Raw genomic sequence first — 142138 nt, forward strand, 5'->3', positions numbered from 1 at the left:
AAAAGAGCAGCTTAGGGCTCAGTAAAGGAAGCTGTAGGAGACATCACTTCCTCTCCTGCCAGTGTTCCTTGTACTAGCGTTCCGATTTCTCATGGGTGGCAGGAGAGAGTGGGCAGGGGCAGGAGTGTCTGCCGCAAGCAGCACTCCAGGCGGACAGGGCTCTAGGTGGCCTCACCTAAAGTGAAAACAACTGCTGGCCTTGCTCTATAAATAGGTTCTCGGGAGAGTGTTTCCACATGGGTAGCTCCTGGCAGGAGGAGGGGCTGGCACGGGATGCGCTTCCTAATGACTTTCCTGCGGGCTCTCTGGGCTGGCTCCAGCCTCGTCTTGAGCATGGCTGTGGGGGCCCCATGGGTCACGGAGGCAGGGTGAATCTTCTAGGGAGGTACTCCCCACAGTGACCGAGCGAGGGAACCCAGGGTGCCAGGGCGGGCTGAGCCTACCAGGCAACGGGAAGAGACCCTGTTCCAGGATGGCAATGCTCAGAGGAAGTGGAGCCATGCCCCAGGGCGCCAGGACCGCCCCGCCTGCCACCGCTGCCTGAGCACATGTGGTTTCCTCAGCAGCCTGTGGGGGCGGAGCAGGGGTGGTAAGGAGAGAACCCCCAAGGGTTCTCTAGGGAGATTCTGCTCCCCCTTAAATGACCGCACACCAATTAAAGTTGGAGCCATCAGGGGCCCATCTCAAGCAAATCATTTCGGAAATGAGGTTAATGACAGGGCACTGGGGTGACAGGACCAGTGTGACTCACCATGCCCTCGCTTACTCAGCAGGCTGGACTTCCGGGATTCGGGGCAATCACAAACACCCACCCCCAAGCCTGTGCTCTCCCCAGAGGTGGCCTTAGTGACAGGAGGAGATAGCCTTGGAGTGCTTGCCTCCTTGGGTGGGGAGGGGCCCAATCCCTTCTCACCACCGGGGACACCCATGGCAGGGGCCATGGAATCAGGAGATGAGAACTCTAGCCACCTAACATTACAGAGCCAGAGGGACCCTGGGACCACGAGCCCCCCCATCCCCACTGGCACATGGAGCCAAGTTCCAGGGAAGGGGCCTGATCCGCCAGGCCAGTAGTGGGATAACATCAATGGTCACACACTAACCACACTTACTTGCACCAGCCACTGTAGTGAGTGCCCAGTGACACAAGCACTGTTGTACAGAGGCCCAAAAAGGTCACCGAACTAGTTGGCGAGAGCCAGAGTTTGGACCTGGGCCATGGGTTGGGGGCCTCCTGACCTCACCACTCTGCCCTTGCCCCACAGAGCACCCCCCCATCCACCACTGAGAAATCACGATGCTGCAGCAAACCACAGGACAGAAGTCCAAGGACTGTGCTGGGTGGCAGGATGGCCAAGTTCCCACAGCAGGCTGGCTTGTGCTACCTGAGTCTCTGAAGTGGGTGGCCAGGTGACCACAGGCCTGTGGCAACCCCTTCACACAGACTGTCAGGTGCTCCCAGGGTGTGGTGACTTGGGTGAGAGGTGGAAAGGCTTTGCCACAGGCTGGGGCTGGACTTGGTGGCTTTCACCTGGGAGCTGCCTGCCTTGGTCATCCCGGCCACCTCTCAGCTTCTCCAGCAGGAAGTGCAGGTTCATCCCTGGAACCCATAGAAACTGGACAATGGTAGGCAGCAGGCTGCAGTTTAAATCATAGACATCTATTCTTTTATTTCACGTTGGGAAAATTAGGGCATGAAGGGGTTGGGGAGGCGGACGATGGGGAATTGCTGCTGATATGCACTTACTGACAAAAATGCTAACCTAACTTCATCTTCCTAACAAAAAAGAGATTCCTGCAATTTGGTTTCTGAGAGCTGTTACCAAATCCAAAATTAGGAGAGATGACGGCTGAGCCGAGCCATTTGCATTTCCAGAAGGGCTGCTTTTGTGCTTGGCAGCAAGAGTGGGGGATCAGTAGCAGCCCCAGCTACAGGGAGCCATCGGGTAGGGCTGGCAGAGTGTCCGCTTAGGGAGATTCTGCAAGAAAGGCTCCGTCATGTGGCCCCTACACCTCCCCAAGCCACCTCAAGCCCACCCAGGCCCCACATTCCTTGCTGCCTATGAGGGCCCTACACTCCCAGGCAGTGTGGTGTGCAGCTCAGGAGGCCTGCAGCGTCTGCACAGGGAGGGGGTGGGAGTACAGAACTGAGGCTAGAGGGACAGTGCCCACAGCGGTCACAGCTGCCTAGGACCCCCGTTTCCCTCCCCTCAGATTCTCACTCAGAGCAGTGAGGCCCTGAGTCAAGCCTCCCATGAGCAAGAAGAGGAACTCAAGAAGAACTCAGGCCCCAGGTGGTAGCCTTAGCGCCCAGCCCACCCCCAGCTCTGCCCTCAGCATGGTGATACACATTGACCCCCTGGCTTGGTGGAGGCAATCTCTGTGCTGTTTTTTTGTTTTTTTCTTTTTGAGACGGAGATTTGCTCTGTCCCCCAGGCTGGAGTGCAGTGGCATGATCTTGGCTCACTGCAAACTCTGCTTCCCAGGTTCAAGCAATTCTCCTGCCTCAGCCTTCTGAGTAGCTGGGATTACAGGTGTGAGCCACCATGCCCGGCTAATTTTTGTATTTTTAGTAGAGACGGGGTTTCTCCATGTTGGCCAGGCTGGTCTTGAACTCCCAACCTCAAGTGATCTGCCCATCTTGGCCTCCCAAAGTGCTGGGATTACAGGTGTGAGCCGCTGCGCCCGGCCTGTCCTGTTTTAAAGAGCAGCATTCCGAGAAGAACATCCCGCCCCCAAATTCCAGGTCTGGCTGGTGACTCCATCAAGGGAGGGGTGTGGGCATGGACACCCAGACCACTCTAGCAGAGCCCTCCGACAGTCCGTGGGGCTTGAGCATGGGCCTATTCAAGCTTGGCCCTGGCTCTGGCCTATTTCTATCTGGACAGCCCACGTCAGGCTGTCCCAGGACACGCTGATATCATACTACAAGAAGTGTGCGGGGGCGAGTCCTTCTTCCTGACCCCTTACATCTAGTAACCAGTGGAGCTTCCACTGGCAGTCAACAATCAGGGACAAATACCACACCACTACCCCTAAGACCACCTCCCTCAACTCCACATGTCCTCCAGCAGAGAAAGGTGGATTTCACAGAGAGATTCCAAACTCGATCCTGGTGTAAACTGAAGACAGGGGTGACGGCAACTCAGTCTGGCCTGAAAGCAAGAGCTGCCACAGGACGCCTTGGAGACCTTGTGCATGTCCTGCTGCCCCCAGCGAGGGGCCATCATCTGTCTCTGGAGATGACCTTGCCCTGGGCTGGTTGCTGAAATCATCAGTCTCCAACCATGGTAGGTCCAAGCCCAGGTCCAGAAGCCACAATAGGCAGCCCAGTGCTGGTCCGGTGGCAGGAGGGCTGGCATGGGAGGGAACCGACATGGCTGGCTCCACAAGTTGCACCTCCTCTGAGCAGGCTGACCTGCAGTTGCCCAGACTCTCCTTCAAAGCCTCCTGAGGTAGCCAAGAGACTTACCTGTCAGCATGAACCAGCAGGCCTGCCAGGCTCTTCCACACACCGGCAGGGCCGCGTGGGAAAAGTGCGGCAGGTCCTAGCAGTTGCCAGAGCACCCTGAGCCCGCAGCTTCTTCCTATCGACAGTGCAGGGGGAGTATGGCGTTGACGGCATGCCCTGTCGATCCAGTGGGACTGGTGGGGATGGGGAGTGATGGGCTTCTCTTGAGCACTTGCTCTGCACTGAGCACAGTGCATCGCATACCTTGTCTCCAGAGGACGGTATCAGAACCACTTCACACAATAAGAACCCAAGATTCAGAGAGGTTAGGTCACAATGTTGAGGTCACACAGCTGGCAACAGGAAGCTCCCTCCTCCCCCGGTGTAGGCCAGAGAAAGCGTCCCTGTCCTTGTCGTTCATCAGGACTCAACACAGCTGCCCTCTTGTCAGTCCAGGCTCTGAGGCATGAAGGCTCTGCTTCCACCTGAAGGCTGCAGAGGCTGGGAACTCACTGACCATGTGGTACTGACAGTTCCTGGGAAGATCTAACACCACCTCCCATTCCCCAGGGCAGAGCAGGTGTGTTTGAGGATAAAGACCTCCTTGGCTGGCTGAGCCCAAGAAGCCGAAGACGGAAGGCACGGGCGACACACAGACACAGGGAAAACACTTGCCTTGGCTTCCCCAGCAAAGGGGCAGAGGTAGGAGCCTATGGAAGCCCTCCGGAGCAAATGGAAACTCAGGTGCCTGAAGCCTGCAAGTCCCAACAGAAGCAGTCAGTGGGGGCCAGCCAGGGGGAGGTGGGTGCATGCAAGGGCTCTGACTGCCCTTGTTCCCCGACACCCTGAACAGCTGAAAACAGGGGTGTCCTGGCCTCAGAGGCAATCCTGGCGGGGGTCCTCCCAAGTCACCATTCTCATTCTGTTTGGGCCCTGGGGATGGGAAGATTGATTAAGTATCATCCAGCATAAGCCACTCCTGCAACAAGTGCAATGAAGTCACGTTTAATTTTGAGATTCCTGTGCTCTCACTCACGCAAGGAGGAGGAAGCCACCTGGCTCCAGTGAACACGGGTGGAACAGAAACCAGGGCCACTGAAAGCCACCACCCACTCGAGAGGGCTTGTTCCTGACAAACCTGACTCAGATGGGCCCACTTTGGGCCTTTAGTCAGATTTAGAGAAACCCCCCGGCTCATCCGATCAGTGTGCAGTCAATTTCTACGCCATGGCAGGGGTGGCAAAAGCCAATCATGTGTCCAAATGATGAGTGAAAATCAAGGCATGGTGGGGCCACCTCCTCCAGAGGGGGAGCCACAGTCTCAGGACCCCGAGGGAGCAGGCATTTTCTTTTTTTTTTTTTCTTTTTTTTTTTTTTTTGAGACGGAGTCTCGCTCTGTCGCCCAGGCTGGAGTGCAGTGGCCCGATCTCAGCTCACTGCAAGCTCCGCCTCCTGGGTTCACGCCATTCTCCCGCCTCAGCCTCCCGAGTAGCTGGGACCACAGGCGCCCACCACCTCGCCCGGCTAATTTTTTGTATTTTTTAGTAGAGACGGGGTTTCACCGTGTTAGCCAGCATGGTCTCGATCTCCTGACCTCGTGATCCGCCCATCTCGGCCTCCCAAAGTGCTGGGATTACAGGCTTGAGCCACCGCGCCCGGCCAGGGAGCAGGCATTTTCAAGTGGCTCCTTTACATTAAGGAAAATGTGGTCCTCTCAGTCGGGTCTGAAGCATCATTTGTGTGTGAGCCCGGCCCACTGGGGACCTCTGGCTGCCAGGTGGAGAGCCTCCTGGTGCAGATAGCAAGATGGAGGGCAGAACTGCAAAAATCCAGGGCTCCGGTATGGATGTGATTCCCACAGAGTTCAGTTCCCTTTATTTACCCAAGTCCCACGGTACAAATCCCTGGCCTGCCACCCGCAAATCAACCGAGCTCCTGATTCTTGCTCCCCCGATCACGGTGTTGCTCTCTGCATGATTAGCTGCTGGTTCTCCAGACACTGCTTCAGCTTGTCTTCTGTCAGTGTCAACCGCTGCTCCAGGATGGAGACTGTCTGCAAAATAAACAGTGGTTGGGTCAGAACACAGAAGGGCCACCAGGCTGCTCTAGGGACCCTCCTTGGCCAGTCCCCACTTGGCTGCCTCAGCCACTGCCCAAATGCCAGCTGGCTCTTTCCACCCAGGGGTTCTGCCAGGCCCCTTGTCTCTGGTGCTATTGGGACAGCCCTTGCCTTTATGTCTGCTTCTCCTGGCTCTGGATGGCTGATCTCTGATGTTTGTGGGCAGGGGGTGGGGACACAGTGAGGGAAACTAGATGGCAGGTCCCACAGCCTTTGGTCATTTCTTGAGAACCAAGGGGTCAGGAACCCCCCACCCTGGTGGCCTGGCATTTAGATTGGACTTCTGGAGCAAAACCAGCTTCCTTGTCTGAGCCAGGCACTGTCCATAAACAACTGGAGACCATCAACCACCTCCACTCCAGAGGTGAGAAAACTGCACCCACAAATGATGGCACTCCCTTGGGTCCTTCTCCTCACACCTGGAAGAGCCTCCCAGGCTGGCAGGGAACAAAGGCAGGGAGGTGAGTGAGTCCCCTAATCCCAGGAGGGTCTCTGCCTGTCCAAGTCCAATGAGGACTACTATAGGTTATGTCATCTGGGACTTCAGCCCAGGGCAATCACAGGTCATGACAACTTCATCTCTCTGAGCCCACTTTCTCCTCCCAGTGTGAAGGACAACCAAGCTCATGGCCTAGGTAACTCAGCAGCCCAGCAGTTGCTCACCCTGATGGTGCTTGTCATCATGCTGCCTTCCTGAAGCTGGGACCTTGCTCTCCTGGCCTCTCTTACACACCCAGCACAATGGCTCACCTGCGGACCTGCCTGCCTAGCCTGCCAAAGGCCCCCAGCTGCTGGAGCTGTGTGTGCTTCATGGGCCAGGGCCAGTCTTGCAGACATAGCTCCCAGACAGGCTGGGAAAAGCTGCCCTCCTCCTCTGGCTTTGGACAGAGTGTCAGCAGAGGGGCAGCACTGTCTGGTAGCCTGCATGCTCCCCAAAGAGGGGCTGGACCAGAGCAAGCCTGCCCCACTCATCACTTGCACAGTTGGACCATGCTGGCCATGACGCCTCTGGCGTCATTTCACTTCCCTCTTTAGGGTTGGCTGAGTGCCTTACTGTATGCCAGGCCCCCACTGGCCACTGGATGAGCCCATGTGAGTATGGCAGCCTTGACTCTGATACCATGCAGCCCATAGGCATCAGGAGGGTCAGATTAACCTCACCTGTGTGCTTTCCCAAGAGGTTTTGCCCCCTTCCCTGGGGCTCCATGAAGTCCTGGGCCTTGGTCCAGTGGAAATAAAACTTTCTTTCATACATTTAATATAACATTGAAACATTTTAGGAGGGAGTTTCCCCTCTAAGGCTGCTATAAATTCTTGCAGCATCCCACACGGATGTCAGCTGCCGTGGAGGGTGCTCCGCCTGGTGGCTGGCCCCTTCTAAACGAGCCAATCTGGGCTGTGAGGGCTCTGAACCCTCTGTCACTGGACAGAGCCTGGAAAAATGCTGTCCATGGAACACAAACTGCACCCTGAGAGGCAGAGCTGAGCTGAAAGAGACCATCACATTCCCCCTGTGCTGGCCAGCCAGCCAGCCAGGGAGGGGGTCTGCAGCTCATAAAAGTGGCGGCGGAAACAGCCCCCGGCTGGCCTGGGGCAGCATTCCTGGAAGTTTCCACTGGCTGCTGTGAAACTCACAGGGCCAAAATCATTCTTCATCCAGACTTTTTCCGATGGCCCCAAACTCAAGGCCACAGCAGAGGAGCCTGTTTTTCCTCTTCTGCCTTTATTATTTTTATTTTTTTTCAAACTTTTCACAGGAACTCAATTTGCAAACGTGGAGATAGTGGGCCCAGAAAACGTGTGCGAGGTGTTGGGCCAACGTCAATACGGGGGCCTCCACTTAGTTCCATAGGGGGCCCATACTTCAGCTCAGTAGGAATGTGACCACTAAATGTGTCTAAATTATTTGAAAAGAGAAGCATCACCTGTTTCACAACCAGCCCCCTGCATGAAGGTGCCACCCTGTTGAGGCCTTCCTCTCAGAGCTTTGAGGATCACTTCACAGCATAGTAGACAAACAGGCTTTTTATGAGGCCCAACACCCCCCAAGGCAGTTTCTCCCCCTCCAGCCTAGCTTCAGAGGAGCTGTGTCATCTCTGCGTTTGGTCTCGGCTTCCCCTGTTCCTTCTCTGCCAAGGTGCCGGGTGGTGGCCACCATCAGGGAGAAAGAAGTCCACCAGGCCCTTCCCAGCACATGTGATCCCAGCTGCCCCCACTCTGAGCCAGGAGAAGGCCTGGGAGAGCAGGATGCTTTTTGGATTTCTGTACATTAGAATGCTGTCTGGCATTCTCTGCTCCATATAGTTAAAAAAAAAAAATCCTAGGCCGGGCGCGGTGGCTCAAGCCTGTAATCCCAGCACTTTGGGAGGCCGAGGCGGACGGATCACAAGGTCAGGAGATCGAGACCACAGTGAAACCCCGTCTCTACTAAAAATACAAAAAATTAGCCGGGCGCGGTGGCGGGCGCCTGTAGTCCCAGCTACTCAGGAGGCTGAGGCAGGAGAATGGCGGGAACCCGGGAGGCGGAGCTTGCAGTGAGCCGAGATCGCGCCACTGCACTCCAGCCTGGGCAACAGCGTGAGACTCCGTCTCAAAAAAAAAAAAAAATCCTACTTTCTTAAAATTTTTTATCTTTTTCTTAAAAATCAAATTAATAAAGCACAGGGCCTCATTTTCACAGAAAATGGTGACTCCTTATAGAAAGTGAAACATGGAAATCTCTTTTTTTTTTTGAGATGGAGTCTGGTTCTGTTGCCCAGGTTGGAGTGTAGCGGTGCGATCTCGGCTCACTGCAAGCTCCACCTCCTGGGTTCACGCCATTCTCCTGCCTCAGCCTCCCGAGTAGCTGGGACTACAGGCGCCTGCCACCGTGCCCGGCTAATATTTTTGTATTTTTAGTAGAGACAGGTCTCGATCTCCTGACTTCGTGATCTGCCCGCCTCGGCCTCCCAAAGTGTTGGGATTATAGGCATGAGCCACTGCGCCTGGCTGAAACATGGAAATCTCAAATGCTGCTGGTGTGCCTTCCCTCTACAAGGGGAAGGAAGGGGTTCCCCCATGATGGAAATGCCCCACTGGGCATCCAAGTGGTAAAGTGAAGACACACTCAGGGCTGGTGGCACATACAGGTGGGAGGGCTGGCAGGCCACCTGCAGGGAGTCTGTCCGGGCCACAGGCCCAGAGCAGCCAGGACAGGCCACCACAGTGCCACTGTGCTTCCCCAGCTGCACAGGAGCTGTGGGAGGAGGGCAGGAGAGCATCTGAGATGGCAGAGGTGGTGCGTGGGGGGCATCCCTGGCACAGACCGGTTTGGAGCCATATCATGTGGCCTTGTTCAGAATGTAACTTTACCTGTCGGTTCAGAACAAAAAGTAAGCATATCCCCATGCGAGGGTTCAGAAAATATGTGCTACCTCGGTGTACACAAGCCACTGCTGTTCCCGCCTGCTGCCTAGTGGCACAACTCCCAGCGGGGCCCAGCCAAGCAGGCTGCTCTCCTTGCCTCATGCTCCGTCCACCCCGGGAATTCTCCTGCTACACAGCGCCTGTCCTCCCCAGGCTGGAGACAAGGCCACACCTGCCCTGGAGGGTGAGGGGAGTGCTCTGCAGGCAAACACCTCTGCAGCCTCCCCGGGTCCACACTCCATAGCCTGGCAGCCTCGACTTTCATTTATTCAAGGGCAAATGAGCGCTGACCTTCCAAACAGCTCCTCGATCACACTGCCTCTCACCCTGTGCTCTGTACAGGGGAGCAGGGGCCAGAGGTCTGGTCCTAGCCCCTCAGAAAGTCCCCAAAGAGGTACAGGCTGGGTCGGGTGCCAGGTGTCAACAAGGGAAACTGCTTTACCTGACACAAGTGTCCATGGCTTCTGACGTTGAGGCAGGGTAAAGGGAAACTGACACAGGGGTTGAGGAGTCCAGGGCTCTGGCTGCTAGAGGGGCAGCCTGGGCAAAGTGGCCAGGAAAGATGGCCCATCTCCCAGAACTCCCTCATGCTGGGGTCCAACCTCCCACAGTGCGGCCCCTTCCATCTTCTGAGCTTAGAGAAACCAGGCAGCTCATTCCCTCTCCCAGGACCTGGTGCCGCCCTGGGAACATTCTTAGGTCCTCCGTGCAGTATGAGGGGGACCAGCAGGAAGTCCTGGGACTGGGCTCTGGGCGATTCACCCTGATGATTGACCCTCTGCTCCGTGGGCTTCTCTTGGCAGCTGACTTTCATGGGGCGCTCGTGTGTACCAAAAACTTCAAGAAACCTTCAGTGTAGGAGCTTTTATCATCCCCATTTTACAGATGAAGAAACTGAGGCACAGTGAGATTAAGTAACTTGCCTAAAGTTACACAGCTTATCAGTGACAAGCCTAGGCTGTGAGCCCGGGTGGCCTGGCTGCAGTGTGTACGCTAAAGCACTGGGCAGTGTGCATCTTGGCTCTGTCCCCATCAAGAATGCCAAAGGAAAGGCCTGCTGGTGTCCCATCCCACTTCCAGCCCTGATGCCCAAATGCAGGCAGCCTGAGGAAAGACTCGGGGATCCCTGTCCTCACCCAGCAGCAGCACCTGCTGTCCTGGTTTAGGCTGCCTGGCCTAGCTGCTCCGAATTAAATGAGCAGAAGCTCCTACCTCAGCCAGTGGGAATGGACAGCCCCCAGGGTCACCCACCCCCTCACATTGTCAGCCTCACGTGTCACCTCCCCCTGAAAAGCAGTCTCTTACCTGGCTAAACATTTAGGTTTGGAATTACGACAAAGGTCATAAGAATAATTCATGTGAATCATGAAAACTCAGTGTAATAGGAACTGAAAGGACACAGAGACAAGAACCTCCTCCTGGATATGCAACGAGAAGCTGCCCCAGTTGCTTCACTGTCAATGCTTCTTTCACCGGCACTTGTGCCACCGCAGCATTAAGTGATTGGTCCCAAAACACGCTGTGGAACTCACCTGGGTCACTGCTGGGTGCCCCATCCCCTGAAGACAAGGTTCACCTTTAAACAAGGTACCTCTCTCTCCCTAAGTCGGAGTGACAGGAAGCTGGAGTGAGGACCCTATGGCCTGGGCACTGTCACTCCTCACCCGATACTGTCCGCCTCCCAGGTCAAGGCCCTCATGGCCAGTGTCAGGAAGCCTCATGGGGTGTGGTCAGCAGGGCTCCAGAAGTTTTATATGCAAAGTCACATCTGCCTGAGGTTCACCTGGGGGCTCATTTCTGAACCCTTTTCCTACTCTGTTACCAGCAATTTCCAGGAAGCCATGACCCTTCTCAAGAAAACCTTGGTCTTCAAATCACTTGTTTGCCATCGAATGTACTCTGCTGTTTCTCTAGACCAAGGGTGAGCACACTACTGCCAGTTGCCCCTTTGTGTAAATAAGGTTTTATGGATATGCCTGCTGGCTTCTGTATGGTCTCTTCCGTACGGTATCTGCCTTCTGGGTCCGTGGCAGGTTGAGTAGCGGTGACAGAGGCTGTATGGCCCACAAAGCCTAGAATCTTTACTGTTTAAATTTGCTGACCCTTGCCCTCGCTCTTCACTTACTCCAACTCTCACCAAGCACCTCCCCGTGCTGGCCTGTCCCGGGCCCAGGGTGACAACACCCAGACAGACTTGGCTGGGCCCACAGGGTGCACCCCAGTTCAACGAGGCAGATGCTACACAGGCACACAGACAGTGGGCTACACTGGGGGACAGAGGAGCAAGAGGGGCAGGAAGAGGATCAGGACCCAAGGAACAGTGTGCGCGAAGGCCCTGGGCTGGCCGCTAACAAACGGGAAGGAGTGCACTGGAGCAAGAAGAGGGGGCCTTGGGGGAGGCAGGAGATCGGGTTGGGCCCTGCAGGTCACGCCTAGCAGCTTCATCTTTACCCTCAGAGCAGGAGGGTGCCAGGCTGAGGGGATTTGAGACCCCTCTGGCTACTACACAGGGACAGTCTGCGAGTGGCTTTACGGCTGTGAGAAGGTGAGGTGCAGGCAAGAGAGAACCAGAGGGGATGACGGTGGCTTGGACTGGGGGCAGGAGAAGCCAGGAAGGAAAGTGGATAGAACCAGAGATAGCCACAAAGAATGAAGCACCAGTACCTGGTGACGAGTTAGATGGGGGTCTGAGAGAGGAGGAGATGTGCTCCAAGGCCAAGAACACAAGACAAGGACTGGCCCTGCAGGAGGGGCAGAAGACGGGCTCCAGATTGCACAGGCTGAGTATGAGGACCCCCAAGAATGTTGAGAGGGTCTGGCAGGCATGGGGTGGTCTGAGAAGCCTGAGCCAGCAGCAGAGTTGCTCTGCATTTTTGAGACTGGGACTACTGAGGATCCTATCGGGGGCAGCCAGTGGGTGAGGAGGGAAGGAGGAGGGGGAAGGGGGAGGGCAGCGGACCCACAAGGCCCCTGCAGGCTGGAGAGCAGAGTCCAGTGCAGGGGAGCCAAGGGCCTTGCCAGGACCCAGGGTGATGTCAGCGATGGGCTGAACCTCCTAGAAAGCTCCTTGGTGGGGATGAAGGAGGGACTGCCCAACCCAGGTGACCCAACAGGGAGGATGCTGAGATGCTGGGGACCAAAACCAAGAGCATGGTGACAGGCTAGCTTGGGTTGGCTCTCTTGGGTTGGACAGTGGATCTAGGCGCTCAGGCCAGGTGGTGGTAGGGCTTCCAGCCATGATTCATCCACCTGAGTTCTCCAAGGAAAATCCCCCCAGGAGAGGCTGAACAATGGCATTCTATTTGAATCCTAATTTTCCTGCTCAGGGGACACTGTGATCTGTCCCATTGGGGCAACATTCAGAGGGCGAGTGTGCCTTCTCTCACTCGCAGTTCAAGATGTGTAAGACGTTTTATGTAACACCTTAAAGGGCCTTCTGAGCATGGTATAAAAAGAACTGATTTTAAAATGACAGGCTTTTATTTTTAGCCCCCTAAAAATTGTAGTGATGCCCAAAGAAGCTGCACTGAAATACAAGTCCTCAGAGACATGTCTGGCACCTGGGCCCCCAACTCCAAGTAGAAGAGGAACACTGGGGACATTTCAACAGACACCCCCAGTCTGCACCTCACTACCTCAGATGTGTCCTTCTCTACTGACATAGAGTAATTAGATGTCTGCTGAAAGCCTGCTATGTGCCCCACAGGGCTCCGAGGTTGGAACAGTTGAGCCCAGATGCCATATCATCCTCCATGCCCACCAGTGGCCCAAACTGACCAGTTCAGATGTCCTGCCTAGGACAGAGCCTGGGTTTATGCAGCTCTGCTGGCCTCCGAGGTGGCTGGGGGGAGAGCCTTAACTTCTCTGATGTGTGTGATGGGGACTCAGGCATCTGGGGCATCATGAAAGTTCACAGGGGCCTCTGCATGACTACCCAGCTGGCGAGGGGCACGGGTGGTGTGACACTCCCACGGGCTCTGCAGAGGTACAGGAAGAGTTCCTCTCTGGACAGGCACAGAGAAGGTGGGAGCATAGTGCTTCCGGAGAGGGTGAAGCCCCCACCCTCGTATGTGGCAAAATGAGCAAACAAGGACAGGTGCGACTCACCTGGCTGCGCCTCACACCCCCATGGAGTAACGTACGGTCCCTCGTGCCCACTTTCTCCCCTCAGGTCTAGTTACACCCCAGCACTCTCCCTGGGCTACGTGGGCTTTTTCTTTGTCCCTCCTTTCTCCTGCTGGCCACCTCCTACCGGTGTGACTTCCCCTTCTTTCAGCCCCAGCCTCTTTTTCTCCCTCGCTTGGTTTCCTCTTGAGGTGGGCTTGTCCTGCATTTTTTTCTTAGCACTTTTCTCCCAGTTCTATTTCTATTTCCTTTCAAGGCCTCTTCATTCCCTTTTCACTCTGTGTTTGGTGAGAGAGCGAGGGGAACAGGAGCAGAGTGTGTGTCTGGCCACCTGGGACTGAGCTCCGGGTGGAGTCAGGCCCCTGCCACGGCTCACCTGCTATGGGGCTGATGCCAGGGCCGCCCGGCCTGGGAAGGACAACATCAACTCTGACAGGAAGGCCTCTGGGAGAAAGCAACACAGGATGAGCTGATGCAAGTGCTTTCCAAGTACTAGGTGCAGCAGGTGCAAAGGCCCTGAGGCACACTCTTGGAACTCTCAGGAAGCCAGGGTGTTTGGCCTCAAGTGGTTGAGCAGGGAAGAGATATGCACCCTAGGGCCCTTAGCTTGAAACAGAAGGGAAGAGAGAATCCTCCACTCCCTGGCACTGCCTCACCAGGCTCACAAGTCTGAGCAGGCACAGCCAGGGAGGATGCTGCTCCCACATGCCTGTGGCCAGTTTGTAGAACGCTGGTTCCAGAATAAACTCTGGGAGAAGAGCCTCGACCTAGGAACTGACCACAGCCACCTGGTCCCACAGGCCATGAAATGGAAGGACTGGTACTTCAGAGCACAGACCAAGGTCACACCCTCAGAGACATGTCCCTTCGAGGAGCTGCTCCTCCTCCCATGACCACTGTCATCAGCACCTTTGCTGAAGTCTTCCCTCATGCACTCATGTGCAAACATGGCAGGGAAGCTGGAGCCGTAACTTCTCCAAAACTGAGGAGTTGTGGGACACTCACAACTGTCCTCGGGGGCAGCCAACAACATCATTCACTTCCATACATCTGTCAGGCACCCACCACAGGCAGCAAACAAGGGACCCTAGCTCTTGGGGGCTTCCGAGCACTGACACGGCCGCAGCACCAGTCCCGTCTAGGCTCGGGGAAAGCTACTCCACCACCACTGACAGCAAAGAACATTTTAGGGGCAGGAAAGAACAAGGCTGGCCAAATCCTTAAAAATACTTCTCCAAGTGCAGGCCTCACTCGAGGATTCCCCACTCCATCCCCCGCCCCCCAGCTCTGGGGCAGCCCCTCTTCCCAGGGGCCTCGTGCTCACCTTGGCCAGGGTCCTTCCCCATATCCACATCCTGCTCTTAGCAGAGCCCTGGGTGGTGGTACCTGGGGCCCTCCTTGGTGAGTGGTACTGGTTCCTATGGGAGCCTCCTCTGAGCTGGAAGACAGGTGGCATGGAGGTGGACAGGGTGGTTGGGCCAGACTGATGGGTGGAGGCGGAGCCAACATCCAGCCATGTGTCCCACCAAGCACTCTGCCTGGGCTGGGGACACAGTGGCAAGGGGAGCTGCAACTGTTCTGGGCTGGTAGGTTTGCAGGGAGGCCAGGAGATAAGGCATCAGTGGCTGATGGGGCAAAATGGGAAGCTGCACTGACTAAGGGAGAGGCAGCAGCTGGGTAAAGCCTGGGAGAGGCAGTAGGAGGGTGAGCATACAGGGCCATGCTGTCCCAGGCCCCCCTGGTGGCCACACGGGGTTGGTCAGCATATCATTGGCAGGGGTAGCCACATCAGGGCTCTGCCCTCGCCAGACTCAGGCAGGCACCCCATCCCCTGCCCCAGCTGGGCTCTTCCTGCACTAGGGCCTTCCAGGCAGGGTTTGAGGTACTTCCCTCTTGGCACTCAGGTGCCCCTCCTGCCTGCTCCTCAGTCCCCATCCTCACACCTAGGCTTCCTGGTGACTCCCCTTGCCCTACTCCTGGGACACTCTTCACCCTCTGCCTCCTCACTGCTTCTCCATGACCCTTTCCTATCTAAGAGCTCAGGAATAAAGGCCAGACTCCGTGGCACAGCATTCCTGTGGCCCTCCAGGCCCTGTGCTGCCCACCAATACTGCCTTCCCTGCCCAACCCCACCCACCTGAGGCCCGCCCACTCTCCTACCCCAGGAGCCTCCTTGCCCTGGCCCCACGGCTCGGATGCCTGCCTTCCTCCCCTCACGGGTGTGGGCCCTCGGAAAATGCCACTGAAGGATTCCTAGTGGGGAACCTTGGTCCCATGTGGTAAGCACGAAGGCTCTTCAGCTATATGGCCTAGGTTCAAAGGGAAACTTGACCACTAACTCGCCAAGCAGCCCTGGGCAAGTTACTAGACCCAGGGCTTCAGTGTCTTCGTCTGTAAAACGCATCTCTCGTAGTCACTGCAATATTCATATTAACAGCTAATATGCATGTAGCACTTGCTCTGTCTGGCTGGGCACAGGCATGCACTATGGGGAACATGACTCCTCTAGCCATTGCCCTGGCTGAGCTCTGGGATACTGGGGGAGCCATGGGCACAGATGGGGCTTGATGAGGCCCCAAATAGGGCAGCCTGTGGTCAGGTTTGGGAGGGTGTGAGCCATTGATGCACGTGGTGGTCTGGCTGCTTCTTAAAGTTCTCCTGTGATGAAAAGCTCCTTTTAATCATTTCCCGGGTTGTGGTTGATGTGGGCGCCCCCACGAGGTCCCCCTGGTGGGGCTGGGGTTCCCAGTCTCCTCCCCACCAACACAGGAGCCAGATAACTGGGCCGGAGGTGGGGTGGCCCCAGCTGCTCTGAGTCTCAGGGAGAGGGTGCAGTCACCCAGCCACACCACTGAGGACATTTGTGGCAGGCCAGGGCAAATGTCCTTGGGCTGGCCATTGATTCAACACCCCTGGTCTCAACTGTGCTGCACTGAATGTCTAACTTTGCTTTGGCTTCACTGCAGAGATGAAAAAATGTTGAATTAGTCTCCCCTGTAGCATGGTTTTGACTTCACTCAGATTCTGAAGATCTAAAACAGATGCAATAAAAGGGGAATCTCTTTGCTGTGGGGTCTCATGAGCTATCAAAACAAAGCAGGGCTGCCGGGCCCCACTGCCTACCCTAGCTCTGCACTGTCTCCTGCCAACTCCAGCTTTGTCACTTGGTGTACGCCTGTGTGTGTGCACATGCAGGGCCCTGCCTTGCTGGTGGTGCCCTGGCTAGCCTGCTGCCACATGTCAGCAATGACTGGGGGGCCAGAGGAGCCAGCCTAGCCATCTGCAGACAGGGCCTGCTGGTCTAAGCTCAGCCCTTCGCACTACCGAAGGCTCTGCCTCCTGGCCCCAGCCACCACCCAGCACCTTATGGTCTGCATCTCAGGGGCCTACATGTCAGAGGGTACAAACGATGCCCTTCAAGCAGCCTGTGGACATCAGTCAGTCTGCGTGCCAGTGCCATGAGGACAGAGATTGTTGTCTATTCTTCCTCATCACTGTCTTCCTGCTCCTAGACAGCACCTGGTACACAGCAGGTGTACACTGAGTACTGACTGGATGGACAAATGCCCAGCCCTGAGTGCTGTGGGAATGCAGGGAACACAGGTCTGGTGCCTGTCAGCCTAGGTCCCCCAGGCCAAAGGGCAGCCCTAATTTAGGGATGGGTCCACCCAGCTTGTGAGGAATACTCACCCCAGCGTGGGTCTCGGACCTGGTGGGCTTGAAGGGACAGAGGAGAGTGGGGCAGGCAGTAGGAGGGGCCAGCCCCCACCAGCTAGTCGTGGGAGGAGGAAGCCTCATTGCTTTGGCAGGAAGTCGGGGTGGGAGTCAAGGAAGCAGTCCAGTTCCTCCCCTCCCCTCAGTCCTGGTCTGATGATGACTAAAATCTTTGAGGCCTGAACCTCAGAAAGGAAGGAATGGAGCTCCCCTCTAATGCTGATGTCTGACATGCTAACATGCCCAGGATCACAAATAGCCGATTCACAAAAGAACCAATTTCTAAAAAATTCTTCCCAATCTCTCTAGACCCAGCAACTGTCTTTTTAACCACTCCCCCTAACCCCACAGTCTGCTGCAAACAACAGAAAATGAGCTTTTGGTCCCTTGAGCCTACGGTCCATGGTTCTGTTTCACATTATCTCAGGGATATAGGATTTCTCTGACGGTTTTGCATCCCCCAACCCCCACCTCTACTGAGGATTAGCTTCGGGAAGTACATGAAACACTATTTTCTATTAGTGGATTAGCCACCAGATTAAGGAATCTTGGCTATTTACCTACCTCATGGCTTAAAAGCAACTCCTTTTACATGAACACAGCTCTCTTTTCCATATCACTCTTTCTCCCAAAAGGAGAAGCTATAAAAAGTGGGTCCACTCAGACCATTCATAAAATCGGATGCTCCTGGGACCCATGGGGTGCTGCTCACACCCAAAGGGAGGACCTGAGTCACAGCCCCACTGATACGGGGTGGGTTCAAGCACATCCCTGCCAGCCACGTACAGGCCACCAGAGAAGCCAAGTGTCTGACCGGGATAGGCCCCAAGGTGTAGGACACCAGTCATGCTTGGCCATCAGCTTTGCTGGACTCTGACTCCAGGGCTGAGCATGGGGTGTGGACCTCGGCCTTGGTCACCTTCTGCATCCCATTTCTTCAGAGGCTGACTTTTCCAACAATCCATGTAAAGTAGTTAGTTAACTACTTTCTCAAGACCCAATAAAACAGTATCATCCTAAGCCAGAGAGACAGCTTGATAGCTTGCTGGAGGCCTGGAAGTCTCAGTCTAGTCTGGCAAGTCAGGCTGCAGCTACCACCCAGCAAGGCCACCTCCGGGAGGAAGAAGGGCACAAACCACTAGGGATGGAGTCTCAAGGCTCCCCTATCCTGCCAAGCATCCACTGATCCACAGTGGGGAAACCTGGGCAATAATCTTTTCTGGAGCCACTGGCTGGGCCCAGATCAGAAGGGCAAGTGGCAAATAATTGCTTCCCAAATGCCATGCTAAGTTCAAGGCTTCCTGTGCTTCCTCAGCCATGGCCACTGTGGGCATGATGAGGTTCCGTACCTATAGTACAGGCCTGGATCAGGGCCCTTAACAGAGCGCATGGGAGGAAGCAGCAGGCCCGACTACAGCCCTTCCTGGCCCTGCTATGGTGGTGCCTCATTCAGGAAAGCACCAAGTGGTCACGGGGTCAGCTGTGATGAACTAGGCTGTGGCTTGCTTAATCTCAGAGCCATGCAGGCCAGTTTGGGGCTCCTGTCATAACACTCAAGGCCCCTTTCTTGTGGCCTGTGTTTGGACTTTCCTTGGAGGGCCCTCAGGTCCCAGAGGAGCAAGGGCAAATCACCTGGAGTCCCCTCCCTTCCTCCTCTCAGAGCAAGCCTAGATTCAGCCCAAATGAGATGTCCCTGCATGGGCCTCTCTCCCTGCTCCCAGCCTCTGCTCTCCACCACCCGCTCCTGCCTACCATCTCCCAGCCCTCCCCCATCTCCAAGCCTGCTCAGAGCCTCACAGAAGAAATCTCATATGACCGACCATGAACATTCCCAAGCCCCAGAGGTAACCACAGCCACTGCCGAGCCCATCTGGCAGGCAGGGGCCTTCAATCTGCAGCCTCTTTGGGAACAGGGTGCTTTCTGCCACAACCACAGATGGGATAAAAGATGGAAAACCTGAGTTTTTTGCCAGACCCCCATGGGAGCTGCCATGCAGTCCCCCGGCAAACACGAGCTTGCCCGTTTTTGAGTGCTGTTCGCAGGCTGCGTGTCACGAGGGAGGCAGGGCACTGGCCCTGACCTGAGACTTGGGGAAGACGCAGGTTCCCCTGTCCCACCGCATTTGCAAAGCCAGAGGAGCCTTTGGGAAAAATGCCAAAAATAGTAACAGGGCTGGGGAAGGGCCAGGAGCCCAGACAGACAGACATTTCCCCAGTCCCTCTGCCACCAAGTGTGTTCCTGGCACAGACCAGACAGTGTCTTGGGTCCCTTGTCCCCCAGAAGCAGCCTCTTAACAGAAGGAAAACAAGCCTCTTGTTTCCAAACCCCCACAAAGAAGTTCAGGTTGTCCTGAACATGACTCTGGCCAAAAGGGCAGCCCATGAAGGTCCACAACAAGGAGGGTGGCTACATCCACTCTGGACCAAGTAGGTGAGCTGGCTAGATGTGCTGATGCAGAGAGCGGGCCCATTTTTGCAGAAACAACCCACCACCACCCTTACGGCCCTGTCTGCAAGTGGCAGCAGTGTTAGGAGGGCTGCACACGCCCTCCTGGGATGATGGGAAGACGCACCGGGTGACTTTCACTCTATACCCTCCCAACAAATTCTGTCTGCGTGCACGTGGGAGGACCGATCCCCAGGGAAAATGGTATAACTATAAAATTGGGTGTATATTTCCATATGCAACAGCAAGCCCTCCCAGGAAAGAGGGATACAGAGAGCCCCTGAGAGTGGTGAGGCAGCTTGGCCCACATCAGGGCCAGGCACTGCCACCTTCCCCACCAGTGTGGAACCAGATGCCTCACCTGAGCAGCCCGTCAAATAGGAACTGCCAGGACTACCATGGGTGTGTGGGGGGAGCAGGTTTAAGGTATCTTGAAGCAAATAGGCCATTCTGTATCCCCAAAGCAAACAGGCAAAAATCCTTGGCCTTGCTGAGTTAGGACAGCAAAACGCAATGACTTGAACATTTAACAAAATTAAATGCGAAAGAGACGCAAACAAGCAGGGCTGGCGGGCCTGCTCCCTGCCTGCTCCCCACCACATGCATTTTCAAGTCCCATAGCCCAGCAGCCTCCATGAGTCACAGGAACTGGAACGTGACATCACAGCATTGCTGTGGCCAGCCTGAAACACTGGGTGCCATAAAAAAACAGTTGGAGCAGGAATTTCATGGCTTGGTATTTTTAAAAAGCAGCAAGACGTGAAACTGGAGTCAAAAATAACTTTGCTGTGGGCTTCTGAGGCAAAACCACCAAGCCGCGTGTTGGGCCTATGCCGGGCCCCCCTACAGCAGCCTCCCCAGCTCCTGGGTCATTGTCCACACCCCCGAGTTCCACCCCCTTGCCCTAAGGAAGGCCCAGGACCTCTGCAACTTCCAGATACCACTGGAACCTCCGTTACTCCTAAGGGCAGCTGAGCACTGTGCAGCAGCCCTCTGGCCTCTTGAGGGTTCATGAAGGAAGCCACAGGGCCGGTGTGGAGGTGAGCTCACGCAGCAGTGACTATTTGTGGAAACAGCCTCTTTCCCTGCTCACTGGCGAGTTTTCTGGCATCTGTGAAAAAGACCCCTAGATCACCTGGCAGCACCCCCAAGAGCACAAGGGGAAGGAGTACCAGGGTCAGGGTCAGGGCCTCTGCTTGTACACCCCCTGAGCGCCCATCCCTGGGCAGGCCGGCCTAGCAGCCTCGGGGACTGGCCTGGAGTCCTCCAGGGGTGCTCAGAACAGTGGAGCCTGGCCTGGGGGCAGGCAGATGAAACAAGGCCTCAGGGGAAGTCCTGGCCCCACCTGAGAGGCTGACCTCTGCTGTCCACCCCATGGGACAGACAGACAGAGGGGCAGTGCTTAAAATCTCCCCTCGTTGGAAAGCCAAAAAGAGGCAGAGCCGGGTCTGAGCAGCTGCAGCTTCTGACTCCTGGTCTGGGTTTTTCTCTGGAACCCTTGCGCCTCTGGGGTCGAGCCAACTTTCTCAGAAGACTTGAGGCAGGCCCAGCAGGTGAGTGATCCCAGGGAAGCCACAGGACAGGCGTGTGCTCTCTCCAGAGGGGACAGGGGAGGGGTGGGTCTCAGGACAGGCTCAGAGCAGGGCCCTTGGACCCTGAGGGAGGGGCATACGATCTCTCAGTGGGGTGGGGAGCTCGCAGCATGTGACGCCCACACTCCTGACCTCAGGCCTAGCAGTTCCTGAGAATTCCCACAGGGGGCTTGAGGAACAAAAAGTCCTCCAAAGAAAATCCTCAGTTCCATTGTTAGGAAATACACGTTCCCTAAAAACCATTACAATCTCTACATTCAAAGAATGTACTGTCACAGGAAGTACTATATACATCTTCTAAGAGCTTCCATCTTGGCCCCTGTTGCCTAGGTCCGGGTTAAAGGGTCTGATCTAATGGGCCTCATGACCCGTGCCTAATTTTCAACAGTGTCTATGTGTACCCCAGTGCCTCTGTCACCTCCTGTGCCCTCCTCCTTCCTGGGTTGGGGAATGACTTCTTCTTTCTCCCCTCTCTTATCCTCCTGCCTAGCCAGACACTAGAGTCTCACTGGCAGCTCAAAAGCATTCCTGGGACTTGAGTCCAGCGACATGGGGACTGTGGAATGTCCACTCCTGTCATTCCTGTGCCACAAGCCTGCCCTGGTGCTTTCCCATATTGCTCCCAGGAGAACATCGACTCACTGCTGTGCTTCACAGAACAGCTGGCACCAGTCTAGCACACCCAGTTAACTGAGAACCGCACAGCAGAGCTCAGAGGACCCAATGAGGTATCTCTCCCCATTTTACAAGGGAGAAGACTGAGGCTCTGGGATTGACGTCACCTGCCCAAGGTCACCCAGGTGATGAATGGTGGAGGTGTGCGCAGGCTGATGGGCAGGTGGCTCACTGGGTGAACAGAGTAGCCCTGAAACCCAAGGAGGAACAGTTGCTCCCCACAGCTGGTGGGGACGGTAAAGCTGAACAAACCCCAGCTGCTCAAAGCATGGCATCAGCTGGGATCAGGGCCCTGAGGAAGCTTAGTGAAGAAACCAATGGCACCCCAAACAGCAAGCTCAGTGTTTCCTGGGGCAAGGAGGGATCATCCCCACACAGGGGCAGGCCAGGGCAAGGGTGTGTGTGCTCTTTGGCTGCTGACCTAAGGCGCTCGGCCTGCTGGGCTCTCTGATCACAGAGCCCAGGGCAAGAGCTTCTGGCCTTACCTTTCAGGGAGGTCAAGTTTGGTTTGCAGAATTTCTTGATGAAGCCATGCCTAACTCCACCAAAACTGTTTGGCAAGGGAAGCTGGGGAAGCTCTGACCCACAGTGGTTGATATCAGGATCACCTGGCCCCCTGGGGAAGCCCCAGGCTGGCTGGACCCCGAGGCTGGTCCAGGCACAACAAGCCATTATTAACACATTATCTGCACCTGGCATGATGCTGCTGTCATGTGCCAGGTGGGAGGATAAAGTGAGGGCCACACAGGGAAGTCCTTGGAAAGTAGCAGGCCTCCAATAAAAATCAGGAGGATGACAATTATGATGAGTATGTGATCCCCACACTCTGAGGACTTTCCATCTAAAACAACTACGTGGGGAGGCCTGAAGACTGCACCTGCTTGGCTCGCAAGGTCACCCCAAAGTCTATTTTCCCCATATAAATACACTTTTGAAAAATAATGTATGGATTTTATAAAAAAGGCATTCATAAAAAAGTAAAACACCAACCCCATTTCTGGAGTTAAAGGGTTTCTGATGCTGTACAAGTCCCAAGGGCACTTTGGTTTCCTCTTCATCTGCAAGGCCTCTTGGCCTGGGAAGGCTGGGGGGAAGCTGCCCCACTTGCTGGCTTGCTCCGGAGACCAGGAGCCTTGCAGGGGCCAGCCAAAGTGCTGTTTGTCTCATCGCCCCTGGGATGGGGCTATGATAGCACTGTCCTTGCTCATGTCTCAACTTCTCTGTGTCCCTATCTCCACTCTACCCCAGACCCTCAGCATGGGTCAGGCCTCAACTTTGCCTAGTGTCCCATCAGGTGAGGATGAACTCCTGGGCTGCTGCTTCTGTTACCCCACACCAGAGGACCCATGGCCTTGACCCGGTGTCTGGACTCCCACTTGTTTCCAGTGATTCCAGTTGCCGGCTCCTCTGTGGACGCCTGGCTCCGACCTCGGCAGATTCAGTCCTGAGTTCTTCCTGAAGGTGGGACCGGGTCTCATACAGGCCCACCACACAGAGTGGGCTCAGTGAATGTGTGTGCATGGAAGGAACCTGCTACCTCTGCTCTGAGGGCCAAGGAATGGCTTCCGGCGTAGGGAAGGGTCTAGCTTCATGAGGCAGTGGAGAATTGGGAGAGCTATTTCTGGTGCTGTCATGCAGATCCCCCTGGCCTCCAAGCCTTGGATAACGACAATGGCAGCAACAGGAGCAGCACCCAACACATCAGCAGTGCACGGCGTTGTCAGGTACTGTTCAAGGAGCTTCCCAAGAGGCCTATGAAGTGGGTGCTATGATCAGCTCTGTGTTCCAGATTTGGAAAGTAAGGCACACAGACGCGAAGTGACTTGCCCGAGGTTGCTGAGGTAGGCAGTGGGGAAGCCAGACAAAGCTAAAGCCACTCCTCTCCACCGGCTCACTCAGCTTCCTGGCTTCCAGGCTTTTCCTTCACACAGAGGAGCTGCGGAAGGCGTCACCCTGGGGAGGACTGAGATTGGGTCCCTGACCCTCAGACTGGTGAGAGACAGACCACAAACACCCACAGAGGTGACCTTGCCACATGGGGCCATACCAGCCTGTTGAGCAGAAAGGCAGGCTTTGAAGACTGTGAGCCTCTGAAATAGGGTATCCTACCCAGGGGCTGGAGACTCTGTGACTCACTCAGAAAACATCCCTGGCCACTGCCCACTGCAGCCCCATGGCTCTCGCCTGGAAGGATGTTCTGTAGGATGGAGGCCTGAAGGACCTGGAAGGCAGCTTCCCTCTCAAAGGCCACTTTGAAGTAGACTTCCCTGTGGGGGAGGGAAGGGGTAGTGGGGGCGACGGAGGAGAACAGCATAATTCACATGGATGACTTTTTAGTAGGAATCAGTGCTAGGGTGGCTGGGCATCCCACCCTTCCAGAACAAAAAGGCTCTTCAGGACCTGGTGGATGGCGAGGAGTGCTTGCTGATGGGGTGGCACCTGAGACCAATATCCACAGACCAAGAAGGAAGGCCAGCTGAACAAGCCACTTGGGAAGATGGATGGTGGTGGCCGTCTGGCATTAAGCTTCAGGGGAGGGCTGGGTCAGTCTGGACCATCCAGAGCGGGGCCTGCTGTGGGCCTGCCTCTGCTGGGCCAATGCCAAGAGAAAGGTGCAGGGAAACTTTCAACCCCCTGGTGGAGATAGCTCTGGTTGTGGCTGAAACACCTCAGCTAGAGAAAATCTCAACTCCAGGAGAGAAAGGTGGGCCTAGAAGACAACCAACAGCCAAGCCCGAGGAGAACTTGCCAGGATTAGCACAAAGGTGCTATGCACAGTTCTGAAAATGGGTTGAACTTTAAGGCCTCAACTGGTGCTTCATCTGCAGAACTCAAGTTTCCTCGGGATGCATTGAGTCCGTCAAGAACATGCCTCGCTTTATGGCATCCAGAAACACACAGACACTGTCAGTTTTGCAAAGCAGGTGACTGGCTGATATTGTTGGCATCTGGTCGGGGGTGGCCTGCCAGTTGGATTTGCAAAGGGGCTGAATAGTGTGAGGTAGGACCAGGGTGCCACAGAGGCACTGAGACACCCAGACACCCAGCCATGGGCCGAAGGCCACAGGCCACAGGCCAGCCTTCACTTATTCTCTGTGATGCCAGTTTTTTAAAAGTTACTATCGTACTAACTGCGAACACATAACAAAACCTTCCATGTGCACCCCTAAAACACAGTGACAGGAAATGTTTTTAGTGTTATACTCCTCTGGATCCAATGTAGCTATTTTTAACCACCTTCTCAGACTTAATTTCCAATTTTATCCTATAAAGTTCTAATTGATTCCACCTCCCCTAATCTCTCACTTGGCGAGGCTGTGAAAAACATGAGGCAGTTGCTGACGGGTTTGAAGTGGGGTGGTTTTTAAGTCTTTGCATGCTGCTCACATCACTCTCAGCACATGCCTTCTTCTCAGGGCTTAGCAGCCTCTCAGCAAGGTCTGTACACTGTGCCCTGGAGTCCCACAGCCCCCAGTCATGACACTTGGCCTTTCCCTTCAAGAGTGCTTTCTTCAGTGGGCCCAAGGTATGCCCCAGCTGGGCTCTGATGACACACCCTGGAAGAGCTTTTCTCACTTAGCCCACGATCCCAAGCTGGGGAAAGGATACCATGCCATCTCAGCTCCATTTCCGTTAGTGACATTAAGGGTCCCTTGCATCCTTCATGTGAGCTGGACTGGAGACCACTCTTCCTTGCTTCCCCACCCCCTGCCCCCTGGCTTTAACACCTTTCTGTTTTCCTCATGGGCCACATGTGTCCCTCCTGCAGCCTCGCTCTACCCATGTGATGGCATGGCAGAGGAGGATCTGCAGAGTCCCAGCCTGGCCTCAGGAGCCAAGCAGATGAGGAATTGGGGAACCTCTAAATCCCGCCTTGCCCCCGACCCCATCACCACATATCCACATGCCAGCCACCTGGAGCTTCACTCATTCCCTGGACATGCCCATGGCCTCTTCAGAGCCATAGGCAGCCAGGACCTCTCTTCCTCCCTCGGGTGGGATGGCCCTGCCAAGCATGCCCTAGTGCTGGCCACCACCTCTTGTCAGGGGATTTTGCTCTTAATGAAACTGCTACACTACGAGCCTGTGTTATGGCTGCCAACCTACGCTCCCAAGGGCGGAGCCCATATCCATCTCAGTGATGAGGGTGGTCAGGGCCACAACTAACATTCATTGAGCAGTTACCTAGGGCCACCAGGCATGGGTCAAACATTTCCCAGATTCATCTCCCTTAATTCTCATCATGAATGTGGCAGGCAGAGCCCACAACCACCAGCACTTTACAGATAAACATACCAGGGCTTAGAGAACTGAAGGGATTTCCCCAAGGTTGCTCAGAGGATAAGGGCCAGGCTCAAACTCAGAGCCTAGGCTCTCAGAAGCCCTGACTCACTACTCAGTTCCCTGGCATGCCCCTGCAGTGCCTATCCAGCAAAGAGTGGGAGGAATAAACAAACACAGTGTTTCTTTCAAAGCTCTTCAGTGGCCCAGGCCAGCTCTAGGTGAGCACACTCCAGTAGTACCCAGCACTGGGGATTTTGGAGTCTAGTGGCCTGGCCAGGGCTTGAATGGCTCCAAGAGCCAGGATCCCCGGGAAGGCTCTGCAATGTCATTAATCTGGACTGGAAAAGAGGTCCATTATAATTATGTTTTTAAAAATCCAGCACCTGTTGTCCAACTTCAAAGGGTCCAAATGCGGGACCAAGTGCAGATGACGGGTGAACCCACAGTGTGGCTTACCTGAGTGAGGACATCCAGCTGGCCCACAATGTGCTCCAGCGTGCTGGTCAGCGTCTGGGGCACGCTCACGGGCTCCTGGGGCTGGCTCTGCACAGACTCCACACTCCTGCCTCTGCCTGGGGGGCCAGGGAAGTCCACTTCTGGCTAAAGACAGAAAGAAAAAAGTTCCTCAGTCTATACAGTGCTTGAAGAAATACTGTGAGAGGAATAGCCCCTCTAAAAGATGAAAGGGAAAACCACCAGCAAACTTGAGAAGGTAAGCTGCAAGTGTCAGTGAGAAACAGCAGCGTGGCGGCGTTCCCACATCTGGGTCCACATGCACACCTTTCCAGGCAGAGGCCTTAAGTGAGGAGTGGAATCAGAACGCCTCGTGGTTCAGGCAGAAAGGGGCCTGGGGAGGAGGGCAGGTAGGTCAGTGAGTGGCCTCAGTCTGCTCTTGGAGCCCCACAGGGAGGCTGGCTGCCTCCCATCTCTTCAAGCAGCTGGCACCCACCAGCAGGCATCCAGGTGAGTCCTGAGATGCTGAAGCCCGGCCTGGGCCTGAAGTTCCTCCTCTTCCTGGTCAGTTGAACTCTAATTCCGCACCCCCCAATATGGGGATGTGTCAGGCTTCACAAATGCCTTTCCCAGGCCCGAGGAGCTGTGGCCCAGAACCTGGTGGCAGTGTGTATGTGGCAGGGAGAGGGGTGTTCCAATCCCATCCTGGCCCAGATCCCCTGGAAAAACAAAGATTTCTGTTTGCATGTCCCAGGCTGGCACATGGCTGGCAGGAATCTGAATCCACAGGAGAGGCACCCCGGGCTGCTTCAGATAGGACTCCAGGAGGTGAGGGGCTTAGTGCTTCTGCCTAAGGCCCCTCAGCCCCCAAATTCAGAAAAGTCAGCTCCTTGTCCTATGCACAAAGGTTTCTGTGGATCGAGGAAGTGCTGTGCACATGTTCAGTGGGCGGGATGCTGGAGCCATGGGTGTCCAAGGGCAGGGCTGGTCTTAGAGCCTGCAGTTCCTCTGTGGACTTGTTCCCACGGGAATGTGGTTTAGCACGTGGACCCTATCTGCATGTTTTCCTTTATTAGGTAAGTATTCGAGTCTCATAGATCTCAAACTTTCAAGGGCATGCTGATTTGAACTTGGAAAAATGCTGGCCCTCGTGATGGCTACAGGAGAACCTGAATGTAAGACATGAGCCAGAGGGATGTTCTTGAGAACATGAGCAGCACCGTGTCCACACGCCTATCATCAGCATGTCGACCACTTCCGTGGCCATTTCCACAACTTCGGCCATCAGGGCTGAGTCTCTTCCAGTCCTCCAGGAATCAACGTGCTTCAGATCTCAAAGCTTACCCAGAAGCCCATCCCAAAAGGAAGTTTCAGAAGTCCACCAGCCTTGCCAGGATAGACTTCAGCCTACCACAGTGGCCCCCAGACTAAGGCAGTTCTGTCAGGAGACACAGCAGAGTGCAGTGGTGAGGAATGGTGACTCAGACACTCACTGATCAGCTCTGGGCCTCCACTTCTTCATCTAGACTGGGCCAGTCCTTCAAATGGCTGAAGCTACCAGCAGGCCTTTCTTAAGAAATGTTCAGTGCTGTGCCCACTCCTTCCAGAGGAGCCCCTAACTTGTAGACACACACACTCCTCCACTGCAGGAAGGGTGTGAGCAGGGAATTCTTCTGTCCTACAGCCAGCATTGTCATGGAATGGGTCAGAGTCTGGTGCTGCTGGCTGCCTAGGAAGGAGGGAATGGAAAATCTGAGTTTCTGCAGAATGGCCCAGAAACGGACAGTGCTGAGCTCAGCCTCTGGAAGCACAGTGGACGCTGCAGGGAGGCAGGGTGAGTACCACTGACTTTAGCAATAGAAACCCTCCTGGATGAGCCAAAGTTGAGCCAGCTCCAAGGGAGTATTAAAGACAGCAGCCGCGGGGCTCCAAGCTGGAGAGGTGGCCTTTACAACAGAGGGTTGCAGCAGCTGCCATGTTTTCCCACCTATACCACACTTTCATGGGCTGTCTCCATTTGACAAGAAAGAGAACTAAGGCTCAGTCAGAAAATGACTGTCCAAAACTAACCAGCCTCAAACTCTAGGGCTGTCTGGAGCCATTTCCCTGCCTCCTTGCCCACTCTCATCAGAAAACATCACAGCACTTAACACTCTACCAGTCCAGCAATTGCCATGGTTTACTTGCCATCCACTGTGTGCCCTCATTTAATGTCACCTCACTTAATACATGTAACCTCACTTCATCCTTATGATGGCCCTTCCCAATAGGCATTATTAACCTTGTTTTTCAGATATGGACACTTGGGCTCAAAGAGGTTAAGTAATTTGTTCTAAGTTACCCAGCAAATAACAGAATTGGGATCTGAACCCAAAATGCAGGCTCTTCCTGGGCATGAGACAGCCTCTGGCAGGTGACATTGACTGTAGCTGGGCTTCCATGTGCACAACTCCTCTCCAACGTCCCCATAGAGGCCTCTGAATCCTGGGTCTAATGCTTTTTGCGTTACTTCCTCAACCCATCTGCCCTGGAATGATTGCCCGGCACAGAGCTGAACTCAGAGGAGGCCCTCCACAAACACTCAACACCCCAAAGAGCAGAGCCCACCGAGGTAAACTTTCTGTGTAATGAAACCTCCCCACTGTCTGCACTGTAGCAAAGGGCCAGCAGCCCCGCCCCTCACAGCTCTGGAGCCACTCACCTGCATGCCAGCACTCCGGAGCTGTGGCATTTCCCTGAGGGCTGGGCAAATAAGCAAGAAAGCAGAGATAAGAAAATGACACGCAAGAGTGGGAAGAGACAGTCATACCAGAGCCATGAGTAATGACAGTGGCAGAATAACCCAAGCAGCATTTAAATGCAAAAGTCACATCAGCGTTTTGTCTGTTCAACATCAAAGGGTCCTAGCGGTTTTGCCTGGTGGTTCTCAGTTAAGTATAACATGAATAAAATAACACAAAGAGGCCAGACACAGTGACTTACCCCTGTAATCCCAACACTTTGGGATGCCAAGGCGGGCGGATCACTTGAGGTCAGGAGTTCAAGCCTGGTCAACATGGTGAAATCCTATCTATACTAAAAATACAAAACTTAGCCAGGGATGGTGGCAGGCACCTGTGATCCCAGCTACTCAGGAGGCTGAGGCAGGAGAATCACTTGAACCCAGGAGGTGGAGGTTGCAGTGAGCTGAGATCACGTCACTGCACTCCAGCCTGGGCAACAGAGCACGACTCCATCTCAAAATAAAAAGTAATGCTCACTAAAATAACAACAAAGATTAACCCACACACATACCCGTATAGATCTACATCAATTCAAGAACATTTCACTTTTGCCAAATATAAGTATCTTAATACCAAAACAAAAAAAAGGTGACTCTCAAGAGATGGCTCTAACTTTCGGAAATATCACTTGGGGCCTGCAGGTGTCTCCTCTCATGCCACCCTGGGGTGGGACTCTGGTTTCTTACAGTCGGTTAAGTGTTGCCCACCTCAGTTCCTGTTTCCTCTGCTGCCTGCCTTTCATACACCACCAGGAGCTCAGCACTTCACACACAGCAGGAATTGCCTAAATATCTGTGGCTGATACTCAGCCACCCAGACACAAGAGGAACCAAACCATAACATTTCATTAAAAACAAAAAGAAACAGCTTGTAGATCTTCCTTGTGACAAGAAATCAACCCATCTGGAGTTGACTTCTTGAGAGGTCTCTGAATTGACCGTGATCTCACTCTTCCATCAAGATACAAGTATGGATAAGGAGCTGCTGCCTAGGATATATAAAGCTGGGGAGAGTGTTAATTCCATCCTAACAAGAAAAAGACTGACAATCTAAAAGAATCATAACTTCTCTTAAATCAGTGAGCTGAAGTCACAGAACAACCAGTAGCCTGAAATCTAAGGAAAGACAGACACTTCCAAGGAAAACAGAAAGTGAGCATCAGCTGTGGGTCACTTATGGCAAAGCATGAAGAGAAGAGACACCAAGTGCCATACGAGTGGGTAAGTTACAGTTTTAACAAATTGCTGGAGACCAAGTGTAGACTAGGGTAAGAGTGCAGAACCCCCAGGCGCCACAGGCACAAGTAGAGCTTGCACCCATGCACAGGTTCTTCTCCACAGACCTCCCCTGGGCTTTCATAACAAACAAATGGGGGCAGAACAGTAGATGGGAGAAAACCATTCCTGGAGGTGCAGGCCTAGGAGAGGGGAGTGGGCAAGGAAAGATATGAAGCCCTGCCAGGACCTCTCCCCTGTAGAACAGCATCCTAAAGCTACCAGGGAAAAGCAAAGATAAAAACACCCCTCACTGAGGGAGAGGTAGGAAACTATCCTGAGCTGAGATTATCAAGGTCTCCTTTCAATGAGGAAGGAGCAGGACCGCTAAGAATGTCTGACTTTTGAGACTCAGGGAGACAGAGTCTGCCTAAGACTGAAGCTGGGTCAAGACAACAGAGCCCACCCCCAACCCCTACGAAAACAAAAAACAAAACAAAACAAAAAAATAGCAAGCACCAAGCAACAGCAGCCTATCTAGGGAGGAGGGCCAAGAGCATGGAAAAAAGCATGCCCCTCTGAGAGGCAAGACCACAGGGCTGGCTGAAAGGTGAGAGTGAGGAAAATGATTGAGAAAATCCTCTATCACCCAGACCTCAACCTAGGTACGTTAGGTAACACTAAACTAAGCTCAACTCCTGAAAAGACTATTTACCTCAGTCTTTACTGTCCTAAACATGATGCCTGGCATTTAATAGAAAATTATGAGACACAAAAAGGCAGGGAGAAAAAAAACCCCACCGTCAAGAGACAAAGCAATCAGTAGAAACAGACTCAGATGACCTAGATGTTGAAACTACGAGATACAAAATTTAAAATAATTATGATTAATATGGTAAAGGCTCTACTGAACAACACACATGATCAAATGGAGAATTTCAGCAGAAAGGCAGAAATTATAAGAAAGAGTCTAATGGACACAACAGAAATAAGAAACCCAGTAACAGAGAAGTATGGCTATAATGGGCTCAATGGGAAAATAAATTAGTGATCTTAAAGATAGATCAATTCCTCAAACTGAAACACAGAGGGCTAGAACAGAGCTTCCATAAGCTACAGGACAATATTGTCTCTAACACATGGACAACTGCAATCCTGGAAGGAGAAGAGAGAGAAATTAGATATTTCTTATAAATAGAAATTTGCTGGTTAAAAAACTGTCAGCTTTGGTTTGTCTAGGGGGAAAAAAGGTCTTTACTTCCCCACCATTTCTAAAATATTTTTGCTGAGTACAAATATTGGGTTGGCAGTTTTTCCTTCAAACTTTAAAGATGTTACTCTTTCAGTTTGTGTAGTTTCATGAGAATTCTTCATAATTCTTACATTTGATCCACTGTATGTATGTTTTTTTTTCTCTGGCTACCTTCAAGATTTCTTTTTTAATCCTTGGTTTTCAGAACTTTGAATATAACTCATCTAGGATTTTGTTTTGTTTTGTTTTTTCTCCAGCTTGTTTGTTGTTTCTCTGAGCTTCTTGGAACTATGGTTTGATGCCTTTCATTATTTTTTGAAAATTCTTGGCCATTATCTTTTCAATAACACCAAAACAACATGAAGTATATATTATTAATAGTTTCCTAGGGCTACTGTAACAAATTGTCACATTTGATGGCATAAAAGGATAGAAATTAATTCTCTCACAGTTCTGGAAGTCTGAATCAAGGCAGGGCCACATTTTCTCTGGAGGCACGAAGCGAGAATGCTTCCTCTTTCAGTTTCTGGTGACTCCATAATTCCTTGACTTATGGCTACATAACTCCAATCTCTGCCTCTGTCTTCACATGGCATTCTTCTCCTTTCTCTGTGTGTCTCTCTTCTGTGTGGCTCTTCTAAGGACACTTGTCATTCAATTTAGGACCACCAATCCAAGATGATCTCATCTTGAGATTCTTAATTACATCCACAAAGATCTTTTCCCCCAAGTAAAGTCATCTTCACAGTTTCTGGGGGTTAGGATGTAGACATATCTTTCAGGGAGGCTCCCATTCAACATACTACAAAATGCTTAAGTATAAATCTAACAACATATGTGCAAAATGTGTATGTTGAAAACTACAAAACACTAATGAGAAAAACTGAAGACCTATACCAATGAAGAGATACACCGTGTTCATGTATTAAAGGCTCAACGTTGTAAATATGTCAATTTCCTCCCAAATCACCTACAGGCATCAAGAAGTTGATTCTGAAATTTACATGGAAAGGCAAAAGAACTAGAAAAGCCAAAACGATTTTGAAAAAAAGAATAAAATTAGAGGAATCACACTACATGATTTCAAGACTTAGTCTAAAACTATATTAACCAAGACACTGTGATATTGGTAAAAGGATAGACACATAGATTAGTAGAACAAAGAGAATCCAGAAACTCTAGACCAGTATCTGGCCAATTAATTTTTAACAAAGGTGCACAAACAACTTAGTACAGAAAAGTTAGTATTTCCAAAGTTGATTAAACAATTGGGTATCCAAGTGCAAAAAAATGAACTTCGGTACATACCATGCACTACATACAAAAACTAATTCAAAATGGATCACAGAACTAAGTGTAAAAACTAAAACTATAAGGCCGGGTGTAGTGGCTCATGCCTGTAATCCCAGCACTTTGGGAGGCTGAGGCAGGCGGATCATCTGAGGTCAGGAGTTTGAGACCAGCCTGGCCAACATGGCAAAACCACGTCTCTACTAAAATGCAAAAATTAGCCAGGTGTGGTGGCGGGCACCTGTAATACCAGCTACTAGGGAGGCTGAGGCAGGGGAATCGCTTGAACACGGGAGGCAGAGGTTGTAGTGAGTCGAGATTGCGCCAACGCACTCCAGCCTGGGCAACAAAGTAAGACTTCATCTCAAAAAAAATAAAAAACAAAAAACCAAACCTAAAACTATAAAACGAATATACATTTTTCCTGTAAAACATAAGATCTCTGTGACCTTGGGTTAGGCATATTCCTTAGATATGATACCTGAAGTATGATCCATAAAAGAAAAAATTGATAAAATGAACTTCTTCAAAATTCAAAACTTCTGCTCTTTTTTTTTTTTTTTTTTTTTTGAGATAGAGTCTTGCTCTGTCCCCAGGCTGGAGTGCAGTGGCGCAATCTCGGCTCACTGCAAGCTCCGCCTCCCGGGTTCACGCCATTCTCCTGCCTCAGCCTCCCAAGTAGCTGGGACTACAGGCGCCCACCACCATGCCAAGCTAATTTTTTTGTATTTTTAGTAGAGACAGAGTTTCACTGTGTTAGCCAGGATGGTCTCGATCTCCTGACCTCGTAATCTGCCCATCTCGGCCTTCCAAAGTGCTGGGATTACAGGCTTGAGCCACTGCACCTGGCCAAAACTTCTGCTCTTTGAAAGACATTGAATAAAAAGGATGCCCGGCCAGGCGTGGTGGCTCATGCCTGTAATCCCAGTACTTTGGGAGGCTGAGGCGGGCGGATCACCTGAGGTCCAGAGTTTGAGACCAGTCTGACCAACATGGAGAAACCCCGTGTCTACTAAAAATACATAATTAGCTGGGTGTGGTGGCGCATGCCTGTAATCCCAGCTACTCAGGAGTGAGGTAGGAGAATGGCTTGAACCTGGGAGGCGGAGGTTGCTTATGAGCCGAGATCGCACCATTGCACTCCAGCCTGGGCAACAAGAGTGAAACTCCATTTCAAAAAAAAAAAAAGGTGTTCTACATCATTAATCATTAGGATAATGGAAGTTAAAACCACAGTGACATACAACTCTATACCTATTAGAATAGCCTAAAGGAAAAAAAAAAACTGATCATGCCAAGTGTTGGAAGGGAGGTGGAGTAACTTGAACTCTCATATACTGCTGGCACGAACGTAAGACGGCATAACCATTTTGAAAAGTTTGACAGTTATTAAAAGGCTAAACATACACCTATTATATGTCCCAGCCATTCCATGCCTACGTATTTACCCAAAAAAATGGAAGCATATTTCCATAGAAAAATACATACATGAACGTTCATGGCAGCTTTATTTATAATAGCCAAAAATTGGCCAGGCGAGGTGGCTCACGCTTGTAATCCCAGCACTTTGGGAGGCCGAGGTGGGCGGATCACGAGGTCAGGAGATCGAGACCATCCTGGCTAACACGGTGAAACCCCATCTCTACTAAAAATACAAAAAATTAGCCGGGCGAGGTGGCAGGCGCCTGTAGTCCCAGCTACTCGGGAGGCTGAGGCAGGAGAATGGCATGAAGCCGGGAGGTGGAGCTTGCAGTGAGCCGAGATTGCGCCACTGCACTGCAGCCTGGGAGACAGAGCGAGACTCCGCCTCAAAAAAAAAAAAAAAAAAAAAAAGCCAAAAATTGCAAATAGCCCAAATGCTCACCAACAAAACAAAATTGTGGTATATCCATTTGACGAAATAAAAAGGAATGAACTAATGGATACATATAACCATGTGGGTCAATCTCAAAATAATTAGGCTGAGTGAAAGAAACCAGACCAAAAAGAATATATAACTGTATAATTTCATTTATATCATATTCTAAAAAATACAAACTAATCTATAGTGACAGAAAACAGATTAATGATTGCCTGGGGCTAGAGTGAGTAGATTGACTACAGAGAGGCAAAAGAGAACATTTTGGGATGATGGAAAGATTCTATATCTTGATTGTGGTAATGGTTACATGACTGTATCTGTCAAAACTCAGAGAACTGTTTGCTTTCTAAAATGGTGAATGTTACTATTTGTAAATTATAAAGCCCAACTAAAAACAAAAAACATGTGGTTACAACTGAAATGTCCTTAGGGGACCAACCTACCCATCACAGGACACAGTTGACACCACTCATCACTGCCACTCTGCACGCAAGGTGAAAATCACCAGCTCTCCACAGGCCCTTACCAATGGGCCAAACCCAAGGCTGAAGACCCCAGGTGAGGCCCACAAGGTCCACCATCAGTCTGGGAATTACAGTTTCCAAATGCAAAGCCAGAGTCATAACTCAGTGCAGTGCAATTTCCAAAGCCCCAGTTTCCCAGTGGAATTCAAGAGAGCAGCAGAGGTTCCCAGGCAGGGTTTCCCAAGCAGCAGACATGCAGTCCATGGAGTGTCAGGCCTCCGCTGCTTAGGAGTCTGTACACAGCTTGGCAGTCAGGAGCAAGGTCTGCACGCACCTGGTCAGTAGGCTGGAGCTTGAGCAGAGATGAAACACACCCCTCTCGGGGGGAGGGGGTGAAATGGACAATTCTTAATACCTGCTCAAGGTGGAACTTTCTACTTTTTTAAAAGTTCTAACACTGGACCATGCCCTTTGCCCAGCCTGCTCCTGAAACTGAAACTCTGTAATAAACAAAAGTGTCCAGGAACTGGTCCAAAGCTTGATTCTAGGCAAGAGAGGGGAGAAGGTGACCTGGGGCCAAGAGCTGGGCTATCTCACTCACCCTTCCTGTACAGACCCAGGTGAACAGCATGTCTGGCCACTGCTCACTGAAAACCAAGGCACGTCACTACATTTCCAAAGCAGGGCTGCCCTGTGTAAAACTGGAAGAAATGGACACAAACACACCCCTATGATTAAATCTTTTCAGCTGAATCTTTGATTGAACTGTTCACTGTATAGCCTGCTAAGTGTGGAGAAGGAGACTCACAGACACAGATGTTTCTTAGTCCTGGCCTCAGGTCTTTGACAATTTGCCTTCATGAAAAGTTGACAGGCATCCATGTCTGTCTACCTCCATGTTTGCTAAACCTGCCCCTAGGGAGGGAAGCAGGGAACACACTGAGCTCACTTGGACTCAGCCTCATGTCCATCTTCTCAAGAGGAAAGGCACAGGTGTTTTCTCAAATTAAAGCTCAAAAGAAGCCTATACTGAACTCACCACACATATCTGCAGACTAGATACACTACAGTCTTATTTGCCCTGTAATTTAGGGTTCTGGCCTAGAATCCAACAGGAGAAGAAACTTCTGATTCCAAACATAGCCCTGAACCCAAGAGAAATTCTGGTTTCCTAAAACCATCTAACTTTTGGCCGTCCTGCCAGTCCTGCCTCCAGGCAGCCTGAGCATGAGGGTGGGGTATGGCCCCACCGCTGGCTTTCATCTAGGGGCTATGAACATGCAAGGTACCTTTTCACATTCCCCATGCCAGACTGTGAGTAGGGCAGGTGCTGGGTCATTTCTGAACGTTCAGGCCGGGAGCGGTGGCTCATGCCTGTAATCCTAGCACTTTGGGAGGCTGAGGCGGGCGGGTCACGAGGTCAGGAGATAGAGACCATCCTGGCTAACACAGTGAAACCCCGTCTCTACTAAAAATACAAAAAATTAGCTGGGCGTGGTGGTGGGCGCCTGTAGTCCCAGCTACTTGGGAGGCTGAGGCAGGAGAATAGTGTGAACCCGGGAGGCGGAGCTTGCAGGAAAAAAAAAAAGTTCAGAGACACGGGGCCTGGAGGTCCACACAGCAACCTCCAAACCAAATCAGATGTTCCACAACTACAGATCACAGTCAGGCCTCAGAGCCACCCCTTGACCTCAGGCCCCTGCCGATGGGAAACCAACATGGTGTCCTTTGGACTAAAACTGTGAAGGGGCCAGGTGTGATGGCATGTGCCTGTCGTCCCAGCTACTCATGAGGCTGAGGTGGGAGGATTGCTTGAGCCCAGGAGTTGGAGGCTGCGCTGAGCTACAATCCAGTCTGGGTGACATTGTGAGAGACCCTATTTCTAAATAAATAAATAAAATAAAAATTGTAAAGGGGTTGAAGGGTGGGTCTAAAATGAAGGATGGGGAATCTGCATGCCTGACCAACCCCTGGATTCCAGGCCTTGTCACACACAGAACCAGGACCACAGGCCATCTCATAGTCCCCTCTCAGAAAGTGGTCCCTTTGAGGCAGGGATCACAGGTGCCTGTCATCCTATTTCACCCGTGTTGCTCACAGGCCTTGGGCATGTAGGAGATGCTGTATGCACAAACCAAGACTCCGTTCTCCTCGCCCAGGCCCATGGCAAGACGGAGGAGCTGCCCCAGGGCTGCAATGGCCACCCCTGGGCTTGACCCCCATCAATCTGCTGACTCCCCAGCAAGCATTGGAATGCTCTGCAAGCATTTCCAAGAATTTTCCCCCACACAAAGGGGTGATTCTTCAAAATAGTGCAAGGATTGCCTTGATAGGCAAGAAATGGCAAGTTATTTGGTGTCCGACATGCCCCCAGGAGGAAGTTGATCTGGGAGCTGTATCTTACTGAAGTGACACACGCAGGTGAGGGAAGCCGGGGAGAAGAGAGCGAGATGAATCAGGGAGGTGATGGCTAAGTGACTTCAAACCGGTAGAGACCATGAGGAAGCAGCAAGAACATGCCTTGGCACAGTGCGGTTCCTTCCCTGGAGGGGTTCAGTGGAGGCTGGAAAACAACCCCAGCCTTTAGGGGCTGGAGCCCTCCAGGTCATCACACTTGTTACAGTGGGAAATGCACATGAGGGTAGGGGCAGCAAGGTGGAGCCAGGTTTAGGAACACAGAGGAGGGGCAGGGCTGCATGGTGGAGGCTAGGAAGCCTCAGGAAGAAGCAGGTCCATCCTGGGCCAGGCCCACACTCCTGCTGAGTCTGTTCTGGAGTTCCTGGAGCAGATACACCTCTGGAGCATCCTCAGAAACCACCACATAGGCAAGCAGGCAACCCACCTTGCCCAACACCTGTGTGGGAGCATTCCCTCTCAACACACTTGCGCTCCCTTGAGGGTGGCTCTGGTTCAGTTCAGCTCCACAAACACTCCCAAGGGCTCACTACGAGCTGGTGCTGAGTATCTTAGGGTTACCTACCCCTACCTGGAGACAGAAATGCCTACCCTCCCACAGCACACACCTGAACCGAGGTACCCTGGGAGGGAGATCAAGGATTCCAATAAAGCCCAAGTGCTGACTGTAGATTTTTTTTTATATTAAACTGGTTTGAACTAATTTTAGAATTGGAGAAAATGTGCAAAAAATAGTACAGAGAATTTCCATATATCCCTCTGCCAGTGTTAATGTCTTATATAATCATAGGACAATGATCAGACCAGGAAACTAACACTGTGACAATACCATTAACCAAAATAGGGACCCCATTTGAACTTCACCAGTTTTTCTACTAATGTCCTTAGATCCTGATGTTCCAGAATCCTACCAATGCATTTATTACGTATTTAGCCTCCTCCCGTGTCAGTTCCTTAGTCCACAGTTCCACTAAGGAATTCTGTGTCAGTTCCTTAGTCCTCCCTTGTCTTTCATGACCTAGACACTCTGAAGAATATTGATCAGTTACTTTATGAAATGTTCCTTGACTTGGGTTTTATCATTAGATTCAGGTTATAAATGTTGGACACCACCAGAAAAGTGATGTGCACAGTGTCACAGGGTTCATGTGGAAGGGCTTATTACAGGGAATGTTGACCTTGATCAGTGGTGACACTGACCTCTCTGCCAGGTTTCTCCAATGCAAAGTTACTATCTTTCTTGTGTAGTTAATTTTTGGGGACTGTGGATTTTTGAAGGGAATGTGTTACTGTCATTACAAACTCTGTGTGTCAGCTCCGCTTGCAGCTGCCCCACAGATGAGGCATCTAATGAAGACGAGCGGCAGAGCCGACATCTCTGGGAGACGCCGCAGCTCTCAGTGACAAAGAGGAACAGTAGCGGTTTATTTATAGATCCACTTGAAGACAGCTCATTGTAACTACTGGAGTTGAATTTTTAAAACCTCGGAACAAAGGCTGGCTATTTTAAACTCTCCTTGCACTTAGTTCAATGGAGAGTGTTAGAGCCATCGACCACACCCCAGGCATCACTCCCAAGCTCTGTAATTCATACTTTGTGCAGCATCACAGGACACTAGCAAAGCCTGCCAAGAGAGATAAACAGGACTGGCTCTGCCCAACCCGCAGAAGCAGCAGCCCTCAGATCAGCCAGAGCCCTCCACCAGCAGCCCCACAATTCCCAGGGAGGAGTTGCAGGAGGCAATGTCCCATGGGTCAAATAGCCTCTCCTTTCCTGGAAAATAAAGTTGCAGACAGCTGTTATGAACCAGGTTATATCACCTCTTCCCTTCACTCACCCTGCAGGCTTCAAAGATAGCCAGTGCCCCCCAGCGGATGCCTGCCCCAAGATAGCTGGCAGTAGCTGGCCCACCTGTGCCTGAACCACCTCCAGGAAGGAGCGAGGAGCTCACAGTACCAAACTCTCCTGGAGGACATCAGGAGAGTGGTGTGAGCCCAGACGCACCCTCTTCCCCAAGCCCAAGACAGTTCCAGGCCAAAGCCCCCTCAGCTACTCCATCTACCAGAACCATGGGTGGGGGAAGGGGGAGCAGAGAACACGGGTTTTTCTCAACGCTTCTCGCATCCTTATTTGAACAATGACACAATGTGGGAAAACGTGAATGTGGACTAGATATTTGATATGAAGGAACTATTAATTTCATCAGATGTGATAAGAGCACTGCTATTATATAACCAATAAATGGCCTTATTTGGAGTAAAAAATGACATATCTGGGATTTTTAAAACTACTTAAACTCTTCTTCAAAATATGGGGGAAACAGATGAAATGGATTAGCAGAATGTTGAAGCTAGGTGAGCAGTACGTGGGGTTTGTTACATTCTTCTATCTTTTGTGCTGGCTTGAAATTTCCACAATACAAAGGTTTTTCTGTTTTGTTTTGTTTTGTTTAATTTAAAAAAAAACAAAAAAAAAACAAAACAAAACTTCCTGGTGACCGAAAGGAGCTGTGGAGCTGAGGCCAGGCGAGCGGGACTCCAAGAGGAAGCTCAGCCACAGGATCACTCCCACTCTGGCGTCCTGGGATTTGCAAGCATGGGAGGCAGATGACTTTGTCTAAGTCCACGGAACGTTCTGACCAGCCTTTGGCACTGCCACAGAGAAAGCCCCTGATGGCAACGAGTACTCAGCAAATCCTGCAGCAATGTCCGGACCTTCAAAGAAACTAATTGTAAGATAATCTCCATGGAAACCATCTATTCTGATTTTTTTTCCATGGCAACCAATAAGAACATAAACACAAGCACTATCCAACACCCTTACACCACATGGCAATGCTGCTGTCCAATCTGGAAAATATAAACCACAAAGGATTTTTTTTCCATTTAAAATGAAAAGAAGTTCTGAAACTTCTAGTCTAGGCATGCAGACTCTACCACCCTCTGTTGCCCCGCCACTGCCCACACCACCCCATGTCATCTGCCCCCCGAAACTGACAAATAAGGCCAGAAGGCAGCTTCCTTCTTTTAGTCTGAGACCATCAAAAATGCCAAAAGAAAGACAGCCCGCCTCTAGCCTCACACACTCAACTTATGCTGCCCACAGACGTGAGAATGCTTTGACTTCCTGAGCATTTTTTATGTGCCAGACACATACTGGGCACCATGGCAAGAGCAAGGCCCCAGCCCTCCAGGGAGACAAGTTAGGTCTGTAAATAACAGATCACAGGAGACAAAGACTGCTCCAGGCAGGAGAGTGCTCCGGGCAGGTGAAGCAGGAAGAACTCACCAGCTGCCGGCCTCCCTAGGAAGGCTGCATGGAGGAGGTGCCATCTGGAAAGAGACTAAAAGGATGAGTGCAACCCCACTAGGAGCAGTGAATGGTGGCCCCAAGAATCACAGTCAGACTTCAGTGACAGGCTTACTTCTACCTGTGGCTCATTTATTTCATGTTCAGGTTTTGGAGCTTAAGAAAATAGAATGAAAACAAAAAGAACAAAATAAAAGGAAGAAAGATCCTTAAATGCCAAAGCCCTCAGTTCTTGTCCACCCTCTCTGCTTTGCAGCAAACAATTGTTACAAGACTCTTCTTGTAGCCTCTGTAGGCTCTCCTGTGGAGAGGTGATGATGGGGCTCTAGATTGCCTGTCATCACCATCAGCAAAATGGCAGTGTCATAGCAGTGGCCCCAGTGTGTGAAGCAAAAGGTCCTTCGAGGCATGCAGCCTGGCTCTGCCTGGGACCATGTGTGCCTTGTAGGAAAGCATCAGTGTTGAGACTCCACTTTCTGTCCTGTGACTCAGGTTCATTTCCCCACATGCACATGTGGAATCTCCAATAACCCTGAGCCCAAGCTTTGGCTGCCAGGGGAAAAGGAAAACCCCTAACAGTTCTGGAACTCTTGAAAGAGATAACAAAACTCTCAAAGGAGTGTGTGTGCCTGGGTTTATGTGCCAAATGTGTACTGATGCATGCAGAGCTGGACCCAAGGGTCTCCAGCCTTTGTCTGGATTCCTGAGTCAGGCTGCTCTGTCTTCCTGATACTGTGATTGTCTTAATATGCTTTTCCCTAGATGTCTGAGAACACGCCTCCCATTGGTTTAAGTCATTAAATAAACCTTCCATCCTCAGCATCATGCAACTCTCCTCTGGAGAGGAACCTACTTCCTTTCAGAACGGATGGGAATTTTTCTAGTGACAGGAAACACCATCAGCCCCTCAAGGGGGCAGTTCAGAGAAGGGAGTTCTGGCTTCCACTCCAACCTTGCCACCTCTAACCTAATCGCTGTTTCAGGGCTTGTCTCTGCTCTTGCTACCTGGAGGCACCTCTTCAAGAGGCTCTGCAGGCCGGGTGCAGTGGCTCACACCTGTAATCCCAACACTTTGGGAGGCCAAGGCGGGCAGATCACCAGAGGTCAGGAGTTCGTGACAAGCCTGGCCAACATGATGAAACCCTGTCTCTAGTAAAAGTACAAAAATTCGGCCGGGCGCGGTGGCTCAAGCCTGTAATCCCAGCACTTTGGGAGGCCGAGACGGGCGGATCACGAGGTCAAAAGATCGAGACCATCCTCGCTAACACGTTGAAACCCCGTCTCTACTAAAAAATACAAAAAACTAGCTGGGCGAGGTGGCGAGCGCCTGTAGTCCCAGCTACTCGGGAGGCTGAGGCAGGAGAATGGCGTAAACCCGGGAGGCGGAGCTTGTAGTGAGCTGAGATCCGGCCATTGCACTCCAGCCTGGGCGACAGAGCGAGACTCCGTCTCAAAAAAAAAAAAAAAAAAAAAGTACAAAAATTAGCCGGGTGTAGGCGCCTGTAATCCCAGCTACTCGGGAGGCTGAGCCTCAGCAGAAGAATCTCTTGAACCAGAAGGTAGAGGTTACAGTAAGCCGAGATCACACCATTGCATTCCAGCCTAGGCAAGAAAGGCGAGACGCCGTCTCAAAAAAAAAAAAAAGGCTCTGCAAATAAGACCTTCATCTGGGGTTCAAATGTTAAGCCATATACACCCAAGTCATCTCTGGCTCAGAGACTCTCACCCATCTGCTTCCCTAAAGCCTAGCAGGCTGTCTGGAGGATGGGAGCTGGCCTAGGCATCCACATCTGCAGGATGAGAAGTGGGAGACAGGACACCAAGACAGCAGGGGAGACACCAAGGATAACACAGGAGACAGGTGGCCTGGAGAACACAGATCCAAGAATAGGTGACTGGACTAATGGCAGGAGTACTAAGGGGCAGGACAGGAGCTGGGACAGAACAACAGGCCTGGCAGAGGCTCATAGCAGAGCCACAGCGACTCCCATCTTCCTTACTACTGATGTCCTCAGCTGGTAATAAAACCACATGCCTGCCTGTCTGGTTGTAAACAGAGCCTTGGTAGGTACCTTTGGGTTTAAAAGGCCTACGGGGCAGCACTGGGCTTTCTTTCTTGCTTTCTTTCTTTTTGAGAAAGGGTCTCACGCTGTCACCCAGGCTGAAGTGCAGGGTTGCAATCATAGTTCACTGCAGCCTGGAACTCCTGGGTTCATGCAGTTCTCTCGCCTCAGCCCTGAATAGCTGGGACTACAGGTGCATGCCACCAGGCCTGGCTGGGCTTTCTTTAAACAGTGCACTGAGATTAGAACCAAAGTTGGCTGGGTGTGGTGACTCACACCTGTAATCCCTGCACTTTGGGAGGCCAAGGTGGGTGGATCACCTGAGGTCAAGAGTTCAAGACCAGCTGGCCAACATGGCGAAACCCCACCTCTACTAAAAAAATACAAAAAATTAGCCGGGTGTGGTGGTGCATGCCTGTAATCCCAGCTACTCGTGAGGCTGAGGCACGAGAATTGTTTGAACCCCAGAGGTGGAGGTTGCAGTGAGCCAAGATCACGCCACTGCACTCTAGCCTGAGTGACAGAGCAAGAGTCTATCTCAAAAAAACAAAAACAAACAAACACACAAAAAAGAACCAAGGTCATACCCTTTTCCTCTTCTGGAAAGCAGCAGACTACAGTGGGCTGCGACGGACACTGATTTTCTGATTGCCTCTCCCAAGCTGTACCCATGACGAGTCACAGAAACTTCGAAGATAAAGAGACTTTCTTCTTCCCCTAATTCCCCTGCCCAGGATGCCATGGTCACAATAGGCTAGACTGTTTTCCAAAAGACCAGTGGTTCTCCAAGTGAGCTCCTGGATCAGCAGCATCAGTATCACCTAGAAATCTGTTAGAAATGTGAATTCCCTATTAAATCGGATACTCTGGGTATAGGGCCCAGCAAGCTGTGTTTTAACAAGCCCTCAGAGTGATTCTGAGGTACACTAAAGTTTGAGAACCACTGCAGGAGGCTTACTATGATAACCGTCAAATGTTGAAAGGCCTGTCTCTTCACCGTCACTGCCTGGGAAGCCCAACTAGTGTCTCCTAATGGATTTCTGCAAATGCTGTCCTCATGCTTATCAAAGGCAACTCCTCCCTCGTGGGAAACATAGTAATTATTTAACATGTACCTGGCAATAACGTCAGTGGTAGCCTCTGGAAGAAAAAGGAGCTGGGACCCTGCCCTGGGCCTGGGTGGCCCCACTTCCAGGAGCCCTGGCATCTTTGGTGCTCCTGGATCTTGCAAACTCCACATTACTCACCAGCCACTGGCCAAAGGTACTCTGTTTCAAGCAGGAAACATTCTACAAAAACTGTAGTTTGGGGCTGGGCACAGTGGCTCATGCCTGCAATCCCAGCATTTTTGGAGGCCGAGGTGGGTGGATCACCTGAGGTCGGGAGTTCAAGACCAGCCCAGCCAACATGGTGAAACACTGTCTCTACTAAAAAATACAAAAGTTCCCCAGTGTGGTAGCACACACCTGTAATCCCAGTTACTCAGGTGGCTGAGGCAGGAGAATCGCTTGAACCTGGGAGGCAGAGGCTGCGGTGAACCGAGATTGCACCACTATACTCTAGCCTGGGTGACAAAGAGAGACTCCGTCTCAAAAAACAAAAACAAACAAAAAAACAAACAAAAAACAAAACCTGTAGTTTGGTAACAAATATTGAATCTTCTTTATTTTTAGTATCCACTCTATTCCCACAGAAACTAAGAAACCCAGAACACTTTCCACGAATTCTATTGAGATAAAGGTGGAGGAAAATGCAACCCGAGTATGAAAGGGCATCTTATCTGGCAACCTCTGCCACCTAAAGCAAAGGCTGCTGTGGCCTCTCTTCTGCAGGAAGGTCCTTTGCAGAGTGAGCCCATGAAATGAAAAATGCACAAAGGATGCAATGTAGACTGCTGGGGAGAAATCGGGTGCAGAGAATGGAGACAACCTGCGTGAAGTTACAGGAGACACACCACCTCAGGCTGGGTCCCAGCCTCGGCTCAGACCAACACACTGGGGCAGCGCAGCTCTTACTGCCAACTAAGTTCTTGAAGTGGCTCCCAGAACCAGAAGCTTCTAGTATCCACCTTCCACTTTCCTAGTGGGGCTGCCTGAAAATCCCTTCCAGGAAAGACATGCTTGTAAGCTGCCTGTCCTCATACGAGGAAGGTGCCGAGCCAGATCCCTGGCATCCCCCATGCTGTGCACAGCCCCAGTACATCCCATGTAATCTGGAGATGCCCCACAGAACTGGACCCACGGGGTCTGCAGGGGGATTACACGGAGGAGTAAAAGGGAGATGCACTTGACAGAGCATTGTGGGAATGTAGACACCAGGAGACCCTGAAGCAGCACTGACAGGGGTCCACACACGAGCGTGCACATGCATACACACAGGGGAAGGCACGGTTATCTGTCCCAGGGGTGAGGATGCTGGGCTCCTTTTTCCCACTGAGAAATGAGGAGACTCCCCCTTGCTCTTTTCCAGTCAGGGGTCTTTTATTAGTGTTCCTGCACGTCAATCCCAGGGACAAGGATTTGGCTGGGGCCCAGGCTATTCACCAACAGGTCACCTCTGGGCTCAAAGTTCCTCCTCTGTGTGGCATAGGGGGTAGGAATGAATTTCCCCCAGGATCCAGAGATGGGCCACCTGGTAAGTCCTAGGAAACATGAAAAAGAAAGTCCCCACTGTTCCCAAGTCACCCCATAAAGCCTGGCCCTGGCAAAGCCCCACAATAGCCACACGAAGTGGAATGGTGCCCCTTAGAAGAGGGTCTGCTTTCCCATTTCCACCAAGGTCTCATTCACACTGATAAAAAGGACTGTGGGCAATGCCGGCTATTCAGCCAAAGGGTGTGAGCAAAGTGACAGCCATAACACATTAATAGGCACATCTTGACCACCAGAGATGCCGTGAGCCCAAGGGAACGGGCAGCTTGAGGCGTTGGGGGTTTGGGCCCCATGAAGCCATGCCTTTTCCAAGTTGGATAACTTGCCTGGGCATCTTCGGACTTACCTGCAGCAGGCAGAAAGCCAGGAGTTCCCTTTAATAGTTTTTTTTTTTTTTAAAGAGATGGGGGTATTGCTACATTACCCAGGCTGGTCTTGAACTCCTGGGCTCAAGCCAGCCTCTTGCCTCAGCCTCCCAAAGTGCTGCAATTACAGGCGTGAGTCACTGCATCCTACTCGCTTTAATGGTCTTGAAAAAATTAGGTGCCAGGATTGGGGTCAAGTGGAGAAGGAAGAGGCTCCCCTCTAAGACATACAAATCTGGGGTTCATTCCTGCTCCAAACACCCACAACACCACTCTTGCTAAGAATCCCTTGAACCCACACTTCTCCCCTCTACAGAAAGCGAATGCCAGACCATAAATCTGTGTTCTCATTAAGCGACCCAAGTCCTCCCAAGTGAGAAGCACATCTGCTGCAAGGTCTGGGGGCTTGTGTCCCTTACAATTCCTGTGTTGAAATCCTAACCCCAAAGTGATGGTATTAGGAGGTGGGGCCTTTGGGAGGTGATTAGGTCATGTGGGTGAAGCCATCAGGTTTGGATTAGTGCCCTTATGAAAGAGACCCCAGAGATCTAGTTAGCCCCTTCCACCATGTGAGGACACAGTGAGAAGGAGCCATCTATGAAGCAGAGAACAAACCCTCACCAGACACTAAACCCATTGATGCTTTGCTTGGACTTCCCAGCCTCCAGAACTGCGAGAAATAAAGTTTCTATATTTATAATCTACCTAGTCTATGGTATTTTGTTATAGCATCCTGAGCAGACTAACACATAATCTATGAGGCAAGGGATGAGAAAATAAATACTTAACCAATATAATGTACATTATTTGGGTGATGGTTACATTAAAAGCCCAGACTTCACCCCTACACAATATACCAGGTAACAAAACTGCATCTGTACTTCTGAAATATATATGAATAATTTTTAAAAATCTATGAGGCAGGTGAGGTGGAAATGGGTTCCCTCTCCCCGCTTCTCCAACCCTCTAATTCCTCAGGCAAGGCACCTGGAGTGAGAATTCAGATCTTAAAAATCCACAGGCACCCAGGACCCCCAGATCCACAGCATAAGGGAAGCTCTAGTGCCAAGAATCTCTGGGCCAGGAATCAGGGTCCCATGAACCCCTAAGTGAAACCCACCCCTGTGGCAGTGCCCCAAAACAGAAATGTGAGAGCTGAAGGACGGGCACAGGGGTGACTGGTGCTTTACCCTCAGCATCAGAGGAACTAGGAAGAAGAAATAGGCCATCCTTCAGCACGGATGAGGCTCAGGTCAGATGTTCTCAACTGACCTAGCCCCCTCTTCCAGAGGATAGTTCAAGCACTGAGGCTCTGGGGGTCCTGGGCATCTTGTCCTGAGGAATCCTGGGGCAGAAGGACAACTGTTTCCACCCACTCACAGATCTGCTCTCTCATCTGGGAGCACAGAGGACTTGGGTCTGCCATCAGGAAACACAATTTTGATGCCTGCAAGGGTCTGAAAACCTCACTGTCTCTCACTACGATGACCTGCAGAGAGGGGTCAACATGGAAAATTGTAAGTGCTCCCATTCTTGCCCGCTGTCCCTCACCCTAGCAAGTTTTGAACACATAATCTCCTGGATTGGCTTTCAGTCAGGGAGGGGAAAAGAATCCTTTTTAAAAATAGCTAAAGCTTGGTGGGGCAGGCATGGTAGTTCACACCTATAATCCCAATGCTTTGGGAGGCGGAGGCAGGAGGACTGCTTGAGCCCAGGAATTTGAGACCATCCTGGACAAGGTAGGGAGACCCTTTCTCTACAAAAAATTTTAAAAATTAGGCCAGGTGTAGGGGCTCACGCCTGCAATCCTAGCACTTTGGGAGGCTAAGGCAGGTGGATCACCTGAGTTTGCGAGTTCAAGACCAGCCTGGCCAACATGGTGAAATCCTGTCTCTACTAAAAATACAAAAATTAGCCAGGTGTGGTGGTGCACACTTGCATTCCCAGCTAGTCGGGAGGCTGAGGCATAATCTCTTGAACCTGGGAGGCGGAGACTGTAGTGAGCCAAGATCGCACCATTCCACTCCAGCCTAGGTGACAACACAAGACTCTACCTCAAAAAAAAAAAAGAAAAAAAAAAAAAATTAGCTGGGTGTGGGGGCACTTGCCTATAGTCCCAGCTACTCAGGAGGCTGAGATAGGAGGATTGCTTCAGCTTGGGAAGTTGAAACTGTAGTGAGCCACAACTGTACCACTGTAGTTCAGCCTGGGTGACAGAGTGAGACCCTGACTCAAAAAAAAAAAATAGCTAAAGCTTGATGAGCACTTGTCATATGCCAGGCAGATGCACCACGCATGAAATCCCATGAAGGAGGGCCCAGTCTCTCCCCATACGACAGAAGAGAAAACCATGCCTCCCAGATGTCTGGCCACTTTCCCAGGGCCACACCCCAGGCAGGGTAGAGAAAGGATTTAATCGCAGGTTGGTTGGAGCTAGAACCCAGGTTCTTAACCACAGATGAGCTTTCCTCCTTAAAATGAGATCTTGAGAGGTGAGTGGAGAAAAGCCCTTAGCCCTAGAACTCAAGGTTAATGTGTGAACCGGAGAGCAGCCAACCCTTAGAACTCAGGAAGTGGTTTTTTTTTTTCCCCCGTTTCACTGAATTACCTAGAACTCTGTGTTCTCCTCCTACCCCACCCAGCGCAACCTTTCTTCCCCATTGCATAATAGGCCCTCAGACATTTGGAAGGAGGGCAAAAATAAGTCAATCAAGCAAATGCATTTTTGCTATTTAAAAAGTGGTTAAAAAAATGCTTCTGTGGTTGAGCAGAAGTCCGTCCTATAGTGGCGGGGGTTTGGGAGGTGTGAAATTCAAGTTCAGCCAAGATACAGGGGTCTTTATGCCTTGAGGACAGGCCCCAACGGACAGACAGCAAGAGGGTGGACAAGAGCAGAGGGGGCCAGGGCCATGGCAGGGGATAGAGCTAAGCACCAGACCCTTGAAAACACTAGCACAAGTACCCACTGCAGACAACTCCCAGGGGCTCCCATCCCTTGCCCATACTCAAGCCCCTCTGGGAGGTGCTCATTTGCCTGCAAATGGCTCTTCCAACCTTCCTCCAGCCTTGTAGCATGTCACAAGGCAAAACATGGAGCTTCTGTCCACCCTCAGCCCAGAGCACGGCCTGGAATCCTTCATCTGCAACCCTCTAAGCAGAGAAAGTTCCCCAGCTACAAGCCCTGAAATCCCTCCTCATGCACAGCTCAGCCAAGAATAGAGGGAAAATGGAACCCATTATTCTCATTCTGAATGGCTGGGAAATGGCTTTTGCTTTTCAACACGAAATGTGCCTAAAAATAAGCTGTGAATTTCAACCAGAGGTTGAAAATAGCTCTGCAGTGAACAGAGCTCTATTCAGAGTGGGCTCAAGGACAACTTCATTCCAAGATCTGAGAGTTGAAGTGCTGCAGTCAGAGAAAGGGTCATGGGTAGGGGGTTTTCCCGGGCAGAAGGACCATCACAGGCTCACAGGGCTGCCCTTGCCGTGGTCTGCTGGTGGGTGAGTAGAGTAGGGGGTCCATGCAGGGTCTGTCCCTCTGGCTTTCGACTGCTACACTGGAATGGGGGCATGGTGAGGAATTCAACACCTACACCTGCCCAATGGGCTTCCCAGAATCCCCAAATGCCCAGGAGTGTTTCACAAGGCTTCAGGGCCTGAGGCCCAGGGTGTAGACAGAGCTGATGTAGGCAGAGGATCATTAGATTCATGAGTTCTTGGGGCACAGCTATGGCGCCCATGGGCTCTTTGAGAAGTCGAGCCACACTGGTCAGCCACCAAACCACTGACCAGAAATTCTCCCAGAGCCAGGGAAGGGAAGCCTTTAGTCAGGAAAGGCAAAAACAATCTCCAAGGTTTAAGTGAAGAAAACCAAGTTGCTAAAGGCAAAGGTTTTTGTGTGGTTTTTTTTTTTTACCATCACCTCCAGAAGACTGAGACCAAACAAGATTCCTGCAAAATGACTTCTGTTAGAAGCCCAGGCTGAGAAACCTGGGCCACCATTGCTGCTGCTGGTGGGAGCCCAAATCTGGCCCAACTGAGCAGAGTCCTCACACTCAGGGCTGCTGGAATGGCAGTCCTCGTCCGCATGCCCAGGGCCTCTCCCACCTCATCCCCGTGCTCCTCCCACTGCTAAGACAGCCCCATCTCCAGGCACATTCCCACACTCCTCCCACTGCTAGGTCAGCTTCTTTTCTGGGCTCCCCACTGAGGCAAGACTTATTGCAGTGATTCTAAGCTGGGGACAATTCTGCCCACCAGAGGGACATTTGGCAGCATCAGAAGACTATTTTTTTTTTCCAGAGACAGAGTCTCACTCTGTGATCCAAGCTGGAGTGCAGTGGTATCATCATAGTTCACGATAGCCTCCAACTCCTGGGTTCAAGTGATCTTTCCGCCTCAGCCTCCCAAGTGACTAGGATTACAGGGGAGTGCTACCATGCTCAGCTAATTTTTAAATTTTTTTGTAGAGACAGGATCGTGCTGTGTTGCCCAGGCTGGTCTTGAACTCCTGGGCACAAGCGATCCTCTAGTCTCGGCCTCTCAAAGTGCTGAGATTACAGGTGTGGGACGCCATGCCTGGCCTAGAAGACATTTTTGGTTGTCACAACTTGGGTTGGTGGGAGGGTGAAGATGCTACTGGCATCTAGTGAGTAAAGGCCAAGGATGCTGCTAAATATCCCACAATGCACAAAACAGCCCCCTACAGCAAAGAATGATCTGGCCCAAAATATCAATAGTGCTGAGGGTGAGAAACCCTGGGTTACTGGAAGGCCAGTACATGGACAGAGCTGGAGGGACAGAGGCTCACTGGACTCACAAGCTCCTGAGACACGACTGCAGTGCTCCTGGGCTCCCTATGGGGCTGAGACACTCCGGCCAGTCATGGAACCAGTCCTTAGATACTGTCTCAGTGCCAGGGAAGCCCTTGGGCAAGAAGGGCGAGAACACACTCATCAGCTTCCCTTCCTATCTCAGAAGAAAACCAAACCACTGAACAGTGTTATAAAAAGTAGCTCTCCTCAGTTTGGAAAGATGAAGATCTTCTGGAAATAGACGGTGATGGTTGCACAACACTGTGAATATATTTAATGCCACCAAATTGTACACTTAAAAATGGTTAAAATGGTAAACTTTGTGTTATATATATATCACAATAAAACAAGACAAAACAAACTAAAAATCTAGTGCTCCTCTTGGCCTGGAAGTCCTGAGATCAGAGAAGTCCTGAAGGTTGACATCACATGGCATGTATGTGTCAGCAAAAGTGTGTCTGGAGAGGACTTAACGTCCACTCAGGGTCTCAGAGAGGCTTGTGACAAATAAGGAAAGAGGTCTGATCTCAACCAAGAATGATTTTAGGATTAACAAGTCACTTGGTGGGGGTCTCAAAGCTCTCGTCAGAGCCTGCCTACGTAGGTATTCAGGTACCATGTGGAAATGTTGGTTTGGGAGGACCACGTGTTTTGCCTGGGGCCACACACCCAGGGTTCAGACCCAGTTCTCTGACCCCAGGACCAACATCCTTTCCCCTATTTGAGGCCCATGCAGTGAGGGCCAGTGGGCAGAGCTGTGACTACAACTCCAACGTGAGCCTGTAGATAGTATGGGAACAAGTGGTTGCCCTGAGCACTGCCGAGCTGTTCACCCACTCATGCCCCATCCTGCCATGCTGGGATTCCCCCACCCACAGCTCTGGGAAGCAAAGGTGCTCCATATTCCATCGCTGAGCCAGGACTAAAGGAACAAGAAGCAGTTCATCCAAGTTATTTTCCTAATAGCTGTAAGAACATGGGATTCTCCCCCAGCTGGCAGATATTAACCATTCCCAAGAGGCAGATGTCAGTGCCCTCCCCTGAAATGGGGAAAAGCAGCCAGCAGTCCTCTGCCACCTGCAGTTTCTAGCTTTGCTCAGAGGGGTCAGCCTGGTGGGCCCCCAGCTCCAGGCATCTGGGAAAGGTGACTAAGCCCCAGGTGTCTCATCTGTGAATTGAGCAGTACCTTTACCCACTCCTTCTGATGAGATAAGGAATAAACAGGGTAGTGAGCGTAAAAGACCTTGGCTGTGGCTCACCAGAAGTGCCCAACAGATAAGGATTCACAGGAAAGAGGGCAGGGACCTAGAGGTCTGCTGGGTCCCAGGGGACCCCAACCCTGCAGTGTGAAATGTCTTTCTGGGTGGAAGATGAACTGGCAGCAAGCAGTGTCTCATGCAGCCCAGTCATCCCCCAACAAACCCAAAAGCTGAAAACTGGCCACAGACTAGCAAGTACAGAGGACAGCCAACGGACCAGGCAGGACGGCAACCCTTGTAAGAAAAACCATAAATCCCAACTGGTCCAATGCCTAGAGGCAGCCCAGGACACAAAACAGGGGACATGTGTATGTGTTGGGGTGGGGAGATGGGGGATCTATCTGCTGCAGCCACAGAAGCCCCGGGACAGACTCAGGAGGCTTCCTAGTTCTATTCTGGGCCCCAGCCTTGACTCGCTGGAGGCCTTGGGCGAGCCACTTCCTGTTGTTTGGGCCAGTATCCGTGTGGGGGAGGCCACACTCTCTCTATGGTCCAGCAGAGAGACATCTAAAGAGCCTACGGCCATAGCTTAAAACCCTCAGGGTTCCACAACCTTGGCTTTAATATTTATTTCAGTCCAAGCTGAATATGACCTTATTTAATGAGACTGTATCAGTCATCAGTTTTTTCCCCAAATATTTGTCAAAAATGTTAACCATTTAAATTCAGGAACATTGAATATTCTTTTACCAACAAAGGTACTAAAAATGGTTTGTGGCTGAGGAACTTCCTCTCCATGGTTAGAAAAAAAAAGGGGGGGAAGTGAGAGCAACAGGGCTGGGCCTTTCCCATTTGTCCCAGCTGTGGCTTCAGGCCCTAAACCCTCTAGGAGCCCCACATTTGGGTCCTGTGGCCCAGGGTTCAGTATGGGACGGGTCTCTCATCTCCTGAGGTCTCAATCAAACAGCAGCATAGGCCATGGAAACACGCTCCCACCAAATGGCACAGGGCTGGGGCACCCAGCAGCTTGCTTAACAGCCTCTTTGTGTCTTATTCGCTCACTCTAGATGGAAAACAAAGCACCACAAGTTCCAAAGTATTTGGTAAATGACAAGATCTTACTAGGGTCCCTTTCCAGAGATGGGCCTAAACCTCCGCCCTCGCCATCTCCAAGCCCAGAGCTGTTCACCATGACCTAGCCCACCAGAGTCACAGAGCTCAGGACATGCCTGCCAAGCCACTTACCAGATTACCCGTGGAGCTGGCCAGTGTGGCTGGGGGCCTCGACACTTTCATGACTTCTCCATGATCAATAGTATCAAAGTTACTCTTCCAAACCATCACCTGCCAAAACCAACAGGCGTACCAAGTCAGGGGGAGAAAATCCCCTTGCCAGTGGGAAGAGGGATTTGAGGAAATCCCCCTTCACTGAGGAAATGGGCTCAGAGGCCATGCCCAAAGTTCTGAGCCATGGTGGGACAGTGGTCCCCACCTGACACCCCAATTCCATTCCGGGACCTACCCCACCGCCCTGGGGAGCAGGCTTTGTGGACAGGCCTCAAGAGGACCTGGATGTGACCAGGATGGATCACTGCAGCATGACACCGCCAGGCCTTGGCACTTGCTGGTTCATCTCCCTAGGGTGTCACAGGCCCGAGCTTCATGGGGTTGGCTCCTTCGCAGGCTGAAGTGTCTGCTTCAACAGCACCACCTTCTCAGAGAGGCCTTTGTGAATGTTTAAAATCTAGCCCTCTATTTACTTCCTTCATAGCATCAGAGTAGGGAGTTATTTAATCCATTTGTCCCTTTTCATTGTTTATCATCTGCCTCTGTACTAAAATAGAAGCTCCTGCGGGCGGTGGCCTGGCTTGTTACACTGTGAGAAGTGGTTAACACATGGACTTTAGGCCAGAACACGCCTTACTGAACGGCCCAAGGCAAGGGACTCAACCTCGTGCCTCAGTTCCTGCATCTGCGAGACAGGGATGAGCTTAGTTCCCATCTCACGGGGCTGCTGTGAGGCTCACAGGAGACAGTCTGGCGGACGCGGGCACACAGGAAGTACTCAGCAACACACTCGTCATCCCAAGGCTAACTCAGCCATGAAAAACACGTCCTATTCCGAGTGTCCTCCTATTAGCAGGACCATGTCCCTCGGCTCCTTGAACACAGCTGAGGGAGGCACCTGGCTGGGGAGCAAGAGTGCTCCCTGCTGGAGGCTGCTGGACACGCATGACGGTGTGCTTCCAGGGCCACTTCCAGGATGGCTGGCTTGGGCGTCACAGAGAACTGGGGAGTGTGTGGCCAGTGGTCACCTGAGGCCACAGAAAAACCACCGTATCCACACAAGATCAACACTCCATGTGCCCCAGACACCATCCCTGTCTGTCAGGACACAGCTGTGAACCTCGTTCTTCAGGAGGCTCTTCACCGCTGTCTGAGCAGCTCCACTGTTTCCTCTCCCACATGGATGGCATCTAGGGTCGTGCACATATCACCTTACAAATAGAACGTTAGCACACACGCACCCTTGTTTACAGGGTCTTCACGTCACTGTGCAAATCCAACTGCTGAATAAATGAATAAATTCCTAATAGTAGAGTGGTTATCATGAATGCAAATAGACAATGTCAGTGTCACTCCGAAAAAGCTCAGAGTAGATACTAAACAGGCAGCCTGGGAGCTGATAGCAGCGCTGCTGGACCTACTTTCCACCAGGCTGCCTCTCCTACTATGTCAGTTGATTCTACCATGACTCTATTTACTGTATGAAGTTACCAGTTTCCCGTCTTCTAAGCAATAAGCCAGGCCTCACGCTCAGGGAAGGCTCAGGAGTCACTTTTGCCTTCCTCCTCCCTCGTCTGCTAGAGCAGGACTGGTGCTGGTGCGGGAAGACGCCTGCTGTCTCTAATCCAGGCTGTGGTCAAACAGCCGCCAACTACCCTCTGCCTTACTGGAAGAGACTCAACCAAAATTGGTAGATTTGGCTGAGACCAGGACTCATGTAGGCCAATAGGACTTTTCTAGGCTGCGCAGCCAGAGTTAAGAGACTGGGCAGCAGTGGAATAAACATTCTCAGCATGCATCAGGTCAACAGTGGCACAGAACAGCCACTCTTTCCTCCTTGCCTCATCAGGGGCTGTGGTTCTCTGGGCGAGAGGACCATGCGGACACTGGAGAAAGACTGCTGATGGGTGGACTCTTCAGTGCTTCTGGCCTCCACAGTGCCAGGGTCTGGACTAGGCCCTAGAAGCAGGGTGCCTGCCAGGAGACAGGTCATTGGTGATTAGCCATCAGGGCACAAGGCACCAGGGCTGACAGGCTGAAGCCTCAGAGCAGAGGGTGACAAGGTATGATAGGACCTCTTCACAATGTCCTCTCTCTGCAGCCAAAAGTAATGAAAATGCTGACCCCTCAAACAGTGTCCAAGTGGGCTGGGAGCAAAGGACAGCAGATGACAGAGTAGAGGCTTCCAGGGCAGGAGAATGGCTCTGAAGTGAGACATGCCCCGGTGCCTGCCCCAGCTCTAGCATCTGCTGGGACTTAGTTTCCTCATCTACAGCATGGGGAGATGAGAGGGCCTCATCTCCCACATGGAGATGTCACGAGAATTAAATGAGGTATGAAGCTCTTGTCACATTGGCCATATTCCCAGGCCTGCAGTAAGATCATATTAATAATAATCATTATCTATTTGTTTAGAATCAGGAAAAGAACTAAAAAAACAACTTTTCACGACAACCATAGCCCAGTCTCCTTCCACTAAATGCTAGCCTGAGCAGTAAGGATTCTGAGATGCGGCCATGAGGTCGGCACCTGCAGGAGGGCCATTCTGGGGTGGCAAGGGCCCTGGATCTGGGCACACCCACCTCAAGCTCCATCAGGGCCTTTTTAGTCGCTGAAAGCCACCAAGGAAGCTGGCGAAACCCAGCTCATCCCCCAAACACCCTGTTTGGTTCTGAGCAGAAATCAGCTCTGATTCCTTTCTTCAACATTTCATTCGACTGCTCTCTACTTACTTGTTCATCAGAGCCTCCAGAAGCAAAGTACTCCCCCGTTCTTGAAAAGGCAACAGTGGTGGCTGGTCCCTGGCAGAACAAACAAAAAATAACACACATCAAAGGTCATTCTCGATTCTAAATGCACAGGAAGAAAACGAGACGTTCCTGAATGAAAGCAGCAGCAGGATAAAGGACCGAGAGCCCACTCAGCCCACAGTCCTCCATAACCTGTAGCCCAGGAGCCTGCCTGTGGCCAGGTGCAAGCACCACTGCTCAGGCCTCTATTCCTGAGCACTACAACAGGGACAAGGCCAGGCTATGAGAATGTGGGTGACAGAGATGAGTGAATGGGACAGTCTGCGCTGGCAGCCCTCCAGGGCTGGTCTCATCCCCACTTTTCCAGTAAGAAACCACAAGTCAGGGAGGTGCACTGAGTCACCCCAGCCATAGCACTGAGATGAGAATTTGGTCCCTTTGACTCAGACCAACCCCAACATCCAACATCTCCCCAACACTGCACAGCTGCTGACCAGAGAAATAGAGGATCTCCAAGGAAGAGCCAATGGCTCAAGCAGTCAGGGCACAGTTCAGGGCACAGGTGACAGAAAGGAGGTTTCCAAAGGTGCTTGGGCAGCAGAGCAACATGACATGTCTCTCTAATTCACTTTTCTTATGTTCAGGCCATGGGTAGTGATGTGCCCACTCTGGCTTCCCAGATGCTGAAGGTCTGTGTGACCATCTGAAGGGGAATGCCAGGCACATGCCAGGCCATACTCCAAGGGCTGGGGAGCAGTCCAGGCCAGGGGGGATGGGGGATGCATGAGCTCCTAGTAAAGGAGGGTTCTTCCCCACATACCTAAAATCCATCCCAGAAAGGTGCACAGAGTAACCATCTGTTTAGCTACAACACCATGACCACAGCCACCACCATCTCTTCCTCCCAGTCGAACATTTACTGTGGCCAGTACCTGGTATTCCCAAGCAAAATCAGATAAAAGAGGTTCTCTCCTAGAAGACAGCACAACCACTGTCAACAAGTCCACCTCAGTCCCCTCAGACCAGTGCAGGGAGTGGCAAGAGCCCCAACTGCCCATGAGAGGGGCTCTGGCAGCACATCTACAGCTGACCCATCAGTGAGAGGAATACTGGGAGATGCCTTCCACTCAATGCCAGAAAAGACCAGCCAAGTTCTGGGAGGGAAAAGGGACCCGAGGCCGTAGAGGAAGGCAACTTTTGTACCCCAGAGAGACAGGCAGGTTGAGAGGCCTCAGACACACTGGACAGCAGGGAGTATGCCCACCCACGCTTCCAGAGTCCACCTTCGGCTCTTCCTCTCAGAGGTGCTCATAACAGGGGTGATGAAAAAAGTGACTACAGCACTGGTGAACACTGAGCACTCAGGTGCTCAGAGCACAACACCTGCATTTACCCACTGAATCCTGAGAGAACAGTCTGTGTGGTGACCCTCAGTCCACTTCTGTTGCTATAACGGAATATCTGAGACTAAGTAATTCATAATGAGCAGAAATGTATTGGCTCACAGTTCCAGAGGCTGGGAAGTCCAAGATCAGGGGGCCAGCATCTGGCAAGGGCCTTCTTGCTGAGTCATCCCACGGCAGAAGGGCAAAGAGAGGGTGAAAAAGAAAAGGGGGCCAAACTCATCCTTTTCTAAGAAACCCACTCCCGTGGTAACAAACCCACTCCTGCAAGAATGGCATTAATCCGTACATGTGGGCATGGCCTCATGACCCAAACACCTCCCATTATGCCCCACCTCCCAACAACCCCACACTGGGGATCAAGTTTCTAATACATGAACTTTGGGGAACACATTCTAACCACACTACCTTTCCTAAGGGTGCCATGTCCAAGTGCAGGGAACAAAGCCTGAGAGGACACAAAGACAAAGCCTCTGGACTACACCTGTCCTCCTGACTTCTTCACACAGGTAGAGCTACAAGGGCCCAGGAATGCCCCACTCCCAGCAGCCCTGGGAATCCTAAGCCACCATTAACCAGGATAATATAGATCCACTTTTACTAATAGGGGAACAATGCCCAATAACATCAGTGAGGGTGAAATCCCAGGTGTAAGACATCACGGGCTGTGTGGCCCCTGCTCATGCAGGGCCTGAGTGCAGGATGGGGGCAGGGCATCCATCACTCAGATACCCTTTCAGGTGGACAGTCACCAAGGGGTTAACAGAGGCATGTGAAGTAATTTCAGGTAACTTTTAGTTGATTCTTAGAAATGTTGTCATTTTCCATTACTTTGAACCTTTTTTTTGGAGGCAGAGTCTCACTCTGTCGCCCAGGCTGGAGTGCAGTGGCGCAATCTTGGCTCACTGCAAGCCCCGCCTCCCAGGTTCATGCCATTCTCCTCCCTCAGCCTCCCAAGTAGCTGGGATTACAGGCACCCGCCACCATGCCCAGCTAAATTTTTTTTGTATTTTTAGTAGAGACGGTGTTTCACTGTGTTAGCCAGGATGGTCTCGATCTCCTGACCTCGTGATCCGCCCATCTTGGCCTCCCAAAGTGCTGGGATTACAGGCGTGGGCCACTGCACCCGGCCATGAACTTTTTTTTTTTTTTTTTTGAGACAAAGTCTGGCTCTATCGCCCAGGCTGGAGTGCAATGGTGCAATCTTGGCTCACTGCAACCTCCGCCTCCTGGGTTCAAGCAATTCTTGTGCCTCAGCTTCCCAAGTAACTGGGATTGCAGGCGCCCTCCACCACACCCGGCTAATTTTTGTATTTTTAGTAGAGACGGGGTTTCGCCATGTTGGCCAGGCTGGTCTCAAACTCCTGGCCTCAAGTGATCCACCCTCCTCGGACTCCTAAAATGCTAGGATTACAGGCATGAGCCACCACACCTGGCCTACTTTGAATTTTTTTTCCTTTTTTTTTTTTTTTTTTGAGACAGAGTCTCACTTTGTTGCCAGGCTAGAGTGCAGTGCTGCGATCTCCATTCACTGCAACTTGTGCCTCCCTGGTTCAAGTGATTCTCCTGCCTCAGCCTCCCGAGTAGCTGGGATTACAGGCACGCGCCACCATGCCCAGCTAATTTTTGTATTTTTAGTAGAGATAGGGTTTCACCATGTTGGCCAGGATAGTCTCGATCTCCTGACCTCGTGATCCACCCGCCTCGGCCTCCCAAAGTGCTGGGATTACAGGCGTGAGCAACCGCGCCCGGCCGGAATGTCAAAAAAGATGGGCCTTTTGCCTGCCCAGAGCTCACTGAGTAATGGCAGGTTTCCAAGAAGTCACAGTAACTAAGGGACAAATACTTGCAGGTCACTCTCCTTTCCTGTCATGGCTCAACCACCAGATGCCAAGTTGGGAAAAGGTGGTGGAGTCAGAGCAGCAGCAACAGCAGCAGAACCAACAAAGCCCTCAGCTCAGCAGGGGTCAGGACCAGAGCGCAGGCATTGGGAGCCCTGCAGATAAGGAGTGGAGTGCTAGCGCTCCCTCCCCAGACCAAGCCCCAGGAAGCTCCAGGGATGAAGCGAGTGATAAGCTATGTGGATCTGGAGTCCTTGTCCTCCCTAACAGTGCCTGTTTACCAAGAGGACCAAGCAGCTCCTGCTCCAGGTACCTTCCACAAAGCCTCCTGTTCCTCTGTCTAGCAGCCCAGGGCACTCAGAGGACAGCACAGAGAACACCTGGGCTCTGCTGTGGGCCAAAGCCAACATGTACTGTAAAAGAGACGGTCCACTGCTGACATGCTTCAGGGCCCAGCCTTGGAGGCTCCAGATCACTTCGGGCCCTGCCAACCTTCCAGGCTCTCTCCTTCTCCCCAGCCCCGGTGCTCCTCAAACACCATGAGGTAGACAGAAAAGGTGCTCTCTTTCTCTATATTCTTTCTGCTGTCGCCTGCAGTGAGTTCTTAATTCAGGTATTTTCAATCTTTTTTTGGTTTTATATAAATTCATTTAAGGCTACAAATTTGCCTCTGATGACACCTTCAATAGATCCTGGAAGTTTCCAGTATGCAACATTTTCAGTCATTCCCTTCCAAATGTTTAGTTTCCACTGCAATTTCCCCTTCAGCCCATCGGTTGTTTGGGAGTGCATTCTAGAATTTCCAGGCTGGGCATGGTGGCTCACACCTGTAATCCCAGTATTTTGGGAGGCCGAGGCAGGAGGATCATTTGAGGTCAGAAGTTTGACACCACTCTGGTCAACATGGCGAAACCCTGTCTCTACTAAAAATACAAAATTAACCAGGTGCGGTGGCGTGCACCTGTAATTCCAGCTACTCCAGAGGCTGAGGCAGGAGAATCACTTGAACCTGGGAGGTGGAGGTTGCAGTGAGCCGAGATCATGCCATTGCACTACACCCTGGGTGACGGAGTGAGACTCTGTCTCAACAATAAATAAAATAAAATAAAGTTTCCAAACCATAGGTGCTTGAGGAGTCTCTTCTTATCATTGCCAGCAGCCAGATATGATACATGTTCTCGGAGACTGTTCTACCCTCATGATGGCTTATTCCTTTTATTTAATCAATCACTCTTCATGCATCAGGGTATCTACTTGGGGCAGGGATGTTGCCAAGTCCATCCTCTCCAAAGGCAAGACCTGTCTCTGGGTGTTTCTCCACACCCCTGAGGACTCCTCTAAGTAGCGGCTCCTGGCTGGGCCTTCAGCAGTGTGGATGCCAGCCTGTCCCCAGCCACCAGAGGTGTCCACCTGTGGGAAGCCCTGGTCTCCCTCTGACTCCAGGCCAGGTTCACCAGCAGGGATGCCTCACAGGCTCAGTAAGGGCCTCCCTCCCTAACGTGAAAGACCAGGCAGAGTCTTCAGGGAGATGGTCCTGCTTCACCAGTCATGAACCCAGACGCAGCCTGGCCTCCCTGCTACTCTCCCTGCTGACCGGGCCATACCTGGCCCTGGAGCTTGGCTGGACCCACAGTCAGTCATTTTACCACACATCACCATCCGTTGCCAATTTCCAGACCCAAAAAGGACCCACATCACTTAGTTTCTTCAAACAACAAAGTATCAACAGAGAAAGTTTTTTTTTTTTAAGGCAAAACAAAGGAGCCCATGGTGGTTAGATTTCACAGTCGTGCTGGCTCTCGCTCCACTGCTCTGGCAGCTCACGGTGACCTCGCTGCTCTCCTCATCCTCCTCACCTTCTCCCACCTGACTCTCGGAGGCCCCTGTGTGCCTGAACTGTGACTGCATGCCCACAACAGCTATGCTGGCAAACCCACCACCACCTCTCAAGAGTTGCAAAATCTTTTTTGTTGGCTCTCATATGCAGTCTTCCAGTGAACAAATAGGACTGTCACACCACATGCCCCTCAGTCAGAGGTAAAAGCAGAGTGGACATCACACAGAGAATGGAACTGGGGAGGCCCAACAGGCCTCTGGGGTGAGTGCTGTGGTCTCCGACCCCTGTGCTCAGGCAGAGAAACAGCAATCCAGCCCACTGGGATGCTTCTTCCAGAGCCCCACCAGGAGGCTCCTGTACTCACTTACCAGGGTCTGCTATGAGCTGGGCTCTCGTGGCTGAGTGGGGCCCATAGGAGGCCATCATAACTCCACGGATGGGGAGTAACCTCCTGGCCCTGGCTGAAGACACCTGCTCCCAGCCCTCATCTTTGGGCTGCTGGCAGGGGACAGAGGGCCAGGCCGACCTCTTGGTTTCTTAGGGTGAAGTAAATGAGCCGTTCTCTCTCTGCATGTCCTCTCACCTCTCACAGGAGGTGTCCAACCACCCAAGCCAGGTGTGACCCTCCTGAGCATCAAAACGGTCCTCCAAAATGCCTAGACAGGAGCTACAGAGCTCTCACAGAAACAAGGGAGGGGCGGCCCACTCCCAGAGCTGCCCTCCACCTGGGGTGGCCAGAGGGATGGCCCACTGGCCCAGCCACTGTCACACGGCCACCTCCCCTCCTTGAGGGTGCGCCCCCTTTGCTGCTGCTTTCCCAACCTCAACCTAGGGCCCAGCATGGCGCAAGCACCCCGTAAGCACCAATGGGTCCCCTACTCTGAGCCTGCAAGTTCCCACCAACTAAGCCTCCAAGCATAGCCCTGAACACAGACAGCAGCGCCTCTGCAGGTCGGGGTCCAGGGCAGGGGCTGCTCATCCACACGGGGTCGGGGGGGAGGGTGGCGGGGGCGCATGGCACCGCGTGCAGCTCAGTCACTCTACAGCAAAACACACACCAACTGCACAGCCACAAGTACCAGATTTAACTCCCCACCCACAACCCGCCCACCATCCTCTCCCAAATAGCTCTAGAGAACTTAAACCAAGTAAGTGTGGCTCAGGATTATGTTTCAGAAAATACAGAAAGATAAATCTGTATTTCTAGCACACTGCCCCCCACGCTTGCCACACATGGGGCTGTGAGGGCCTCACATGGGGCATGAGGCTCTGAACAACAGTGGTAGTTGGTAGGGAAGCCCTTCCCTCTCCTGACCAATGTTCCTTTCTATAAAATGAGGCGGCGAGATGGGATGATGAGGCTCCATTGCAGCTCTGACAACCCAAGTCTGTATGACATCCAGTGAGAGGCAGGGACTCCCTTTCCTCCTGCTTAACGTCACAGTCGTGTCATACCCCCTGACCAAGACTTCCCAGAGCTCAAATAGGGCACTGGCACCAGTGCCACCACGCGGGTTTCCTGATCCACCAGCCATCCTCCAGGAGTCAGGCCCTCGAGATGACTGGAAGGACAGGCCTGACAAAGGGCAGTGCACATGGACATGTACACCAAGGCACTCGGCAAAGCAAACGCATGAGGGCAGCTGGTGGGGACACCGAGTCTGGGTCGGGGAGTCTCCCCAGCCCACCACCAGGGGACAGATTCCAGGAGCTGCGTGACGAAAGAAGTCAAAGCAAAATGTTCTGGGGAGACAACAACCCTAAGCAAAAGTAAAAGCCAGGTGAACCCATGAGAGATTCCGAAGGTGCGCAGGAGAGGAAACACGCTTGCCTCCAACCCCGGGGCAGAGGCCACAGCCCTATGCTGGGAATGGGGCAGCTAAGGCACCAGACACCCCCAAGGACCTGTTTTCCTGATAAACAGACTGCCCACCCACTCAGCATCACCAGGACCGTGTCCACAACAGAAACTTCTAATGCCCTTTTAAAGAGCTCTCACCTAAAATGGCATTGTGTCATTTTCTGTGAGCTCAAGTGGAAAGTGATTAACATCTATGAGGACTTAGTGTGTCTGGTGCTGGGAAATTTAGACATGTCCTCTCCTACCATGAGGCAGACAATGGGATGCCAGTCTCACAGATAAGAAAAGAGGCTCAACAAAGTCAAGGTCTTGCCCAGTGTCACAGAAAAAGAGGCAACACTGGAATCATCTGACCCAGTGCCCAAGCCCATTCCTCCCCTCCTGAAGCTCAGGCTGTTTCAGATAAACAAGACGGGAGAGGACCCACAGTTTTTCAAAACCGGAAATGGGTGGGTACAAACTGTTTGTTCCTAAAAATACTGGGGTTTTCCTGAGAAAGCTAAGTATCATCCCCACCAGACAAGGCTGTGTAACCTCCCCAGCTGAACACATCCCAGCACTTGGCCTCAATCAAAGATGTTTGCAAAGGTGACTGTGCAGGCTCTAGTGTTCCCAGGGCAAAGGATGCGGAAGGAGGGCAATGCACCATACCCTGCAGGCAGCACCTCCCCCATCTGTCCACTCTCCTCTCAGGGTGGGCAGATTTGAGAGGCAGAGGGCCCTTTGTCAACCCGAGTCCCCCCAAGCCAGGACTGCAGGAGAGAAGCACCAGAATTCTTCAGGGCCACAATAAACTTGTAACCAACGTCCACCCCTGCTATGGTGTGAATGTTTTTGTCCCCACCAAAATTGATATTGAAATTGAATCCCCAGCCAGGCATGGTGGCTCACGCCTGTAATACCAGCACTTTGGGAGACCGAGGAAGGTGGATCACTTGAGGTCAGGAGTTCAAGACCAGCCTGGCCAACATGGTGAAACCCTGTCTCTACTAAAAATGCAAAAAATTAGCCGGGTGTGGTGGCGTGTGCATGTAATCCCAGCTACTCAGGAGGCTGAGGTGGAAGGATCGCTTGAACCCGGGAGACGGAGGTTGCAGTGAGCCAAGATCGCGCCACTGCATTCCAGCCTGGGCGACAGAGTGAGACTCCATCTCAAAAAAAAAAAAAAAGAAAGAAATTGAATCCCCGAGGTAACAGCGTTGTGGCCTTTGGGAAGTGATTGAGACACAAGAGCTCCGCCCTCACGAAGGGGATTAGGTGCACTCACGAAAGGGCTTGACAAAGGGAGTTTGGCCCTTTCCGCCCTTCCACCTTCTCCATGTGAGGACAGTGTTACTCCCCTCAGATGACGCAGCATTCAAGTCCCATCTCAGAAGCAGAGAGCAGCCTTCCCCAACGCTAGTACCTTGATCTGGGACTTCCAGCATCTGGAACTGAGAAATAACTTTCTGTTCTTGATAAGTTACCCAGTCTCAGGTATTTTACTACAATAGCACAGAACAGACTAAGACAACCCCTTACTCTCACAAAGTGAGCCTGCCCAAACAAAAGGCCTCTCAAATGGGCCGATGTGTGCCACTCATGTGCTAGAGAGCCACCAAACCACCTGCACGCTGATGCCTGGCTGATGAGCTGCCCTCAACACCAGCACACAGGTCCAGCCCAGGAGACCCAGGACTACACTGGGTGATCCTCATCTTAGCCGGCACTTGGCAAGTTCCTCTGTCCTGGCGCTCTCTGTACCTTAGGAGACAACTGAAAGGTACATTGGGGTGAGTCTGGCCTCAACTCAGACAATAGAGTTGCGGCCCAACAGCACTGCACCCTGACCCGCCTTTCTCTATCCCGAACCTCCCCCACAGTTTCCCCAGAGGGCTTGCTGGGGCCCTTTTCCTGGCACCTGCAGAGCCCCCACACTCGGGTCAAGGTCTGCCTCATCCCACAGCAGCTCTCTGTGGCCAACCTCACTGCTGCTCACCCCCAGCCTACACTGTCCACTTCTCAGATGCAGAAATGGAAGCACAAGGGAGTTGCTGCCCCACTGGCCCTAAGATTCAGTGGCCCTCTCTCCCACAGCTCTCCCAAGCCAACTCTGAGGACACAGCAGGTCCTCTGCATCCAAACCAAAGTTTCATGGGGCTCCCTTCTGCTGGATCAGAATGGGGTCATGTAGCAGCGAGATGGGGACACAAGCCAACATAAGCCTGCTGGTTCCCTACCCAGACCTGTGAGCTAAACACAAGAGTGACATCTGTGGGAGTTATGTGGATCTCATGAAGACAGATTAGACTGGTGGTTACCAGGGCTGGGATGGGGAAGGGGAGCCAGGGAATGAAGGGGTGCAAAAAAGAGAATATAAATATATTTATTACCACTGAACTGTACACTTAAAAATGGTAAAGATGGTGAATTATATACATATACGTTACCCCAATAAAAACAAATAAATAAGAACAAGAAGGTCGGATGCAGTGGCTCAGGCCTATAATCCCAGCACTTTGGAAGGCCGAGGCAGGTGGATCACCTGAGATCAGGAGTTTGAGACCAGCCTGACCAACATGATGAAACCCCATCTCTACTAAAAATACAAAAATTAGCCGGGTGTGGTGGCGGGTGCCTGTGTAATCCCGGCTACTTGGGAGGCCTCAGCCTCAAGCAGGAGAATCATCTGAACCCGGGAGGCAGAGGTTGCAGTGAGCCGAGATCACCCCACTACACTCCAGCCTGGGCAATAGGGCGAGACTCTGTCTCTGAAAGAATGAATGAATGAATGAAACAAGAGTGAAATTACAAATGGAATTTTAAAAGTCATATGTACATGTGATAGAAATTGCATAGACGCAGGTACTTGTCCCAGCTCTGGCACACTAGGAGTCACAAGACGCCCTACTAATCCAGACAGCTCTCATTTTCACCACCTGGACTCAAAAAAAAAAATGCTTTCCAACCTGCCATCTTCCTTATCCATAGGACAGAAGCCTCAGGCACCCGAGACCCACTCAGGAGCCCCGGGCTGCTCAGCCACACAGTTCAGGAAGTGGCCGATAGCAGCTGCACTCCATCAAGCCCTTGGCCACCAGGACCCCACCACATTGCCACCTCCCGGAACAGAATGTGAAAGATGTAGTCACCAAAGAACCAGCTGCACATCTTCCTGGAAGGTCTGGGTGAGTGGGAGCCCATGAGGACTCTACACCTGCTGCAGAGTGCCCAGGCGGAACCCAGCCCCTTTGTCAGCAGGCCCCTGTGATGTGGCCCCCCAGCCAGGCCCTCAACAGTCATGAACATCCTTGGAACCAGTTGCATGACAACACAGGCCCAGCCCCTACGGATTTCTACCCCCAGCTGGAGCAAAGCCGCCTCTGATCCTAGCCACAGATCTCCATAAGCACTAGGTATTCTGTCCAGTCAGTGGACCCTGTATCTCAACCAAATGCCCAAATTAAGGCTGCTTAATTGCACTATGCTCCCTTAGGAAGCCACCATTAGCTGACTCTGTGTTTTGGAGGGTTTTCTGTTTTGAGACAGTGTCTTGCTTTGTCACCCAGGCTGGAGTACAGTGGCACAATCACAGATCACTGCAGCCCCAGCTTCCCAGGCTCAAGCAATCCTCCCACCTCAGCCTCCCCACAAAGTGCTGGGATGATAGGCGTGAGCTACCGCACCTAGCCCATTAGCTGACTCTGAGTCACTCCAAACCCAGGGGCAGAGCTAAGCATGACAAGGAGCCACAACAAACTCTGGCAGACCTGGGTCCCGGGGTGCCAGGCTGTGGTATGGAGGTGAGCTGGTCTTTGCTGGAAGTAAATAAGGCCTTCGCTTGGGCATCCCTGCCCCATACGTGCTAACACACTCACACCCCTACCTCAGCCTTCAGCCTGGCTCTTCAATTATGCTGCTGCACATCATTAGTAAGGACCCCAAAAGAAAGCTCTCTCAAGGCAGCAACCCACACTGCAGGTGGGAGGGGCACAGGAACCGGGCCAGGTTTGTCCGCAGCGGGACCTTTCAACCCAGGCCAGTATTGAGTTGCCACCACCAGTTGGAGTGCATGGTTGGTCTGACCATGGGTCTTAAAGAGGAGGGATGGGAGAGAATCAACCTCTAGAAAGGAGCAAGGATTAAAGCAAGTGCAGAGGTAGGGGCAGAGTCAGGGTGGCCCTGGGCAATTTGTCTTCTGGAATCAGTTTGCAGAACCCTGAGCAAGCCAGGCCCAGGGGTTCCTACACCTGGATACCTGAAGTGCCCCACAGAGGGGCTGGGTGTCATCAGTATCCCAAGACAAAGAGCCCCTAAAACTTGTGGTAAATCAATCCTGAGTTCCTGTATTTGATAGGGAGTTTAGGGGGCTGGGAGTAGAAAATAATTCAAGGCCCATACCCTGACTCCCACCTTCATCTGAGCTGTACCCTGGGAGATGGGCAGGGCCTACCCACCTTCACCTGCCCTCCAAGTACTTCCTAAGATTCAGCCTACCTCTCAGCCAGCCTAACTTGTCTCATGCTGCCTTCAGCTCTGTCAGCCTCCCTGTGGAGTCCCCCTCTGCCCAGGCCAGGAAGCCCAGGAAGTAGAGCTATAACATCCATTTCCTATCCCCGGTGCCCAGACCCATGAGCTAGAGAGCCGATGATGAATGAACAAACAGACAGATGGCAAAATGAACAGAGGTCGGTTCGTTTCTTGTCTTCTCCTTTCCTCTGGGCATTGTGAGCCTGGTGCCCTGAAGAAGAAATGACCCAGCCCTATCCACACCCCAAACCATCAGCTGTCCCTCGGCCAGGTTCCCATTTCTCTAGGTTTAATAGCAGACAAGCGACCACACAAGGGAATGCGCCATGGTCCTTGCTTCACTTCCCAGAGAGAACAATGTCGATAGCTTTCGTTTACGTGCCGGATGCGATGCCAGAACACCAGGAATGACATTTTAGATTTTAGATCCCACATTCAAGTGTTCTCAGACTAAGCGTGAGTTAGCTATTTAAGGAACACTCACAAAAAGAGGTGATCACTTGATAGGCATCTGTTTCAAACTGTTTCTGAGTTTTTTTTTTTTTTTTTTTTTTTAGGGGAGCAGGAATGGTAGCAGCATTCACATGATTTGCAAATGCCCTCCTGGGCATAAGATCCCAAACAGTAACACATGAATCTGAATAACTGGCTTGTCCAAGGGCTTGGCTCGTGAACAGGCTTACACCAGGGCCAGCAGCCACCCCCTCTGGATGTGTTGGCCTAGGGAGAACAGGCCCATTAGTCCTGCGCACTGGATATGTCTCTGACAGGGAAGGCAAGGGGTCACAACAAGGCTGGGGGCAGCAAGCAGCCTCCAGGCCCTGAGGAACCAGAAGAAAAGGCCTATGTCCTCAACCCCTAGTCATAGTCAAATGGCCCCCAGGTGCCCTAACTCAGATGGCAGTGGAAACACAAACAACAGCTCAGAAAGCACCAGGCTAGTCACCTCACACCTAGCTGATGGTCCAAGACACATAAGCACCCCCAGGGCCTCCCTCAGCCTGGCAGGCAGATTAGAGACAAACTTGAATTCAATGGACTCCAGACCTCCCATCCCAAGTGGGCATGGTGACTACACCCCAACAGGAGACATTCTGACAACTGCTCTGGTCACGAAGGCTCAGACACTACTTCCTAGTCGGAGTATTAGATGTGAAAGGCCCAGAGCCAGGCCAGCTCCTGGGAAGAACTGCATGTGGCCTACTCCCCACAGCCGGCCCCCAGGGGCCCAGCCCACCCAGGGAGACCAGGGAACTGGCTGCTTTGAAGCTCACTCAGAAAGGAGGCCTCTGCTTCCTTGATTCCATTCCAGGAATTCTCAAACAACAAACATAAAGAAGATTTCCCTTCTTCGGTTCAGCCTCTGCAAGACACCTGAGGTTGCCTCGGTGATGTCTGCCAGTCCGAGGGCCTCCAGAAAACCCCGATGTCAACTCAGAGCATGGGTTCCAAGGCTCAACTCAACCTCTGGACCAAGGGATAGCTGAGGCCATTAGGGGATAGATTCCATTCAGGCCCCTAGGGGTCAGCTTGCTAACCATGCCCAGATACAGCCCCCAACCCCTGACCAATTCAACTCTTATATACCCTTCTCAGCTGCACCAGTCCCAGGCCCAGCAATCTGCCCAGGTCACAGGGAAAGGCCTCCATCCATCTCCCTGCAGGCTGTGTGGGTGACAAGCCTGTTTCTGCATCTTGCCCACTGCCCAGACTGTGAGGGTACCACCACTCCACACCACTCAGCACCCGGCCGACACCTCTCACCTGATGCCCGTGGAGTGTGTAGAGCAGCCGGCCCTCCATCAGGTCCAGGATCTTCAGGGTCGAGTCACTGGAGGCCGTGATTAGGTAGTTTCCCGACGGGTGGAAAGAGAGCCCGTTCACTGCAGCACTGTGCACTAGGGGAAGGACATCAGTCAGGTGCTGGCTGGGAGGCACAGGGAGCACAGTTGAAGCCCGGGACAGGCAATCAGGGCCAACTGAGGCTCAGCACAGCCCTGATGGGGCTGGGTCAGGATGGTCATTGCTCAAAAGAGCTGTGGGGAACCCAACAAGGATTTCCCAGGAGAGGGGCACAATCAAAGAACAGGAAAAGGCCCATTCAGAGCCAAGGGCAGGCAGTAGAAGACAGGAAGACAGAAACGGATGCAAAAACCAGAGGCAGCAGACGATTCCTCCATCCTCTCCCACAGCAAGCGGTCAAGCTGGAGCAGAATAGAGCACTCAAACATACAAACATAGCCTTTGGTCTATCTGATATATTCTTTCTTTAAAGAAACCAAATGGAAAATAAAACCCTTGAAATGTCAATACAATGCCACTGCCATACAGGGAGGGCATGTGTGGGGGCAGATGAGCAGAAAGCTAAGACACCCTTAGGAACCAGTCAGGACTACGTTCCAACCCCAAGCCTCCTGCCTGCGCTCACCCCATGACCTTTTTTGAGAGACAGAGTCTCACTCTGTCGCCCAGGCTGGAGTGCAGTGGTACGATCTCAGCTCACTGCAGCCTCCGTCTCCTGGGTTCAAGAGATTCTCCTGCCTCAGCCTCCTGAGTAGCTGAGACTACAGGTGTGCCACTCTGTCCAGCTGATTTTTGTATTTTTAGTAGAGTTGGGGTTTCACCATGTTAGCCAGGTTGGTCTGAAACTCCTGACCTCAGGTGATCCGCCTGTCTCAGCCTCCCAAAGTGCTCAGATTACAGCCGTGAGCCACCACATCCATCCTGAGCAAGCATCTTGACTACACTGAGCCTCAATTTCTCCATCTGTACCAGAGCACCCATGTGTAAGGGGTGCTGTGGGGATGCTACTAAGTTAAGCACATGAGGCCTTTGCAGAGTGAGCCATCCAATGCCAACACGGATGTTCCTCTCCTTTGCCTTCTATGTTCCATGTAACCCCAGGTCCTGCCACGTCACCTACTCAACAGCTTGGCCCTGTCCATGACTCTCTTTTCCCTATCATCCCAGCCTAACCCCACCATCTTTTCTGGTGTCCCTCACACTCCAAGATCCGGCCACCCCAGCTGTGTCAATTCCCCCAGTCACAGAACTTTTTTACTCCTTGTTTCCAGTGGGCCTGAGAGACTCTTGCCCTCCCCTTTTCCTGATCTTAAAGCTTAGTACTGGAAGCTACCTCCTCCAGGAAGCCTCCCCTGGCCTCCCGATTAGGGCAACCCCCTTCATTTGTCCTTCCAAAACACCATAAGCCTGCCATCGGTTCACTCGTCACATTTACATGCAACTATCTGACTCACATCTGGATCTCCCATGAGACCATGAACTCCATCAGACAGGGGCGGTGTTGAGTCCCTGGCTCCCAACTCAGTGCCTGGCACCGAGTAGGACTCAGAAAGTGGTTGGTGAGCAGGTGCTTAAGTTGGGTATCCAGAAGCTCCAGCAGGTTACACAACCCTCCCTCAAGGCCAAGAGCATATTCTAGGTGAAGCTGGGGGCAGACCTGGGCAGTCTACATGCGGACAGAGCAACTCCACAGCCAATGCATGGATCAGCTGCATCACAGCCTCCTAGGGTGGCTTCTGAGGAAAACCCCAGTGTCTTTCTTCCCATTACCACAGGCCTGATGAGGAAAACCAGTGGGGCTAAAATAACCATGACCCTGCCAAGTCAGAATTGCTACTAACATAAAGGCAGACTCAAAATCAACTATCGTCTTAGCACTGAGAGGCTGCAAGAACTACTGGGTTGGTAAACACACCCAACACGAAACGGCCCTCAACAAGGCCCACAGGGTGCACACAGTCCCTCAGATGCCAGCCCAGCTGATGTGCTGATGTGCCAGGGAGTCTGGATACATGTTACCAGGCACACTTAGGGGGAGACAGCCAAGGTTTTACGTAACATGATATTTATATCTGAACAACACCCTCCAAGTGCCAGGATCTCCAGGAGGCAGCCTGGAGAGGGACCAGTGGGGTCCCTGAAGCCAGCTCTTGGGGGCAGATTTCAGAGATCGCCCCCACCACAAAGTCTGCACTGGGATGAAGGCCACCCCCACACCTCCTTGACCAGAAGCTGGCAGAGGAACAGCTGGTGGCAGGATGGTGCAGAAGGGAAGGCATGCTCAGGGAGCTCTGGGCTTCCCAGCACCACCAGGGTGGCAGGGTCAATGTATTGATGCCACACCAGGGGCCCCCACCTGGTCAAGTCCATCCAAGGGAAAGAATCTCTCCCAGAGGAAGGGCAACAGAAGCCCCACTCCACGTAAATGTCAGGAATACCCAAGCCTGGGTAGAAACACCTAGAACCATTTACTCCAGAAGAGGGGCTGGCCTGGCATACCAGGCTTTGGGGGATGCCCCAGACACCAGGACCCACCCCACCTTTCCCCACTTGCTCTCCTGCCTCATCCACTGGCCACGCCAGCCTCCACTCTCACTCCTCCTGCCTCTGTGGAGGTGGTGGAGAGTGGGCAGTCTATGGAGGCGTCATTGTAAGAACCACCCCTGCACGAGAGTCTACCATGGAGGCTAGGCTGCCCCATGAGGGCATGAGCCTTCGGTCATGATGCCTTGAGCGCCAAATGTCTGAGAATGATCCACTTTTTGTCAAGTCCAAGGCTGCAGGCCTCTTCTTGGCTCCATGGCAGATATCAGTGATGACACACACTGCCACCTGGATGGCAGCTGTGAGCTTGTGGCTCTTATCCCATCTCCACCCCAAAGAGAGAACCCTGACTCCAGGTCAGAGATACACCAACATCAAACTTCTACAGATCCTCAGGGGCCCAGGGACGAGGCCACCACGGCCCCTGCTCCCAAATACCAAGAACTAGTCATAGCTTGTGGGCAGCAGGTGGCCTAAGCAGAGACCTGAGTACACCCACTCCATGCTACTCTGCATGTAGAGGCCTGGGCAAATCTAGGCCCACTACCTGATGGGCTCCAAACCAGCCAAGGGCCCAGAGAAAGCCTGGGTGCCCAAGCAGGAGGTACCTCTCTGGAGGAGACCATGCCAGGGCCAAGCCCCACCCTAACATCCTTCCACAAAAGGACCACTCATTTTCCCCAGGGTGGTCTCTTGCGATGTGCAACTGGTGTTACCAGTGACACGGTGGCTCTGGGTTGACAAGAGGCTTTGGATTCATACCACAAAGGTTCTCTGATACCAGCAGCAAAGGACACCTAAAACACTCCTCTTTTTAAATGCCGTGTAAATGCTCACTTCAGGACGGTGGGAGAGTAGGTTGGCTAGACCAGGTGGGACAGCACCACTGTACCCCAATCAACCCTTTTAGTCTCAAAACACCAATTACAGGGTACAGCCCTGCCCTGCTAGCTGCAACCACTTAAAACCCTCCAGCTGGGCACGGTGACTCACGCCTGTAATCCCAGCAGTTTGGGAGGCCGAGGTAGGAGGATTGCTTGAGCTCAGGAGTTCAAGACCAGCCTGGGCAATACAGTGAGACCCCAACCCCATCTCTGAAAGAAAAAAAAAAAAGACAAAACCCTCCATGACCATGTATGAGGCCAGGCAGGGGTGCAGGGGTGCACTAAAGACCAATGGACAGAGAGCGTAGGACTCTATGAGTTCTTAGCCCTGCTGACAGCCAGCCAAAGAGACCACCTCTCCCAAGGAGCCTGGGGAGTAAATGACTAGAGTCACTGAAGTGCAAGGAGCGCAGCGTGAGACGGTCAACAGAATGCCAGACTCAAAGGCCCTGAGTTGGGGACTCAGACCCACAGCTGTGTGACTGTGGGCTGCATGCTCTGCATCTGTGAAATGGAGAGTAGACCTACCTTGCTGGCCACTCAGGCCTGTCACTGGATAATGGACCTGCACGTGCTATAAGCCACGAAGCACATTACAGGTTCTGGGATGGGGGCTGCTGCTCAGATGCCTGAACAGTCTTAATGTGGGCTCAGAGCATATGGAGCTAACCCATCACCACGGGGATTGGCATTCAAAGGGTTCCACCAGTCCATCAACTCCTTGCTGAATTGAGAAATCAGAACTGCTCTCTGCAGTGATAGGCTAGAGCCAAGAAACTCCTTGTCTGGCAGGAGAGTCAGCCAGCGCAAGACAAATGGCTCCAGCTGCCTCCAATAGCCCCAAACCCCAAGCAGGCTTCAACTCCAACCCTAGCGGGAACAGGAAGTGCCCTCACAGAACACAACCATGGATGGCTGGACACAAGCAGGTTGGGGCTTGCTAGCCACACACTGCAGTATCATTAACCAAATCCTCTCACAAGAGCCCATCAGCCTCCAACACCAGAAGGCCATTCTGGAAGTGCCTGCTGCCCATCCAGAGTCACTAGGGGAGACACTGAATGACACTGTGTCCATAGGTTTCCCTTGGGTTTCCTAGGGATCAGGGACAGAAAGCAGATCAGGCATCTTTTGCCAGAGTACTGGGAGCCCTTCCTGGGGAATGAGCCTACAAAGAGATTCTACTGCACCTATCGGGGTGGGGGAGCCACTTGGGTAAAGGGTTTCCCCTTAGTTTCAGCTAGAGGTTTTCTGGGGAGCCCCAAGACCAGAGCAGACCTGGTCATGTCCTCCCGTCAGGAGAGGATGAGAGGTATGTTCCCCCTACCCAGGGAGCTCAGATCAACCTGGCTCACTGCACCCCTAAGGGTCAGCCTAGAGGCTATGGGATGAGTCTGCTATCCTGTGAACACCCACTACTGGCCATGGCATTGAGCAGGGAGCTCAGGGGGAACCGGCTGTGTTTATGGGCACTCCAAATCCCGCTAAGCCTCCAATCTACACTAGGGATGGCTTAGGGATGAGACACTGCAGGCCCACTGAGAGGGTGTCATAAGAGGCAAGGCCAGAAGCAGACTGCAATCTCCCAGCAGGGCCTGTCAGCCCACACACTCAGCTCCACTCAGGACTCGGCCCCTGGGGCTCATCTGAGTCCACCCACACCTCCCCAACCCTGCCATCATGGAGATCCGCCCCTGCCCTCCACCAAGCCTGCTTCCTCCAGGACCCCGGCTCCCTCTCCCCAGTACCCACCACTCCTCGGCTGCTCTGCATCGCTCCACCTCCTGACAACCCTCTTCACGAGACCCCACCCTCCTTCGCTCTCCAGCCTCTGCCCTCCTCAGCTCTCCCATGCTGGGAGATGGGGCTCATACCTCTCACTCTGGCTGCTTTGTGGACCTTTATCTTCTGTGGCCCCCTCAATTATAGGGGCTCAGAATGTGATATCAGCCATTCTCACATCCCAGATCCCTGGGTCCAGCTGGCCCCTCCACCGCAACAGGGTCAGTTTCTCTGCTTCTACTCAATCTCTGCAACCCATCCCCGACTCTGATGCCAGCCCCCACTTTGATACCAGGCACAGCCAGACACCTACCCATCACTGGGGCACATGGGGCACACCAGCCCCCAGCCCCAGCAGACTCTGGACACCGCTATCCTCTAAGATGTCCTTCTTCCCTTCATACCTTAAATGATGAGGCCAGTCCTGGCACTGCCAATCAGGCCACATCTTTGGGACCCTGAGCTGGAGATGGCATCTGAGGCCCTTCCCAGAGGGCATCTGCTGTTATACCCATGAACACCAGGCCCAGGCTCCTGATCCATCAGAGATGGGCCTGGACCCTGCCAGGGTCACCTAGAGATCCTCTCCACCCAGTGTCGGGACTTATGTAGCACAAACCACATACCCAGTCCTGTGTTATAATCCTTATATGGCTTTTCCCATCAGAGCCTCACAAAGCCATGAGGAAGGCCTATCGCCACCCCCTTTACAGAAAGGAACCCAAGCATGTGCTCCTGACCGCTGTCCTGCCTCATCGCCTTCCACTCCCATCTCTCCCTGTCTAAGTCCTCCCTCCTCTGCACCTGCCCATGTTCCCCAGGCAGCTGTGCAGATGTGCCCCATCCCCGAGCTCCAGCCCTTCACTCAGGCCTGGCCCAGAGCAGAAGGCTGAAGGAGGGATGGGAGAGGTATGGGCTCCAAGTGGAGGCAAGCCCCACTGCTTTTCTATTCCAGAAGCCTCTGTCTGAAAGAGCATTGGTAACAAACCCCGGGGTTTCCTGTGCGGGGCGTGGGGCAGGGAAACAGGTTCTTGCGGCTGGCCCCTGCCACCTGGTGGTGCTGTAGGGTACTACAGGCCTTAACCAACCAGGTTGGCCTCACCAGACCAAACAGGACCAAGACAGTGTCATTGTCATCATCACTAACGTTGTATCTCCTTCCCCTCATTTTGTGCCAGCCACCCTCTCAATTCTTGATATGAAACAACTCATTAACCCTCCCAACACCTCCTGTGAGACAGGCCCCATCATTGTCCAAGAGGCCCCACAGAGTCAAATGACCTGCCCAACATCACACGGCCAGGAATGCTTTAAAAGCCGGCTGCGGAGCCCACTCTCCACCATGTGCTTTTCAAGACTAGGATCTTCTCCCCATTCTGGAAAGGCGTGCTCACCTCCATTACCCCAAAGAAAGTGCTGTCCTTGAACACCAAGAGTTAGCTAGGAAGGGTGTGCGTGTGGCAGGGGTAGGGGTAGAGTGGGGGGTGGTGGTGTCGGAGCCCCACACCTGTGTCCAGCCATGTACTTCCCATTTCAGGTGTGGTTTATGGAAGCAAGCCCAAGAACTTTAAGCTTAGTCCCAGGTTAACGACCACGATTCTTCAAACAACTCCAGCTCTGCCTTCCTTCCTGGTCTCTCCCTGGTCCAGTCTCACTTATCTCTGTTTTGTCAGCTGCACAATTCCCAATTTCTCCAATGACCCCTCACCAGCTCCCTTCCCTGAGCCCATCCTTGGAACTGGGGTGCCTCGTGGCCCTGCCCACTCATACTTGCTCTCAGGCCAGTTCCCTACCCAATACTCTCAGCTAACTCATCCTGGGCATGTCTAAGTCTGCCCTCGCCCTCCAACTCCCACCTGGAACTTTGCATGAGCCCATGTCCACTGCCTGCCACCCTGCCTTCCAAGGGCTACCATCCTGGGCCTGGCCCCTAGCTAAGTCAACCCTCCCTACGACTCTACATCTGTGGAGGACACTGTAAGACCAGAGGTGGCCATGGTCCCACCAATGCTGGCCTCTACTGACAGCCCTGTTCCCTTTACCACAGGTCAAGGGCTGTCACCTTGGCCCTGGAGGGCAGAGCCTCCATCACCAGGAAAGGCAAGTGGCATGCCCCTGAGAAGTGGTCCTCAAGCGAAGCCCTGGCCAGAGCCGCAGTGAGGACTCCCCATCTGGCCCTGCAGTACGTGTGAGACTCTGCCACTTCAGAGGTGGGCATCGAAGGCTCAGTGGAAGCCAGGTAGCACCAGGCTCCATCTCCTGGCCAAGGTTCCAAGCCAGGCCAGCCAGGGCACAGACTCTCACCCCTGGAATCCCAACAGACCCAGGATACCTTCCTGCCCAAGGCCATCTCAGTCCCATTTAAGCACTACAGCACAGAACAACATCCAACACCAGCACAGTCCCACTAGGGCTGCCCTCAGGCCCAGGAGGCTGTTCAACACTCACAATGATAATGCTGCAGCAGCCGGTGAGTCCGCACATCCCACACCTTCACTGTGTTGTCCATGCCGGCAGCGGCAATGCATGTTCCACTGGGGTGGAAGTCCACGTAGGTGACAAAGCTGGAAAGACAGGGGCCACTATGCACTATAGGAGGTCTGCCCTGGTTCAAGATGGACCCAGAAACATTTAGTGCTTTCCCATCCCTGTGTCCTGCCCATGCTGGTCCCTTGACCCAGACACCTCCTTTCTGTCACATTTGTTTACCAGGTGGCCAAGGGAGAGCAAGAAGAAGTAAAAGGTGAGAACAGTGGCCAGCAACAAACTAAGGTGGACTGACCAGGGAGCACATCCCACCGCCCATTTTAAATACAAGTTGAGAGGGCTATCTTCAAACCCAAAAGTCAGCCAGGCTCCCCTGGGGTTTTCAAAGTTGGAACTGGTACCTTTCCCAGGGGTGGCTGCGGGGCAGATCCTGCCACCTGAGGCACAGGTGGGAAGGTCCAGGAGGGCTACAGGGCCACTGGCCCACCCCTCTCTAGAAGACAGGCCAAGAACCCTCACTACACCCATATGTGATTCCCAGGCTGGTATCACATCCAGCTCTCAAGGAGCCCTTGTGGCTCCCAGCCCAACGAAGGAGGGCAGAAGCTGGGGTCTCTACTCAAATGCGGGCACCTCTCTCTCCTGATGATGTGGCACAACATGAACAGCCACCATCTGCTACAAGAACCCAGTGAGAATTTTGTAAAGCCATCACCATGGATAACGTACCAAGAGGCTTTAAAATGTAGTTTGGGCAACTGAGTGTCAACTGCTCACAGACAGACAAGTTGTAATCCTGAGAACCAGAAAGTGAAGGAGAAAAAGAGGAGCACAAATAATTACACAGCTCCAAAGAATTGTGTGGCTTGAGGTTAAGCACTCCTGCTATTCATGGGATGGAGACAAAGCTACCATCCACACAGGAAGAGATACAATGCTAAGTTGCCAGACCTCACAAAAAGCACCAGACAAGGGGCAGCAGTGATAAGGCTGCTGGTTCCACGGCTCCAGCCACTGAAGGCCACTGGTCCTCCTCAGGCCCAGGTCTGTGCTCTGTGCTTCAGCGCCTACAAGTGGAGGACAGCATCCGGAGACTCACCCGCCATGCTCGCAATACGAGTGGACGCATTCCCGGCTGCTCTTGTCCCACAGCTTAACAGTCTTGTCATCACTGGCAGACACGATGAGTCGCCCGTCGGGGGAGAACCTGAACCGGGTGGGGCACAAGTCACACCTCGGACTAACAGATGACATGGGTGCCACACACCATCTTCCACAGCCACTCTTCCCCAAGTGCCTATTATCTGCCTGCAGGAACCACCCGGGGTCACATGCCCTGCTGTGATTTATTATTTTTTTTAATTTGTATACCCTAATATGTCTTTTCAGAAACAAACGCATCGCATCCTAGGAGGCAATGTTACTTCTGTTTATTTGGTCATATCTTAAATTATACTTTGTTTCTGAGAATAGTTAACTTTTAGCACTTGATCATTTTTCTTTTTTTCCTTCTAAAGAGCTTTTCAGGAAACTATGACTAAATTTTGGTTTTGGTTTTGTTTTGTTTTTCAGACAGGGTATCGCTCTGTCACCCAGACTGGAGTGCAGTGGTGTGATCTCAGCTCACTGCAGCCTCAACCTCCTGGGCTCAAGTGATCCTCCCACCTAAGCCTCCCAAGTAACTTCGACTACAGGCATGCACCACCACACCCAGCTAATTTTATTTATTGTTATATTTTTTTTGTAGAGATGGGGGTCTCACTATGTTGCCCAGGCTGGTCCTCTAACTCCTGGACTCAAAGGATCCTCCCGCCTCATCCACCAAAAGTGCTAGGATTACAGACATGAGCCTTCAAGCTTGGCCTGTGACTTAATTTCAAATGTTATAAAAATGCTTCCTTTATTTTTTTCTTCCTGAATCTGTGAAACTTCTTTCCTGTTGCTCTTGTTTCGTTCTTTCCTGTTGCTCTTGTTTTTGTTTTCTTACGTAACTTCATGCACAAACAGCCCCCCTCCCACCCCAACAGCAAACTCTGACCAAAAGGGAAAAAGAGAAGTCCTTTCTGACTTAGAGGAAAACCAAATATAAATAAATGAAAAGAAAAGAAAAAAAATGGTGCCTGCCTCACGGGTGAGCACAGAGCAGCCTCATGCACATAAAGCCCCAGCACTGTCCCTGATGCACAGCACATAGCAACATGCAGCCGGCACTGCCTGCCAGCAACATTTGCACAAAGGTGGCCAAAAGCTCACCATCAGTGTCATTACTCTGGGACCAGGTCCTCCGAGTCTACATTTGACTCAAGTGTGAGTCAGCAAGACACAATCTGCCAACAAAAGGCATGAGGTCCTGGGGACTGCCACCAAAGGCCCAATATGGACTTGACACCCAAGTTGGCTGTCCTGACCCCTCCTGATCTCAGGACCCTAATCATAAAGCCTCTAAGAGCCATCAGGGGTCTCCTAGGACAAAGGAATGGGGGTGCCCTGGAGAACAGTAACTTGTATGGGGTCCCCAGAAGAACACAGCTCAATAGTCCCCAACTTCTGACTCATGTGGTCTCCTAATGTCACCTGGCACCCCAAACCCTTCCTCTGAAGCAAAGATATTTGACCCATGAGGAAGCTCTGTTGAAAAGAACCAAATAAGCTAGAAGTAGGACTATCTGTCTGCAATTCTTGGACCTTGAAAGGTCCTTTGGGTCACCTGGCCCCTTTTGCACAGCACTGGCTCCCCGGCCAGCAGGAAGGCCAGCCTCCAGGATAAGCCCCCCACCTCAGAAGCCTGGGCCCCTATCTGGGAGCTCTGGAGCAAAATCATCCTCTGAGAACACCCCATTGGAAAGTAGGCAAGCCTTACTGTCAGAGAGAGTTGGGTTTAAACTCCAGCTCTGCCACAGACCCACCGTGTGCCCTGGGACAAGATACTACTGTTCTGAGCCCCCATTTCCTCAAATGGAAATGATACCACTTAGCTTGCAGAACTGTCTTAAGAGACAAAAAGAAAACGTGTAGTGATAGTACTGAAAGTACCTAATTGTTGTTTTTGATAATAAATGGCCCCTGTTGACACAGTTTGTGCTTTGCCAACACAGATGTCAGAGGGTCATCATGGCTGACTATGGACTAACTTACATGTCATGCATCAGCTCTGTGAAGCTTCTCAACAACATACAATGCAGGAGCTATTATTGTTCCCATTTTACAGATAAGGAAACCAAGGCTGAGGAAGCTTAAACAATGCCTAAATAACTTGCCCGAGGTCACAAGTTGGTACCTAGAAGCCCCTGTGCCAGCCCCCAATCCCCAGGGTTCTTCCAAGGGTCTCCAGACAGAACAATGCTCACTTGGCACAGCGGACCCAGTTGATGTGCTGGCTCAGGGAGAACAGGAATTTCTGGCGATGAGTTGCCCACACTTTGACTGTCTTGTCGTCAGAGGCTGTCACGAAGGACTGGCCATCACTGCAGAAGTGGACACTCCTCACTGTGCCCGTGTGTGCACGAAACGCAGTTGACTCACCTTTGCTACAAGGACAGGCATCCAAGAGTGAGGAAACCCATAACAGTGACATGAGAGCCCACAAGCACATCAAAGTTCTCCCTACTCCTCAAGCACTCCTCCCAAAGGTAGCCAAGCCCAAGAACCCCAGTCTCCACAAGGGAACGCCAGAGCCTCTCTTACGTGAACAGAGCACCGCCCCCAGGCTCCACCTACATGAACAGAGTAACAGGTGGCATTTCTTTAGGGATAGATGGGGTCAGCCCAGAATTCCTCTTCCAACCCTGAGGGGAGGGCTCCAACTACAGCCCCAGCCTCTGATGGCACCTCTTCCAAAGCAGAGTAGAAATCCCACTGTGACAAGTCCAGAGCCAAGCTAGGGGACCTCGGTGGGGATGGCTCTGGCACCAGGGGCCCAAATTCTGACAAGCCTCCTCAAAGTCTATGACTCACACATTGGGTACCCAGATGCGGACAGTCTTGTCTCGGGAGCCAGAAGCAAGCAGGTGTCCCGAAGGAGAGAAGTTCACACAGGTGATGGCATCCTTGTGGCCAGTGAAGCGGTAGGCGCGTGATTGCGGCTTCATGTGCCAGACCATGAGGCATGAGTCCATGGAGCCACTGGCTGAGGACAGTGGGTAATGCTATGACCCGCAGCTCTAACGGGCTTCAAGCCTCCACCAAGACGTTGGAGAGGCAGGAGGAGCAACTGGCCCAGCTCCACCTTCCCTGGCATCCACAAACAGGACCGTGAGGAGTTTCCCATAGAGCAGAGCACATCTCGAGGTGTGGTCTGGAGGTGGAGAACCTGTGGCCCAGAGTTCTCCAAGGAGCACACCCACATGGGAACAAGACCGAGGCCCTTCCATGCCAGCCCTGGACTGCAATCCGAGCTCTGGGAAAACTCATTCCCATGGGGCCCAGGGTCTCCCTCCAGATACATCCTGAGGGCACCAGAGAGTAAGTCCTCCCTGGCTGGGAAGCCAGCCCCTCCCATTGAGAGGGTCCAACTCAGCATGAAGCCTAAAGGAGGTCCCCAAAATTGACCAAAAATGACTTCAGTTCCCTCTTAACCTTTACACACCAGAGGGCTTTGATGACAGGATGAAGGGGCAAGTCTCCTCTGTGGGAACTGGAAAGTGCAGTCATAAAAGTTGTGTACGAAAGCTTATGCAACCAAGGAAGGGGGACACTCAGCTGCAGCATAAGGGCAGTGGGAGTGAGGGGGGTGCCCGGCTCTGCTCAACAGCCTTCTCACCGACAAGGCTCTTCAACAAGAAGGTGTGCCTTATTACTGTGGGCAACAGAATCAATAAAGCTTCAAGGAAAAGGAATCACTGTTTAGGGCCCATACCAAAAGACAGACCCAAAAGGTGGCTAGGGTGTGCCGGAAAAGACCCAGATCCCAGTCCCACCCTCAAAAGCTGTGTGGCCTTAGCAAGGCCCCTAACCTCTCTGACCCTCAGGCTCTGCATGTAAAATGGAGCTATGAAGCCCAGTGCCCAAAGAGCTGGCACACAGAAGCAAGACACAGGTTAGACAAAGCTGTGCAGTCCTTGTGCTCTGCTCCCCAACCACCACACCTCCAAGGTAAAAACTTGGCCTGTTCGGCTCATAACCTAGCACCTAGACAAGGTGCCTCTTCTTACCCAGTTGCTTTGTGTTGATACTGAAGTCCACACAGGTAACTGCATCTCGGTGGCCCTTAAAATGCCTTTCCAGCGAGGGGTCCTCCTGGAGGAGAGCCAGGGTCAAATGTGTGAAGCCTGGGTGAGGAAGGGGCTTCCCCGGGGCCAGCACTCTTCCTATAACAGCCGGGGGGGTGGGGTTAAAAATGCTCAAGGCATGACCTTATATAAAGAAAATCCTAAGGAATCCACTAAAAACTATTCGAACTAATATATCAATGGTGGAAACGCTTCAACAAAAACAAAAAGGAACAAATGAGTTCAGCAAGGTTGCAGGATACAAAATCAAGACACAAAAATCAATTGTCTTTCTGTACACTAGCAATGAATAATCCAAAAAATAAAACTATTTAACTTATGATACATAAAAAAATACTTAGGAATAATTTAACAAAAGAAGTACAGGACTTGTCCAGTAAAGATGACAAAACATCACTAAGAGAAATGAAAGAAGACTTAAAAAATGGAAAGACATTCCACATTCATGAACAGGAAGACTTACTATTTATTGTTAAGATACAATACTACAATACTCCTCAGATTGGTCTACCAATTCCACATAATTTCTATCAAAATCCCAGGTGTCTTTTTTGCAGAAACTGACAAGCTGATCCCAAAAATCACATGAAAATGCAAAACACCCAGAAAAAACAAAACGATCTTTAAAAAAAAAACAAAAAAAACAAAAAAAAGCAGATACTGTAGAAAGCAATTTGGCAGTTCCTCAAAAAGTTAAACATAGGTCAAGTGCAGTGGCTCACACCTGTAATCTCCACACTTTGGGAGGCTGAGGCAGGAGGATCACTTGAAGCCAGGGGTTCAAGACCAACCTGGGCAACGCAGCAAGACCCTGACCCTTCAAAAAAATTAAAGAATAAGGCACACGTAGTGGCTTGTGCCTGTATTCCCAGCTACTCAGGAGGGTGAGGTGGGAGGACTGCTTGAGCACAGGAGTTCAAGGTTGCAGTGAGCTGTGATCACACCACTGCACTCCAGCCTAGGCAACAGAGCAAGACCCTGACTAAAAAAAAGTAGTTAGCCGGGCACAGTGGCTCTGCCTGCAATCCCAGCACTTTAGGGGCCCAGGCGGGCAGATCACCTGAGGTCAGGAGTTGAAGATCAGCCTGGCCAACATGGTGAAAACCCTCTCTACCAAAAACACAAAAATTAGCCAGCTGTGGTGGTGGGTGCCTATCGTCCCAATTATTTGGGAGGCTAAGGCAGGAGAATCGCTTGAACCCGGGAGGAGGAGGTTGCAGTGAGCCGAGATCGCACCACTGTACTCCAGCCTGGGCAACAGAGTGAGACTACTAATCAAAAAATAAATAAATAAAATAAATATAATAAAATAAAAAATAAAGTAGTTAAACATAGTTAGCAAATGACCCAGAAATTCTAGGTAAATACCCCAAAGAGTTGAAAACATGGTTTACACAAAAACTGGTACACAAATGTTTAGAGCAGCATTTTTCTTAATAGCCAACAAGTGAATAAACCCAAATGTCCATCAACACATGACTGAATAAACTAAATGTAGCATATTCATACAACAGAATATTATTCAGCCATAAAAAGGACTGAAGTGCTGATGCTTGCTGCAACATGGATGAACCCTGAAAACATGCTAAGTCAAAGAAGTCAAACACCAAAGGCCACATTTTGTCTGATTCCATTCATATGAAAAGTTCAGAATAGTCAAATATATAGAGACAGAAAGTATTAATATATTAGTGATTGCCAAGGGTTGGGAGAAAATGGGGAAAGGGAAGAAGTGGCGTGACTGTTATTGAGTATGGAGTTTCTTTTTGGGATGATGAAAATATTCTGGAATTAGTGATTACAGCTGCACAACACTGTGAATGTACTAAAAGCTACTGAACTGTACACTTTAAAAGGTGAATTCTATGGTATACGAATATCTTAATAAAGTTATGTTTTAAAAGCCTAGAGAGAGAAAACAGGAACCTTACAGCATCCCCCAACCTTTTCTCAGGAATCAGATCCTATCACCTCAATGCCACCACAGACTGGCCAGTGAACCCAAAAGGTCAGCCCTGGACAGGTCCCCATGGCATCACCACCAACTCTACTCTACCCAACATCAGAGAAACAGCAAGGCCATTCAGGACATTGCTTAGGAAAACACCAGAGAGAATATTCCGGAGACTCTGTCCTTCCAATAGCAGCTAGGATCTCAACACTTGAAAGGTTATAATTCAGTCACCCAAACAACTCCCCCTACACTAAGTATCACAAACCTCAAAGAAGCACTCTGGGTGCTCCAGGAAGCACAAAGGCTCCTCTTGGGAAAGGATGTCCTTGGGGCATAGCAAAGCCACCCTACACAGCAGTAACCAGAACAAAGGCTCTATGGCCTTGTGCCCAGCTCCACCCCTAACGCACCTGTCAGAGTCTCCTTTCAACAACAGAGAGAGAAGTAGCTGGGGGAGGGTCCCCAAAAGAGCCTTCTGCTCTCACCTGAGCTTCTTGAAAGAACATGGGTAAGAAAGTGTCCGCCTCTAGGCTCAGCAGGCAGAGGCAAGTTCAGGTCCACCCCTGACCAGTAGGTCCCGTGATATCTCTCAACACCGCCTCCCCTCTGTAGCTCCCTGCATGTGGGCCTCATCTCCCTCAACAGTGGTTTACACACGGGGTGGGGAGGGGGGGAAGGGGGCAGGAAGGGAGGTAGAGTACCAGATTAGGAGTCAAAAGGGTCAAAAGGTCGGTATCCTAGCCTGGACTCTCCGTCCACGTCCTCAAGTGCCTCAGGGCATCACAGGCTACCACCTACCCTCCCTGACTCTCCAATCAGCCAGAGGGCCAGGCCGCCTCAGGGCATCACAGGCACCCAGCCTCCCTGCCTCTCCTATCAGCCAGAAGGCCAGGCCCGTTCAAAGGAATCTCTCGAAATGAGGACCTCTGCAGGAATGTGGACTCAGAGAGGGCGACTCCACCCGGCTCACACTGCAGGCCCGGGCATCTCAGCGTCCTGCTGTACCCCTCTGCTGGAGCAGGGTGTACCCTCAACAAGACCCTACGCAGCCACCAATTGCTAAGGACAGGGAGAATGACTACAGAGGCCCGATACCAGTCCCAGGTCACACATGAGTCAGGACTTGGTCGTGTGTCCCTCGCTAGGATGCAAACGATGGAGGCAGAGGCCTGTTTGTTCGCTCCAGAAATCCAGCGCAGGGCCTGGCACGCAGGAGGGGCTCAGAAAGTGCCCGACCCAGCACAGACGGTAAACTGGTCCTGAAGAGGACCACCCTGGAACCTGGCGCCCCACCCGCCCCTCGCAGCCATCGCTCTGGCCACTAGGCGCCCAGTGTCCCAGCGGGGAGACTGAGGCCTGGGGAGCTGCAGTCGGCTGGGCTTACCGCGCAGGGCGCAGCCATGGCCGGGCTGGCGGCGCCGAAGGCAGCGGCGGTGGCCGTTGCGGCCCGTTCAGTTTCCGCGCCCCCAACGGCCACCAATAGCAACGCGGGCCGCGTCGGCACGCCCCGCCCACCGCAATTAAAGGAGAAGCGCCTCAGCTTTTTGCCCCACGACTGGAAGCAGAGCTGGGTGACCGGCGGCCGGCGCCACGGTCTCCGTACCCAGTTCCCCAAGCTCAGAAAACCCACAGACAGCGCCGCCAAAAGCCTCTGTCTGCCGCCACTCGTTCCGCCTGAGAAATTAAAAGACCCAGGATGAGGGGTTCACCCCACCAGCCCGTCGTCCGGCTACTCTAACGGCGAGCGCAGCCTGCTGGGAAATGCAGTTCAAAGTCGCCCACGCCCCTATATCTGGAGGAAGGTGGAACTACACTTCCCAAGATGACGTGACGGCGGGCCGGGTTTTACCACCCGAAAAGACGGCCTTAAGGATCCCGGAAGTGGAGGACACGTGGGTTGCTGTGACCAGATTGCCTTAAAGCACCCGCGCGCGCCGGCGCAGCCAGGTTTTCCCGCAGGAATCTATTGAGAACTGAGTATTCGCCCCTCGGGAACTCTCAATGGTTCGCCCGTCCGAACGTTCTTAAGACAAGTGTCGATTTAAAATAACATGAGTTACTCGGAATCACAAACATGGACTGGAGAAATCTAGGTTCGATTCTCAGTTCTCGCCCTGATTGGCTGTGTGATCTCAGGAAAAACGCCTCTGCTGTGTGCCCCAGTTTCCCCATTTGTAACACGAAGGAGTGTGGTGCAGCCCGGCCCTGTCAGGATCCTTCAGGCCTAAGAAGCTGTTAGAGACCCAGTCTTCAAAAGAAGGAGAGGCCGGGCGCAGTGGCTCACGCCTGTAATCTCAGCACTTTGCCAATTTGGGAGGCAGAGGTGGGTGGATCACCTGAGGCCAGGAGTACGAGACCAACCTGGCCAACATGGTGAAACCCCATGTCTACTAAAAATACAAAAATTAGCCGGGCGTGGTGGCACGCGCCTGTAAACCCAGCTACTGGTGAGGCTGAGGGTGGAGAACTACTTGAACTCCGGAGGCAGAGGTTGCAGTGAGCCAAGATCTCTTCGCCGCTGCCCTCCAGCTTGGGCAACAGAGGGAGACTCCGTCTCAAAAATAAATAAATAAAAAATAAAATAAAATAAAATTTGAAGGCCACCAGTAACCATCTGAATGGACTCCCTGCTTGGCCAAGGCACTCTAAAATTTAACCTGAAAGAGTGGTTCAGGCCATAATGGGAAGTGGGGGTTGGACATGCCTCATTATACCCTCCAGCGTTAACATCAACACAAAACAAGTCTGATGAGAAACATTTACCATCTATTTTCTCCGAAACCTGCTACTTGGAGGCTTCATCTGCATGGTAAAACCTTGGTCTCCACAACCTCTTATCTTAACCAAGATATCCCTTTCTACTGATAATAATTCTTTCAACCAATTGCCAATCAGAATATGTTTAAATCTACCAATGACATGGAAGTTTCCCACTTTGAGTTGTCTTGCCCTTCCAGATCAAACCAATGTAAATCTTACATGTATTGATTGATTTATTTTGTCTCCCTAAAATGTATAAAACCATGCTGTGCCCAGGCCACTTGGGCACATGTTGTCAGGACCTCCTGAGGCTGTGTCATGTGTGCGTCCTTAACCTTGGCAAAATAAATTTTCTAAGTTGACTGAGACCTGTCTCAGATATTTTGGGTTGACGGTTTGGCAACCACAAAAGGATTCTGAGTGGAGGTGCCCCTGACCTTTGACAGATCTCCTACCGGTGCTTGGTACCAGCTTGAGCTATCTTTATGGCTCAAATCTATAGGACAATTTGCTAAGGCCTGGGAGCCCCGCTCCACGTTCCACAAAATTCCTGATCTTCCCAAATTTGGTTAACATCTAAAGTTTATTTTACCGTACAACTCCTTTTTCTGGAGTTTTACTTGTTCCAACAAGGAAGGCAAGTTTTCCTGCTTCCGTGATGATGGAAGGTAGGTAACTCCTTTCTGGAGTTGGAGCTCGCTTCCAACAGAGAAGGCAAGTTTGAGGTTTTCCTACTTCTGGGATGGTAGAGAGCAGTCTTTCGCCTAAGACCTGTTCTTAGGTAAGTGGCCGGATTGGGGATTTTCTTGGTTGAAAATCAGGAACGAAGGAAGGAATCAGAAGAGGTGGGGCTCCCAGGGCTCCCACCAGCTCCACGGTGTGTGCAGCCCAAGCCGTGCCTCCCTGCTGCAGCCAGCCTGATGGCGTAGCCACTGCCATCAGTATCAAGTGTTTTAAGATTTTTTATATTTGACAAACTCCCCAAAAGCACATTCTAACTTCGGTTTGCATTTTTTTCTTTATTAGTCCCCTGAAGTCCAGAAGAGATATATTAGACTTGTTTGAGATAAATAATACAGTCATACAGGAAGTATTGTCAAATATGAAATGGTGTTTAACCTTCTTTGGATTATATTTATATAAATGTGTTATTATGTGTTCCAGAATTGTGTGAAATTCCTGTGATTCTGATATGTCTTAGCATATGTTATCAGAAGTAATTATGGATCAGGCATGGTGGCTCACGCCTGTAATCCCAGCACAATGGGAGGCCAAGGTGGGTGGATCAACTTAGGTCAGGAGTTCAAGACCAGCCTGGCCAGCATGGTGAAACCCCATCTCTACTAAAAATACAAAAATTAGCTCGGCATCATGGTGGATGCCTGTAATCCCAGCTACTTGGGAAGCTGAGGCAGGAGAATTGCTCAAACCCAGGAGGCAGCGGTTGCAGCGAGCTGAGATTGCGCCATTGCACTCCAGCCTGGGTGACAAGAGCAAAACTCCATCTCAAAAAAAAAAAAAAGTAATTATGGTTATTATGTAAAATTGTTGTATGCCACAGAAGTAACCAAATTTCCTTGTCAATTGTGTCTTTAACTACGACTGCTCTCAGACTTTATCATCCACAGTTGTTTTACTTTCATCCTTTTCGAAAGATGTTTTTTATAATCAGCTATAGGGCTCTGACAGGTGCTCTTGAATGCAAGTTTCTGATAACTTTGGAGACTGTGAGCGTAGACTAGAGGAAAAACTTCCAAGACTCCCATGGAGAGCTGAAATGTTCATGAATATCAAACAGAACAGGGATTAACTGCATGGACTGAACTAACAGAAGACTGAAATAATCCTTTTATGACTTTTTGCTTAAAACATTGCTTATCTGGCAGGGTGCGGTGGCTCAAACCTGTAATCCCAGTGCTTTGGATGGCCAAGGCAGGCAGATCACCTGAGGTCAGGAGTTTGAGACCAGCCTGGCCAACATGGCAAAACCCCATCTGTACTAAAAATGCAAAAATTAGCTGGGCGTGGTGGCACACGCCTGTAATCCCAGCTACTTGGGAGGCTGAGGCAGGAGAATCACTTGAACCCGGGAGGCGGAGGTTGCAGTGAGCCAAGATCGTGCCACTGCACTCCAGCCTGGGTGACAGAGTGAGACTCTGTCTCAAAAAAAAAAAAAATTGCTTATGTTTTGTTTTTCAGAGCCAAGAAAACTTTTTCTTTTTTTTTTTTTCAGACAGTCTCCCTCTGTCACCCAAGCTGGAGTGCAGTGGTGCGATCTCAGCTCACTGCAACCTCCGCCTAGCAGGTTCAAGCGACTCTCATGCCTCAGCCTCCCAAGTAGCTGGGAGTACGGGTGGACCACCACACCCAGCTAATTTTTTTTTTTTTTTTTTTTGAGGTGGAGTCTCTCTCTGTCACCCAGGCTGGAGTGCAGTGGCGCGATCTCGGCTCACTGCAAGCTCCGCCTCCCAGGTTCACTCCATTCTCTCGCCTCAGCCTCCCAAGTAGCTGGACTACAGGCACCAACCACCACACCTGGCTAATTTTGTTTTTGTATTTTTAGTAGAGACGGGGTTTCACCGTGTTAGCCAGGATGGTCTCAATCTCCCGACCTCGTGATCTGCCCACCTCCACCTCCCAAAGTGCTGGGATTATAGGCGTGAGCCACTGAGCCTGGCCAATTTTTGTATTCTTATTAGAGTTGGGGTTTTGCCATGTTGCCCAGGCTGGTCTTGAATTCCTGGCTTCTAGTGATCCGTCTACCTCAGCCTCCCAAAGTGCTGGAATTACAGGCATAAGCCACCCCACCTGGCCCTGTTTTGAGCTATTTGCAGCTTTTAACAATTGAGTAACGTGTACTGCTATAAACAAAATTTGGAACATATTTCTCTCTACCTGATTTTTTCCAAATTTGGAAACTATTTATGAGTATTCTTAACTTACGCAATACATTTATTTGCGTAAGTGCAATAAGGATCTGTTTTCTTTTGTAACAGGATACAATTGGAGACACTGGTTATTTTATCAAGGCTTTGACTGGAATGGCATGCTTTCAGACAGAAACATACTCCTTTAAGGAATCAAAGTTGACTTATAGGGCCAATAAAAGCCCCTAGGGAAAACTGGCACCTTGTCTACACAGTGCCTGTACAGGGTTCCTGACCTGTGGTAAGTAAAGAATATCACTTTCTGACAGGCTTAGGAGCCCCAAGTTATCTTGGGACCTCAAGAGGAGACAAATTTACCCAAACTCATATAGGTGTTAATATTTAACAGCACAAACCCAGGGCTGGACTCAAGGCTTTAAAAAAAGTCTTATCTGATATTCCTTATAAAACAAAATTCCATAAAAGCCAATTACACAAAGAGCCTATGTGGTAAATAGTCATTCTTACTGCACTTTATACAAATAATCAGGCCAAGCATAAGACTAAAGCTTATGGCCGGGCGCAGTGGCTCACGCTTGTAATCCCAGCACTTGGGGAGGCCGAGGCGGGCGGATCACGAGGTCGGGAGATCGAGACCATCCTGGCTAACATGGTGAAACCCCGTCTCTACTAAAAATACAGAAAATTAGCCAGGCGCGGTGGTGGGCGCCTGTAGTCCCAGCTACTCAGGAGGCTGAGGCAGGAGAATGGCGGGATCGTGCCACTGCACTCCAGCCTGGGCTACAGAGCGAGACTGTGTCTCAAAAAAAAAAAAAAAAAAAAAAGGCCGGGCGCGGTGGCTCAAGCCTGTAATCCCAGCACTTTGGGAGGCCGAGACGGGTGGGTCACGAGGTCAGGAGATCGAGACCATCCTGGCTAACACGGTGAAACCCCGTCTCTACTAAAAAAATACAAAAAACTAGCCGGGCGAGGTGGCGGGCGCCTGTAGTCCCAGCTACTCGGGAGGCTGAGGCAGGAGAATGGCCTAAACCCGGGAGGCGGAGCTTGCAGGGAGCCGAGATCCGGCCACTGCACTCCAGCCTGGGCGACAGAGCAAGACTCCGTCTCAAAAAAAAAAAAAAAAGGAATCACTGAAAATTAAGCTGTGCTTTCTTAAAGCTCTGTGAACTGAAGCTAGACAACTTAAACTTCAGAACAAAATAACAGCAACCTATTTACATACATAAGCCATTTTCATACCTGCCTACCAATGTATGGACTTCAGGGTAATATGGCCTATGTCAGTTTTCCAGGGTTGTTCTTTTTGTTGTTGTTGTTCATTTGTTGTTTTTCTCCCTTCCTCCCCCTATTTTCTCTTCACAGGACAAGAGCCTTCACAACCTGCTAAAAATGATCTTTCCTAATAACGTGGGACCTACCCCTCTAGGAATAAACCATCCTACCAATGAGAGATCAGACAAAACCTGAGACCAGGGTCTCATTTTCTTTTTCTTTTCTTTTCAGGTTTTTTTTTTTTTTTTTTTTTAGACAGAGTCTGGCTCTTGTCACCCAGGCTGGAGTGCAGTGGCACAATCTTGGCTCATTGCAGCCTCTGCCTCCTGGATTCCAGCAATTCTTCTGCCTCAGCCTCCCAGGTAGCTGGGATTACAGACGCCCACCACCACGCCTGGCTAATTTTTGTATTTTTAGTAGAGACACGGTTTCACCATGTTGGCCAGGCTGGTCTCAAACTCTTGACCTCAGGTGATCCGCCCACCTCAGCCTCCCAAAGTGCTCGGATTACAGGCATGAGCCACTGTGCCTGGCCCAGAGTCTCATGTTCTTCTAAAATGCTTTCTCTAAAAGATTTTAAAAAGAAAAGGAGGCTGGGTGCAGTGGCCAGGCGCACTAAGGCATAAGTGACTATTTCCACTAGCCTTCTTTAATATATATTAATAAATTGTATATTTAGTGAAAGGCTAATCAGAAACTCAAAGAATGCAATCGTTTGTCCCTGATCTACCTAGGATCTGGAAGCCACCTCCCTGCTTTGAGTTGTCCCGCCTTTCTGGACCAAATCAATGTATATCTTACAAATATTGATTGATGTCTCCTGTCTCCCTAAAACGTATAAAACCAAGCTGTGCCCCAACCATCTTGGGCACATGTCATCAGGACCTCCTGAGTCTGTGTCACAGGCATGTCCTTAACCTTGGCAAAATAAACTTTCTTTTTTTCTCTCTCTCTCTTTTATTTGAGCAGAGTTTTGCTCTTGTTGCCCAAGCTGGAGTGCAATGGGGCAATCTTGGCTCACTGCAACCTCTGCCTCCCAGATCCAAGTGATTCTCCTGCCTCAGCCTCCCAAGTAGATATAATTTTTTGTATCTTTAGTAGAAACAGAGTTTCACCATGTTGGCCAAGCTGATCTTGAACTCCTGACCTCAGGTGATCCACCTGCCTCAGCGGGTGTCATGGCGCTGGCCAGGTAAAGACCCCCATTTGCGTAATAAAAGATAAAGGTGGGATGGCCAGCCTCTTCTCAGGCTATGTAAATAGAACACCTGGTCAAACCAATTCCCCGGGTCCTATGTAAATCAAACACTGCCTCCTCAAGCCCCTCTATAAAATCAACCACATCTTGCCCCAAACCTGGAAACCCACTTGGGTGCCCCCTTACTCTGAACGAGGAAGCTCTCTCTTCTTTCTTTTGCCTATTAAACTGTCCACTCTTACAGCCACTCTGTGTGCGTGTGTGTGTGTGTCCACATCTTTGTTCTCAGTGAACCTCAGGTATTTCCCCAGATAATGACACCGCTTCAACCCTACAAGCAACACCCATCTAGGCCTAGGGACTGTCATGGAAAAGGCAGATATGTGAGATTCTAAGGGCCAGTTTTAAGGGATAGAATTTGGTCAAGGTCAGACTCTCCAAATCAAGGATGGGTACAAAGATGCCTAAACAGCTGGTAAAACAAGGGACTTTGCTTTCTAAGCTATTATGTGTCACTTTTGCATCCACTCCAACTGTAAATAATTTCCTGCTTCCTGTGGAATTAGCAGAAAAAAATTACTGATAGGATAATGATACCTCATAACAAAGCCTCCTGGGTATAATACTCCCAGTTACGAGTTGTGCAGATATTTTTTTCTTTTTTTAGGGGAGGGGGACAGAGTCTTGCTCTGTCGCCCAGGCTGGAGTGCAGTAGTACAATCTTAGCTCACTGCAACTTCCACCTCCCGAGTTCAAGCCATTCTCCTGCCTCAGCCTGCTGAGTAGCTAGGACTACAGGTATGCGCCATCACGCCCAGCTAATTTTTGTATTTTTAGTAGAGACAGAATTTTTCCATGTTGGCCAGGCTGGTCTCGAACTCATGAGCTCAAGTGATTCACCTGCCTTGGCCTCCCAGAGTGCTGGAATTACAGCGGTGAACCATCACTCCCAGCCAAGATATATATTTCAGAAATTTTTTTTGTCACAACAATGCTTATGTTTTGTATAGCTAATTGATATAAGCCTGTAATTAAAACCAAGATTATAGTAGCTCAGCTGGGCGCAGTGGCTCATGCCTGTAATCCCAGCACTTTGGGAGGCTGAGGTGAGTGGATCACTTGAGGTCAGGAGTTCGAGACCAGCCTGACCAACACAGTGAATCCACATCTCTACTAAAAATACAAAAATTATCTGGGTGTGGTAGTGCGCGCCTGTGGTCCCAGCTACTCAGGAGGCTGAGGCAGGAGAATTGCTGGAACCCCAGAGGCACAGGTTGCAGTGAGCTGAGATCGCACCACTGCACTGTAGCCTGGGCAACAGAGTGAGACTCCATCTCAAAAAAAAAGATTATAGTAGCTCAACATATAGAAGTTAAAAATAAGTCAGTTTTGTAACCTCATCTTTAGCTTTTGTTTGTTGGCTTTCTACTTAAAATTAATAATAATATTAACAATAATTTTAAGGAGTAATGAATGCCTGTCCATTCATATCTGGCCTAGAACAATTAATTGGCTGTAAGTCTTGTTGGCTCTAAGTCCCTTAACCATAGGGAGTCCCACTGAGGGACCGGATGAACCCAGGGCAGGCAGCCATGCCACCCCAGCAATGCTATGGAAGAAAATTAAAATCTGGTGGCCATTGATATTGCCTCTGGCAAATCTTGGCCGGAATAGGGAGAATGTAAACCAAAAATAAAATTTGGGCTGGGTGCAGTGGCTCACGCCTGCAATCCCAGCACTTTGGGAGGCTAAGGTGGGAAGATCACAAGGTCAAGAGATTGAGACCATCCTGGCCAACATGGTGAAACCCCATCTCTATTAAAAATGCAAAAATTAGCTGGGCATGGTGGCTTGTGCCTGCAATCCCAGCTATTTGGAAGGCTGAGGCAGGAGAATCACTTGAACCCAAGAGGCAGAGATTGCAGTGAGCCGAGGTTGCAGTGAGCCGAGGTCGCACCACTGCACTCCAGCCTGGCGACAGACTGGCAAGACTCCATCTTAAATAAATAAATAAATAAATAAATAAATAAATAAAATAAAATAAAATTTGAAGGCCCCTGGCAACCATCTGAACAGACTTCCTTCTTGGCCAGGACACTCTAAAATTTAACCTGAAAGACTGGTTCAGGCCATGATGGGAAATGGGGGTTGGACATGCCTCACTATATCCCTTCCCTCCAGCATTAGCATCAACACAGACCTTAAGTCTTAGAGGAAACATTTACAATCTATTTTCTCTGAAACCTGCTACCCGGAGGCTTCATCTTCTTGGTAAAACCTTGGTCTCCACAACCCTTTATCTTAACCAAGATATTCCTTTCTACTGATAATAACTCTTTCAACACATCACCAATCAGAGTATGTTTAAATCTGGCCGGGCACGGTGGCTGACACCTGTAATCCCAGCACTTTGGGAGGCTAAGACAGGCAGATCATATGAAGTCAGGAGTTCAAGACCGGCCTGGCCAGCATGGTGAAACCCTGTCTCTACTAAAAATACAAAAATTAGCCCGGCATGGTGGCACACATCTGTAGTCCCAGGTACTTGGGAGGCTGAGGCAGGAGAATTGCTTGAATCCGGGAGGCAGAGGTTGCAGTGAGCCAAGATTGTGCCACTGCATTCCAGCCTGGGCGACAGAGCAAGACTCTTTCTCAGAAAAAAAAAAAAAAAAAAAAAAGTTTAAATCTACCTATGACCTGAAAGCCCCGCCACCTCCCACCTTCAGGTTGTCCTGCCCTTCCAGATCAAACCAGTGTAATCATACATGTATCGATTGATGTCTCCCTAAAATGTAGAAAACCAAGCTGTGCCCAGACCATCTTGGGCACAGGTCATTAGGACCTCCTGAGGCTCTGTCATGGCACGTCATTAACGTTTTTGGCAAAATAAATTTTCTAAATAGACTGAGACCTGTCTCAGATGTTTTGGGTTCATACCACCAATGTTCACATTTTATTCAGTTGTTCTCTTGCCTGCCAGCCAAACATTTAGGGCAGAAAAATTAAAGAAGAAAAAAAATTAAATACAGAAAATTTGCAGTGAGCCATGATCACAGCACTGCATCCCAGCCTGGGGGACAGAGTGAGACCCTATCTCAAAAACAAGAAAAAAAGAAAAAAAAAAAAAAAGAGTTTAACTTAGCCTGCAGAACCAGCCCAGTGTCTCTTTTCTGTTTATCATGGGACATGAAAGCACGTGACTTTCAAATCAGCCGAACCTGAGTTCCACCACGCTTCCATAGCGAAAATTTCAAAGCTGCTGGTCCCATCTTTTTAAAACGAAACAAAACAAAACAAAAAGGCCGGGTGCAGTGTCTCGCGCCTGTAATTCCAGCACTTTGGAAGGCCAAGACAGGCGGATCATGAGGTCAAGAAATTGAGACCATCCTGGCTAACACGGTGAAACCCCGTCTCTACTAAAAATACAAAAATAATTAGCCGGTCATGGTGGCGGGCACCTGTAGTCCCAGCTACTCGGGAGGCTGAGGCAGGAGAATGGCGCGAATCTGGGAGGCAGAGCTTGCAGTGAGCCAAGATCATGCCACTGCACTCCAGCCTGGGCAACGGAGCAAGACTCCATCTCAAAAAAAAAAAAAAAATTAATTGGAAGAATGAATGGATTAATTAAAATAAATTGTATCAATAAAGTTTCTGGAACATAGTAAGTCCTAACCGCCTAACCAAAAAATAAAAAAAAAAAAAATTTTAAAAATCTACCCATTAAATGTAAGGGTTCCTTTATTGGTTTTGGGTGCTAGTTTTGGTTTTTGTCAATTTTAGCTATGGAACACCCTGCTCTACAGGAGCTTGTAACTTAGAAGATTGAATTTAGAGGCTGGATGCAGTTGCTCAAGCCTATAATCCCAGCACTTTGGGAGGCTGAGGCAGGCAGGTCACTTGAGGCCAGTAGTTCGAGACCAGCCTCACCAACATGGCAAAACCCCATCCCTACAAAAAGTACAAAAATTAGCTGGACCTGGTGGCACGCACCTGTAATCCCAGCTATTCAGAAGGCCAAGGCACAAGAATCACCTGAATGCAGGAGGCGGATATTGCAGTGAGTCAAGATTGTGCCACTGCATTCCAACCTGGGTGACAGTGCAAGACTGTGTCTCTGAAAAACAAACAAACAAACAAAAATTTAATTTAGAGAAACTCTTCTGTAAATGGTTTTCAAACGTCAGATTTATTCAAAGTGAGAGTCACTAGAAGATTTTACTCACCCTCCTAATCTTTCCAGATCCTTCTGTCTTCCATCCCTATTCACCAGGGAGGAAGTGCCCCACCCCCTCTTGCTCATTTCTTCGCCAAAAAATGCAAAGTCTCTGACAACATGTAAACAGCCCAGGATCTGTTGCTAGTACAACCTGCATAAACCAAGTGCCTCTATTCCCTAACTGGGCAGGTCCCTACCCCAGTACCACCTCCATTAGATTGGACTCCATTTCTGACTGGGGCCTCCATGCAGGGGCAGAGCTCATTTCTGAAGGAGCCTCAATGTTGGGGAGACCTTCTTATTGCGGAAACTGGAAGGGAGCTATTTTAGCTATCTTTTTTTATTTTTATTTATTATTATTATTATCTGAGACAGAGTTTTAATCTTGTTGCCCAGGCTGGAGTGCAATGGTGTGATCTCAGCTCACTGCAACCTCTGCTTCCGGGGTTCAAGCGATTCTCCTGCCTCAGCCTCCCAAAGTAGCATGCAGCACCACACCTGGCTAATTGTGTGTTTTTAGTAGAGATGAGGTTTCACCATGTTGGTCAGGCTGGTCTTGAACTCCTAACCTCAGGTAATCCATCTGCTTCGGCCTCCCAAATTGCTGGGATTACAGGCATAAGCCACCATGCTCGGCTGTAGCTATCTTTTTCAAGTTCCCTTGTGGCAGGAAGGTGTCTATCCTGGTGCAAGCCCACAGGTGGGCTCCCCTACAAGAGCCTGTCATCACTCCCCAGCCTGCTGACCATGAGCCAAGGCCACCCAGGGTTGGGAAGAGAAAGAAGTGGGAAAGTGAGGGATCCCACCCACCACCTTAACCCAGCCAACCTGAAACCAGAAAGCCCCATCAAGGCTACCAGTTTGCCCTGCCTGCACCTGCCAGTGGCCTGGGTTTAAAACTCTGAGCAGGCAGCTCAGGGCTTGTCCCAAGGTCAGGCAGACCTGTGGATGAGCCCAGGCCCTGCCATCTCTGAACCGATCTAGTAGGAGTCATACCACCTCTCCCCACTGCAGTGTCCTCAATTGTAAAATAATCATAATAATATGCCTGCCATGATGGAGGAGGGGAGATTCCATGAGCTATTCATTCGTGTCAGAGCCTGATGGTGAGCTGACACTTAATATGAAGTATGTGACTTCATACTTCCCCTGTTCCGATGATCTGGCCCACACGTCTCTGCCTCTGCTCCCACTGCTCCGCCCTGCTCTCCCTGCTCCAGCCACATTGAACTTCTTGCTGTTCCTTGAATAAGAATGTGCCAGCCACTCTCTCATTTCAGGACTCTTGCGCCAGCTGTTGTCCCAGTGTCCCCATGGCTGTATCCATCACTTCCATCAGGACTTTGTTCAAACATCAGCTTCTCAGTGTAGCCTACTCTGACAACCCTACTTACTAATATCTGCCCACTCCTCCCCTTTCCCTGCTTTATTTTCCTGCAGTGAATTAACACCGGCTGACTCACTGGACCTGTTGTCTTCTCCTCATGAGAATGTCCACCCAGAGAGAGACGTGACTGTGCCCCTGCACCCAGCAGAGGGCCCAGATAGAGTGGGGTGCAATACACATTTGGTGATTAAATAAATGACTCATTCCAAGATTGCTCATAGATTGTAATGGAATCCGTGATGCCCAGGACTGGTTCTTGGCTGGAGAGAAGGGGAGGGGATTAAGGTAATGAAGGAAAGCTGCTCTCAGCAGGAGATAAGCTTTGGAGCACAAGGAGGGGTGCAGATGGACAGGAGAGAAGAGAAAGGGTGGTTCGGGTGCAGGGTGCAGACTAGGAAAAGGTCTGGTAACAGGACTGAACACATGGTGTCTGGGGAGTGGGACAAAGCAGATGGGGACCAGGAGTAGGGCCAGACTGGAAGGGCACAAGTAGGCAAGGTCTCTGGGGATCTGTCTCAAATGGTCAGGAGGCACATGTCCCCTCCTAGGACTGAGATGAGCCAAAAGAGACCCCCCACAGATGGGGCTATTACACTAGGCCCACCTATTGTGGGAGTGACCCCTGCAGAGTGCCCCTTCCCAGGAAGTCCCATGGCAATTATGGGCCTCAGTGGTACCCACTGTGGAGATAGTGTGCCCCTGTGGGTCAGCTTTCTCTAAAGGCAGGCCACACCCCAGAGTGAGGAGAGGTCTAATGGGGTTATAGCCTTCAGCCTGGCCCAGCCCTGCTCCTCCATCCAATCGAAGGGGCTACTCTGGCAAAGCTCACACTGGTGGAGACATTAGGAAGTTCCCCTGCATAAGCATCCAGCTTGGACCTGTCCTCCCACATTGCAGGCAGTGGGTGGCATGACCGGTGCTGCCATGCGATTCCTGGAGACAGTGATTCAATGGACCCGGGGTCCCTGGGACCAGTTTCCAGGCAGTGTAAGAACACATAGCTGGCCAGTAACCACACTCACCCCATCTACTTAAGTCAGGTGGGGAAGCCTCTGTGTGCTGAGTCCTTCTACCCACACCCAATGAGCATGACCCATGCCCCTCCTCCACTACCACAGAATACCCCTTCAAGAGATGCCAGGCCTCTGTTTCACATCATCCAAGGAGAGGAGAAGGAGCTGAGGCAAAAGATCCCACAATATCTAAGGCCCCCACCTTGGCCTTGCACACACGAGCTGACATTGAGGCGCAAACACTCCCATGAGGTCTGAACTCAACACTAAGGACCTTTCCAGTAGATCATGCAGACAGAGCTTCAGAGCAGCAGTTCTCAGCCCCAGCTGCTGTTCAGAACCCCTGCAGGTGGAGCCCAGGCACTCGCGTTTTACAAAAGCTCCCCACGTGAGTCCAGTGGGCAGCCAAGGCTGAGAACTGCTGCTTCTAGACCAGCATTGACCACAAGAGTTTTCTGGGAGGATGGAAATATTCTACCTGGGCTGTCCATAATAGTAGCCACTGGTCACATGTGATTATTGAACACGTGAAATGTGGCTAGTGTGAGTGAGGAACTGAATTTTAAATTGTGTTGAATTTTAATTCATTCCCATGCTATATGTGGCTAGTGGCTACCGTATGGCCAGTACGGTTCTAGACTGTAGACTGGCTCTGTGGCTGTGGGCAAGTCACTGAGCCTCTCAGACTTTAGTCTCCCGGCGAGGCCATGGGGGACATGATGCCCAGTCCACAGTAGCTGTGGCAACCCTTTGTCCCTGTGCCCCACTGCCCAGCTGAGGGAGTTTTGGGGATAACCCAACCCCAGGGACCTGAGGCAAAACAGAAGGATGCAGGCCATAGAGCTGTCCTCAGAGCATTTGGGGAGAGAAGATGGGGCCAGACGCCCAAGAGGCCAGATCAAGGGATTTCCCTCTTCCATAGAGCCCTCAATTGTGCTGTGAACCAGCCCAGAACAGTGTCAGAAAGAAAATAACTGATGACTTTCACTTACTGCAGAGTCACTCTATGCCAAAGGCCACATGAGTCTTAACCACAACCCACAACAAGGAGCAGTGCGTTTTACTTTTGGAGAAACTGAGGCACGGAGTTAGTAAGTGAGAAGCCAGGATTAAAACCAAGCCTGTCTGTCTGCAAACCTGAACCATTAATCCCAGTGCATCCATGAAGAAGGATTAAGAACTCTGAAATGGTTCAAGCCCCAGAAGAACTTAAGAGAGCCTCAAGATTTTCACCCCAACAGCAGAGATGGGGGCCAAAACTGTCCCAAAGTGGCCAAACCCATACCAGAAAATCCTTTATTGTCTCATATTTAATCTTTCATTTTTTGTGTGCGTGTGTGTGTGGCAAGGTCTCACTCTGTCACCCAGGCTGGAGTGCACTGGTGCGATCTTGGCTCACTGCAACCTCCACATCCCAGGTTCAAGCAATTCTCATGCCTCAGCCTCCCGAGTAGCAGGGATTACAGGTCCATGGCACTACACCTGCTGATTTTTTTTTTTTTGTATTTTTGGTAGAGACGGGGTTTCACCATGTTGGCCAGGCTGGTCTTGAACTCCTGACCCAAAGTGATCAGCCAGCCTCGGCCTCCCAAAGTGCTGGGATTACAGGTGTGAGCCACCGTGCCCAGCCTGTCTTGTATTTCATCTTAAACGATAAGTAAGTTTAGCATCTATTCCACAGTACAGCTGCGTCTTTTTTTTTTTTTTCAGAGAAAGGGTCTCACTGTGTTGTCCAGGCTGGAGTACAGTGGTTATTCACAGGTGTGATCATATCACACTACAGCCTAAACTCCTGGGCTCAAGTGATCCTCCTGCCTCACCTTCCCAAGTTATCTGGGACTACAGGTATATGCCATCGCACCAGGCACGACAGCCTCTTTTAAATATCAAATTAATATTTTAATGATGGACTAGTTAGCTCCAAGTTAGGCTGATACTCAGGAACATGCCCTATTTATGCTTTTATGGTTTCATGTCCTCCTCTCCATGAGTTTGAGAAGCAGGGTCACAGCTGGTCATTAAATGGGGCAAGCCAGTCAGGGCCAGGCCCAGAGGGGGCTTTGAGCACAGGGTTTCCAGAATCTAGGTAAGAGCTGGCATAAATGCCCATTGCCAGGCCTGTCAGAGTCTGATTGGGTGGGGCCAGGAGTCTGTATTTGTAACATGTTCCTTCAGTGATTCTGATGTGCTAGTCCTGGGACCTCACTATGAAAAAACAGGCCTGCCTTGCCCTCAAGGAGCAAGGGGACTGTCACCTGGCTATGATGCCCTGGCCAGGGACATAAGACTAGACAAGTCCCAACTCTGACCCCAGCTTGCTGGGGCCCTTCTGGTTTCAATGGATGGATGTAGTTAGGGGCCTCCCTGAAGGAAGTGGCTGGAGGCCTCCTTCGCCTCCCCTTCCTCATCATGGCACACTGGCCTCCTCACTGCCCTCCCACAAGCCAAGCTCAGGCCCTCCTCAGGGCCTTTGCACAGCTGTTCCCTCTGGTTGGCCTGCTCGTCCACCAGGTCATCATTCTGCTGGCCCATGATATTTCAGGCCTCAGCCTGAACGTCACCTCAGAGTCGCATCCTCTGACACCGCCCCAGCACCCTCTCGTGCCTCTCTGCTCCTCACTCCTGACATGTTGTGAGTTTATCATTCATTTCCCCCTGTGACTATGAGCTCCCTGAAGGCAGGGACCACACCCTACTGGTCACTGGTAAATGTGGAACACTTGGCCTTGGCCTGGCACAAAGAAAGGTCACTCAGATTTGTCTGACAAATCAATCCCCAGAATCAGTGAGCCTGAGTGCACCAAGGAATCCCTCCCACCATCTCCAGCGATGCTTCCACTCAGGGACTTTTTATGGGTGGAGAACAGGGGATTCAATTCCACAAGCGTTCGGGGAATGCCAGCTGTGTGCCGGGGCCTGTGCTGGGGTCACCAGGCTCTGATGGAGTGGCAGGTGTATACCAGCCCCTGAGCCTGCCTCAGCGGGAGAAGCAGGTGACTAGCATCAGAGTCCTTGCTCCAAGGAAGCCAGAGAGGAAAAGGGCCACCAAGCAGGTTGAGCTCAGGGAGTGTCCTCACGGGGGTTCAAGCTCAGCACCTGGGGTGGTAGGATCAGGGGTTTCTGAGAAGAGGAGGAGAAAGTATTTGGTGTGTTGAGGTGGTGTTTAAAGACAAGCAGGTATTCCACAGTGACATGGGTGCCCCAGACCATGGGAGGAAAAGGCGTGGGACAGAAGAGACGCACAGCTTTTCTGGGCTGAGACAGGCAGTAGCAGGCCTGTCTGGTGTAGACTCACTTCCGCTGCCTCCTGCCCATCAGTACCCTTGCCTCTCAGGGACTGTCCTGCCCCCCGCAACCCAGCTCAGCTGCAAGGAGCCGAGGGGTCATCAGGTGACAAAGGCCCCCGTCTGATGAGTCATCCTTGGGTCTCAGGTAGGCTCAAATCCCACAAGTCACTCACATGCTCAGTGCCAGAGCAGCCACCCTGTGCAGGGGCGAGACATGCCCAGAGAGGAGGGGCCTTGTCTTCTGGTCCTGGACAAGCACCAAATGGACTCGGACAGATGTGGGGTGATTGTACTTGTCAGGCTCCCTGGGACTCACTGTGTGCTCCCTCATGCAAAGCCCCTCTGTGGTTCCCCATGCTCTTGGGATTAGGTCAGACTCTCCATTGCCCACCTGCCCTACAACCTCTTCAACTTCGCCTTGCACCTCGCCCCACAGGATTACCCCATGGACCAGACCTTTCCAGCCCATTACCTGCTCTAAGCTGTTTCCTCTACCTGGGAGGCTCCTGTGTCTGGGCTCTTTGGGAAAAATCCTGCCCCCAACGTTGCTTCAGATACCCCGACCTCCCATGTGCTGCCTCTCCTCTGTATCCCCCACCCCCACCCTGGGGCTCTGGCCGCTCAGCCTCCCTCAGGCCAGCTCCTCCTCCACTATGGCTACAGGAGCCAGTTCTTAATCTAGCTGAGGATCCCTGTGCCCCTGGAGGGGGAGTCCTGTCAGTTCACTCTTCTGCCCTCTTTATATACAAGATGGATGAAGGCACGTGCACCTGTGTCTGCATGCATGGCTGAGAGGGCGTGCATGTCTGTGTATGTGAGTGTCTGTGTGCATGCACAGGTATGTGAGTGTGGGTACAGCTGTGTCTGTGTGTCCATGGCTGGGCCTCTGTGTGCACGTGTGTGTGTGTGTTTGACTGTGTCTGTGTGTGCATCTCTGAATCTGTGTGTGCATGGCTATGTCTCTGAGTGCTGTGTGTGTTTCATGTGTGTGTGCCTATGTGAGACTCTGTGCATGCTCCTGTGCCTGTGTATTTTGGTTTGAGTTCCTCTAGAAGCCAACCCTGGGAAAGGATTCAAGAATAATTGTAATTCATTGTCTGGGAGGTGATTCTAGGCAACACCCAGAGGGGGCATTATGAAGCAAGTGACCTCCGTGGCAGAGCCGGGCTCAATCCTGCCGGAGAGCTGTGCGACAGGCTGCAGAACATGCCAGGGTCGCCCCAGCTGAGGCGCGAGGGAGTCGAGGGGTTTTTCCACCCATTCTTGGCAGCTTGGTTGAAGCCTGGCATTTCCTGTCTGCCCTACACACAGGTTTCAAGGCCCCTGGGCAAAAAAAGCCCTCAGGCACAGGGTCTGGTCTCCAGTACTGGCAGCTGGAAGTCAGGCTTGTGTCACCCAGATTTGTCTAACAAATCAATGGTGACACGTTTGTTTTTTTTTTGTCTGACAAAAAAATGGTGAGTGGCAGGGGCCCAGGTGGAAAGTCAACACAAGCCTCTCCACTGTGTGTACATGTTTATGTGTATGCGCTGCACCCTGTCACGCCACCTGGACGCAGGGACTCCAGTGACCTCTCCTTGCACAAGCCTCTGCTGGTTTGGGAAAGATTGGCACAACATCAGCCAAGCTCTGGCCTTGCCTTCCTCCCCTCCCAGAACCAGGCTGGCTCAAGATCTGAGCCATGGATCGGCACCCACTTTGGGGAGTTCCTGCCCTTGGGCTAGAGTAGAGGCCAAGAGTCAAAGTGTGGTGGGGGCTGAGGCAGCAGGATTGCTTGAGCCCAGGAGTTCAAGGTTACAGTTATGTTTGCGTCACTGCATTCCAGCCTGGGTAAGACAGCGAGACCCTGTCTCAAAAAAAAAAAAAAAAAAAGAGTGGTTGCAGGGTAGGGACAGGGAGATGAGGAAGGCCCTACAGTGGAGAAAGAACCAGGACCAGAACCCAGCCCTCTTTTGTCTGAACCTTGCTGCCCACAGGAGCCTGGACAGTGGCCAGGGAAGGGTCAAATGCCACACAGGTGAGTTTGGCCTCTGCCCTGCAGGCAGTGGGAAGTGCTAGGAGCTGGGCGTTCCTGTGAGGAGCACAGTCAACGTCGTGAGCGGGGCTGGATGTTGAGCTGTGAGAGGGAAACTAGAAGCTGGAACATATAGAGGAGGCTTTTTAAGAGAAGCAGAGCAGCCAGGCGCGGTGGCTGACGCCTGTAATCCCAGTACTTTGAGTGGCCGAGGCGGGCAGAACACTTGAGGTCAGGAGTTCGAGACTGGGGTGACCAGTATGGTGAAACCCCGTCTCTGCTAAAAATACAAAAAAGATTAGCTGTGTGTGGTGCTGCATGCGTATAGCCCCAGCTACTCGGGAGGCTGAGGCAGGAGAATTGCTTGAACCCAGGAGGTGGAGGTTGTAGTGAGCCAAGATCGAGCCACTGCACTCCAGCCTGGGTGACAGAGTAAGACTCTGTCTCAACAACAACAACAACAACAAAAAAGGAGCAGAGCTGGGCAGACTGCGCAAAGCCTTAGTATGACAAGTAACTAGCCCAGGTCCAAAAGAGGTGTGACTAGGGTAACACTGGCAGCGGGTTAGTTCTCTTTGGGGAGGGGTAGTGGCCAGTTACCACTGTCTCAGCAAGGTTTAGAAATTCAGGAGCTCTGGGACAGGGCCGATGACAAGGGGCCAAAGGAATGGGGAGAGGGGGAGCTGCCAGGTCTCACTGGGCAAGTCTAATGGTTATTACGCCAGGGGGAGTAGAAGGGGCTATGGAGGAAGTGTGAGAATAAATTGGGGAGGGTGTCGAGGAGCAATATGGACAATGCAGGGGAGACTGGGGTGACACAGGAGGAGTTTGAGCACCCTCGACAAAGAGGGAGCATGGAGGCCTCTAGGCCTGGAGACCTGAGAAGCAGCAGGTGGAAGGGGGCCCAGCCCCAGGGAGACAGTGACAGCACAGAGATGCAGCAGGGACACTGCGCAGTGCCAGGCTGTGAGGCACCAGAATTCCCAAATGCACAGTTGGGAGCAGTATCAAGGACAGAGGCAGATGTGGAGTTTAGGGAGACAGTGAGAGGCACCCCTGAAGCCTACTGGGGCAGAGCAGGAAGGAGCTGGGGCTGGAGCCTGGGGAAGCCAGGACCCTGGGGGAGTCTTTAGAAGCTAGCAGGGAAGGGATGGGGTCTCCCCTGAGGTTTACAGGGTGGGGTGCTGTAGAGGGTCAGGGGATGGGATCAAGAGAGAAGGTGACAGGTCGAGGGGGTCTGTAGGGGAGAGCTGAGCTCATGGGCTTAGAGTTGCGTAGATAGACTCTAATCCCAGGTGCAACATTAGCTTGCTGTGTAACCCTAGGCAAGATCTTGAACTCTCTGAGCCACAGTTGCCTCATGTGTAATGAAGATTGTAACTGAAGCCAGCTGTATTATTTTCCAAGAACTGGGTGGCTCAAAACAACAGAAATGTATTCTCTTACAATTCTGAAGACTGAAAGTCAGAAATCAAGGTGTTGCCAGGGCCATTCTCCTTCCAAAGGCCCCAGGGGAGGACCCTTCCTTGACTCTTCCAGCTTCTGGTAGCCCCAGGAGCTCCTTGGATTGTGGCAGCATCACTCCACAATTCACATGGCTGTCTTTTTTTGTTTGTTTGTTTGTTTGTTTGTTTTGTTTGTTTTAGATAGGGTCTCGCTTTGTCACCCAGGCTGTAGTGCAGTAGTGCAATCTTGGCTCACTGCAACCTCTGCCATCTGGGCTCAAGGGTTCTCTTGCCTCAGCCTCTTGAGTGGTTGAGATTACAGGCGTACACCACCATGCCCAGCTAATTTTTTTTTTTTTTTTTTTTTTTTGGAGACAGAGTTTTACTTTTGTTGCCCGGGATGGAGTGTAATGATGCGATCTCGGCTCGCCGCAACCTCTGCCTCCTGGGTTCAAGCAATTCTCCTGCCTCAGCCTCCCAAGTAGCTGGGATTACAGGCATGTGCCACCACACTGGCTAATTTTTTTTAATAGAGATGGGGTTTCTCCATGTTGGTCAGGCTGGTCTTGAACTCCTGACCTTAGGTGATCCACCCGCCTTGGCCTCCCAAAGTGCTGGGATTACAGGCATGAGCCACCGCGCCTGGCCTAATTTTTGTATTTTTTAGTAGAGGCGAGGTTTCACCATGTTGACCAGGCTAGTTTCAAACTCCTGACCTCAAGTGATCTATCCGCCTCGGCCTCCCAAAGTGCTGGGATTACAGGTGTGAGCCACCATGCCTGACCATGACTGCCTTCTCTATGTGGCTCTGTGTCCAAATTTCCCTCTTCTTATAAGGACACCAGTCATGGGATTAGGGCCCACCCTAATCTAGTATGAACTCTTTTTTTTTTTTTTTTTTTTCTGACGTCCTCTGTTGCCCAAGCTGGAGCTCAGTGGTGTCATCATAACTCTCTGCAGCCTCCACTTCTGGGGCTCTATTGATCCTCCCAACTCAGCCTCCCAAGTAGCTGGGATTACAGGTGCTCACCACCACGCCCGGCTAATTTTGTATTTTCAGTAGAGACGAGGTTTCTCCATGTTGGTCAGGCTGGTCTCGAACTCCCGACCTCAAGTGATCCACCCACCTTGGCCTCCCAAAGTGCTGGAATTACAGGCATGAGCCACCACGTCTGGCCTACACTAGAATGATTTATAATCCTTTATACTCAGTAAGGGGATTGCTGGGTCAAATGGTATTTCTGGTCCTTGAGGAACCGCCACATTGTCTTCCACAATGGTTGAACTAATTTATACTCCTACCAGCAGTGTAAAAGCGTTCTTATTTCTCCACATCCTCTCCAGCACCTGCTCTTTCCTGACTTTTTAATGATCGCCATTCTAACTGGTGTGAGATTAAAAGAAAATTTCAGGCCCATATTCCTGATGAACATTGATGCCAAAATCCTCAATGAAATACTGGCAAACTGAATCCAGCAGCATATCAAAAAGCTTATCCACCACGATCAAGTCAGCTTCACCCCTGGGATGCAAGGCTGGTTCAACATATGCAAATCAATAAATGTAATCCATCACATAAACAGAACCAATGACAAAAACCACGTGATTATCTCAACAGATGCAGAAAAGGCCTTCGATAAAATTCAACACCCTTTCATGCTAAAAATTCTCAATAAACTAGGTATTGATGGTATCTCAAAATAATAAGAGCTATTTATGACAAACCCACAGCCAATATCATACTGAATGGGCAAAAGTTGGAAGCATTCCCTTTGAAAACCAGCACAAGACAAGGATGCCCTCTCTCACCCCTCCTATTCAACACAGTATTGGAAGTTCTGGCCAGTGCAATCAGGCAAGAGAAAGAAATAAAGGGTATTCAAGTAGGAAAACAGGAAGTCAAATTGTCTCTGTTTGCAAATGCCATGATTGTATATTTAGAAAACCCCACCATCTCAGTCCCAAATCTCCTTAAGCAACTTCAGCAAAGTCTCAGGATACAAAATCAATGTGCAAAAATCACAAGCATTCCTATACACCAACAATAGACAAACAGAGAGCCAAATCATCAGTGAACTTGCATTCGTGATTGCTACAAAGAGAATAAAATACCTAGGAATACAGCTAGCAAGGGATGTGAAGGACCTCTTCAAGGAGAACTACAAACCACTGCTCAAGGAAATCAGAGAGGACACAAACAAATGGAAAAACTCTTTCTAATTTAATAACATCTGCAAGGCACCTATTTCCAAATAAGGTCATATTCACAGGTACTGGGTGTTAGGATTTGAATATATCTTTATAACAACCCGAGGGCATAGGATTGCTATAAGGATTTAACCGCAGGCCTAGAACATAGTAAACTCAATAAATGGTAGCTTTGAAAAGAAGGGTAGGCTAGGGGAGGCTGAGGGAACTCAGGCTGGCAGACTTTCCCTCCATGTGTCCACATACTCACACATGCACAGGAGGCAAAGGACCACCCATGGAATCCACCCAGAAGGGCCAGGACAGGGGACTCAGCGGCCTCAGCCTGTGCTCACCTGCTCAGCAGAGCTGAGCTCAGGGCATAACGTCAGTTTCCTGGGCAGAAGAGCTGCCAAAGTCAAAGCTTTGCTCGTCAGAAAATTCCTTGAGAATGTTGAGCAAGGCCACCCCTGACATCACGTGCAAATTTGCAGACAACCTCTGCACCTAAGGCTACTCAGACCCGCAGCCTTGCCTCGATGGGGTGGCAGACTCTGTGTGCCACCAGCACACCCACCCACAGGGCAGAGGGGTCAGGACATAGAATCAGACAGGCCCCAGGGACCCCAGTGAAGATTATAGGCAGCCGTTCCCCACTGAACAGAGGAGTAGGTCAGAGCCGGGTCTGACATTCCCCCATTCCCTCTCCATAACACCCATGCATCTGGCAGTCAGGCAGGCCTAAGCTAAACCTTTTCCCCCCAGCCACCCACCGGGGTCGTCCCCAAGCCAGGTCAGGGCCAATGGAGGTTGGGGTGGAGAAGACAGGCTTGGCCCTAGTTCCCGCCCAACACAGAACCTTCTGGTTTCTGCCACAGGATGCCTTGCGAGCTTATCAGCGTCACTGTGGGCAGCTGGGTGAGCTAAGTTCATCTGTACTGCCGTGACCTCTGTGCAGATACATCAAGAACACAGAGTGCTCCAGGGTTAGGACAAGGGCAGCACTGATAAGGTTCATGGAACCAGTGACAGAGCACACAGCTGCCCACAGGGTCACTCCCCTGTGCTCCAGCCTGGACACCTCAGCTCCCTCTCAACCCTTTCCCAAGGTGGTAGATGTATATGGGACCAGAAAGCCCACCCTGTGTCCTCCTGTGTAAGAGCCCAGCTGCTTAGGTGTTTGTGACTCTGGGCACCTGTGGGCCCGGGATTATGTATATATCTGAGAGATATTCAGGGTGTGCATCTATGAATGTGACCAACAGTCTGCCTTGCCAGGGCAGGCAGGGGTACAAGAGTAGGGGTGGAGGAATTGGGGGATGGGAAGAGGTTGCCCCACCAACATCTGGGGCAGGAACATTACGGGCAGAAGGGAGCAAAGGCCTGAGGTGCTCTTGAGGATTTGCAGGGTGGGTTTAAGGCACAGAAAAGTGAGTTGTGGGTGAATGTCAATGAGGTCAGTGGGCCTTGTTGACTCCTATAAGAACTTGGCTTCTACCTTGAGTGACAGTGAACCCCGGGGAGGCTTTGAGCAGAGAAGGAACTTCACACAGCTTAGCTTTTAAAAGATCACTCTGGCTGCTCTGAGATAGATCAGTGGTTTTCCAAGTGTGGTCCGACAGCAGCACCTGAGAACTTGTAGAAATGCAGATTCTCAGGCGCCCTGCTAAATCAGGACACCAGGGGCAGGGCACAGAGATGGTGTCATAGGAGCTCTCCAGGGATGACTTATTCCCCTCAAGCAACCTTGCTCCAGGACTCCTCGAGAACTCCAACCCCACCAGACCCCACCAGATAGCTGCTGTGAGCAGAATGAGTTCTATGGTCAGCTGCATGTGGGAAATGAGGCTCCTGCACCCACACCCCTAAGTTCTCTCAACACACAGCCTTTTATTTTCTTTTTTTTTTTTTCGAGATCGAGTCTTGCTCTGTCACCCAGACTGGAGTGCAGTGGCGCCATCTCGGCTCACTGCAACCTCTGCCTCCCAGGTTCAAGCAATTATCCTGCCTCAGCCTCCTGAATAGCTGGAATTACAGGTGCCCGCCATCACATGCTTGGCTAATTTTTGTGTTTTTAGTAGAGATGGGTTTCACCATGTTGGCCAGGCTGGTCTTGAACTCCTGACCTTAGGTGATCCACCCACCTCAGCCTCCCAAACTGCTGAGATTACAGGCTTGAGCCACCAAGCCAGGCCTAAACACACAGCCTTTTAAAGTTTCTCCAAATCCCACAAAAAAGAAACCAGGTCACCTTTGCTCAGGCCAGGTGAATTACATAATACCCTTTCTTAACTTACTTGACTGTGGAATATTTTTTCCAGAGACCACTTCATGAACATAGGCCACACTGAAAAATGCTACTTCAGGTATATTTTGGTTTATTTCTCCGAGCTCCTACACTGCACCCAGCACAGAGTGACCACCCAACAACTGCCCTTTGAAAAATGCATGAAGCTCCCCCATGGTGACCCTGATGAAACTCCGGTGATTTATAAACCAACTGACTTTTCCCCAAGCTCTGGAAGGACTTGACTTCAGCCCCTTATACATTGACTCCCTGGGCTGCCCTGGGAGTCCAACGGTCTGGAGGTTCCAAGCATAACAAGGGGAAGAGGGAGGGGCTGCTGCCTTGGCTTTCACGGAACAATGACCTCTCTGGTGCTCAGTGTCCCCACCCTGCCTGAGCTCAGGGCCAAGTCACGAGGCAGCTTCCCTAGAAGGCTTTTTTTTTTCCCCTGAGAACCACCCACTCAGCCCAGATGATGTGTTGTTTGTAGAAAGCTTAAGTGGGTCCCAGGAGGTCAGTCCAGCCAGCACTTGCCTCCAGGCTGGGCAACCACTCCTCTGGTCCTTGCACACAGCCAGGCATCAGGCCTGCCTCAGGGGCCCCTTTGAGACCTCAAGAACAACTGAGCTCTCCTTTGTTCCCAAGAAAATCTCAGTGGAGGCCCATTCATTAGCGAGAGGCACCTGGGCATGAAGTTCAAGTAGACTCAGAAGCCTGAAGGCCCGGGAAATGCCAGAGGGGCCACAGAATCACAGCTTTCCCCATCATGGGTGCCAGAAGAGCCTTGAAACCACCAGGTCTATGCCTGTATTAACAGGTGGAGAATATGTACAACTATTATATATCAATAACATTTAAAAAAATAGGTGAAGAATCTGAGGTCCAGAAACGAGACAGGTCTGTTAGGGTCATACAGCTTGGCTCTCATGCCCTTGGGAACTCCCTGGTCAATGCTCTGGTCAGTTTAATAGTTCTCAGGGGTGTACAGAGCCATCAGGACAGACCTGAGCAGGATGGCCACAGAGGAGGCAGGCAGAGGGAGGGCCAGTAAGGGGTTCATGATAGTCCTGACTTCATCAGGAATGAGCGCAGCGGAAGGCATCAGGATCCCAGGGAGCCAGGCTGCACTTGTGGTAGGGAGGTGGAGATGAGGGGTGAAGCAGAGCAAGCCTGTGGCCCTGCACAGCTCAGCCGGTGTGTGTGACCCCATGTATGATGACGTCACAATCATGGCACACCATGGCTGCACATGTGTGCCTCTGTGACAAGGTCACAGCCCCGGGGCATGCTGTGACTACACCATGTATCTACCTGTCACAAGGTGCTGCTGTCCCTATGACCAGAGCAGTTGGCCATGTGGCCATGTGTGAAAGGGTGTTCGTGACTCTGGGCACCTGTGGGCCTGGGATTATGCATGTATTTGAGAGATATTCATGGTGTGCACCTAGGAATGTGACCAGCAGACCATGCTGCCAGACACTAGGCCCTAAGAACTTCCAAACTTGAAATATCACTTCAGAGTGGCCGGCAGTTTTCTGTCTGCTAAGACACAAGCAGGCTGTGGAAAACTATTTTCTAAATGTGGTTACACAAATATAGAGTGAGAGCCCTTCTGCTGTACAGCTACGGTCATCTTCTGAGGTGGTGGTCAAGGAAGAGAGAGGGAGAGGGACCAGGAGGGGAACGAGGGTCTGACTGCAGCCTCCACTCCGGCTCAGCTTCAAGGGTCTTCAGTTGACTCCTGACTACACCATCCACAGACCAGCCTGAGATCAGAGGTGGTCTATTCCAGGGTGAGTTTAGAGACAGCCATTGGGGAAGATGGCATAGACACTGAGGAGGGCCCATGGGAGCTTGTATATGCATGGGTGGCAGTGGAGTGGCAGAGTGTCGGGACATGGGCACTTACAGATCTCCCCAAGGAAGGCTCCTGAAGACGCTCAACTGGGTGCCTAGCAAATGGCCTCGCTCCATTTCCCCTGGCCCTCTCCAGGCCATCTGCTGACCAGCCATCTGACCCTAGCTTTCCACACTCACCTCTTTGCTGACACAACCTGCCCACAAATGGCCTCATCTCTGGGCCCACAAATGGCCCTATCTCTGGGGCCTAAGGGCTCACCCACACACACTCACTTGCACATAGTTCACAGATAATCCTCGTTTATTTACCCACTCCATTCATTCATGCATTTATTTGTATGTTCATTCATTCATTCATTCAACAAATGCTCACTGGGTACCTCTTGTGAGCCACCAGCCCTGCTGAATTTCTCCAACTCCCCAGGTCAGTGAAATGAAGGCACAGTCCCAACAGACCCTGGTGTGAGTAGCTCAGCAAAGAGGAACCTGGAGCCTGAGTGGGCTGATGGCCGTTAGCTGGGGGGAAGCACTGAGGGGTGTCACAACCAGGCCACTGCATCAAGCTGGATGGGCTCTGGAGGTTGGGTAAACACTGTGGCCGCCTTCCCCCAACCCCAGGCTGGGTCTGGCACCTAATGAGCCGGGGTTGAGTCCCAAGGCTTCAGAGCTGTCCTCTAATCCCAAAGCCTACAGAATAAGACCCATCCCTTGGCTGGTTCTCAGGGCCCCCTCTGTTGGGCCCAGATTGCCTTAGCTGCCCCATGCCCCCTTCCCACAAGCTACACCAGATAATGTGAGTTCCCTGAGGGCTTGGAGGACTATGGCCTTCCAGTTCCTCTGCACTGCCCCCTCCCAAGGGGGCCTGGAGCCCAGCTTTCAAGGCTCCCCAAGTCCCTCCAACTTCTCTGCCATGCCTCCTTGCTCACGTTTCAGTCACGATAATAATAATCATAATTAGATCTATCTAGCACTTCCTTGGCCCTGGGCATGGATGGGTGATATTTCCAACCCTCCCATATTCCAAAGCATAGTGGCCAGAGCTGGAGGTGACCAAGAGTGTGGCACTAGATCCCCCGGCCTGGGGCGCTGGTCAGCTCCTGGCCTGCTCCACCCCAAATCATCGCCAGCTTGGCTCCTTCTCCTTCAGGACTCACCCTGAACATCCTTTCCTCAGGGAGGCCTCTCTAAGCTTCCAAATAGAGCAGCCACTGTCCTTGTCACTCTGAGCACCACGTGAGCTCTCACCCTCACAAGATTATGTGTCTGGATGCTGTGTCCTTCTGGACATCTGTCTCCCCCACCAGAGTGTCCACTCTGCGAGAATAGGGACTACATCTACCTTGTTCACAGCTGCCATCCTGGAACCTAGTTCAACACTAGGCAAACAGTAGGTGCACAGTAAGTATTTGCTGAATAAAAAAAGCCTACTGATCCATTTCCTGGAAGCTGCCTCACTCCATCAAGGATCTGAGGCCACTCACAAGAACACAGACAATTCAAGAGGAGAGAAAAAAAACATAAAGTTGGAATAAAAGATTCTGACCTGGCTGGGCGCGGTGGCTCACGCCTGTAATCCCAGTACTTTGGGAGGCTGAGATAGGAGAATCACGAGGTCAGGAGATCAAGACCATCCTGGCTAACATGGTGAAACCCCGTCTCTACTAAAAATACAAAAAAAAAAAAAAATTAGCTGGGCGTGGTGGCGGGTGCCTGTAGTCCTAGCTACTCGGGAGGCTGAGACAGGAAAATGGTGTGAGCCCGGGAGGTGGAGCTTGCAGTGAGCTGAGATCATGCCACTTCACTCCAGCCTGGGTGACAGAACGATACTCCGTCTCATAAAAAAAAAAAAAAAAGATTCTAACATTTGACCTAGTGGTTTTCTTTCTTTCTTTTTCTTTTCTTTTCTTTTTTTTTTTTTTTTTTTTGAGGCGGAGTCTTGTTCTGTCCCCTAGGCTGGAGTGCAATGGCCGGATCTCGGCTCACTGCAAGCTCCGCCTCCCGGGTTCACGCCATTCTCCTGCCTCAGCCTCCCGAGTAGCTGGGACTACAGGCGCCCGCCACCACGCCCAGCTAATTTTTTGTATTTTTTAGTAGAGACGGGGTTTCACCATGTTAGCCAGGACGGTCTCGATCTCCTGACCTTGTGATCCGCTCGTCTCGGCCTCCCAAAGTGCTGGGATTACAGGCTTGAGCCACCGCGCCCGGCCTTTTTTTTTTTTGAGACAGAGGAGTTTCACTTTGTCACCCAGGCTGGAGTGCAATGGCGTGATCTCGGCTCACTGCAACTTCCATCACCCGGGTTCAAGCAATTCTCCTGCCTCAGCCTCCCGAGTAGCTGGGATTATAGGCACCTACCATCACGCCCAGCTAATTTTTGTATTTTTAGTAGAGTCAGAGTTTCACCATGTTGGCTAGGCAGTGTTTTGTTTCTAAATACCCCACAGAAGTCCTCACCCCACATGAAGAAATATGTTCAAGGACACTGATAGAAGTAACCCACTGGAAACTAGCAAATGAACAGTAAGGGGCTAGACAAGTGAATCATGGTGCATCAGCAGGGTGGAATACTATGCAGCTGTCAAAAAGGATGCAGCCCTTTTCAAGGTGTAGTATTAAATACAAAAAGCAAAGAGCAAACAAAAAAAACTTTTTTATATGTTCAGGTGATCAACTGATAAATATTGAATGAATAAGTAGAATATTTCTGAAAGGACCTATGAGAACTCAGGAGTAGTGGTTGTGTATGGAAAGAGACCTGGATAAGGGAAATCTCTTTGTTTACTCTGTCACACTATTTACATTATCATATGCAGATATCTATTCAAATAAATAAGCTTTTGTTATTTAAAAAAATGAAAATTCAAAGTGCTCATATAAAAGTCTGTATGTGATTAGGCCAGGCCTAGTGGCTCACACCTGTAATTCCAGCACTTTGGGAGGCCAAGGTGGGAGGATCACCTGAGGCCAGGGCCCAGCAACATAATAAGACCCCATCTCTACAAAAAAATTAAAAATTAGCCAGGCATGGTGGTGCACATCTGAGTTCCAGTCACTCAGGAGGCTGAGTCTAGAGGATCACTTGAGTTCAGGAGGTTGAGGCTGCAGTGAGCCATGATTGTATTACTGCACTCCAGCCTGGGGGAGAGAGTGAGACCATGTCTCTTTTTTTCTTTTTTTGAGATGGAGTCTCGCTTTGTCGCCCAGGCTGGAGTGCAGTGGCGCGATCTCGGCTCACTGCAAGGTCCACCTCCCGGGTTCACGCCATTCTCCTGCCTCAGCCTCCTGAGTAGCTGGGACTACAGGCACGCAGCACCATGCCCAGCTAATTTTTTGTATTTTTAGTAGAGACGGGGTTTCACTGTGTTAGCCAGGATAGTCTCGATCTCCTGACCTCGTGATCCATCCGCCTCGGCCTCCCAAAGTGCTGGGATTACAGGCGTGAGCCACCGTGCCTGGCAAGAGACCATGTCTCTTAAAAAAAAAAATCTGGATATGAGTCTCTTCTAGAAATACAAGAAGCAGCTCTGGACACACCAGGAGCCAGAGCTGAAATGTGTCTGTCCTTCAGCCCAGGGGTCCAGGGTACCCACTGTCCTCACCTGTCTGGACCCTATGGGCTTCTGCACTGCTGACCCCAGGTCTATGCTGCAAAAGCTAAGGCTTATTAGGTCTACAGAGTGAGGAGCAGGGCTGAGCAGTCTTCCCCAAGGTCAGGGGTTGTCACTTAGCTCTCCTTTGCTGATTTCACTCTCAACTCCAAAGGCCCCATCAAGGCCATGGCAATTCTAAGGCAGGTGAACGTTGGTGTTGGCATCACAAGCCTGCTAGTCTTGCATAAGAATCCGTTAACTCAGTGTCAGTGGGGACTCAACAGCCTCTAGTCTCACTTCCCATACCAGGGCCTGAGGGTTTTGATTAAATTCAAAGGCAAGTCCTGGAGAGAGGGTGCCACCAGTAGCCCCTTGGGTAGCTTGGTCCCAGGGTCTTGACAAGGAAGTGGATGACAAGGTGAAGACCCAGTGATTGCGGTGCAGCTGCAGGTAGGCAGGCCCAGCTTACATCCTGACTCCTGCACTGAAACTTTGGACAAGTCACCTTCCCAAGGCTCAGTTCCCTCATCTGTAGCCCAGAGCTAATATTACCTGCATGCTGTTTCCAGGAACAGGTGCCTCCACCAATCACAGCAGCAGTGTCTCATCGACCTTGTGAGTGGAAACCCTTGAGAGGGTTCTCCAGATAAACAGAAGCAATAGGAGAGAGAGAGAGAGAGAGATGGATTTTAAGGAATTGGTTCACATGACCGTGGAGGCTGATAAACTGGAACTCGGTAGGGAAGGCTGGCTGGCTTGAAGCTCAGACAATATCTCTACATTACATCTTGCGGCAGAACTTCTCCTTTTCCAGGAAACCTTGGTTTTTGCTCTGAAGGCCTTCGGTTGATTGATTGAGGCCCATATTACTGGTGATAATCTCCTTTACTTAAAGTCAACAGTTTTAGATATTAATTACATGTACAAAATACTTTCTCAGTAATATCTAGACTAGGTTTTTTGTTTTGTTTTGTTTTGTTTTTTTGTCATTGTTGTTGTTGTTTTTGAGATGGAGTTTCACTGTTGCCGAGGCTGCAGTGCAGTGGCTTGATCTCGGCTCACTTCAACCTCTGCCTCCCGGGTTCAAGTGATCCTCCTGCCTCAGCCTCCAGAGTAGCTTGGATTACAGGCGCATGCCACCATGCCCACCTAATTTTTGTATTTTTAGTAGAGACGGGGTTTCACCATGTTGGCCAGGGCCTCAGCCTCCCAAAGTGCTAGGATTATAGGCATGAGCCACCACAACTGGCCTAGACTAGTATTTAATAAGACAATGGGCACCATAGCCTTGCCAAGTTGACACACAGCATTTAGCCAGTACAGAAAATAAGACTCCCTTTCTGTACATGAGGAAATTCAAGCTCAGAGAGGCTGTGCCAACTGCTTAAGAACATAGAGCACACAGTGGATGGAGCGGGGAGTCGAACCCAGGCAGCGCACCGCCTCCACACTCTGAGAATGGGGCTGCAGGTAGCTGCTTCACAGGGGGCCTGTGAGAGTTGAAACACACAGTGCCTGGTACCACACTACAGTAGAGACACAATTCAATTTGGTAGTGGCTGTTAACTACCGTTAACACAGATCATTCAATAAGGGGGTGACTGTGGGAGCAGGGAGAGGAGATGGGTTTTAGGGTGGCAGCAAACCCTTTCCTCTTTCCAGAAGGGCCCCCTTTCTTCCTTCTAGGAACCTCCAAGGAGGGAGCCAAGGAGGGTGGGAGGCCTCTGCCAGGCTGTGGGCCCTGGGTGCTGTGCAACTGGGCCCAGAATAGCTGGCCAGGTGCAGGGGAGAGAGTGAGCAGTATCCACCAGTGTGTGGGGTCTGGAAGGAGTCCTGCCTTCTGAGGCTGTGGCTGGCTGCCCAGAAGTTCCTGGAAGTGGGCAACCTCTCCTGAGTTGGGTGGCCGGCGGCTGGCCAGAGTCTTGGCCAGCCTCCTTGGCTAAGTGCCCCCATCTGCCTGCCCAAACTGGTCCTGTCACCCAGAAATAGAAAAATGCCTCCCCTGAGACCTGAGACCCTTGAAGCTGCCCCAGCCTCATTCTTCCCTTCTTCTTCACCCCGCCCCCACAGGGTGGAGTGCTGGACCGGAAGCCAGAAGGGCCAGGAGGTCAGCCACACTCCCCACTTGCTGGCTGCATGACCTTGGGCAACTTAACTATTCTGAGCCCCTGTCCCTTGTATGGGTTAATAATTGTACTGACATCTGTAGGGTGGCCGTGTGGGGGCTCTGGGGTTGTGCATATAATCACAGAGCCAGGTCAAACATTTGCACACACCGGCTGCTGCTGCCATCTTTGCTCAGCAGGTTCGCATGCTCCCTGGCCTTCTCCTTATTGGCCCTGCCTAGCTGATCCATGCTCACTCTCTTCTCACTCCTGCTCCCCTTTGTTCCAGCTCCCTTGTGTCTGGAAAGAAGGGGTGCGGGTAGGCCTTTAAATGCCAACAGGGCCAGAGAGAAATAAGGTCCCTGAATTGGTGGATAATTGCACTGTTGATGATGGCAGGATTCTAACGTCTCCTGGCCTGGCTCTACCACACACCCCTCCCTCTCCCCTGCTCTCTTGACTCCAGCCTCCCTGTCTTCCTCCATGCTCCTTCTCCATATCAGGCTCCCTCTAGCCTTCACTGAGGGCCCCTCAGCCTGGTCATTCTGTCCCAGGTGTCATCTCCTTGACACCAGGGTGCAGCCCTGAGGTGGGTCCCCCTTCCCATGCCGCCGTTCTCCAATCCAGCACCCTTGTCCACACTGGTCACAGCCTGCTACGGCTTCTTTGCTGATGTCTGTCTGCCCAGCAGCTCAGGACAGGGAGGGAGCTTCCCCACACTGCGCATCCTCATCCCCCCAAGCCCCGGCAGTGGATCAGGCAGACCAGGGCCCCTTGAAGGTGATGAGGCAAGGGCAGGCACAGCTGGCCACAGGAGAGGGCTCAGCCTGTGCCTGCCTCTGCCCCATTAGGGGCCCTAATCTGCCTGATCCACATGTAGGGGCTTGGGGGGATGATGACAAGCATGGAGGAATCCACCTCTGGGCCAGTCCCTTCCAGGGAGCCACTAATAGCTAGCCTGATCCTTCCCCTAGCCACTGACCCCAGACCCTCCTCCAGAGGCTGTGAGCGCAGTGTGGGAGACGCGGAAATCAGGACATCTGGGTCTCCCTGCAGCCCAAACATCACTTTCTGTGTGACCTCGAGCAAGTCCTCTCCCCTCTCTGAGTCTCAGTCTCCCTGGCTGTAAAATGGCTTAGGGCTGGGAACACACCACTGGTGCCTACAAGGCCAGGAAGGTGTCGCTGCTTGGACATTACATTCCTCAGGGTTGGGGACACACTGAAGGGAGGGCTGATAGAGAATTGGAGACAGCACACCCTGCCTGGGCCAGCCCAGGCGCTCCAGGTCTGCTGATTCCTCAAAAGAAGCTGAACATCTGAGGCTTGATGAGAAATCTCCTGCTGGTTAAATGTTGACAAGGAATTCACATTTTATTATAAAACAAGAACGTCAGGCGCGGTGGCTCATGCCTGTAATCCCAGGCCGAGGATTTGGGAGGCAGAGGCGGGCAGATCACAAGGTCAGGAGATGGAGAACATCCTGGCTAACACGGTGAAACCCCGTCTCTACTAAAAATACAAAAAATTAGCCGGGCTTGGTGGCAGGTGCCTGTAGTCCCAGCTACTTGGGAGGCTGAGGCAGGAGGATGGTGTGAACCCGGGAGGCGGAGCTTGTGGTGAGCCGAGATTGCGACACTGCATTCCAGTCCGGGCGACAGAGCGAGACTCCGTCTCAAAAAAAAAAAAAAAAAAAAAAAAAGGCAAGAACTATGTGGGCCACACAGAATTTATCTAGGCCACAGTTTGTGGCTGCTAGGCTGGAGGGCTGGGTTCATGGGTCCTCTGGGACATTTTCTGCTCTCTAGGATGGGGGCTGCTGCTCCCTGCAAAGCCCCCTCACTCCAGACCTGCCTCCTGAAGCATTTATTGGCTTTGCTCCACTCCAGCCCCTCTCTCTCTTCTCGCAAACCAGAGCTCACCTGCTCTGCAACCACAGTCTAATGGGATTCCAAAGGCAGGGTTAGGACAAGGCCAGCGCCAGAGACCTCAGAACGCTTTTGCTCTGCCAACCTTGAAATTCCATCTCACATGGTGGCTCCTGGGCCCCATCACTGTAAACTGGAGCTCATGCCTCCAACTGTTCAGGGCAGAGCTGAGCTGTTTCCAGATCCTCTACCCACTGTGTGAGGCTGGCCCCCATCTACCACTGCATAGAAGGGCACTGACACCCCAAGGAGCAGCAGCACAAGTTGGAGGAGTCCTATGTCCACCTGGGTTCTCCTTGAGAAGGATGCAGGATTTCTTGCTTGGCTGACAGATGTGGAAACTGAGGCCCAGAAGAAAGCAGCAGGTTTGCCCAGACTGAGCTACCTCACCTTCTTGGAGGGGTGCTGCTAAAAATAGTTCCTGGGAGAATGGGTCCTGGTGACGAGTGCTGCTTTCTCTCCCTGAGTCCACTTGCCAGCCTGCCACCCTCCACCACCACATCCTGCAAACCCACCCCTCTCCTGTGCCAGGAACTTGTTAACACCAGTACCATGCCCTACCAATTCTTTTGCTGACCCCAGAGCAGAAGAAGGAGCTGTCTGACATCACGCATCACATCGTGGCTCTGGGCAAGAGCATCCCGGCTGCAGATGAGTCCACTGGAAGAGTTGCCAAGTGGCTGCAGTCCATTGGCACCAAGAATACCAAGGAGAACCAGTGCTTCTACCGCCAGCTGCGACTGACAGCTGACAACTGCATGAACCCCTGCATCGAGGGCGTCATCCTCTTCCATGAGATGCTGTACCAAAAGGTGGATGATAGGTGTCCCTTCCCCCAAGTTATCAAATCCAAAGGCAGTGTTGTGGGCATCAAGGTAGAAAAGGGGGTGCTACCCCTGGCAAGGGCAAATGATGAGACTACCACCCAAGGGCTGGATGGGCTGTCTGAGCGCTGTGCCCCAGACAAGAAGGATGGGGCCGGGCGCGGTGGCTCAAGCCTGTAATCCCAGCACTTTGGGAGGCCGAGGCGGGTGGATCACGAGGTCAGGAGATCAAGACCATCCTGGCTAACATGGTGAAACCCCGTCTCTACTAAAAATACAAAAAACTAGCCGGGCGTGGTGGCGGGCGCCTGTAGTCCCAGCTACTCGGAGGCTGAGGCAGGAGAATGGCGTGAACCTGGGAGGCGGAGCTTGCAGTGAGCCGAGATCGCGCCACTGCACTCCAGCCTGGGTGACACAGCGCGAGACTCCATCTCAAAAAAAAAAAAAAAAAAAAAAAGGATGGAACCCACTTTGCCAAGTGGCATCACGTGCTGAAGATTGGGAAACACACCCCCTCAGCCCTCGCCATCATTGAAAATGCCAACATCAGCTGGGCGCAGCGGGTCATGCCTGTAATACTAGCACTTTGGGAGGCCAAGGTAGGCGGATCGCTTGAGGTCAGGAGTTCGAGACCACCCTGGCCAACATGGTGAAACGTCCTCCTCTACTAAAAACACAAAAATGAGCTGGGCATGGTGGCACACACCTGTAATCCCAGCTACTCAGGAGGCTGAGGCAGGAGAATCGTTTGAACTTGGGAGGCGGAGGTTGCATGAGCCGAGATTGCACCACTGCACTCCAGCCTGGGTGACAGACTGAGATATCGTCTCAAAAAAAAAAAAAAAAAAGAAAAAAAAAAAGAAAGAAAACAAAAGAAAATGGCAGTGTGTCAATGTCCTGGTCCACTATGCCAGCATCTGCCAGCAGAATGGCATTGTGCTCATCGTGGAGGCTGAGATCCTCCTCAGTGGGGACCATGACTTGAAGTACTGTCAGTATGTAACCAAGAAGGTGTGGCTGCTGTCTACAAGGCTCTGAGTGACCACCACATCTACCTGGAAGGCACCTTGCTGAAGTCCAGTATGGTCACCCCGGGCCAAGCCTGCATCCAGAAGTTTTCTCACAAGGAGATTGCCATGGCAACTGTCACAAGTGCTACACTCTAGGGAATAAGTGGCCTAGAAGGATCACAACTGGGCCAGAACAGGGCCCACCCAGACTCATCACTGAGGCAGATGGGGTCATTCTCATTTCACAGACACAAAAACTAAGTGCTACACTGCACAGTGTCCCCTGCTGTCCCTGGGATCACTTCCTATCTGGAAGCCAGAGCAAGGAGGTGTCCATTAACCTCAATGCCATTAACAAGTGCCCCCTCCTGAAGCCCTGGACCCTGACCTTCTCCTACAGCTGAACCCTGCAGGCCTCTGCCCTGAAGGCCTGGGGCAGGAAGAAGAACCTGAAGGCTGTGCAGAAGGAGTATGTCAAGTGAGCCCTGGCCAATAGCCTCACCTGTCAAGGAAAGTACATTCCAAGCGGTCAGGCCGGGGCTGCTGCTAATGAGTTCCTCTTCGTCTTTAACCACGCCTAGTACACGGAGGTGTTCTCAGGCTGCCCCCCAACACTCCAGGCCCTGCCCCCTCCCACACTCTCTTGAAGAGGGGGACTCCTCCTCGGGGCTGCAGGCCGGCTTGCCTGCGCTCTTGCCTCCCTCGTGACAGTGGTGTGTGGTATTGTCTGTGAATGCTAACTCCATCACCCTTTCCAGCACACTGCTAATAAACAGCTATTTAAGGGGGAAAAATAAAAATAGTTCCTGGGGCCCAGAACAAAAAGGGTGAATTCTGGGGGCTGGGGTTGACATTTTCCTTTTGCCTTGACCATTGGGTGGTACTATGTGCAGCAGCCCCTGATGGTGATAGTGATGGTGACGAAGACCATGATGCAGACTGGGTGGGAGGGAAAAAAGGCCCCAGCGCCATCCCTGGGATGGGGCCTGACCTTGCCTCAACTCCAGCTGCCCAGGGCCAGAGCAAGTGATAAGATGAGTTTATACTGTGGCTCTGAGAAGGGAGAGAGGGAGGGAGAGAGGAAGGGAGGGAGGGAGGGAGGAGGGAGAAGGAGGGAAGGAGGGCAGAGGGAGAGAAAGGGAAAAGAAGATGGGGAAGGAGGGAATGACAAGGGAGGCGTGACAGGCGAAGAAGGAGAAGGAGAAGAAGAAAAGAAAGAAGAAGAGGAGGAGGGGGCAGAGGCAGGAAGAGGAGGCCCAGAAGGATCACAACTGGAGCAGAATAGGGCCCACCCAGACTCATCACTGAGGTAGGTGGGGTCATTCTCATTTCACAGACACAAAAACTAAGACTTAGGGCATGAGGTGATTTGCTCAAGATCTCAGAGTTAGGACTAGAACTCATGGCTTATGCCTTGCCCTTCAAGGCCTCAAACCTTGAACCACTCAAGAAACATATCTCAAGATACCTCACCCTTACCTCACCAGAAAGGTGGGCTGGTTAAAATGCAGATTTCTGGGTCAAATCAAAGGAGTGTGGCCCAGGAATCTGCATTTTGACCAGTACCCTGGGGGTGGTTCTTTGGGCCCTGACACTGGGAAACACTGTGGCTCGTTTAGGGCCTTTCTGGTCTGACCTCTTGGTGCCAGGTCCTGACCATACTCCCATTGCCCAGCTGTTCGGGCTGACTCATGCTGATCCCCCAACCGCCACCCCCACAGGGCTGAGCCTTTTCCATCCAAGCCTTCACCCAGTCTCCCAGTCGCATGTAGATCCACCCTTCTAGCCAGCACCCGCTTCTCTTCTGGAAGCCTTCCTCGTGGTTGGGATCCTCCTCTTTCAGCGCCTGTTGGAGTAATAGCCTCCTCCTCCTCCTCCTCCATCTGGAGTTGCTTACAACACTCTATTTCACTTTCCATGTGAGTTGGCCTTGTTTCCCAATCTTTCTCTATATTAAACAGGAAACTCCCAGAGGGCTAGGGACTTGCCAGTTTAAACAATAAGCCTCTGAAATACAGGACTTCACCTGACCCTCCCACCAGCCACAAGTGGCAGGGCTGGGAGAGCTTTACAAATCAGGAAACCAAGCCTTGAAGAGGTTGTGGCCTGCCCAAGTCTATGGCCAAGTAAGATTCACAGCTGGATTTGAAACCCATGCCCAACTCCATTATCCAGTTCTTTCTGCTTTGGCTTTTCCTCTGATCGCCCCCCAAAAAACCCTGTGAGGGCCGGGCACAGTGTCTCATGCCTATAATCCCAGCACTTTGGGATGCTGAAGGTGATCACTTGAGGTCAGGAGTTCAAGACCAGCCCGGCCAACACGGTGAAACCCCATCTCTACTAAAAATACAAAAATTAGCTGGGCATGGTGGTGTAATCCCAGCTGCTTGGGAGGCTGAGGCAGAAGAATCGCTTGAACCTGAGAGGCAGAGGTTGCAGTGAGCCGAGATTGTGCCACTGCACTCTAGTCTGGGCAACAGAGGGAGACTCTGTCTCAAACAAACAAAACAACAACAAAACAAAAAACAAAAAACAACCCTGTGAGGCAGGCATTTCAGGGGTTATGATCCTATTGCCCAGCTAAGGAAAGCAAGGCCCAAAGATGAGCAAAGCACTCAATATCCTTATTCTGTTCCCACTTACAGCTGCACTTGGGTCCAAGTGCTGACCTTTTCTCTCTCATCTTCTCTGGGTGATGGGCACTGCCCAGGATTCCTTGGCAGAATGGCACAGAACTGGGTCTTGAGCTCTCAGACCAAAGCACGCATCCTGGACAGGTCCCACTGCCACTCTGAACCCAGGTGCCTCCTCTGAAGGTGGAGACTCACCTCACCTGCCTTGCAGCCAGCTGGATGCTCAGAGAGGGAAATGCAAAGTACCTGGACACACCCTGGTCACCATCATTCTGGACTTTGTCCCTCTTGTTAATGCGTAGCTGGGAAAGGAATACTCTCGACGGCCCTTTCCTCAAGAATGGAGAGTACCTCTGAGCCTGGCACAGGCCCAGCCCAACTCAGCCCAAGCCAAGCTGGGAAGGGTGTGGAGCAAGGAAGCCAGACTGGCATTCCCGAGAGGGGTTTGCCAAGCCCCACACTTCATGTGTTGTGCCAGAGAAACTCAATGGAGGTATGGCCCAACGCTGACCTTTGGGATGGAGGCCTAAGCCACCCTGCTGGTGCCCAGGGTGGCCAGCAAGGGGCTTCAGACAACCCCAGATGGAAAATAAAAATAGTGGCTAATATTTGTTACATGCTAACTATTGTCAGGCCCTGTGCCTCCCCCTCCGCCCCAAGTGCTCAGAGCTGTGGAATGGATGGGTTCCATCCAGCCCTGTTCCTCTGCCTCCTCTGGATCATCTTAGACCGGAAAGTGCCACAGCTGAGTGTCCCGCTTCTTCCGCATCCTGCCAGGACCACTCCATCTGTAGGGGATACAATCAGCTCCACCTCCTTCGGGAAGCCCTTGTTCACAGTTTCCAAAGCAAGCCGCAGATGGGATGGATCCTGCTTAACACCTCGGCCCAGAACCCCTTGGATCTCCTTCTTCCTCCAGGTCCAAGACACCCATCTTAACAACCCTGTAGCCCCCAACTTGGCCCTAGCCGCCTCGACCTTGCCATTTTATACCCCACAATCGGGGCGTAGGGTTCTGAAGCCCAGGGTAGTTGGTGGGGAGGCAGCACGAGAGTGCAGGATGAGGTCGGGAAAAAAGACCTCGTCCGCTCACCGCCTGGCCCTTCCTCCTCCCGGCAGGCGAGCCGGGGAATCCCCGGCTGCACGGATAACCGCAGAGCCAAAGAAGTGGGCTTCTCTGCCCCGCCCGCCCAGCTCGCCGAGGGCGACGCGGCGCGCCTGCGCGGAAGAAGGCAGCGCCCACGGCGCATGCGCAGCGGTCACTCCTGCTATATATTAAGGCGCCGGCGATCGCGGCCTGGGGCTGCTCCTGGACAAGGGCAACGAACGGTTCGTTTGGACTTCTCGGCTTGAGTGCCCGCCTCCTTCGCCGCCGCCTCCGCAGAGTCCCCAGCGCAGGTGAGGGCCCGCGCGGTAGGTGCGGCGCCGGCCGGGGAAGCCCCCGCGTGTCCTGTCAGCCGGGGCACCTCTCCCCGGGGCGCTGGGACCCCATCCCCCACTGTCCCAGTCATCCGCCGCCTTGAGGTCAGCGTTTATCCTCCAGATTTTTTGCCTAGACGGCCGCCTCAGTTTTCCCCTTTCGGCCCCTTCCAGCTATTCCCGGTTGAACCCGCCGCTTTAGAATTCCCTTCTCATACCCCTCCCGTCATTCTCGAGACCTCGACCGCGGGTCACCTCTGACCCCCACTGCCCGAGTACTGCCTTCTTTCTCCAGACTCAACTCCCTCAACTTTATAGCCCCTGCGCGTCCCCAGTGAGTCCCAAGGCGCTGGTCCTCATACCCCTACCCTCGTTTGTGCCCCTCCTTTCTCAGTTATGCCCAGTTCTTCCCGCTGTGGGGACACGACCGCGGAGGAATCCTTGCTTCAGGGACTCGGGGGCATGCTGGACTCCTTCCTCGGGTTTAGGAGTGCTTTCGGGGATGCGGGGACCAGGAGAAAGTCAGGATCCCTAATAGTCTTCCCTGTCTGGATAGATGAGTGGCTTCTTCCCTAACATCCCTTCTCCACCTGGATGTAAGCCAAGATGTCTTATCTGCACTGTGCATCTCCCTAAGAAACCTCTGGCCTCCCAAACCTGTTTTTGACTTGTGCTTCATCCTTCTGCCCCCTTGGCTATGTACTGTCAGTATTTACTTCATTTGGTGAAGTTGCTTTGTGTAGAGCTGGGGAATGAAGAAGTTGGTGACCCGTGTAAAATGTGGTCACCATTCCTTAGCTGAGTCTCACATCAGTGCTGTCCTTAGGCATTTTTGAGGGAGAAGTGTTAGTATTCCAGGGTACCCTTTATAGAAACTGCAGGTGGCACCTGAATCCAATGAGCTTGCGGTGATATTTGCCTGATTATTAACAGCTGTTGATGTCACTCATCATCAGTCTTTCCACAGGAGCCAGCATACTTCTTGAACATGGAGACTGTTGTTCGCCGCTGCCCATTCTTATCCCGAGTCCCCCAGGCCTTTCTGCAGAAAGCAGGCAAATCTCTGTTGTTCTATGCCCAAAACTGCCCCAAGATGATGGAAGTTGGGGCCAAGCCAGCCCCTCGGGCATTGTCCACTGCAGCAGTACACTACCAACAGATCAAAGAAACCTCTCCGGCCAGTGAGAGTAAGTGTCACTGACAATGAAGGAGCAGGTACAGGTGTGTGTGCTCATTGGTAGACTAGAAGCAGTCCCCACAGTGGTGGTGAGGGCCACAGTCACTCACAAAGGGCTGCTCTGTGCACAGATTATCTCATATGATTGTCACCCCAAGGGTAGGCACTTTTAGCCTTTCCATCTTTAAAGGTGAAACAGTGGCCAGTGTTGCACATGGCAGGTTTTTGGATTGCATGTTAGTGTCTGTTGGGATTTTAGTGTTTCCTCAGTGCCTCGTTCACATAAATATTAAATTGGAGTGTTCTAATTTCCCTCATTAAACATTTGGCCTTCTAATTTCCCTCATTAAACATTTGGCCTTCAGCTTTTTATTTATTTAGTTTTTCTTTTTTGAGACAGAGTCTTGCTCTGTTCCCCAGGTTGGAGTGCAGTGATGCAATGTCGGCTTACTGCAACCTCCACTTCCCAGGTTCAAGCGATTCTCCTGCCTCAGCCTCCCAAATACCTGGAATTACAGGCATGCACCACCACACCCGGATAATTTTTGTACTTTTAGTAGGGTTTCACCTTGTTGGCCAGGCTTGTCCTGAACTCCTGACCTGATCCACCTGCTTCAGCCTCCCAGAGTGCTGGAATTACAGGCATGAGCCACCGTGCCTGGCACCTTTGGCTTTTTAAAGTAGTGACTTGTTTTTTTCCTTAAAAGTTTTTGTTTTATTGTGGTAAAATGCCCAAGAAAAATTACCATTTTAAGCATTTAAAAATGTACAGTTCAGTGGTACATTCATATTGTTGTGTGACGATCACCACCATCCATCTCCAGAACTTTTTTTGTCTTCTCAAACTGAAATTCTATACCCATCAAATAGTAACTCTCCATTCCTCTCTCCCCAACCCCTGGCAACCACCATTCTGCTTTCTGTCTCTATGAATTTGACTATTCTAGGTACCTCATATAAATGAAATCGTACAGTATTAGTGATTTTAAAAACAAATTTATCTTGGCTGTGTGCAGTGGCTCACTCCTGTAATCTGAGCACTTTGGGAGGCTGAGGCGGTTGGATCATGTGAGGCCAGGAGTTCAAGACCAGCCTGGCCACGTGGTGAAACTCCATTGCTACAAAAAAATACAAAAATCAGCTGGACGTGATGGTATACACCTGAAATCCCAGCTACTTGGGAGGCTGAGGCATGAGAATTGCTTGAAACCAGGAGGTAGAGGTTGCAGTGAGCTGAGATCATGCCATGTATCTTTATTTATATATACATTTGTTGTTGTTTTCAACAAAGAGACTGGAGTTGAATTTAGTTTGCTCTGGTTCTGCTAGGAGAGAACAAGGCTTTTCAGGTTCCACTTAATCCTAGAGAGTATTTTACAGGTTTTTCTTAGGCGTGTTCTCTGGGTGTGGGCTTGTAAGAAAAGAATTTTTGTTTTTCTTTAAGCAAAAAGGATTTAATCCTTTATAGGGTTTATTTTCAAGAGTTAGTTATGTCTTTTTTACCAGAATGCTTGCAATGGTTATGTTTTAAATGATAGGTTTTTTTTTTCTTTTTCTAGACTTTAATGAGTATGTATTACTTTTATAATAAATGAAGTTAACTTCAAAATAATTTTTTTGGCTTTCTTTTGTAGAAGATTTTAATGAAAACTGTATTGAGACACCTTACCCAAGTTATAGGAAAGGCTAGCCAGTGACTCACAGGAGTATTCCAGAATGATGAAAAAAGACTTTTCTAGAAAGAAGGTGAATGAATTTGCTAAAGGGGAGAGGGAAGTCACTGTAACTAGAAGGATAATTACCAGCCAACTGTGTTAAGTCAGCAGACTTTGATGAATTTAGATGAGAAAGTAGATGAGGTATGTGAATGTGATATACCCCTATTTTTTCTTACTGTATTAGCAATCTAAAGACTTAAGTTTTAGCCTAATTTCTTTTGTTTAGAGAAAAACCAGTAGCTTTTATGTTAAGCAACAGCAAGCCTCTTTGTCAAGAATCTGTTTAAAAAATGTTAGCAGAGGCAGGATGTGGTGGCTCATGCCTGTAATTCCAGCACTTTGGGAGGCTGAGGCGGGAGGACTGCCTGAGCCTAGGAGTTTGATAGAAGCTAGGGCCACATAACAAGACTCTGTATCTACAAAAAGTTAAAAAAAAAAAAAAAAATTAGCTGGACACAGTAGAACACCTGCAGTCCAAGCTACTTGGAGGGCTGAGGTGACAGGATCACTTGAGCCTGGAGGTCAAAGCTGCGGTTAGCTGTGATTGCACCACTGCACCCTAGCCTGGTTGACAGAGTGAGATCCTGTTTCAAAAAAACAAGGAAAAGAAAATGTTAGCAGAGAAAAAACTGTGTGTGAATACTTCCAGTTACCTTACAGGGTGTGTCCTCTCATGAAATAAGCTGAGTGTAGTTGGGGTAGAAATTACTGGGAATGATCCAACTCAAGGATTCCAGGTTGTCTAAAACTAGAAAATGGTACTTTGTTGGATTTGTGAGGAGAAATACTATGGGTTTAAGAGGCAACTGGAATGTGCCAGTCAGCTCTTCACATGAGTATTGTTTCTTGTGAAGCAGATGAAAAACTAGAGAGATTAGCAGAACCTAATAAAAACAAGCTTGTGGCTGAGTGCAGTGGCTCACACCTATAATCCCAGCACTTCGGGAAGCCAAGGCAGGTGGATAACCTGAGGTCAGGAGTTCAAGACCAGCCTGGCCAAGGTGGTGAAACCCCATCTCTACTAAAAATACAAAAATTAGCCGGGCGTGGTGGTGCACACCTGTAATCCCAGCTACTTGGGAGGCTGAGACACGAGAATCACTTGAACCCGGGAGGCGGAGGTTGTAGTGAGCCAAGATTGTGCCACTGCACTCCAATCTGGGGGACAGAGCAAGACTCCATCTTAAACAAACAAACACAAACTTCTGTCTGGATGGTGGGGTAGAGTGAGTAAGTATTAAGTTTATCTTTGAGGCAATAAAAGAAAGAAATAAGTGGTTTTCTTACACACTGTGCAGCCAGATCTGATGCTTCACTTTTTCCATTTCCTCCCTCAGAAGACAAAACTGCCAAAGCCACGGTCCAACAGGCTCCTGATGGATCCCAGCAGAGTCCAGATGGCACACAGCTTCCGTCTGGACACCCCTTGCCTGCCACAAGCCAGGGCACTGCAAGCAAATGCCCTTTCCTGGCAGCACAGATGAATCAGAGAGGCAGCAGTGTCTTCTGCAAAGCCAGTCTTGAGCTTCAGGAGGATGTGCAGGAAATGAATGCGGTGAGGAAAGGTAAGAGATGAGTTGTGAACCATTAGTGGTAGTGAAGAGGTCCTTTTAGTTCTTTTGGGCCCTCAGATTTGTGTATGAGCTATCATTAGGGCAGTATTTATGGAAACACCTTCCTCTTTTAGGGCCAGAGAGGAAGGTCTTCAAGATAGACAGTCAAGATCCTTATTGCAAAAGTGGGACTTTCTGGTGTGTGTGTAGGATATGACCAGCTTTTATAGTAATTACTTAATTTCTGAAAATAACCTGCAGTCTTGAGCTGCTACCAGCTGCCTTTTGTCCCTTTGGTCTTTCGCATCATCTGGTGGGATAAAGATAGAAAACAATGGTTTTACTGCAGTAAGTGCTGGTCCTAGGGCTCCCAAGCTGGGTGTCTTACTGATGGTCATTGAATTGCAACCTTAACTCCACAATATATAGCTGTGTCTACATCTGCAGAGCACCCAAGGCTCCCCAAAAGCCTAACCAGCAGAAATTATGCATATGGCCAAAGTGGTTTTTTTTTTTTTTTTTTTTTTTTGAGATGGAGTCTCGCTTTGCCGCCCAGGCTGGAGTGCAGTGGCCGATCTCAGCTCACTGCAAGCTCCGCCTCCCGGGTTCACGCCATTCTCCTGCCTCAGCCTCCCGAGTAGTTGGGACTACAGGCGCCTGCCACCGCGCCCGGCTAGTTTTTTGTATTTTTTAGTAGAGACGGGGTTTCACCGTGTTAGCCAGGATGGTCTCGATCTCCTGACCTCGTGATCCGCCCGTCTCGGCCTCCCAAAGTGCTGGGATTACAGGCTTGAGCCACCGCGCCCGGCCAAAATTGTTTTCTATGAAGAAAATTGAGATTAAGACCAGGCTCAGTGGCTCACGCCTATAATCCTGGCACTTTGGAAGGGCTAGGCAGGTGGATCACTTGAGGCCAGGAGTTTAAGACCAGCCAGGCCAACATGGCGAAACCCCATCCCTACCAAAAATACAAAGATTAGCTGGGCATGATGGCACATGCCTATAGTCCCATCTACTCAGGAAGTTGAGGAGGGAGGATCATTTGAACCCAGGAGGCAGAGGTTGCAATGAGTCGAGATCGTGCCACTGCTCTCCAGCCTGGGTGACAGAATGGGACTCTGTCTCAAAAAAAAAAAAAAAAAAAAAAAAAAAAAAAAAAACCAGAAAATTGAGATTAGGATTGGGTTGGGGATGTTGTGGAGTGAGTAAGACATGCCAACCAGCAGAGAAAGCTTTGGACTTTATTGTTCATTAAAGCAGGCCAGTAGCTCTGAAAACAACACCATGAGTCTGCCATTACAGTAACTAAAATAGAAGAGATGCTTTGTACACTCAGTTACAGCTAACTTTGGTTATGCTTGGCCTTTTTTGTGAACTAGGCAATAAACCATTTTCAACAGTATGTCTGGAAGATACTGTGAACTCAGAATAGAAAGTTGGTCCCATTTGTTTCTTGTTACTTTTGTTCCAGAGGTTGCTGAAACCTCAGCAAGCCCCAGTGTGGTTAGTGTGAAAACTGATGGAGGGGATCCCAGTGGGCTGCTGAAGAACTTCCAGGACATCATGCAAAAGCAAAGACCAGAAAGAGTGTCTCATCTTCTTCAAGATAACTTGCCAAAATGTAAGTCTTATTGTTATTTGCCTGATGTAGGAGATAATTTATAATTTAAATGTACATTAGATTAAATATAAAATTGCATGGTGAGGCTGAGCACAGTGGCTCATACCTGTAATCCCAGCACTTTGGGAGGCTGAGGCGGGAGATGATCACTTGAGGCCAGGAGTTTGAGACCAGCCTTGGCAACATAGCAAGACACTATCTCTACAAAAACAATTTTTTTAATTAGCCAGGTATGATGGCTCACACCTATAGCCCCAGCTACCCGGGAGGCTAAGGTAGGAAGATTGCTTAAGCCCAGGACTTCAAGGTTCAGTGAGCTATGATCACGCTATTGTACTCCAGTCTGAATGACAGAGAGAGACTCTGTCTCTAGGAAAAACAAAAAATGTATGGTGAGTTGAGGCTTGAAAGGCATATCCCTTGCTTGCGTGAGCAGGTGCTTTTGGTTATGGTGACTACAGGTGCTGTTGGTAGCCTGCCTTCTGTCCTTTAATACCTACCATCTACACATGGCACTGAGCCAAACACTTGATATACAGTCTTTTTTTTTTGAGATGGAGTCTCGCTCTGTCACCCAGGCTGGAGTGCAGTGGCCGGATCTCAGCTCACTGCAAGCTCCGCCTCCCGGGTTCACGCCATTCTCCTGCCTCAGCCTCCCGAGTAGTTGGGACTACAGGCGCCTGCCACCGCGCCCGGCTAGTTTTTTGTATTTTTTAGTAGAGACGGAGTTTCACCGTGTTAGCCAGGATGGTCTCGATCTCCTGACCTTGTGATCCGCCCGTCTCGGCCTCCCAAAGTGCCGGGATTACAGGCTTGAGCCACCGCGCCCGGCCAATATACAGTCTTATTTACTTACAAGATGAGGACATCAAATAACCTGCCCAGGATCTCCTTCAGTGGCCAAGCTGAGACTTGTTGTCTTTCACCAAAATGCAGTTGTGTTTCACAACCGTCATTCTCTCCTGTCTTTTGTTTGATTTTCAGCTGTTTCCACTTTTCAGTATGATCGTTTCTTTGAGAAAAAAATTGATGAGAAAAAGAATGACCACACCTATCGAGTTTTTAAAACTGTGAACCGGCGAGCACACATCTTCCCGATGGCAGATGACTATTCAGACTCCCTCATCACCAAAAAGCAGGTGTCAGTCTGGTGCAGTAATGACTACCTAGGAATGAGTCGCCACCCACGGGTGTGTGGGGCAGTTATGTAAGTAGCCCTTGGCTTTCAAATATTACTGGTGTTATTAGGCAAGCCAATGATGATGTATAGGAGTTGGATCTTTATGGAGGGAACATTCAGTAGCTGAATGCGTGCCCCAGCAAAATACTATTCTTAGTTTCTGAAAAATATCTACAGATTATTTTTAAAGGAACTCTAATATGCAGGTAGCTGCTGGAGCCCCTTAGCTTGTGAGGGTTCAAGTTTATAGGCTCAATGACCACACATGTCAGTCCACTTTCTACCACTCTACAAGTGAGTGTGCCTTTAACACCAGGCAGTCTTGCACAGAGACATCCTTGGTTGTGGCTGTGAGAGGAGAAATATGAATCTAGCAGCGCTAGAGAAAAAGCTACTTCAAAAGACATGTTAAAAAGGATGTAGGTCCCATTACTCCTCCTTCAGGAGGCTTACCATCCTAGGGATGCTTGAGAGAGTGGCTTGCCAGATTCTCCAAAGGCTTGCTAAAGAGGTTTGAGGTTTAATTTAACCAGTTTGAGGTTTAATGATAGTGATATATCCTAACATTACATGACTGGCTTGCAGAGGGTAACCACCATCCAGAATGTCCCTCTAGAGTTTGTTTTTTCTTAAGATAACATGTTATTGGAAAGAATAATGTTTCTCAGAGAAAATAAACCTTAGTTTCTTAGACAAGAAACTCAGCTAATACCAAGCACTTACTGATTGTTAAATGAACACTTGTTCTTGATGATTCCTGGAGGTGTCATCACCCTAGTGTTGACAGCTTCTCCCACCTAGTCTGAAGATGAAATCAGTTGAAATTTCTGACCCCAGGTTTCACAGTGAGAGAGTTGCTACATCAACATGTTTGAGTCTCCTGGATCCTAGAAAGAGGAAAAAATTCACATAGTGTTTAGAACCATGAGCTGTATTTTCTGGTTTTGTTTGTTTGTTTTTTTAAACAGGGACACTTTGAAACAACATGGTGCTGGGGCAGGTGGTACTAGAAATATTTCTGGAACTAGTAAATTCCATGTGGACTTAGAGCAGGAGCTGGCAGACCTCCATGGGAAAGATGCTGCACTCTTGTTTTCCTCGTGCTTTGTGGCCAATGACTCAACCCTCTTCACCCTGGCTAAGATGATGCCAGGTAAGGAAGCCTGGCATGGGTGCCTTAGAGTTTTTTGGGTTTCTTAGTAATAACAAGAAAATTGGCAACAAAGAAGGCTTACCAGAACCTCTCAATTGAAAATCATAATCCTATCTGGGCATTTGTTCTGGGGTCAAGCATGAAATGCTAACTGTACATTATGGGTTCCAGGAGAACATGATACCAGTGAAAATTAAAACTTGAAACGTCTTGTCCTTGAGCTAATTGCCTCAAATATGTTTTATATTCTGAGATGATCCTTTGGAGAAGTCTCTAAATCATTTAGTTAGCTCTTGATTGAGTTTGGAGTGAGGCAGCCAGATTTAAGAGCAGATTAATTGCCTGCCACAAGGTTATTCTACACCTTTGGACCTTCTCACAGGGGAAGCACTAACTAGTTATTTTGCCAGGAAGAAACTGGCACACAGTGTCTTTTTCCTAATAGGCATTTTCAAAGCATCATTTCCAAGGAAAAGTCTGTCGTCTCTCTCTAGGAAATAATTTGTCTTTGATGCACGTGGCAATAAATAGCATTTTTGTTGTCTTAGGCTGTGAGATTTACTCTGATTCTGGGAACCATGCCTCCATGATCCAAGGGATTCGAAACAGCCGAGTGCCAAAGTACATCTTCCGCCACAATGATGTCAGCCATCTCAGAGAACTGCTGCAAAGATCTGACCCTTCAGTCCCCAAGATTGTGGCATTTGAAACTGTCCATTCAATGGATGGTAAGTGTGGACAGAAGTTCCTCTGAAATCTAAGATGAAAAACTAGGCCTGAACTCTTTAAAAGTATGGTGTTTTGTTGTGTTTTTTAATTTTATTTTTTTTCTTTTGAGACAGAGTCTCGCTCTGTTACCCAGGCCGGAGTGCAGTTTCGCCATCTCGGCTCACTGCAAGCTCCACCTCCTGGGTTCACACCATTCTCCTACCTCAGCCTCCTGAGTAGCTAGAACTTACAGGCGCCCACCACCACACCCGGCTAATTTTTTGTATTTTTAGTAGAGATGGAGTTTCACCATGTTAGCCAGGATGGTCTTGATCTCCTGACCTCGTGATCCGCCCGCCTCGGCCTCCCAAAGTGCTGGGATTACAGGCATGAGCCACCGTGCCCGGCTTGTTGTATTTTTTAATTTTCTTTTCCTTTCTGCCAGGATTTTTGTTTTTTTTCTTCCAACTTTTAGGTTCAGTGGGTACATGTGTGGGTTTATTATATGGGTAAATTATGTGTCATAGGGGTTTGGTGTACAAATTATTTCATCACGCAGGTAATAAGCATAGTACCCAATAGGTAGTTTTTGATCTCACCCTCCTCCCACCCTCCACCCTCAAGTAGGCCCCCAGTGTCTTTGTTCCCTTCCATGTGTTCTCAATGTTTAGCTTCCATTTATAAGTGAGAACGCTATTTGGTTTTTCCGTTCCTGTATTAATTCACTTAGGATGGCCTCTAGTTTCATCCATATTGCTGTAAAGGACATGGTCTCGTTCTTTTTTTATTGCTGTGTGGTATTGCATTCTGCCAGGATTTTGTAATTGGTGGACTTTTTTTTTTTTTTTTTTTTTTTTTTTTTTGAGACGGAGTCTCGCTCTGTCGCCCAGGCTGGAGTGCAGTGGCGCGATCTCGGCTCATTGCAAGCTCCGCCTCCCGGGTTCACGCCATTCTCCTGCCTCAGCCTCCCGAGTAGCTGGGACTACAGGCGCCCACAACCGCGCCCGGCTAATTTTTTTTTGTATTTTTAGTAGAGACGGGGTTTCACCGTGGTCTCGATCTCCTGACCTTGTGATCCGCCCGCCTCGGCCTCCCAAAGTGCTGGGATTACAGGCGTGAGCCACCGCGCCCGGCCTGGTGGACTTTTTAAAATAGATTTGGGTGAAAGTGGATATTCTATTCCGGCTTTCACTAGGCTCTGGGATCCCACGTAACCTAGAAATTGGAGGAAGTTCATTTTCTTTCCAGTATTAAAAATGATACCTTAGAATATAAGTTTGCATTGTTCTGACTCTAACCAAAACAGAAATTTCTGAAGTGGCAAGCTCTTCAGAGCAGTCTCTGGTCTTTCCTCAGGGGCAGTGTGCCCACTGGAAGAGCTGTGTGATGTGGCCCATGAGTTTGGAGCAATCACCTTCGTGGATGAGGTCCATGCAGTGGGGCTGTACGGGGCTCGAGGCGGAGGGATTGGGGATCGGGATGGAGTCATGCCAAAAATGGACATCATTTCTGGAACACTTGGTATGTATACATTGCATTACATACACTAAAATTCCATTATTCTAATAAGGCCAAGGACTAACTAGTCTAACTGGGACCAGGTGAGGAGACAGTCTGGCAGCATATGAAGCCTGGGCCACTCTTTCTTTTGGCCCAGCTTAGTGGAATTCCTTGGGTCATGGAGGCATGGCTCTTAGAATCAAAGTAAACCCCACAGCCTAACACAACAGATAGACCATTTATTGCCATCTGAATTCATTTCAGACAGAGTTGTGGGTCTAGCCACATGCCATGGCAAGAGCCTGTACTCTCTGTGCCTCAGGTTGTTCTTAATTAAAAAGAAAAAAGAATTCTAGTATTTTCTCCTGGAGCACTTGTTAGGTTCAGGTGTTGTGAAGTGCTGAGCTCCGTGCCTCCCACATGGGAACGTTCCAATTCATCCTAGTTTTCCTCTGTTCTTCCTCATACAGAGGCTATGTCTTGTGGTAGGTGGGAGCTAGACTTTGGAGTCCTGCCGCCTCACTAATTGTGTGACCTTGGGTTGGTAGTTAACCTTTCTATACCTCAGTTTCATCATCAATATAATGGAGAAAACAATAGGACTTAAATCAGAAGTTTTGTGGAGAAGGTAAATAAGTTATATGCAAACAGTTACTATAGACATTCCCTCTGAGAACATATGAGAACCCTAAAGAGATGAAAATTATATAAATTTGAAGTTGTTTTTTTTTTTTTACCCAGCCTTAGCTGGGTAAAATTCCAGCCTCTGGGATAATGTTCGCAGTGGGAAGATGGTGCAAGCACTGCAGAGCCAGTCTTGTTCCAAAGAGCACATGCAGTGCAGCTTTCAAAAGTGGGTAAGGCAGTTGGAAACCCATCTAGCAGTTAGTAAAATGCCAGTTTATAACCTGTGCTTGGTAAAGGAAGGGCAGGCTCTTTAAAAAGTGTCCTTCAGGCCGGGTGTGGTGGCTCAAGCCTGTAATCCCAGCACTTTGGGAGGCCGAGACGGGCGGATCACGAGGTCAGGAGATCGAGACCATCCTGGCTAACACGGTGAAACCCCGTCTCTACTAAAAAATACAAAAAAACTAGCCGGGCGAGGTGGCAGCACCTGTAGTCCCAGCTACTCGGGAGGCTGAGGCAGGAGAATGGCGTGAACCCAGGAGGCAGAGCTTGCAGTGAGCCGAGATCTGGCCACTGTACTCCAGCCTGGGCGACAGAGCGAGACTCCATCTCAAAAAAAAAAAAAAAAAAAAAAAAAAAAAAAAAAAAGTGTCCTTCAGCACTGTCAAGGGGTGTGAGAACCTAGTGCCGACCCAGCGAGCCTGGGAGTTCGAAGGGCGGAACCCCTACCAGGAGAAAAGCACCTAATCATGTGTCCTAATTCAAGAAGCTCTTTTCTTTTTTCTTTCTTCTTTTTCTTTTTTTTTTGAGACAGAGTCTCACTCTATCGCCCAGGCTGGAGTGCAGTGGTGCGATCTCGGCTCACTGCAAGCTCCGCCTCCCGGGTTCATGCCATTCTCCTGCCTCAGCCTCCCAAGTAGCTGGGACTACAGGCACCTGGCACCACACCCGGCTAATTTTTTGTATTTTTAGTAGAGACGGGGATTCACCGTGTTAGCCAGGATGGTCTCCATCTCCTGACCTCATGATCTGCCCGCCTCAGCCTCCCAAAGTGCTGGGATTACAGGCGTGAGCCACTGCGCCCAGCCAGAAGCTCTTTTCTTTTAAGGATGTCTCCTGATGTGGGCTCTTTGAAGGTATGGTGATTGTGAGATGGAAAAGGCTGGAGAGAGAAACTTTGTACTATAGGAGATTGAACCAACTTGGCTTTGCATGTGGTTTTAGCAAAAGCATTAATTATAGAATGTGATGTTAAGATCTATGAAGACTCTTCTGGAGTTCTTTTTGTTTTTTGAGATAGGCTCTCACTCTGTCGCCCAGGTGTGATCACAGCTCACTGCAGCCTCCACCTCCTGGGCTCAAGTGATCCTCCCACCTCAACCTCCTGAATAACTGAGACTACAGGTGTATGCTAGCATGCCTGGGTAGTTTTTGTATTTTTAGTAGAAATGGGGTTTCACCATGTTGGCCAGGCTGGTCTCTTAACTCCTGAGCTCAAGTGATCTGCGTACCTCGGCCTCCCAAAGTGCTGGGACTACAGGTGTGAGCCACGGCACCTGGCCTCTTCTGGAGTTTTTAATCCTGAAACTTGAGATGCAGATTATACAAAAGGACTCAGTGAGAATTGAAAACCAAGTCTGGCCCTAAATCAATCCTAACAGGCTCTGAGTTTTCATATTTGTCTAGCAAATGCATTAATTGTCCAGAGTTTTGTTCTTAACTAAGTAGGAAATAACACCAGTCACACCAAAACAGTTAACGCCTTAGCTGGGTAAAATTCCAGCCTCTGGGATAATGTTCGCAGTGGGAAGATGGTGCAAGCACTGCAGAGCCAGTCTTGTTCCAAAGAGCACATGCAGTGCAGACGTGGGGAGTGGAGCTGTGCTGGCTGTCAGAGCAGCAAGCCCGAGTGAGAAAGGGAAAGGAGAATGAGATGGTGGGAAGGGAGGCAGCAGCAGGGTATTTGGGCACACTGGGACCCACTGAGGTGTCAGGTCTGATTGGAAGACCTGCATTTTGATCCTGGTTAGACACCAGCTTGGCCATATGACTTTGGGCAAGACCCTTTTGTAACCTTCCTTAGCTTTTTTACCCTTTTAAAAATGAGTAGCCAGGCACAATAGCTCACACCTGTAATCCCAGCACTTTGGGAAGCTGAGACAGGAGGATCACTTAAGCCCAGGAGTTTGAGACCAGCCCTGGGCAACGAAGCGTGGACTCCTCTCTACACAAAATAAAAATTTAAAAAATTAGCCAGGCATGGTGATGTACACCTGTACCAGCTACTTGGGAGGCTGAGGTGGAAGGAATACTTGAGCCCAGGAGGTTGAGGCTGCAGAGAGCTATGATCATCCCACTGCACTCCAGCCTGGGTGACAGAGCAAGACCCTGTCTCTAAAAAAAAAAGGATGATTAGATATCCTTTTATAGTCATGCATTGTGTAACGATGGGAGATACATTCTGAGACTTGCATCACTAGGCAATTTCATCATTGTGCAAACACCATAGAGTGTACTTACATAAACCTAGATGGTATAGCCTACTGCACACCTAGGCTTTGTGGTATGGCCTGTTGCTCCTAGGCTGCAAACCTGTACAACATGTTACTGTATTGGATACTGTAGGCAACACCATGGTATTTGTGTATCTAAACATACCTAAACATAGAAAAGGTATAGTAAAAATACAGTATTATAATCTTATGAGACCATCATCATATATGTGGTCGTTATTGACTGAGACATCATTAATGTGGTGCATGACTACACCAATCAGTCCGGAAACAAATTAAGAAGATAAGGAGAAAAGTCAGTGCTTTGAGGCTCTACAACACCTTGCTATGTCCATTTAGAGGCTGTTGCTGTAATTAATGAAGCTGTCTCCTCCCAGGCAAAGCCTTTGGCTGTGTTGGAGGGTACATCGCCAGCACGAGTTCTCTGATTGACACGGTACGGTCCTATGCTGCTGGCTTCATCTTCACCACCTCTCTGCCACCCATGCTGCTGGCTGGAGCCCTGGAGTCTGTGCGGATCCTGAAGAGCGCTGAGGGACGGGCGCTTCGCCGCCAGCACCAGCGCAACGTTAAGCTCATGAGACAGATGCTAATGGATGCCGGCCTCCCTGTTGTCCACTGCCCCAGCCACATCATCCCTGTGCGGGTAATGGCGTGTCTCTGATTGGACTTGCTGTGGGCTGTGCCTCTACACATGATGTACGGATGTTCTGCTTCATACCTTCCTGAAGTTGGGCTTGAGCAGGGTGACTGCCAGGGAGGGATTGTAGCCAGCCACCCTCTGTCATGTTTCCGCCATTGGCTGACTTCACCATGAGAAGAAAGCCTTTGAACCCAGCAGGCTGGGGCAGAAGTTCCCTCTCCAGAGCACTGACCTTAACAGGGTAAACACAGAGCTTGTATCTGGAAAGCTCCAGAAGCCTGAGATTGGCCAGCTTTGAAGTATGGCTTTCTACTTAGTAAATTTCAAAATAGGTTTTGCCCTTCCCACTACAAATGGTAGCACTGTTGATGTCACAGTTGAATTAGTGTAATGAATACAGCTAGTATAACCGAATCTAGATTATACATCCTGGGTATGAGAGTCTGCTGGTACGAATGGAACCAGTGTTTTCTCATTAAAAATGTATTTCTTTTTAATAAGGTTTTGGTTCTCTGGTCTTCACAAAACAACACTGGCTCCTTTTAAATGACAGGTGTTTGGGCAGCGCTTTCCCTCTGCCCCAAGCTTGCATATGTTGCTACAGTCTGGTCTTGAGCCTGAGTGTTGTGGGGACTGTGTTCGTTAGAATCTCTGCTAAGAGGTAGTCCTTCCTGTTGTGACCTTACCTTCTGCTCTCATTGAACTTAGGTTGCAGATGCTGCTAAAAACACGGAAGTCTGTGATGAACTAATGAGCAGACATAACATCTATGTGCAAGCAATCAATTACCCTACCGTGCCCCGGGGAGAAGAGCTCCTACGGATCGCCCCTACCCCTCACCACACACCCCAGATGATGAACTACTTCCTTGGTGAGTACCTTTGCAGTGTTTATAATTGAAGCCCTTCAGAGGCATTCAGATTTGTTTCTTCTTCTTTTTTTAGGTTTTTTTTTTTTTTTTTTTGAGATGGAGTCTCACTCTTTTGCCCAGGCTGGAGTGCAGTGGCGTGATCTTGGCTCACTGCAAGCTCCGCCTTCCGGGTTCACGCCATTCTCCTGCCTCAGCCTCCTGAGTAGCTAGGAATACAGGCACCTGCCACCACGCCTGGCTAATTTTTTGTATTTTTGATAGAGACGGGGTTTCGTCATGTTAGCCAGGATGGTCTCGATCTCCTGACCTCGTGATTCGCCCGCCTCGGCCTCCCAAAGTGCTGGGATTACAGCTGTGAGCCACGGTGCCTGTTTCTTCTTTTTCCCAGTAACTAAGCATGCCCTCAAATGGTTCAAAACCCTAAACGATATTTATTGTCTGATTCACATCAAGAGGGTGGAGCGTCATTTTGGGAGCTCTGAGGGAGCCTGGGAGTCTGCTCAGTGTTCCCAGTGCCCCCTTGTCTACATGGCTGAAGGATACACGGTAATGACTTGCAGGGAGAAGAGGCCTCTGAAGGCTTGAGTCCCTGCTGGTCCCCCAGAGTCCAGCTCACATTTGTCTTCGCCACTGCCCTCTACTCCATGACGTTGTATAATCCTTGAATAACCCCACACGTAATCCCCTCTGATAAGAGGAATTGCTCAACATTTTCAACTGCCCCGTGCTTCTATACTGCCCCACCCATGTCCAACCTAAAGGCAGAGACAGAAGGGGGCTGTTAGCCACAGGTCACCTCTGCCTCAAAGGTACATTGCCCTCCCAAGCCCACCCAGCATGGCTCAGCTTCCTCATGGGCTCTCTGTTCTATTGGAAATGCTGGGTTTAAACTGTCATGTGGCAGTGTTGGAGCAGCTTCTTCCCTACAGGTCTGTGAAATCAAGCCCAACTCGGGGTTTTATTTTTCTCTTTATTTATTTTTATGAAAGCCTTAAAATTTTTATAAAAGCCTTATCTCAATAGAGAGATAACTCACATACCATAAAATTCACCCTTAAAAGTATCCAAGTCCATGATTTTTAAATACACTCCCAGTGTTATGCAACCATCTCTTCTATCTGATTCTAGAACATTTTCATCGCCTCAGAAGCCGGTGCCCATTAGGAGTCACTCCTCTTTTCCCCATCCCCAGCCCCTGTCAACCACGGGTCTTTCTGTCTCTGTGGATTTGCCTTTTCTGGACCTTGTGTCTAAGTGGAAGCATACGGCGTGTGCTCCTTTGTGTCTGCCTTCTTCCAGCATCATGTCTGCAAAGCTCATCCATGCTGTAGCATTCATCAGCACTTCATTTCTTTCTGTTATCAAATAACCTTCCATTGTACAGATTTACCACATTTTGTTTATCCATCTATTGGTGGACATTTGGTTGTTTCTCTTGTT

At 50.9% G+C, this 142138-nt stretch overlaps 2 protein-coding genes and 1 pseudogene across 14 annotated transcripts in view; 2 read left to right on the forward strand and 1 right to left on the reverse strand.

The window, feature by feature from the left end:
- Nucleotides 1-4440: 4440 nt before the first annotated feature.
- On the reverse strand, nt 4441-85851 carry POC1A (POC1 centriolar protein A). 11 transcript variants are annotated; one of them, XR_006696080.3, is made up of 12 exons: nt 85500-85851; nt 82084-82168; nt 80888-81059; nt 80281-80460; nt 78033-78140; nt 76895-77010; nt 69198-69331; nt 55965-56033; nt 53191-53289; nt 28966-29006; nt 26268-26411; nt 4441-5504 (listed from the first exon to the last, which is right to left on the reverse strand). XR_006696080.3 is itself a non-coding variant. In XM_045386155.3 (11 exons), exons 3-11 carry the CDS (start codon nt 81046-81048, stop codon nt 5406-5408), a joined length of 1110 nt encoding a protein of 369 aa, XP_045242090.1. In that variant the 5' UTR covers nt 81049-81055; nt 82084-82168; nt 85500-85851; the 3' UTR covers nt 4441-5405. The 11 variants fall into 11 exon arrangements, 9 of the variants coding, with proteins under 9 accessions (XP_045242090.1, XP_005547374.2, XP_005547370.2 ...); XR_012431234.1 differs by having other exon boundaries at nt 82084-82239; XM_045386155.3 differs by lacking the exon at nt 28966-29006 and having other exon boundaries at nt 80888-81055.
- A 33990-nt stretch (nt 85852-119841) lies between these two features.
- On the forward strand, nt 119842-122076 carry LOC135969521 (fructose-bisphosphate aldolase A-like; annotated as a pseudogene).
- Nucleotides 122077-125317: 3241 nt separating this feature from the next.
- Nucleotides 125318-142138, forward strand: part of ALAS1 (5'-aminolevulinate synthase 1) — a 17229-nt gene continuing 408 nt past the window's right edge. Inside the window, exons 1-10 of one of the 3 annotated variants that reach the window (XM_005547319.5) lie at nt 125318-125416; nt 126394-126624; nt 129670-129897; nt 131357-131506; nt 132491-132713; nt 133655-133839; nt 134388-134567; nt 135904-136068; nt 139562-139830; nt 140536-140698. In XM_005547319.5, the coding sequence (XP_005547376.2) occupies nt 126426-126624; nt 129670-129897; nt 131357-131506; nt 132491-132713; nt 133655-133839; nt 134388-134567; nt 135904-136068; nt 139562-139830; nt 140536-140698 (1762 nt within the window). In that variant the 5' untranslated portion in view covers nt 125318-125416; nt 126394-126425. The remainder of the gene's footprint in view (nt 125417-126393; nt 126625-129669; nt 129898-131356; nt 131507-132490; nt 132714-133654; nt 133840-134387; nt 134568-135903; nt 136069-139561; nt 139831-140535; nt 140699-142138) is intronic. The other 2 variants (XM_045386152.3, XM_015445337.4) reach the window with 2 other exon arrangements.

Source organism: Macaca fascicularis, chromosome 2, assembly GCF_037993035.2.
Source record: "Macaca fascicularis isolate 582-1 chromosome 2, T2T-MFA8v1.1".
NCBI classification, from domain to species: domain Eukaryota; kingdom Metazoa; phylum Chordata; class Mammalia; order Primates; family Cercopithecidae; genus Macaca; species Macaca fascicularis.

Excerpts from the sequence above, each read along its gene's own strand:
- POC1A (XM_005547317.5), bottom strand. Across the intron at positions 80,461-80,887 it reads CGCATCTGGGTACCCAATGT|CAAAGGTGAGTCAACTGCGT; the intron begins GTGAGTCATAGA and ends CTGTCCTTGTAG. Across the intron at positions 78,141-80,280 it reads AACTGGGTCCGCTGTGCCAA|GTTCTCCCCCGACGGGCGAC; the intron begins GTGAGCATTGTT and ends CACCCGGTTCAG.